Here is a 144,179-nt window from a genome sequence, read left to right as displayed (position 1 = left end):
CTCTGCCAGGGGAGAGAGTTATTTGGCGACTTTGTTCAGCAGTAGGTATTTGGATGCCACTCTGCTAGGTATTTTGATACTGGTCCATCTGCTAAAGGAATATTTCTCCCAATTCCTTTTTTTTTTTTTTTTTTTTAATAATATAGAACATCTGTGTCTTCTTTCCTGACATAGTTTCTTCTTCTTCTTCTCTCTCTCTCTCTCTCTCTTTTTTTTTTTTTTTTTTTTTTTTATTTTTTCTTTTTCCCCTGTTAAAGTAAATTGATGAATGAAATGTCTGCTTTGTTCCTGAGTTTGCTCCACTGCTGTCCAAAAGCTTTGCAGACACCTTATCACACATAAGGCAAATAACCCCAGGTTCTCACACACACACAAAAATGCAGGCATGTGCACATGTACACTCATACAAAATCATTACAGTTCCCTTCGTCTGAACGTAGTGTCTCATCTTGGACTTCAGTTTCAACCAAGTGACCTGATGAACTGTAGATTACCTGAGTCAGACAGCTTGTCTGACCAACTGCAAATAATTTTCCTGTTACTGAGAATGCCCTTGGGCCTCTGTGTCTTCTCACAGAATAAAACTGTTTCCATCTGCATGAAATTGTTGATTTTTGACAGATTTCTCCTTTGTACGCTATTTAAAGAAGAGCTGTGGATATTCAGAGCACCCTGCTTTCCTCCATCAACCAGCAGTATACTTCCAAAAAAGTGAAGTTGAAAAGTCTTAAAGTCTTCATAAAATGTTCAATTACAAAAAGAAAAAAAAGAAAAAAAGAAAAAAAAAAAGCATATTTTATACTTTCTTCCCTTAAACTGAAGCCTGAGGCCAACAGCAAAGAATGGAAAAAAGTCCTCTACTGATTTGTTAGGGCTTTGGGGCATGGTTTTAGATGTTATCTTACCTGGTATTATAGAGGATATGAGATTGCCCATGGAAACAACAGGGAAAAGCCAGTTCTGATGTGTGCTTCTTTCATGCTCTGTCTGGCTGACCCAGCTAACCTGGGAAACGCTTCCAGACTACTCAAGAAATCCAGGGCTAAACCTACTGTACTGTACAGATGAACTGACCAGTGTTTTCCTTTCAACTAAAGGAATAATCCCTTAGATAATTCTTCTTAGCCCTACCCAGGCCAGCAGGATGAAGTCCTCATGGCTAAATCAAGAGGTATTCTTCTCTTTGTAAGCTTTTGTCTTTCACCCTAGTAGGCAAATTTTATGAGCACAAGCACTTTGTGGAATGAAATATTGTACAACCTAGAAATATAAATATTGTTTATATTTTTAAATCTTGATAAGAAGTACTGTAAATGCAATTTTAACAAGATAACCAGTGTTTTGCTTTCCATTAATCCCTGAAGCACCTCCCTCTGGGATGGCTTTGGAATTGAAAATGCATTACTGCACATCTCATTAATACCACGTGCTTTCACTCAGCAAAAAGAGCTGCTGTCCTACAAGCCTTTTGGCATAGGGATCCCATCTGGGCAGCAGCAGTAAGAGCAGCCCATGGGCTTCTGCCTGCCTGCCCTTGACAGGAGCCCTTGAAGGGTGTGGAGAGGGGAACGTTGCAGCATCAGGTCAGGCAGGACACATCAGGAGAGGGTTTTGTTACATGGGTTCACACATAACCAAGTATTGCTCACTTCAGAAGATAACTGCAAATAATCAGAACAGTTTTAGTAGTAGAACCACTTGCTATGAAAGACAAATTCAAAAATTCATAGATTTTGAAGGTTGAACAGGACCAGATTATCATCTTTACTGAATTACGTCATATAATCAGCCATATTTTCATGATGTAACACTAGCAATAAGACCAACAGCTCACTTTTGCAAAAAAAGAAAAAACACATACACACACAAACAAACAAACAAACACAATGACAAAAATGTATTTTCTAGGATAATGTATTTTCTGGAAAAATACATTATAATACAAATTTCTAGGATAATGTATTTTCTAGGAAAAATGTATTTTCTGTAGGATATAAACCTATCTTGAAGACAGACAACAAGTATCCCACCAGCCTTCATTATTCACCCCTCCACCACCCGCTGCTAACCAAGTGCTTTATTTGTGGGTTAATTGTGTTTCAACTTGCCATAGTAGCTAGTCTCCACATTTAATTCGCCTGATAAAATCATAGACACCAAAAGTAGCAGGGGCATTCAGAGGAGTTATATGGCCCATTTCATAATTTCCTGCACTAGTTTGGAACGGGTCCTGCAGACACACAGCTGGGCTGTATTTCAGTAATTAAAAGCGCAGGGCATGATTAACGTTTACTGGCTCAGAAGCAGATTCCCAGAGGCATCAGCTGCTTGTCTCTGGAAGCAATATCTTCACACACCAGAGCGCAGTGGGTATGAGGGTATGTGTGTGCTGACTTGTTTTTCTCTTGTGGGTGATCCCAGAGGCCAGATGCTCAGCAGGTTTCTATCAGAAAAGCCAGTGCTACATTTATCACTGCACTGACTGTCATGTCTATTTCAAAATAAAAAGATGCTCTGAAACACAGCAAATATATATATATACACATTTTTTTTCCCTAAATTGTCTCATCTTTTCCACAGAAGCTTATCACTGTTTGACTGATGTTAGCCTAACACGAGCTTTATACAATTGCCTGTTCCAGCATTACATCAAGTACTTTTTAATTCCTCCCCACTCCCCCCCCCCCTCTTTTTTTATGTTTTTTTTTTCCAGGAAAAAATGTCCCAAATGCCAAGTATTTCCTAGCAAATTCAAAAATTAAAATAACCAGAAATTTGGGCATTTGTTAATCACATTTTAGGCAAGGTAGCCCATGGACAGAACAGATTTACAGCACACAAGCTGGACAGTGGGATATTTCCTGCCAGATGCAGTTGTTGAGACTCAACAACCTGCTTACTGATTTCAGCAGAGTTTGTATGAAAGCATCCTTTAGACTTTGAACTTTTGAGACTTTATGTCAGACATTGCTGCTTCTGGCACTCTTTATATAAAAAGAATGTTGTGTTTGTAAACACAAGAAACAAATATTCGAGGAAACACTGACAGTTTGGCTAGAAGTGACAACGTTTAGGCCACTTTGAAACTATTTTCCCTTTTTCATATTTTTTCAGCGGAAAAAGAGCTTAAGATTTGTATAGTCAAGTATACATAGAGGCAGGGAGTTTAGAGTTACACTGCTGCCAATTTAATGAAGAGAAATTGTTGAATTAAACTACAGTAAGGTTAAGGACTTGTACTAGGTAATAAGGCAGAATAGGTTTCTTGCATCCTGATGTATTTTCATCCTCTGCTCAGCACAGACTCAGACCCAGCTTTGAATTTTGGTATGACTCATTTGTGCGGTGGTCTCAGGAATCACACATTGTCTGGCCTTTGACTGGAACAATGGGGTGCAAATTGTGCTTCTGCTTTGGTGAAAAGTGTCAGTAGAGATAACTTTTTCCTATAAAATATCTTGATTGTTGTAACCAAAAGTTGAACATTCAAGAGAAGATTTCAAGAGAATAATGTCAGGTTCTGTTCCAATAAGTTAGAAAGGCGAGTTTATGTTTGAAGGCCTTTTGTCTTATGTGGCTTCTCTTCCTGTTAACCTTTGTCTGTCTTAATCTCCTAAAGACAAACAAACAGAAACCTAAAACAATACTTCCCCCTCCCTCCCTCCCCCATAGTAGTACAGAATTTGCATTTGTAAATACAAACTGTAGAGGTTTTTATGTCTCAGAAAACATTCACATACAGGACTTGAAGAGACAACATAACAGTACTGCATATGGCTCACTGTGAATAAATTCATAAAGATTTCACCACAGCTGGTGAAAGCTTTGACTGTAAATAGCAAATAAAATAAAATAAAAATTCACAACAGGAAAAATGTGTTAAAATGGTAATTCTATGCTTGCTGTACAATGTTGTGCAAATCTCTTGTAACTCTGATGGTTTGTGTACCTAAATACATTGTGAGGTATGCCATTCTTTCTTCTGGTTTTCTGAAGGTCCAATAAATCCCTCACTCACATGGAACCTGAAAAAGAAAACCAAATCGTTGGAAACTCACACCTGCAAATTTGAAAAAAAATGCCTGTCTGTACAAAATTTCAAAAGCAGGATCTCTCATTTTTATAGTAAAATTATTCTTACTATTGCTTAGGATGTTAATTAGATACCTTTGTGTAGTTATGCAACGATCCAGGTACAATCCAACTATTGGTAACTCTGTGTTTTGTTTAATGGTTACTTACTTTTTTCACTAATAATTTGTACACTTCAGAGTAAGCTAACATGTATGCCTTGTACCAAAATAAATAAATAAATAAATAAATAAATACGTAAATACATAAATAAATAAATAAACCCCCGAAGACTGATGTATGGCCTGGAGTTCACTTGCAAAGATCAAGCTGCAGAAGTCTGCTCCCTTGCTCAGCAGAAGGGCCTCTCTGAGAGTGGGCAACGCCTGATGTGGCTTAGGCAGGGGAAATGTGTGCATGCCAAGGACCCTGAAGTCACTGCGTACTTCAAAGCTGTAACTTGAGCTTCCCCAGTGACTCTGCAATAAATCAAACAAACCAGGCTAAGGGAGAACGGGAGGCAGGGCAGGCAAGTGAAAGAGATGGTGAGAAAGAAAATGCTGTGATAATGAAACATCCGTGAAACAAAGTTGTCCTGCGTGGGTCAACAAATGCAAAGTTATAGCTGCTGACTTGAATGGTGCTTGCTTTCTTCATCCAGAGAATTGCAGTGATAGCAACCTCCACACCTCCAAACACAGGTAATACTTATGGAGCTTAGGAGTAATGTGGGACATGCTGTGTAAACTTCCTCATGCTCTCTTTCTTCCCAATCTAATTCTTTGATGTTATTCTTTTCCTTCCTAACACAGACGGCCCTGCATATGGCACATTTCTGAGGGTTTTATATTTTTATGTCACACAGAGACCAGCAGGTAACCTTTTACCAGTGACACTCATCTCAGCCTAGGTCTCCAGAAGTCGTACAGCAGGAATGCCCAATGGAGGAGAAGACAGAAGAAGCTAAGCAAGCTACATGAGTTCAGAATTTCATGGACCTTTACCATTTAAGACCATATCTTGGAGCCCTATTCATGTAGAAGTAGAGCACTGGACTTGGATTTGCAGGCTACTGTTGCAAAATAAGATAGTATAAAAACTTATGCCATGCTTTACCCTTCAGCAAGCTTGAGAAGAAAAATATCTAGCCCATTACTGAGGAAAGACTAAGCTCACATATACTGCAGAATCAGACCAGTTTCTCAATGGCAATTGAGGCCAAAACATCTGTCTAAACTACTTTGTACTTGCAGGTAATTAAATATTCCAAGGAGGCTCCTTATTTTATTGTACTGAACAGAGCTGGTTGAATTATCTAAGCTAGGTACTTATATGGTACATAAAAGCACACATAATTGTTTAATGTATTGTTGTGAGGTTGATGACTGCATTATCAACATTTAATTCATCAGGGATGACGGTGATGTGGGGTGGATGGAAAAGTTCTGGATCAACTAAAGTTAAAGTACAATATTTGGCTCAAGGAGAAGTCAATCCATTCCTTGAAGCAATGCAGGAAGCTAAAAAGGGAACAGTGATTACTCTAATTTTACTCACAAGACAAGCTGTTGCCCTGCTCACTGGATACCCCTTCATCTCTACAATTGTACTTAAAAATGTTTGTAAAATCCATCTCATGACATCATGCAGCCATTTTTGTTCTTCAGACATGCAGAAATTGTTTGATTTCCACTTATAAGAATATCCAAGACCGACACCTGTGAGCAAACAAGGTACTCACTGCCAGTAGTTTGTCATACCCACATGAGCAAAGTTTATCAATCAGTCAGGAATTAGACTCAGCTCAGCTCCCAGTCCATTAAGTAGGTAGCAGCACACAGAAAGAAGCATTATGGTAGCTCCTAACACTTCTCATACAATCTGCAAAATGTGATTTTTTTTCTGAAAATTTACATCATTGGAAGCTATTGATGATGAATGGGTTTAAAATAGTTCATTTCCTGTATATTTTCCATGAAAAAAGTAGGATGGATCTGATTGACAATTATCAAATGTCAGCTGCACAGCATATAGACGAAAACTGGGCTTTACCAGAATTTTGATACCATTTTTCTTTTCATAGCTTCTGTAGCAGCATTGGCAAAGTACATCTTCCTGAAACAAAAATACTTTAAAGGAGCAAAAATATTCTCAGCTGAGCTCAACTGAAATGAGTTTCTGTGATGTCTTCAGGGTTCGTGGTCAATGTCTCCTTGTTTGAGAGACAAGCTAAATTCTCTATAGTAGCCATGACAAGAAGGCTTATTCATTGTGCATTCATCTTTCCGTACTGAACCTTACACTGTATCTCCACATTGCTGTAATAGCTCAAATGTAGGGCTACAAGTAAGAAAGTCAACCCATATAAATTCACTCTGTTTTCTGAAAACTGAACCCTGAAGATTGATCATGAAAGAGAATAGATGGTTCAAGGGGAACTAGTTTTGCAGAGAAACCAGCCCTACAGTGTTGGCAGTTCTTTACAACTGGAAAAAATTATGAGGAAAATTTAGTAACTTTAAATTATACAAAAATTAATAAGGATGTACAGGAGAGAATGGAGATCACAAATACTTCACTTCTGAGTGTTAGGAAAAAGAAAAAGTAGTGAGTAGGTAGGCAGTAAATTATTAAACTACCATTCAGCAAATCTAGACAAGGGAATTAAGAAGGGAAGGAATAAAATTCCTAAGGATTTATTTTAGTGAGCATTTCCAACTTAGATGGTTAGAACTTTCCTCTTAATTTGGGGCAAAGGTTATAGCTGGCCCTCTTCTTTAAATGGGAATGTTGGTGTGTGTTATGAATTGTCTTCTCCAATGCTGTTATAAACCTTGGTAGACTTATATAGCATAGCATTGATTGAGAAATGCCAGTGGCACCTGATGTGTAGCCAAAATTTCATCCTTACCTGCACCAGCACTAGGTGATTATGCAGATTCAGCCTTAAATAGCCGAGGCATCGAGAGAAGCAGGGCGCAGGTCACTCCCAGGTGACACCCCATTTCACAGGAAAGTGACACCATCCAAGGCATGCAAATCTTGCCACCGCATGCAATCTCATAACCTCAGCTGCTGGCCAAAACATCTGCCCAAGAGAAATGGGGGTGGGTGGCTGCAGCCCATTAGCTGCCGGCCTACAGCAACTGAGAAGTCACTTGTGCTTACACCAGATGTGTTGCCTTTTAAAGATCAAAGGGGTTTTTGAGGGGCAGGGGCAAGCCTTTTCCACTTCCTGTTAGCAAATGACAGTGGAAACTCCCTCCCCAGGCATCAAGAACAAAATCTGGATGCTGTACTGATGTTTGCAGTGAATGGCCATCAGTCCTCACCAGCTTCCTTGACTCAGTTGCCCCAGGTGGCTCAGCTATTTTTCAGAGAGAAGGAGGCCTGGAGACCAAATTTTTTTTAATGGTGACCCCTCTACACTTCCTCTGATGTGTGTTCACTGCCAACAGACTGTGCGATGTGCACCAGCACTTGTGCATCTCCACGAATCCAGCACTGATCTTGCCAAAGCTGCGTCCACACTTGTCTTTTCTAAATTCAGCAACGACAGTACATTTCTGAGAACGTACTCATCCAACTGGCTTCAGAAACACTGCAACGAGGTTAATGAATCCTGCCAGTCAGCAGAAATGTGCTGAGACCCCCATGGAGCTAGCAGAGAGACTAATGAGGCTGCAGAGAGTGTCACAGCACGGCTGGGGATGAGCCCTGACAAACCATCATTAAGTGTTTAAGAGGTGACCATCCCAGCCAGTGTCTTTTGCCCCAGTGGAGTTTGCAACCCTGACTTCTCCGGCTCCATCCCACGATGCCAGCAGAAGGAAATTCAAGTCACATCCTGAGTCTCTTTAGAACAAAATCTGGAATAGTAGTGAAAAATCATTTTTATGCCTTTTTAAAATAAGACACCAGATTTTGTATTGAATTGGCTGAAACATGCATTCTTTTTTGCTGACTCTAGGCTAAATGCAGTAACTCCCAGTACAGGAAGGGAGATGACGGTCGAGGGTAGTAACTTTTCAAACTTCTGCCCCAGTATTCCTCTATTCTTATTTTAGTGCCTCTAGTTCTCACTCTTGCCAAATCTCATTTTTTTTTGTTGTTTCTTTCTTTTAAAAAAAAAATATATTTTTTTTTATTTTATTTTTTTTCCCCTTAGTTGGGTGGTATATTGCTTTCATCTCATATGTTCAAATACCGAAAAATGCCAACATGATTTAGAAGCTCCTGGAAATGTTTCTCTGAGAGCTCACAGAATAATACTGCTAAGCAGCTACAATCAATTTTAAAATTGGTATGGGACATTAAGTCACTAGTACCCATTTGGAGAGGATTCCCTGAAATCATGTATGCTACCAAAATAATCCATAGCTTCTGAAAGGATTAGTGAAGAAAGAACTAACAAGCAACATATGTAAGAATAATGTACAAACTAATGTTGAAATCAGCAGAAGGGAAAGAACATTTGGTCTAATTCCACCATTCATTTCAGGGCATGATTTTTAACTCTCTCTCATCTCTCTTTTTTTTTTTTTTTTTTTTTTTCTTTTAGGGGTGTGTGTGTATAATGGGTGTGGTGGGGAAATTGAACAGAGAAGCCTGACACCAGTTGTTTTTAGATGCCTGACATTTCGATGGGGTCTTTTGCATGGTAAGGCTAACTCTGTGAATAAAAATACCAAAGTGAAGTGTAGAGAGAAATATTCATTCACTGTTGATTCTGTAGTTCTAAGCATTTTTGGTAGTATTGTTTCACTGATTCAAGTGTTATTTTCTTATGCTGCTGAGAGCAGAATTATCTTTGGCAGGTTTATTTGCTTCTTGCTGGTCAAAGTTAAGCTGAAGTCTACTTGATAATAATAATTATAAAAAACACATACACACTAAACAGCAACAACAAACAACAACAAATACCCTCTCCTGCTGCAGATACTCTTTATAATGTTCTCAAATGCACCTTTTCTGAAAATAAAAAATGTCATATGTTGAGATTCTTTATGATGTAGAGGAGAAGATAAATGGTTGAAAGAAATAACTTAAACTGAATCTTTATTTTTATTTTAAAACCAGGAATAAATGTCAAAGCCTAGTTGGCTTACTCAATTTAATTTAACATATTGCAAGATCAATAATCCATGATCAAAGTATAATAGGAACTCAGGAGCCTAAACTCTACTTTCAGAAACAACATTTGTGTTTCTATTCTATTTAATGTCAATCTAACTGAAGTACTTGGAAAGACAGAGCCACACAGGCTCATTTTCATTGCTTAGTGTTGAGGAAGTTTCTAATTTCTCAAGAACTGTGGCTCTAAATGGTCCAAAAATCTTTAATGATTTTCAACTCCAGGGTCTGACCTATGTGTGAGGATGTCTAGAATAGCTCTCATTACTCTCTGAACTACCCCAGAGAACAAACAGCTGCTTATGAAGCAGTTGCTGCTCCACCACAGTGTACAGACCAGAAGGTAAATCAGAACAGGTTTCCTCTTGGTTTAAAGCTGTGTGCTGCCACGGGTAGTGCAGCTGCTTACACAAGCAGCTGAGCTGCCTCAGCAGTGGGCTGGGGTGTCTGGATGGACAGCTGGGGCAGAACTGCTGCAACCAACCATCTCAGCATAAATCAATGCTCCTCGAAGACTCAAGGCTTCACACACTTCAGAAAAAAAAAAAAAAAAATCTAGCACTTTTTCTTTGTATTAAAATAAAATACTTTTTATTTATTTATTATTTTTTTTCTTTTCTGAAGTGCCATATTCCTGCCTAGCTCCAAATTTCTACAGACTGTGCTTTGTCTTATGCAGCTTGAGATATTCAATGTGATAACAGACTTAATAGCAAGCATTAACAAAGACAGGAAACAGCTACCCATTTAGTTCGGTGTTTCAGCTCACTTTGCTAATTTATTGCAAAACTGAACCACAGCATCATGGCTACCCCAATGAAAAATGCACTGTTCAAAACCTTCTGTGGATAAGCAGGCCTCCTCAGAAGTCTTTCAATGGGAAGTATATAATCACTCATCCTCATACTGGGCAACGATTTTGCTTTTAGTCTTTGATCCTATTGTCCTCAGCTAATGAGAAGTAACTTCGTGTTTGGGAAGGGTGGGAAGGGCTTATGGTTGAAGGAAATAACATTGTCTTGTTTCGCAAAGCTCCATAAAGTTTTAAATCCTTAACAGATTGAAGAGTGGTGACACATGAGTTCAGAAAAAGTTTTGTGTTTTTTTTCTGTTTCAGCCACCAAGGTTTCCCTTTCCCAGCTTACTTTCAAATGGACAGATCTGGAGAGGTTTTTGTTTACATGACAAAATTACTTCTAAGTAAAGATGTATGCACACAAGTGGACACATGCCAGTAGACGTAGTCATCACCATTGTATTTGGACTGATATTTGAGAACTGGCCAAGAACTCCCACAGGCAATGACTGTCCTCAGCAAGGTCCCAGGAGTCTACAGCACTGGCCTAGGCTGGATTGTATTCCTTCCTTCACCTGGTCTGCTCTAGGCATGCAACTGTCCCTCCACTCTGCATGTTTCTTAAAGACTTCTTGAGTTTCCTGACCTAATGTTGAAAACCTGGAGCTATCAGTGCTTGGCATGCTTGGCACCGAGTCCTTCTGAAATGAGGAATCTGACATAGGAGGGATCTTCCATGTTGGCTGTCCTCTTTGCCAGAGTGGATGCAGAGATGTCCTTGCATGAAGTTTGATGGGGAAAAAAAAAAAAAAAAAAAAAAGTGGTTCCTCAATATTATATTTTCTCTGGAATTCTTTGCTTTGCAAAGCACAGACTGAAAAGGCTGCTTCTGGATGGCATTATGACCTGAGTTTTGACCACTCAGTTACACATGAAAAAAAACAGAATACACGTAAGCAAGGATTTAAGCAAATAATCATTTCTGTTGTTGCAGGGCAGGGCAAGCATTTGACATCTGAAGATGAATCTAATCATAAATTACAGTGCAATTCACACGTGTCAGCTTCAGTTGAAGACCAGTACATCTAGAAAACCTTGATGTCTAGAGAGGATGAAGCAGAAAAGGTCAGCAAAGTCTTGACAAGAAGTACTAAACCTGGCACAAGAATTATTATTATTATATAACATAAGGACTAATACCAAGGAAATGGAATGTATGTCATCGACCCTACTTAGGAGCACCTAATCTTTTGTATCATTCATCAAGTTACTTGTCTCATATACCTGAGAAAGGGAGAGACTCCAACTTAGTTTTTGGTATGCCAAGTATTTAGATGCTCAGGTCTATACAGGTATCACCTCTACATAAAAATGAACAGTCCCAGCAGGCTGCATCACCTGGTTATGATGGGAAAAGTCTCTACCATAATGATCTGCCCGAGTTCTCTGGTCAGTTAAAAAGTCAAAATCAAAATGGGTAATTTTTCTTTTCTGTATCTTTTCATTCTCTTTTCACAGAATCCAGCTGCTTCATGATGCTCAACTTTCTCTTTTCTATTGCTGTGCTTATCCTCCCCTTTATTTCATTACATCTTTCTCCAGCAGTGAGAAGATTTCCATATTTGTAATTTGATCTTTCTCTCTCTCTACTTTAAATTCACCCTGAAATGAACAAACAACAGAAGAACAACCAAATCTGTAAGTCCAAAAAAACAGAACAAAAACATACAAAAAAACCACAGTATGGTATCATTTTACTTTCACTTATCTTTACCACTTTTTTCCTTTTTCAAGTTTTTTTTCTGAGTTCATATAATCACTGAATGGTTTGGGTTGGAACGGACCTTAAAGCCCATCTAATTCCAACCTCCGCTGCCATGGGCAGGGACACCTCCTACCAGACCAAGTTGCTCAAAGCCCCATCTAACCTGGCCTTAAATACTTCCAGGGATGAGGCATCCAATTCCTGTTTTCAACCCATTCCTTGAAGTATAAAGGAATACATCATCTTCAGGAAAGCCACAACAGATCAAAGGGAATTCTTTTGACTCTTGGACTGTGTAATCAACAGAAGTGAAACAAATAAGCATACGTTTGTGCCTAGAATAAGTTTATAGGATTTGAATTTAGGATGGAAGAAGCTTTTCAGTGGTAAATTATGCAGACACCCTATGGAACCAGAGAAATACAATAAATCTGGCATTTCAAGCCAACATTTCTACGGTATTACATTTTGATTTTAAAATGTGACTTTGGAAAATGCTCCAGAACTCTTAAAAAGTATCAGGAATACCTAGCACATATAAAACAGTTAATCACTTTTTTCCCCTGTGTTTTTTTTTTTTTTTCTTTTTTCTTTTCTTTTTTTCCTTACTCAAGATGTTAAAGAAGTCTTCCTGTAAGATGACACCTACCATTTTCTAGTATTTTTACACAGCCTTTCCTTTACAAATAAATTTCCAAGTTTCCTAATGACCTGCTGCAGCTATTACAGTTTCTAAACTCTAGTTTCTTGTTTCCATACACCCTCCAAATAATAGCTCAGAAATTTACTTGGGACAGGCCTCTCTCACACCTTGCTGCAGGTACCAGAACCATGCTTTCTGGGAAGCCCAGGAGCTTCAGACAGAAGCCCAGGAGCTGCAGATGGATTGGTCTCACTGGTGGCCTCAGGACAATTGTGCCACCCTTGCTTGGTTCCCACTACTGTCAGCAGAGTTATCCAGGCATCTCCAGAGGTTCAACTGGTCTACCTGAGGCTTGAGTTGCCTCCATCTCAGAAGCTGCCAGTCTCAGAAGAGTTACACAAAGAGCCTAGGTTTTCATTGCTTACAAAACTCTACTACAAGCTGCATTTTGATTCATCAGTGTAAATTCAAGAGGGTCACTTACGCAGTAAAGTCTCGCACAGCATTAAGACATGGCAAGTAGACAGTGTTAAGGTGCTTTAACAGGCATCAAGAAAGCAAGAGCTCTCTGCCTGAGGCTGTGATATCAACAGAGTAATTCCAGAAAAACAACAACAATAAAAATAGTTGCCTGAGATATTGGTGGGGCAAGATCATGGTCTCACAAAGAGGGTATTAAGCTGTTAGTCTTGGCACATGTATTACACACACCTTTGCTCCAAATACAACTCAAGGAAAAAAAAAGTTGAAATGAAAAATGTGGTCTTCAGAAATTCTGTGTTTGCTTCCAGGTAGCTCAGGGCAATGCCTCAAATTTATTGTCTGGAACTCAGATGTCCTGGGGTAAAGTAGGTCAGGATAAAAACAGTCCCAAACTTTGGCTAGCAGTGTAGTGTATAGAAGTCCCAGAAAATTGCAGCAAACACCAGGATAAAAAGCTTACAGAAAAGACATACTTTTAGAAGAAACCATTTTGTATGCTGTTATTATAAGAGGAGACACTGGGTCTACTATGGGGAAAGAGCCCATAGGAAGGGCATAAACATGGATGTATTACCTTCTTGCTGCCTAGGAGAAGGTAAGCAGTCATACAACTTTTTGGAGCTGCTTGGTTGCTCTTCCCATTTGCTTACTTTGAGGTGAGCTGGGATTATTTCTCCTTCCCCCGAAGGTAATGACACCCCTTCCACATGTAGCCTTCCTTTTAGTCAGTTCCTGAAATTTATAAAACAACACTGGCCCACAGACCACCCCATTCGTGAGGAGACATGCACAGAAACACCCTGCAAAATCTTTATGTGAATTGGTTTAACGTCCCAGAAGGTTGGGCCTTGCCCCAGCCCTGCCTCATTTCTGGTCATTTCCATTCTGGACTCCATTATCTGCTGATTCTGGAGTGCTTATTTCCAAAGGTGAGCAGAGAAAACTCCACCTCCTCTCTCCTGTTTGTGGTGAGGAAAACATAGTGTCTCAGCCCAGCTCCAAGTAGGCCATCACTGATGATCATATGAGTGAGGAGAGGTGGACATTCGCTGATTTGTCTCAGGAATTTAAAAGAAAGATGAGAAATGGCCTTGGAATGCTAACCCCTTGGTTTTGGAACATGCAGCTCGGGGAGATAGTGTGTGCATAAAGGAGAGGTGAAAGGTTCGTCCCCTTCTCAGCAGCAGGGAAGATGGCTGAGGAAATAGTTCATCATTCCCTTGATGGTGGAGGGGCTGGAAGAGAGGGCTGAGAATCTCATCAGCAAGCATAGATCCACAGGAGGATGAGTGATGAAAGAGCAGAGAGAAATCATTTTTAAATCCTCCTGTCTCACCAGACTACACAGAAAGAGACAGAGAAGATTTGGTACCAATATAGTGGGTAAGGCTACAAGTGGTATCTGCAATGTCAGGTATCCTGTAGGGTGTTTAATGGCCACAAGTGGGAACCCAGGGAGAAGTATGTGAGCTGTCACTGCTGGAGCATTAGGCATGTGCAGGACTTTACTAGGACACATCCCTTAGTTGGAGGGTTTCTGTCCTATCACAAATGCCCACTTTCAGACAGAGACTGAACACCAGCAATAAAATGAATGGTATGTCACCTGTGGGTTTGAAACTGCCAGAGGTTAAGATGTTAAAGAGTATTTCAAAAGCTGTGGGGAAAGGTTGGTGGTGAAACCATCCAAAGTTGCAAAATACCATTGGATTGAAACCTGAGAAGGAAAACTCACTGCTGACAGTCCAGGAGTGCTGGAATTCGGCATTGCTGGAAAAGCAAACAGAGATGTGAACACTGCGAGTGTTACCTCTGACGGAAGGACAGGAACACACCTGGGAGGAAAGCACGCTCAGAGAAATTTTTGGTTTCACTTAAGAGTCTTCATTTTTACAGCTGATAGGCTTGAAAGTTCATGGGACTGGCTTTAATGAAGTGATAAGTGACAAAAGCCTATGAAAAAGAGAAGCGAATGTTAATGTTTTCAGTTGTAGGTGATAGTGTTTTGAAGCTGGAGCCAGGAAAGTTTCCAGAAGTGCTGTGCTTCATAATTAACTGAGGAACTTTAAAACAATATGTACTCTTTAGGATTTCTCATATATTACAGCCATAATTTTCCAATGCTAAGGCTCCATTATTTGATATTTTATTTTGCTCAATGTGATCAATGCAAAGTACAACTATTAAAATAAGAAAATGCCCTAAAATAAAGGTTAATGGACAAATGACAGGACAATTAGAAATTTTACTTTTAATGTAATGCACAATTAATATAAATAAGATGCATGAAAAAGCCTTCAGTAAATGATTGTACTTTAGTGAGTGAAGAAATTTGGTAAAGTTCACTGTGATTTAAGTTCTAGCTTACACAGTATTTACACTTTTTTTTTTTTTTTTTTTTTTTTTTTTTTTCTTATAGATAGTAGTACATATCAAATGGGAAATCTAGTGGTACCTAAAGAAGGAGAAAACTGTGGATGAAAATGCACAAAAGGAAATTAAGGAAACTTAGGTGATAAAACAAACTAATCTTTCTTAAAGAAAAGTCTTTTAGACCCAGAGTCTTCTGAAGAGTATCTTAATACATCAGCTGGTAGTGATGAAACTGGTAAACAGACTAGTAAAACAAACAACTCTCATATTTATTCAGTGGCTTAAGATAACTACAATGTAAATAAAATCGGTGTTCTTATAGACAGAAAAAAAGAAGCTATCGTTTTTCCAAAAGATCACAGAATCACAGAATCGCAGAATTTTCTAGGTTGGAAGAGACCTCAAGGTCATCGAGTCCAACCTCCAACCTAACGCTAACAGCCCTCCACTAAACCATATCCCTAAGCTCTACATCTAAACGTCTTTTGAAGACTTCCAGGGATTTTTCTATAATAGTAGTTTTCTTTAACACAGCAGATCACCCCAGTTTTGCCAGCTTTCTTACAGGCTTCAGAAATTACGTTCATCCTTGTTATTTGCAGTCAAGCCAGTTTAAGAGTTTACTGATGGTTTAGTGAAATTTTTAATTTGAAAAGCAAAATGTGAGTTAAAAAATAGTGATGTTTTCCATAAGATAGGATAACAATTTCAGAAGACATTATGCCTGGTTGACATTGTGTCCTGGTTTTAGTTAGAACAGAATTAATTTTCTTCCTAGTAGCTGGTGGAATGCTGTGTTTTGGCTTAGGATGAGAAGAGTGCTGATAACACCCCGATGTTTTAATTGTTGCAGAGCAGTGCTTATACCAAGCCAAGGACATCTCAGCCTTTTGCTCTGTCCTGCCAACAGGCAGGCTGGGGGTGCAGTAAGAGCTGGGAGGGGACAGACCCAGGACAGGTGACCCAAACTAGCCAAAGGGGTATTCCATACCACCTGACGTCATGCTAAACAATATTTAGGGGTGGCTAGCCGGGGGGAGGGGGCCGGACTGCTCGGGGTTAGGCTGGGCATCGGTCAGCGGGTGGTGAGCAATTGCGTTGTGCATCACTTGTTTGTACATATTATTATTACTTTCCTATTATCACCATTGTAACATTATTGTTATTATTGTTATTATTATTTTGTTATTATTATTATTTTCCTGTCTTATTAAACTGTCTTTATCTCAACTCACGGGCTTCACTTTCCATTTCTCTCCCCCGTCCCAGAGAGGGAGGGGGGAGGGTGAGCGAACGGCTGCGTGGTGTTTAGCTGCCAGCCGGGTTAAACCACGACACATTGGAATAACGCTGAGACATGATCACAGAATTGCTTTAAATCTATTAGCAAACATGATATCAAAACGTTGCTTGTTATTTTCAGTTATATATTTAGTTTTTATTTATAGTCACTGTTAACAGTAATACCCAGATACACATGATAATCCATGTTCACTCACTTCATACTATGAGGCTTCTCTATTCAATGAAAATGGGATACACAATTGTGTGCCACCTCTCTCCTCTTACTATATAGGGACAGTGGCTATTTGAGACTCTGAGAAGCTCCTGCCTTTACTCAGCAGATGCCATTCAATATTGTTAATGAGTATGGCAAGTGTAGGAATTCTTTCAATTTTCTTTTAAACATTCTGAAAACATACTGCTAAAGGGGGAACCAAAGACCGGAGAAACTGTGTAATAAAATATATATATATGGAAATTAACCTTAATATTAAGTATTAAGTATCACTTGCACAAAACAACTATGCTAATCCTAAACAGAGCACAAAATGCTTCCCATCAATAGTGTCAATTTGATGATGAGTTTCCATGTCAATACACAAATTCAACATCACTACACGGTGCTGGTAACTTCAGTAAGTTCCGCAGAGCACAAAAATATTTGGTGCCATGCTATCATCCCTTCATTTGTGTCACAACTTCTGGTGATAGGCTATGTATGAACAAAAGTTCTTATGCACTTGAGGCAAAAGCCTCTACATTGTGAGCTCGAAACAGATGAACAAACCTATAAACTGAAGGGAATGCATGTGGCTGACAGCTGCGGAAGCTTTATGTATTTGTGGAGGATCCTTGTGAGCAGTGTAGCTGTACATGAATTTTAAAACTGACTGTGTGAAGGGGGATGGAAGCACTGACTTCCTATAGTGCAAGCCTACTGAAAATCTTATGCATTTTCTGGTACTTTTTTATTTCTTGCTGAGTATCAAAGGTTTCATGGCAGTGTTCTTAGTTGCATCAACAACAGAGACAGAGCAAAGCCTTAGGAGCTCTCCCTCCTCAACTAATGGAAAGCTCCTTCTTCCAAAATGTTTATTGGTCTGGAGGTTAGACATTTTGCAAAAAAAGGGCTTCCTCCTTGGCACAGAGCAAACCAGCACATTTTCAGGCTGAGGCTGAAATTAAGTACAAGTATGCTAAGGTGGATTTCCACATTTCTGGAAAGGCCAGGTCTGGACCCTGGCAAGGACCTCTGTCTTGATGACAAGCTCTGTAAGTACAGTAACATTTATGGTACTGCATATAATGAGCTTGGGTGAAACCCCAGAGCAACCAGCCAGCTGCTGTTCACTTAGAAAACTGTGGTGGGTCTCGTCTGCAGGTTGGTGGGAGAGACAAGTAAATGGTCTGCCTCTGCTGACCCAAAGCTGGCCCATGCCAACACAGGAGACAAGGGAAGACCGAGCTAGGAGCCTGGAGATCTCTCCTTCTCCGTGTTGGCCTGGACAAAGACACTCAGTGATCACCATCATTTGGGTGCCCCAGAATCACAAGCTTTTCTTCTTCAGCCTCACAGTCAACATACCTCTTGTCTCTGTGTTGCTCTCTCCCACCATGGCCCCCTGCGCTCACTGCCTCCAACTTCCCCTCCCCCTCAGCCTTATTTTTTTTGTTGCTGAGTGTGAGATTTATAAACCCTTTGAAACATGTTGTTTCCAGATGCAGTCTCCAGGAGCCCTGTCCGTGGCTTCCTGCCCTGCTCCAGGCTGGGGCTGAGCTCAGGGAGGCACGTGCTCCCCCAGCCTGCCCACTGTCCCCTCCCCAGAGCCCTCCAGAAGCTGCTCTGATCCTGGCAAAACCCCTTCTGCACCCCCTTGCTTGACACACTGAATTACCAGCTCATTAGAGCTGCTGGTTTTCCACTGATCGGGTGTCCCGGACCTGCATTTCCCCCTGGTCTTTCTAATTAACTGGTAATAGTGTGGTGTGCTGTGTTTGTACACCCCACCTGCACCAGCACATAGCACTAGAAAATCCTCACAGGTCTGAATGAATTGCTACTTTACAATATTAATAAACTGCGTCTCAAGCGCCAAAGAACGATGAGGTAACATTAATTATTTCTGCAGACAAGGTTGACTTAAAAGAGCAGATGACAGCAACTTATGTCAAATACCTGTTATGAGGCTTTGAAAGCATGCCAGCCTCTTCACTAAGCCAGGTCAAAAAAGATTAATAAAACAAAACCAAGCAAGCATTGCATATTGTGAGTTCAAAAGCAGACAACATTAAAAAAAAAAAAAAAAAAAAAGTTTTGTTAATCGTCAGCTGTAATTATGCCACACACAAAAAGAAAAGCTTTAAAACTTGTTACTTATGTGCAGAAAATTAAAACCATAAAATTTTCGTTCAACATTTTACTCCCACTATTTCTTCTCTTTGATGACGGAGGTTAAGAATAAAAAATTAAGTTCAAACTGAGTTGGAAGGGAACTTCAGTGAAACACTTTCAGCTCTGTCAGATTTTAAAATGGCTTTCTGCCAGCTCCAAGCTGGACCCTGTGGTCTGTCAGTGCATACAGCTGAGCATCCTCATGCACACTGACAGCCAGCGAGGAAGACCTTCCCAGCAGGCTGAGGTGGCAGCATGATTGGATTGAACCTCAAATATCCATGTACTTACAAAGCTTTCTTGTCAGAGCAATGGAAGACAGTGGGGAAGAGGCACCTGAGGACCCATACTCATGATACAGCTGATACGTGCCCTTGTGGGGTTGCTCTACCAGTCCTAAAAGGGCACCTTGCAACTTGATTAGGAACTGGTGATCCCCTGCCCCTGCTCTGAAGCTCACCCATGATGCATGAGGACTCTTGCTGTGTTCATGTTGAAGCTGTGACACTTTGGGGCCTCCTGCTCCTTGCTGTCTTCTGGGCACTTTATTAGGCATGTCCATCTTGCCTTGAAGCCCCACACCCAGGAAGCTGCTCTTTTAGCTGGAGGACTTTATCTCTTCCCAGGCACCAGGTCAAAGATGAAAACCACACATTGTCTTTCACCTGGACCACCTGAACTTTGCTGATGGCCTAGCCAGGCAGGCCACCATCCTTCCCCACTCTGCTCTGAGCTCAGAAAACCCTGCCTGCAGGATATAAAGGCCTGATGCTGTCTTCCTAATTAAAAGCTGGTGAAACAAAAACATAATTGTAAGCAATCTTACAAACACTAACAACAAGGGACTCCTGTCAATGACTTCAGAGTGTCTGTCATTAATTTCATGATATTATTTGATGTGCTTTTTCTGTTTATATGTCACACTGAAGCAGCTACTTCTGTCAGTTTCTTCACCACATTGTCAGAAGTTAAAAGTAATTCAACTGCTTGTTCAGTACAATAATCTGAATAATCTGGTGAAAAACAACCAATTGACCATGGTTCTAGTCCCAAGCATAAAACTAGAAAGCTGAAACCAACGAGCTCACTTCTGAATAGAGGCAAATAGAGCCCCTCACGTAGAACTTCTGCTGGCTGCTGCAGCCTTCCTTAGAGAACACCACATGTGCCCACTGGAAACATGAGAAAAAGCATGCAGAGCTGGTGCACTCTCTCAAATAATGGTTAATGAGAAGGAAAACTAGAAATATGAAGCGATAGTTTCTTGCTCATATACAGACATAACTAAAAAGCATGCAATTTCAGTTTTCATAATGCATTTTAAATGCCACAGTAAGGACTTGCCATTGCAGTTTCCCACTTCTAAGTTTACTGATCCAGAATGACCTCTTTTTTTTTTTTTGTGTGTGTGTGTGTGTGTGTGTGTGTCTACAAATTTATATATATTTAAAATATATTTCAAATACATATATATGTGAAGTGTTGAAAACAGAGATGATATAGCTGCCATGGTCATCGCGAATTTCTGTTGAACTAATCTGTGTCTAGCCATTGTAGATTTCCAGGTGTGAGCCAAGGATTTGAGAATGGAGTGAAAAAGAAAAACCCAGGTAATACACGGTAATGCACAGTCAGTGTTGGTTGAGTAGCTCAATAACAGAAAAAATGTGTCAAAGACATATCTGTACTATGAAATAAACATTTAAAGAATCTATATGGAAAAGTGATATTTTACAAGAAGATGAAGCCTAGGGCTCCAGTTCAGTATTGCTAAATCACACTTACACTGACTTTGCCTTAAGCTAGCCAGAGACTTCTGTGACATGTCTTTCCTCACTTTACAACATATCTGACCAGGCAAGAGAACAACCACAACAGCAGCAGCAGGTTCTGTTCAGTTAGATGTACACACCCCTTTCCATTAATTAAGTAGAAAGAATCTGGTGTAATGAGATGTCTAGCTGTGTAAGTATGCATGTGCCTGCTTGTGACCACACACGGGAGCAGCAGTATGGGGATCAGAATTGGTGAGGTTCCCCTGCGGATTGTTTCTAGCTATAGTTTAATAACTTCTACGTGTGTGGAAATATCACCCAGGCACTGGATTCTAAACCAAGGAGTTAGTGGGACCAGTCCAAAAGTAAACTAGAGAGAGACAGGTCAACCTGCACAACCCATAGCAAAGATGTCCGTGTTTGCCATCCGGGCAAAGGTCTGTTCCATGGTTTTGGCCTTGCTGTGCCACTGACTAATGCTATCTTTTTTTAGATGGAGGCTATCAGCAAATGCTTTGACAAACTGGAGCCAACAAAGTGACCTTACAAAGAGGACTCTGTTCAAAAATGGATTTCGTTTCATTGGTTTCAAGAGAAACAATAGCTATTAGCTGTTGTAGTAAATCACTGGTTGCTAATTTATGAAGGCTTTCAAACCCTTATGATTATCTGTGTGAGTGATGGGTCCCATTGTGCAAGCTGCAAAGCATCCTGAGCCTGCTCCAGCAAAGCTATTAAGCATGTGCTTCATATTAAGCATGCGAGGAAACACAGTAAGATCAACATGTCTGCGTTAGGCATGTGTTTAAGTGCTTTACTGGACTAAGGTCAGAGTTCGTCGCAACTTGCAGGATGGAGTTCTACGGGAATTTAAGTGCCTGTGTCCGAAAACAACTGTCTGTGATGGACACCTAGCTGAAACTGCAGTATGTTCCCAGACATATTAAGATTATTATTACTTTTTTAATGTTCTATTTGGTAAAGAAATTGTGCTTAATTAGAAGAACTGTTTGCAGATCGAAATTGATTAATGGCAGTGTCCTAGTCACCTACCTGACCTACCTTTGAAGCAGAGCACCTAAGAAAGAAATTCAATGCCACACATGGCAGAATCTTCTTTTTCATTTTAGAAAGCATTGGCATAATCTAGGTGTTACGTCTAGATTTCATCTGTCCTAATTGCCATCTTGCCAGACAGAAATCTAAATCTAGCCTCAGAAAGATGAGGAAAAGTACACAATAAGAGAAGTGCTAAAAGAATTATATTGTCACAGTCTGCTTGCGATGCAAAAGAAGAGGATTGCAGCTGTTCATTCTCTCCCTCCTTTCCCTCTTCCAGCAACCACAATGACAGATTTGTTCAGTCCTTTTTTAAGTTTTACATGACATCAGTGAACTTCTTACATTTCTACGGGATTTTCGTGACCTGTGGCAACTCATTCCTGCTCAGGTTGGTGGAACGCATGTCCACAGCACAAGAACTGAGTCAAGTTGCCTTCTCAGTTAAAACCATAAACCTCCCTAAAGCCAACACTGTTGTACATATGCAAAGTAAGTGGAGAACTGGGCCCACGATGTACATGCCAAAGAAAGAGTGACTGAAGAAGGCAAGATAAAACTGCAGCTGGAAAAGAAAAGCAAACATATTGTAGTTGGAAAAACAGTGATGAGTGCAAGGTCCTAGCCAGCTGCCCTTTTCTTCCTGACTCAGGAAAGAAAATAGTGTTGAAGTCCTAAGGTCACAGACAGAGGAGAAGAGAGGGCAAGAGCCAGACCTGAAGCTGAAGCACTTCCACACTTCAAGGGGTGTTGCGGTGAAAAAAAAACTGACAGAATATTGGGAGGGGAAATGAAGCGCCTTCAAGGGAAATTAATGAATCAAAGCAGGAAAATCTCTCCCTAATGGTATAATATTTCACAAGCCTCTGTCCATACAACATCGAGTGCAAGTTTTTATTTGTTCTTTCTACTAGACACCTGCAGCAACATTCCCCTTACTTAGTACAATACCTTGCTGGGAAGATTGAGTTCTGTTCATGTGCAAATTGTAGCATTTTTATTGGTTTTTTTTTTTTTTTTCTTTTCTTTTTTCACCATGAAGTCTTCTACATCTGGACATCTGTGTTCAATCTCATGATCCATGAATACAAGGAGTAAAATAAGGTGGTGTTATCCATTCATTCTTTCTTATAATATGTGGGATGAACCTCTTACAAGCATAAATCAGTGTAAGTCCTCTGAAGTGAATGGAACAAGGCAGATTTGTGCATGCAGAGTAGCTGTCCACAAGGAATAATGAATCTGTTTTAATGAGCAAATTCCATAGCTGAGGAATAAACCATACCTATATAAAGTAAAGGTATAGAAGCCCTTACCAAGCATTGTTTTCCCTTGTTTGCTGTCCCTAGTGTGCATGATGCTTTGAAAATGTTCCTGCTATTAGCTTGTGGATTTCTCCCTGGCCCTGACCCCTTGGTGAAAGAAGGCATGGAAACTGAGATGAAGCTGTATGTCTTCAGCCCTGTGCAACTTGAGGAGGTGAAGGAACGGGCTGTCACAGAGGCACAGAAATGAGGAGTACTGGAAGTCTTTGAAGAGATCCTCTGTAAGTCTGATCTTGTTCTGATGTCTGATAAACCTTTCTGGAAGAAGCAGAGAACCCCTTGCAATTCCTCCCCCTTAGTGTTGAGGAGAAAGCCAGCTTGCAGATAAGGAGGTGGTCAGGGAACAAAAGGCATAACATGGGCAGATTGGATATTATGAATGGATACTAATAACAGCCAAGTGAAACATCAGGCCTGAGCTGCTGGAAAGTTCTTGTTGACACTTGAAGCCAAATACACAAGCAGGAAAATAACTGAAGTTACACGATGTCTTTGTGGGGGGTGGAATATAGCAGTAGTGAGAGGAAGATAAGACACAATAGCTTCTGACATCCTGTAGATGAAGGGAATAATTGGTTTCAACACTTCATATATATATATGTTTGAAATAATTAGCTGAGCACAAGGTAACCCCTGCCTGTGTGCCTATGAGTAATGCTGCACCCTCTGTTTCCCTCTGAATACTGTCAGGTGTGACACCAGCTGAGTTCCACAGACAAGCAACGGGGGAAGAAAAGAAGATAAGCTCTTTGTTTGTTCCAGTGTTGCTAAAAAGAGTTCACTCTGTCGTGTCCTGGTCCTAAATATACACAATATTACGTATACACAAATACACACTAATAATCACTACTGTGTTGTTTCTCTGTAGCATATTCCATGCAGGAATCTCAAAAGTTTTTAGAATGCCACAGGCAAAACTTTTCTTACCTTGGCGCTTCAGTATATAGGAAATGAGATGGGACATCCTTAAGAGGACATCTAGTTTATCTGTTTACATCAAAGTAAGCCCAATTATTCCTGTGTCATTCCTGCCAGCCTAAGTGATTTTTATATATTTCCCATGGTTCAAGACTGCATGGAGCCCAATCCAGTAAGTCCCTAGATCCTTGCTCCATCCTTACCAAGAGAATATCGTTTCTGATGCTGAACCTTCCTTAGTGGAAGGAATCATAGATACTGTCCGCCCTTTTTGCAGTGGGCATTCATACCCTCTGTTCTCCCTTTACAAGTCCTTGCAAACTAAATAACTTTGTGTAGCTCTCCCTCACCAGCCACATTTCACAGTTCGTTCTCATTAGCCTCCACAAACTCCAACTGTTTCCAAGTGATAACATCCTTTCCTAGACTCTTCCAACGATATGACATCAGAAGATACAAATAAGCTATTTTGACCTTGGAGTAAGGCAGTCAGTGTTATATTTTACCTAAGGCAATTAAGACACTAGATTTTCTCCTCTGAGCATTACTACTGATATATTCCATTCTTAAGCAAAATGCTCCTCCATGGGGCATCTACAGCTGACCATATGTCTCATTTATTTAGCTTTGTAACTTTCCTGGAAAGGAGTTCTGTGTCAGTATAGTGCCTTCCAAATCTTGGCTTAAGCACCTTTAAAATCATTTATAAAGAGAATTGGACATGATACTCTTCATTTTTCCAGCTTTCCCAGAAATGAATATCTAGGCCAGAATCTTCAAAACTGTGCCTCTCAGATCAATTTAAATCATTTTTATCCATAAATAATGTTATTTTCAGGCTCTGGTAAGCTCTCCTAAATTTTGTTTTCACAACTGAGATCTCTATCTTCAAATAAAGACAGAAGAAAATATGCAGGCAGGCAGTCCTAATCTGTTCCATTACCCATTCATTTGTAACAGAATAACTATGCAGGCTGAAATTTCATGTTTTCCTTTGAGAATGGGAACTGCATTTGCACTTGCCTCCTAGACTCAAGTGCACAGATAGCCTACTGAGCTAACGTGTTACCTACAGGTAATGCTGCTGCTTTGAGGGGGATGAACCACTTTGTCCCTCTGCCCATAAGCTCTTTTGTTCTTTCTCCTTCACTCTAGTCCTTCAGGAAGCCCTGTGGCACAATTCTACCCTCTGCATTGACAAAGCAGCTGCTCTTTTCTCCCTTGGAGGTCCCTGGGACTGTTACAGTACAGCTGGTTTTTTTTTTAGGCCTGCTGCTTTCCTGTTCCTGTGAGCTGGCAAGGCTGGCACTGCAACCAGGCCCTGCTTGACTTCCAGGCTGAGGTGACACATCTTGGACTCCAGGACGTGAGGGAGCTAGCTTAAATATATGTGAATACTTTAAAATAGTCTCAACGCTTTCTGAATCTCTGTAGTATACTTGCCTTGTTCAAGGTTTTATCCACAGTTAAGACATTACAAATATCTATAGGGGTGTTAAGTCAATGAAGATGAGTTTCTCTTTCACTCTGCTGAACCCAGTAGATGAGACTGTAAGAAACAAATTAAAAACTTTACTATCTGTGATGGACTAGTGGAAACTTCATTTGTTATTCCAAAAACCAAAGGCCATGTTTCAAAATGAAATCAAGCTGTATTTCATCAAGACATGACTTCACTTTTGTCTCACTGAAGAGACATGGAACAGACAAGTTTACGTGTTTCATGCCATGCCTACAATTTCGGGTACAGTTTACGTCTGCAGAGATGCCTGGAAAGAGATCTACACATCTGGTGAGACTTGACCAAATTCAGACATTGTGAACATTTCTTTCATTCACCAACTGAATTCTACTCCTCTAAAAGGGTCAATAACAACATTAAATGACATTTTCATTAAAAGGGATCCAGTTGTTCCTCATTTTTTTACAAATTGATATTGACATCTTAGGCAAACAAACAAACAAACAAACAAAAAACCAAACAAAAACCAAACACAAATGCTCCTAATGTAAAGAACAAAAACGGGGGGACTGTCTCAAATCAAGAAAAGGAAACTATCAACCATTCTTTGGGCATAAGATGTGATGTCTATTTTCTTGCAAGGTTTAACGTCTTTCACCACATCTCTGCCTCGCAAGGGGCACTTGACTAACAGACAAAGTGGGTTAATGGATGTGTAATCACCTGGGAAAATGTACTACTACTTACCCGTTCCCAGCTTCCACACCACCTCCTCAAAACAAATCCAGACTGTGAGAAGAACCAGAACGGGCCTAGCTCTGCTGTTGCAACAAAGTGAGGACAAGTCCTCACATCCGATCAGTCCACACGTGGATTTACTTTTCTACCCTCCTACTTTTCCATTTAGTGTTGATTTAGAGTGATTTCCCTATGAAAGAATCCTCGAACACTATGTTTTTGTTTTGTTTTGTCTAATTTTGTTGATTTTTTGTGTGTGTGTGTGTGTGTGGGGGGGGTGTTTTATTTATATTTTCACTTTGTTTTGCCTTTTCTTTTTTTTTCCCTAATTTTAATTTTTTTGGGAGGGTGCAGGGACTGCAAGGGAAAAGGTCTGGAGAAATAACAACTGCATGTGAGCTGGTGGCCAGCTTTGCACAAAGCATGTGTCATTCTTTCCCTCTACTATTCACATACAGTAATTCCCCAGCGACAGTGTTTTATTCTCCCACATCATCATGGGGGGAATGACTGCAACAGATTTCAACAGTCTAGTAGCCAATGGAGCGACGGACGGTACTGGGGAAAATGTAAGCTGAGAAGACAGACTAGCCAGCTAATGAAAAAAAAAGCAAGCTGTGAGATATATTACTGGAATCTGGACAAGAAAAATGTCTGTTCTGGCACCACTACAACCAAACAACAATAACAGGTTATGACCCATGCTGTACTTGGGGAATTAGGCATACAGCCTTTGCATTCAGCCTTCTCACAGGGGTATGAGGTAAGGCCACACCGTGCTGGTTCACAACCTTCTGTAACTCATCATCTTATGAAATACAAATTGGCAGATGGAGAGGGAGAAAAGGGAAAAGGAGTGGATACTTTGGCTAGGCTGTTTCCATCCACCCCTCTCATGCTCTGACAAAACTCTTCAGCCACACACTTGGACATTCCTCATTTATTTTATTTCTGTAGAGAGTGTACTGTATTGTTTACATGTCATGTTTCACTGGAGTTGGTGAGGGAGGGACTGGAACATCTGGAATTTCAGGCAGCTATTTGCAACTCTTGGTGTTTGAAGAGGGGGAAACACTGTTTTCAGTTACCTCTGCATTGTCAAGTCAGCTCCAGTCTGTGGACTGGAAATATGTGTGCATTTCTTTCTTTCTACTGCTTAGATGAACAACACTTATGCACATATATATAGAGAGAAAATATGCTGAGTGTTTTAGGACCCTCTCTGAAAGCTTAACCACCCCCCTTTTTTATGCAAAAGATGTCTATTAGTAAATTAATATAGCTGGAACTTTTTTTCCATACCAGAAAAATCTGTTGCCAGACCAGTTTTCATTAATCTTAAACCTACCTTGTTACTTTTCTGTACAGCCCTTGATCAGACAGCTCTGTTTTTAATGTGTGCTACAGTTCTTTTACATGTTCTAAAATATAGCTTTGCACAGAGTCAGCACAAGACATAGACAAGGTTTATATTCAGCTCAGTCCCAGAAAATAGGTGATGTTTAAACAGAGTGCAGACATTATTCAAGTTCTCTGTGCAGACATTATTCAAGTTCTCTGTGAAGGATTTCAGAACTCACCTGCAAATGTGAATTTAACCTATGAGGAAATCCAAGTTACTGGGGTGTTATACCATTAAACCTATAATATGGACAAGATGACACATGGGAAAGTATATGGTAGCAATTTCTCTATGAGACAAAGATTTTTCAATATGTCTTTCTAATAAATCACAGTATGATTTCTGGGCTACCCTCTCCTTTCACACACACACACATCTTTTAGAGAGTATTAGTCATTTAGCACAGATGACTTATTTCTTTCTCTCTAACTTTTTCCTAAAAATCAGAGCTGTTGGAAGCTCCTGTAATGCCGTACATTTTCCATAGTCTACAGCTGGAGAGTGTCAGGAGGTGTAGGCTTTCATGAAGCAAGCATCGTGAGCAAAACAAGAATGATGCCCCTTACAGCTCAGAGAATTATTTCCATAAAGTGGAAGCTCTGGAGACATTTGGTCCCTACTCACACAGCTTGTTCTCTTCCTCTGCCATCGTGAAGCCCAGGGGAGAAGAAATCTCACTAATTTTTCTTAATTAGAATTTTCTCTTTCCACAGGTCCAAAAGACCAGCACTGAATACTTCATGTCAGGTTGCCTGCAGGTAGGCTGTGCATCAGCACCCCTGAGGTGAGCACATTGCCTATTGAAGTAGCTCTGCCAACATTAACCCTGTGCTGGAGAAATCATGCCCTTGGTACAGTCCGGACTTCTAACACAGGACAGACTGCCATGCATCCCTTCCCCTTGTACCGACCTGTATCCTAATTTACACTTTATTTCACTGAAACCACAAGGGCTTGTCACAAAAAAAAAAAAAAAAAAAAAAAAAAAAAAAAAAAAAAAAGCAGTGCATTTCTAGGGATTAGTAGTTGCATAAGTAGATCCTCTTATCCACAATATCTGCCTTCTCATGCACAGTGGGTTGACTTTGACTGAATAAGTGGAGAAAGCCTGAAATACTCTAATTCATTCATCAGAATTTAAGAGAACTATGTATGAAAGGATGTGCATGTGAAGGATTGTAACAGCACTATTCACTTTAATTTTAACTATTTTTAATATTTAAAAGCATTTCTTATTTCTTGGTGTGTGTTACATCAACAGAAACATTCCTTCCACATGGGCATGAAAGAGCAGGCTAGCTGTAGTGCTGTCCTCACTCTAAGTGGGTCTGCTTTATCACAGAAAGAATCTGGCACTTCAGTTATCTCATGCCCATGAAATCTTCAAATATAAAAGTAATAAATGAAACCAAGTGTGTGCTTCTTTTCTGATGAACATCCACAAATATTATCGGCAGCTTACCCCAACTGACCTAATAACTGCCCCAAGGACATTTGAGTAAGGAAGGTCTTTGTTTTACTCTTCTCCATCTCTCCTCTCTAGTCATTTGCTAGACATCTCATGCAAAAGTGACTTGCTGTAGGAAGCTTGAGCATATCTGTAAATTCACCTAAAATTTTAATTGTGGAATGTGCATTGTTTCTCGGAACAGTTCAATGCTCGTTATTACACATGTGTAATTAGTAGGTGGTTTGGGCTTTTTATTTATTTATTTATTTATTTTCTTCTGGAAAGGCGAACTAGAAAGGGCTCCTAAGAGAACTGAAAATGGACGTTGTCAGAATTGTCATCTATCTTTGTGCTGGCAGTCCTCCCACTCCTCTGTCAAATAGGGAGCTTCTGTGGATTTGCTCATTTAGCAAAATGTCTCTATCCAAGATGGGTAAAAAAAGATCGAGGACTTCAGCTTAGTTTAAAAGCTAACCTACACCTTAAGCATGAGACATGATTTGAGTTAAATAAAAAAAAATGATCTTATGATCATGAAAAGATTCCTATCAGTTTCTAAATCAACCCTTAAAAAGGAAGACTGTCTTAAAAAAATAGTATAGAACCTTTTGGATCTCTAAAATGATACCAAGAACAGCAGCAATGCTGAAGTTTAGCAACAGATTAAGTATATCTTCAACTGCTAAACACACTGAAAAGTCTTCTTCACTCTCTTTTGAACTAAACATTTTGACATTATGTTACTTTTTTTGCCAACCAGTAGGTGTTATGTACAATGTCCAGGCATCACAATAATGGTGTTGGAGGAAAAAAAAAAACAAAAAATTTGCAGTCTGGCCAGTGTACCTAACTCTCAAAAGGACAAAAATGAAGGGAGTAGGTTGCAATGGAAAACAAGTGATTTTTGTTTGTTTGTTTGTTTGTTTTTCAGAAAAGAATAGAATAGCTGTTCCAGTTTATACCACTGGGCTCCATGTGCTTGGATACTTCTAGATCTAATCTGGGTCGTGGTGGGGGAATGGGATCAGGGCAACACTATATGAGGACTCTTGACTTGACTCTTTATTAGAAAAAATAATAAATCAAAGATGAAAGAATAGCTGTGTTAGAAAAATATAATGAGACAGGTAGAAAAAAAACTGGGACCAATATTTCATATAAATATATGACCATTTTCTGCTTTAGGCACCAGTAATTCTCCAAGTCATGAGTATAACTGGATTTGGTTAATATTCAAATACAATGAGAAAGTGTACTTTAGGTTCCCCAAAATCGTTATCTTTTTTTTTTTTTTTTTTTTTCCTAAGCTAATAGATAAACATCTGAGAAAAATGATGCTTCTGCTGTTAGTCATTGTGCATATAATTTTTGTGTCTGCTACATCATCTTATATGATTAATTAAATTTTGCATGTCAGTAAAAATTACATTTGGAAGTAAATAAAGGGTTGTATCCCCAACTTTCAAAAATCTGTCTAGCAAGATGAAAAAACTCTCCTTCATCCTTCCATTCCCCATCCCTTCCCTCACAATTTTACATTTCTTGCTCTGTTCTTTTCAATATCTTTTACCCATTTTTACTGTTCTCTTGGTTCTTCTCTTTCACTGTTGGCTGTCTTCTGTCCTTGTGTTTTCTCAGTCACAACATGTCTGTGCATTTGTAACCTTTTCCTTATCGCAGTCCTGATGACTGCATTATTAGGTGTTAGAATAAGGCTAGCAATTTTCGTGTTGCTAATATCAGGCATGTTAAGTAGCTGATATTTTAGTGTTTGGGAACGGAGCACAACAGCGGTAAAGTGACCCGATGAAGGTTACATACAGAGCATAAGACAGAGCACTGAGTGCAGAGGTCCCTCTTTTTTTGGCCCTAATTTTGCTAAATGTTATTAAAGACACTTGATTTTGCAAAAGACTCAAACTCTGTGGGACTGCTTGTATGTGAAAACTGAAGTATGTATCTAAATAGGATCACTGCCATATTCTGTCTTAAATATGTGTTTGCTTTGGATATATACACTTGGCTTAATAGGAACAGATTTAGGAGTGTCTGGAGTAAAGTGCAAATAGAGAAAGATATAATGGCTTCTAAACGTTTAAGAAAACGAAGTATTCAAAGCAGACCAGTGCAAACTAACAAAAGCTGGGAAGGCTCAGAAGTCATTTAGGCATGGCTTTCATCCTGATCTGAAAGATAGCTAAATATTTCCTCTTGTTCTATTTATTTTTTTTTCCCCCATTTGTTTTATGGTGGAGTGAAATAAGAATATTCTGGCTTGCAGGTTAAACAATATTACATCAAGCATTTGAATCAGCTTTGTTTAGCTTGGTTCTGCCTTGGCTCCGGAAAGAAAGAGTACAAGGATATGGCATCCATGTAGGACAGAAGCAAGCACTGTTTACCACTTAACAGAGGTGCTTAGTTCTTCAAAAATAAAAAACAAAACAAAACAAAACAACCAAACAATATCCCTCCTGCCCCCAGATGCTGCAAAGTGTCCCATTGGCAGCAGAAACTGTGAAATCCTGATTTTCCAATTTTTTTCCTTTCTTCTGAAGTTCTTTCACCCACAAGATTGCAGAGCTGTGCAGATGGTGAGGATGATGAGGATCTCTGTATATGTGCTTGGCGCCAGCTCCAGCTGCTGCTGAACATTTCTACCTGCCAGCCCATCTCACTATTGCTGGGCATCTCCTCAGCCAGCTGCAGGTTTTGCAAAGGCTGCATGCCTCTACCTTCTCTCTCAAGCCTGGCTGAAATCACCCTCCAAGCTAACATGCTGTTTGTCTGCCTCTCCCCTTTCATCCTCTTTCCAAAATAGACAGACAGGGCAATTGCATACGTCTTATTTCTTTTGGAAGCAAAGCTAAAAAAGAAGCTCTGTACAAAGACTGTCTTGTAGATACGTAGTCATAATGGGAAATATGCAAGATAACATTCAGAGAAAACTTATCAGCCTTTGATGGGGATGAAAACAGTACTGAATACTGAACATACTGGCCACTGTCAAATTTCTTCAGGCCATATTCTTACATGGTGTAAATCCAGACTGCTCTGTTAACTTTAACATAGCTATGCTATTTTCAGTAACAACTGATCCAAATTTTGGAATTTAACAACTAATTTTTTCTTTTCTTTTTTTTTTTTTTTTTAAATTTGCAGCATAAAAAATACTAACTGAGACATGTTTTCTGTTAAAATTTTTAAGGGACTTGAAAAAGGGTTAAATTTTCCAGTTAAATTTTAAAGCTTTTCCATATGGAGGGCAAGCTGTTAAAGATCAAATAATAAAACAGTGTCAACTTAGTTTCCAGAGTTTTTTTTTCCTGTCTAAGCAGAAATATAAAGCCAAGTGACAGCCCCGTGGATTTTACTTTATTTAGATTGTATTATTTTATTTTATTTTTTAATTCTGGGCCATATAACCTAGGCAGTGAAATGTGCCCTAGGAAATGGTTTGTACTCACTTTTTTTAATTCCATGCTGCAGCAGAACTGCACCAAGTGATGTCAATAGAAATTTTGACACAAACTGACAATGGATCTCACTTAACTCAGTGTGGTAGGAGTAACCAGTGGTGAAATTAATGTACTCCTCCACAATACTTACAAACATTACAGGGGTTAGGCAACACTGCTCTCTGTAACTTGACATAGCCTCTCCAATTCTTCCCTACACTGTTTCTCAGTGCCCTGTGTTGGTATGGACCTTTAATTATGGGGTTAGGTTGAACAAACTGGAAATGGAGGCTGTATAGTGGAGTGATTGCCTTGTTCCATTGGCTCATGGGCAGGTGATGTGCTCCTTTGTAGGGCTGTTAACATGAGCATCATTAGTCATCATGTTAGGATGTTAATTAGCACTCTGGAGCATCAGCCTCATAAAGTACATGTAGAATTTCCACAGAAATATCCTTGTAGACCATTTATATAACTAGTGCTAGCATATGGCCACTCAAACAAAAAGCAAAGCCCATTCTGAAAAAAAGCATTCAGACTGCTTCTGATATTAATACTTAAAGTCCATCCTTTTTCATTTTTTCTATTTGCTGTGTTTTATTCCTTGAATGTTACCATATGTCCTTTATGTGCACAGTATTTTATTTAACAAGATTTAGCACTAGCTAAGAACAACGATATTTTCTTCCTGAAAACTGGGGGCTTATTACATTGACATTTAAAAATAATTGAGGTAAATGTTATGGAGGTACTGTCAAAAACAAATGTCTCAAACGTTTTCTTTCGAGAAACATGTTTTTGAAATCTCTTAACTCTTTTTAGACTTCAAAAATGTTAAGACATGAACGTACTTCAAATTTAGACTAGGTGGGCTTATTAGACATTTATGGGAATGCATAGCTATTTGTCTGGCATATAAGTTTCTGCAGTATTCTTAGGACATACAATATTTTAAATAGATTTCACAGTTGAGAATATAGGCAGGAAAAATAAAGGAAATATCCTGGGAAACCAAAAGGGTACTGATTTTCTATGCTACTAATCTCTGAATCACTTCTCTTTTTCCAGCAATAAAGCAACTGCAAATGTGTATTCCTATGAAAGTAAACAAATTCCTGCTGAAGTATACAACACCATGCATAAACATGAGAATCAGATTTTGGACAGTGGTAAATGATTCCAGCATTCCATTTGTTGTCACAGAAACATATACGGGTGTAAAGCTGAATCCATAGCCTGACTGTGTTTTGGCCTGAGAGTCCCTTTAGAGAATAAGTCACAAAGCTTTGGTTTGGTTGACGCAGCAGTTCAGAGGCAGTTGTCCCCCTGGCAGACTGTAGCTACTTGTGGCTACCACACCAGGAAATGGGACTGAGTCTTAGGAGACAGTGACACAAATGAGACATTGAACAATCCCCGCGATGACTATGCTGTTGAACAGTCTTATCTTATGTCTGTCTCATACCAGGTGCTGGCTTGTTGTTTTCTTGATTTATTACGGAGTTTTAGTGTATTTCCTCGTAGCCTGAACAAGTGGACTAAAGCAACAACAAAAGATACTCCAACTTCCACTTTTATGCATGAAAGCAATGTGTATGTGTATCCTGTCTTGCTAGCTCAAGCTGGAAAACATGACCTGTCTGTAATCCAGTGGCTCACAAAACAAATAAAAACAATATTATTATGATCAGCATTGTGATTTTAAGTCAGCATCAGGTTTGTGCAGGGCCTGAAACCTGCTGGAGCTGGCCAAACTACAAACAAGGCACTAGTGTAACTGGGTGTAAATGAGGAAACCAGGTTTACCAACTTCCAATTTAAGTAATAAAGATTTTATCCACTTCTTCCCTCCTACTTCAGATACCCATCAATTGGGATTACTTTCATTTATTAGGTGGATATATCTCCTCTCCTCCCCCCCCCCCTTTTTTTTTTTTTATGAGATATGGACTATTAAACTTCTAATGCTTGTAATTTTTCCCTCTGCTTACTGTGCACATGACTCTAGCATTTCAGTAATGTAAAACTCATACATTGCCCAGGTCTTCTCCACTTACTCTTTAAGGAGAACAGGATACATTTTTTGCTGTGAAAAAGACTGATCACAAAGCTAACTTTTCCCTTTCCTAATTACTTTTCCTGCCAGCACCAATTAGCGTAATTATACATTAATACCAACTCCCATGAGGAAATCTCTTTCAGCTCGTAGACCATGAAGTTCGCTCCATTCAGAAAAACCAGTGAAAGACCTGGGAATCATTAACTGTTCAGGGGGGTGTCTGAAGCTACACTTGAGTAATGCATATCTAAACCCAGCCCATGGGTACTGTTAGCCATTCTTCATGCCCATTGCACAGACGTATGAGCTGGAGGGACAAACAGAAGCTCAGGTGCAAGTGTGAGAAGCTCACGTCTGTCTTTCCAAGGATCTCCAGTCCCCAGAAGTTGATGGGTACCATCAGACCCAAGTCTGCTTTTGCAGTTCTGCACAGGAGTTCCTCCCCAAGAGCTTGTGATCAGCAACACCTACAGGACTAATGGCTAAAATGGCAGGGATGGTGCTGTTGGTGGGAACACTAGCAGAAAGCAGTTTCCATCACAGTTCATTCCAGTGCTGGAGCACACATGGTGAGGTGGACTCTTCAGAGTGACAGCACGTGAGCTGAATGAAAATGGTGTGTTTCACTGTACAGACAGACTGCACCTCCTGTCACCTGCCCAAAGATGTGCACAGCTGGCAACTTTTAAGAGAAATAATAATAATAATAAAATCTAGCACAAACAAAAACCCTCTCATAACCTACCAGCTGTGGGTGTCTTGCTGTCACATGCTGACTTTTCAATGAGGCAGATTTGTCTGACAGCTACTTTCCCTCTCTGATTGTGGGTTGTGGTCTGGGGGGCCACAAGCATGATTAGAAAGTGATACCATTTTTCTACGGCCTGCCATTCTCCCCCACACTCTGATATGAAACAAGCAAAGCCTTTCTGCTTTACATCTGACCTTGACAAGGGTGTTTCTCATTTCCTCTCCACTTTTTCCCTCCTAATCCTTCCTGAAAACATGTTTCTGCTGAGTAAATTAGATCCAGTGTTTTTAATTGGCATCTTTCTTTCCTTTTTTTTTTTTTTTTTTTTCTTTTTTCTTTTTTTTTCCCCTGTGATTGTCTTTTACACGTGTAATGTCCATTTGGGGAAGATGATTTGTCCTTTGACAATGTACCAGCCACGATCTTTCCTTCTGTTACCAGTCCCCATCTCCATGTTCTTGTGGAGTATAGCTGCTCTGCCTGCTGGTATGGTGTGGTTTGATGAATGCCATGCTTCAAAAACACTTCAGCAAATCAACCTTCCTCAGTGAGGCGCTGAAAAGCAGAGGCAAGAAATGAGGCAGCCTGTTTGCACAGGTTATTTAACAGAGTCTGTTTTTCTTTTCTCCATAGGTGGGTCATTTTGACTAGAAAGTGAGGTATGAATGGTCATTTATTCATAGAAATCTTCCACTTAAATCTCATAATAGGTAAAAGACAAAAGAAAAAAGTGGGCACAGCTGCAAGGAAAACTCAGGTCAATTCAACACTTACGCAGATCAGACTTGGGACTGCGATAACGGCATTGCAGTCTCTAGTAGTGTATAATGTTCCCTCCTGAAAACAAAAATATCTATCAAGTCTAGCAGGCTTCTGTTTAAAAGCTAAAGGAGCAGCATCACCTGACCATTTTCTCTCTTAGGGGCCATATTAATTTTATACAATAGCCAAAGACAGAATATATTTGTCTCTCCAGATGAGACTAGTCCTAAATTTCAGAATTGCAGCAGTCTTCCATAAAACCTGGAGAATTTTTTTCTTTTTTTCCCTCTTTCTATACAACCATTACAAATTAACTAGTGCTGAAGCCTCTGCAGAAGTGACTTACTGAGAACTATGAAAAATTGGATGTGTACTCATTTTTAAAATTATAACTGCATGCTCACTTCCTGATTCTCATTAAACGGCCCTCTTTATGAGACCTTCACCAATAAAATGCCACATTCAGCAATGTGCGCTGTTAAATGTCACATTAGCATCCCCTGACCTTCGTGTATTGACAGGATGTGGCTGAATGCCTGCTGCTACAGGCAGCCTGCAGTGGGACACACACAGGGCGCAAGTGAGAGACCACTTGAGCAACAAAGACATTAAACGGTTTGCAGAAGTCCACAGCTCCCTTATGGTTTGAGGAGAAAAGGGTGACTGCAATCCAGATGCAGTAGGCAACCCCCTTCCATGGAGGCAGGCTCGAGCACTGGGAACCCAAGACAAGCAGGAAAGCCAAGTTCTGCAAGGCTGACACAGAGGAAGCAAAACATCAGCTTGTCGTGAGATCAAGGAGACATTCAGAGTCATCATGCCCAGCTAAAATATTTCCTTCAAGATGTCCTGACCAGACTTGATTTCCTACGTAAAAGATTTGTTACACAAAGCTTTCAAACACTGGGGTGATGAATAAAAATAATCAAGCTCTTCTATCAGGAAACATTTTACTAAGAAAAACTACAGGGAATGCACTCATCACAACGCTTCAGATTTCGTTCACTTGAGCAGAAGATGCAACTGGGAAAAAAAAATCAAAAACAAGTCCAGCCCTCTATCAGGAAATCCTATGACATTATGAAAGGATAAAAAATAAAAATTCAAAATAAAAAATAAAAATAAAGTGACAGAATTCAACAGTATAATTTAATAAAATGCTATTAGAGGGAATTCTTTGGTCTGGTTTAATAGTTGGTTTCCTAAGACTGTTGAAATTCCTTTCTGTTGCAGTAATTTCCATACATAGAAGAAATCTTTATTTCTGTGCAGCCTTATCAATTTCACTGTTTTCTTACTCTTTATTAAAAGGACACTAAATGAAAACAACACAGCAAATCTGCTCTGGGGAAAACAGCAGTTTCTAATCATTCCTGCTCCCGGTACCTCACCATATCACACAGAGAGGAAAGTAGCTTTCAGACAAATACGCCACATTAAAGAGCCAGCATGTGGTTTAAGACACTTACAGGCTAGGGTGTTTTTTGTGTTTTTTTTTTGGATGTGGGGTAGCTGGGGTGTGAGCGAGGGAGGGGAGAGTGGGAGGTGTTGCTTTCCATTAAATTTGGCATAATCACATGGAAGAGGTGGCACTGGGCCAAAATTTTAGAGAATCCAAAGTTTTCCTGCCGACTTCCCAGGCCCTGATAACACACAGAACTCTGCATTGGCAGGATCATACACGTGAATGAAAGATCTGGGATGCAGTCTGTGTGTTTCAGTTTCTGAAATGTCAAATATTCACGTTCAGCATAAGCTACTGGGACAAGGACGGACTGCCACAGAAATCTTCCAGGAGGTAACAGAAAAGGCAAGCATCAATAGCTCCTCTGAAGCCCAAGAGAGCTAGAGAAGGGCTTAGCACTTAATGAGATCTGTCCCCTATTACAGCATGGATCTCAGATGACCTGGCTTCAGGACAGGCTGGACTCTGAACAACTCTGGCTGGTTCTCTGGTGGCACCACATGAGGACCCAAGGTCTGGCCCAGTGAATGGACAGGATCACCCCAATGGTGGCATGTATGGCACCACTTGATCACAGCCCTCTGCTGACTGAGGGAAAGAGAAATAAAAGATCCAACAAGTTCAGAACTTGAATTAGAGATTTGGAAAAAGTGACTCAGTGATTGGGTCTTCATTGTGGTCTCATGCTTGTTTCTCGTTCCTACATCATTTTATTCCAGTGCTTTGAGCCAACAATAACAAAAAATGTCAAGGCTGTCATAACTAGATTTAGGCATATCTCTGTCCATTGACAAGTTCATGCAGCAAAGCCAGGATGAAACAGCTGCAGTGCTTCTTGGACTAGAAAGCTCTGTTTCTAGGAATGTATTCTCTATTATACATTATCTCAACTATATCTTAGAAATATATCTGTAGATTTTACTATGTAAAGAACCAGTGCTCAGCTTCTAGATTCCAAAAATTTGTGGCCAAAAGTTATCACTACGCATGCTGTGAAACAAAGGCTACATACTCTTATTTTAGCACAGGGAAAATGGTCCCTAAAAGGCGGTATTCAAAAACCAACAGTAAGATTTGTCCCCAGGGGTAAGATTTGTCCCTAGGAAGACAACCAGCACAAAATTCGTGAGTTTGCCGAAGACAAATGACATCTATAACGCAAATCCTAATACTGCACTAGATATCTCATTGCTTCATTGTTTGGATTTTAATTCTGCATACTCATGTAAGCAAGCCAAACAAAGCCTCGTTTGCTGGCTACCACAGAAAACAAAACACAACTAAACCCAAAAAGATATTAACTTGATTTATGATCTGTGCCTTCAAATGTAAGGAGAAAGACACCGGTCTGATACTGATTTGAGCAAGGGAGGAAGCTGTGGTCTCCTCTACATATTTAAGAAAAAAAAATAAAAGGAAGCACCACTTCGTGCTGAAAAGTAGAAGGACAAAGTAATTCCAGAAACACCAAGGGCAAAGCAACAACCAAAAAACTTTCTGCTGCCTGCATGGTACCATAACTAGCAAGTAACTTTTCTTTGTGTCAGGAATTTACCTTACAGAATAAGTTATTATTAAAAAATGCAGAAAGGGAAGTTGGATTTTTGGTCCTGCAGGAACACAGACATTGGGCACTGGAGCCCTGCAAGCAGAGCTTGTGCAGCACACGGACTGCTGGGCTAAAAATGAGATCACCGCCTCTCCTCGGCCTGAAAGGAGGCGAGCAGGAGAGGTGAGCCAGAGGGCGGACAGATGTGAGTCAGTACTGGGGAGGGAAGCGAGGAGAAGGGCAGAACAGGCAGACGTGGAACACGCACAGAGAGCCGGAGCGCTGCAAATTGTCCTCTTCAGCACTTTTTCCCCACATCCCAGCACCTTCAGATTGGATGGGCTGAGACTCATTGCGTTGTTGCCAGATACACTCTTTTTTTTTTAAAGAAAAGTTGAGCAGCTGGAAGTTTGAAAACGTCAAGGGAGAGGGAAAAAAAAACAACAACAACAAAAAATCAACCCTACACAACAAAACAAGCAAACAAAAAACCCAACTAACCTCTGGATTTCAACACAGAAGTGAGAGTCAAAGGCTTGAATGTAATATTCACTAGGAATAAAAATGCCATGCTGTCTCAACCAACGAATCAAACCTGCCATGGCTGACTCAGCCGATGAGCACAGGCTGAGGCTAGAACCTCAGGACAGAATTCAGGCCAGCATTAAAGTGAGATCTTGCCCTTTAAAAGCATAGATGTGGCAGCAGAAATTAGTTTCTGAGATCCCTGAGGAGCCCAGAAAGCATGCCTGACCTTGGACCAAATCACATCAGCAGCTCACACGAAGAGTATCAAGAGCCTGTATATTTCGGCAAATGTTATAATCAGGTCTTTGGGAAACAATAAAAATGGTCATATTAAGCTTAGTAATATCATTGTCCTTATCAGACCAGCATTCCTCTGGTCTGGGACCCTGCACTGACTGTACCAGCCATTCCAACCATTCTTCTCGGTTCTGCTGTGCTTTGTATACACAGTGATGCTTGTAGCAGTGAGATCCAAAGGCTAACTTCACGGTACTCTTTCAAACTTCCATGTAATTTTCTAATTTCTCTAGCCTTCAATTTAACTGACACCAACGTTATGAAATTATTTAAATAAGACACCAGGACAACCCACTTTTCCATGTTCATTTTTAATTCTATAACATCCCTCTTCTCTCCCTTAGACCTAATAATTTCATTCTTTTTCATCTTTTCATAAAAAAACATCTTGTTATCTTCAAAAACAAGCCATTGACTGTCCAGACATGAAGATACAGGGGCATGATGGCAACATTCTGCAAGCTTGAGTGATAACACTGCAATTAATTTCACGTCCACTTTATGAGCTCTTCTTTATGTTCCTATCCTTAATGTTTTATTAAGATGCATCAGACAGACATTTTAGTAACAGCTCAGCCTTTCTGACAACACAGAAAAGGTTGCAGTTCAGTATGCCCAGCTGCAGTACAAAGACTGTGTGGCTTTTGAGCATAAAAACTTGTCTTGAAACACTAGAAGGTACATAAAGCTGCACTAAAGAACAGGATTTGCTATTGCCAGTGTCACAGTTACTGTGTGTGCAAGTCCTCCTATTTGTCCACACGCCTAGAGCTGTGCCTCACAGAGATGAAAGCACAGCAGTCACCCCCTTCCAGGAAACTTCTTTGGCAAGAGATTTCAATCTCCGGCATAATACCATTTCAAGCAGCCAACTTGCCTGCAAATCCAGAGGCTAGCACATCTGGGTGATCTTGCAGGCCACCTAAGTCACAAAGATGGCCTATAGGAGATATCTGAGATGCCTGTTAAGGTCTTCAAACTGAAAGTTAGAGGCAGCCTCAGTCTTGACAAACCCCCTCCTCTAATACAGTCACTCACAGTCTTTTATCATTTTCTGTGTTAGTTCAATTAAAGAAACATGAGCTCTAAGGGAAGTAGCCCCAGTAGAGCAGGGGCATGGTCGAACCTCAAAATGTCCCTGGAAACATCTGCCAAAAGTCGGTGGAGCACTTGTAAACCTTGTGAGGCGCTGACCCAGGAGTGGCCTGGCACTGACACCCTGCCTGCCACCCCTCCATAACGCTGATGGCCAGTGTGCCAGTGGGAAGGGACAAGTCCCAGGACTTGGTCATCATAAACAAAGACAGGCACAGACTTTGGCAAGATCCATTTGCAGTCCCAATGGAACTGTGTGGGTTGTTCGAAATTTAATGTGCCTGCTAGCATGTTGGAGGCTACAAGTAATTTATTTTAGTGCCAATGTTGCAGGGACTCCATTGACAATGTGATCGTTCTGGTTATGCACTGAGGAGACAAAGGAGAGAATATGTGGATTTTCTGGTTTTTAATTAAAACTCCGGCTGCAGAACAAACTTACAAAATGCTCCTTGCTGAGCTGTAAAATACCAGAGCAAAAAGTTGTCTTTTCCTCTTTTTGCACTATGCCAACACTTGCCATTTTTATTTGTAGTTTCCTTCCTTTAAAGAAAGGAAGACTTTTTTTTTTCCCCTTGCAAACACCTGATGTAACACAGCCTGCAGCACAGGGAATAAATATATCCTTTATTGCCATAGCTAGCTAAACACTGCTCACTTGCTCTTGTGCCCTAAAGAAAACACAGTTATATTCATTCACAGAGAATGACCGCATTCATGGCACTCGGTATGCTGCTATTTTTATTTCAACCATATAGTTACATTCTATATTTTCAACAGTAGGAGAGGGAGAAGAGGAACTTTTTCAATGGAAGCTGTTTCCTATTTAATAGGAACACATTAAATTAAGGACACTGTCCAGTAATTGTTTGAGAGAAACAGAAAAAACATGGGATTAAAAATGTGGCTTTGTTTTATAAAAGGCTATTTGGTGTACTACAAATGGACTATTTAGACAGCTAATTCTTTTATATGATTTTGTTGGTTTCCTACAATTTGGACAACTCCATGTACTAGTTAAATATATTCTCACATGTTAATACTCACTGCATGAGTGAACCAGTATGACTTTTGAAATCAGGCAAATCACAATGTACCACAACTGCACCTACGTGTTTCCCAGATTTCACCTTCAGCAAAGAGAGAGATGAATTAGAAGTACAAGTCTCATAAAGCTAAAGGAAACAAACTACATGGTTCCATTTCACTTTATGTATGTATTTATTTATTTATTTATTTATTTATTTATTTATTTACAGTGGCTTTCAAAGGAATTAGGTTCATAACCTCAATGTTAGACCCACAACCTTACGGCTTCCTTAAGATTTCATTATTTTCTTTTCTTACACCAAACAAGTACTGTGCAATGGATGAATGGCAAAAATTTAATTGTTCCAAACTTGCTCTCAAATTATACTGGTGTAAATCCCTTTTTAAAGCATTGCTTCAATTTCAATGTAATTTTACTTAAACCTTGATCTGTTCTTTTCCAGAGAGACAAAATACTGGGCCTTCATCCTTAGGATAAGATTGCTTGAAATGTGGTATGGTTAATGATAATTTTAACATGAGAGCCACAGTAGGTAACTACCCAGTAACCTCTCCAGTGGCACAAATTTTTCCATAAAAATACATATAACTTTTAGAAAATACCTATTTGTATTTCAGCACAAGGTGCAGAAGCAAAGAGATCCAAAATGTAATTCACCAAGACATCAGTTATATCAATTGTGAAGAAATCAGAGTGACAATTTCTTTGTTGAAGAACTTCAAGCTTTTTTCATCCACTCAAAAAAAAAAAAAAAAAAAATTGCAGTTGTGATATATATCACAAAAAGCAGTATATTTGTGTCATGAATTCCTTAAACATCTCCACGTTTCAGAGAAAGACAAATTTCTATTTCAAGGAACTAATTACAGGTAACAAAAACAATTTTTGCTAGCCTGAGAAAAAAATAATTGTTCAAATACAAGGGTTTTTGAATCCTATGATGTTTATTTGCCCTGTTTTTTCCTAACATCAATGATTATTCTAAATATGTTAGATCTTCATATGCACAGTAGGAAATGAGGTAGTACATGTCTTTGCTATGGTGTTCCACAGGGGATAGTCACTTGATATGGTAAAATATTTGGAGAAGAATATATCAGGTGCATGCAATTTCCATGGCAAGCATTTCTCAACCATGTGAGCTAGCTGTTTGAGGGTGTATGAGCAAAGGTTCTGCTGTCACAAATTTACAAACTTAGGAAGTATTCTAAATCAAAGGATGAGTAGTCTTTCAGTTGTCATAAAACCAGAACTATTTCCTTTTTTTTATTCACCCCTAAAAAATAAAAACATTGACACCACTGAAGCTGGAAGAATTAAGAGTTCCCCCAATATCTGCACTCCTTTTAGGACATTTTCCACCCCATTGCTCTACAAGTTCAAAGGACCAGGAAGTTTGCAGTCCCCTGGGTTTTCAGTCTTTGAACGCAGAAACATTACAAAAGTGAGCACCAGACTCGTTTCTTGCTTCCCAGACAGGCTGTGACCCCAGCAGTCTTCTGGCAACCTCAGCCACTCACCCTGACCCTTTTGTGCCTGCCATACAGAGCAGAGGAGGTATTTTGTCTGTTGTGGGGAAGTTTGCATGGTGGTGAAGGTCTACCCACTGAAAGAAACTCCAAGGGACAAACTGAGCAGGATGGATCAACCTGATTCAGCTGCTCCACATCACATTCAGCTGCTCCCCATCCCTCCCCCTTCCTTGCCATGCAAGAGGTCTCAAAAGTTATGAAAATATTGAATCCCGGTGCTTTTCATTTTTTTAACAGGGGGAAGGGAGACTTCTGGGGCTGGGGCATTCTGTCAGTCAGCAAAGCACAGCCCCATGTGCTAACAGGAAGGACTCATCCAGCAAGCAAGGACAATAGCTTGCTTGTGCTGGGCTCCACCACATCACTGTCACACAGGAAGGGTATCTGAAGGTCACGAGGAGCACACTACTGCCCAACTATATTTTCACAGGAGGAGACATAAACCTGACGGATGGAAGGAACATTACATGCTAGACCTTGCTGGGAGGCTGGTCATATACAATAACAAATTTGCAGTTAAAGAGCACAGGGTTTTAATGAGCTTCCCTTATTTCAAAGAAACCCCTTCCTTTCAGCCAGGTTTGGGGTTTTTCTTTCTGATTCAGTGCTATACTACAGCACCTCAGTTATAATCCTAATTAGGCTTCACAACTGACATGACTAGTAATTACTCTGTTGGGTAGCCATGAAACCCAATTAATTGGATTTCAAAGAAAAAAAAATCATCCAAACACTTGTTCATATGAATAGTGTTCCTAACCAGCCTGCAGAATAATCTGAATTCATGCTCATTAATTATTTTATAAGCCTCTGGAACAGAATTGACAACTTGGTGAATTCTGTCCCTCTCCCACAGGGCTCCAGACTCAGAATGTGATATTTGCAGTTACTGGGTAGAAACACCATCTCAAACCCTCTGTTTTTTCAGAATGACCTGCGAAATTGGAGATGAGTAAGCCATTCTCTACAGCTGTAAAAGAGATTTCACAAGAGGTTCAGAACATATATTAGGAGAAACTTTTAATGATGTATAGAGTCAGCAGTGTAGAAACACAGGAGTGAAAAGCAGGCCTGCTTGGACAAGCTCTGTTTCATGAAGCCAACAAGGAACTGTGTACTAAATGTTCCCTCCTGTTAGAAGTCGCACAATCACCAGCACTTGTTCTCATGGAGGACTACAGTTCAAAGAATCACAGTCATAGAATGGTTCAGTTTGGAAGGGACATTAAAGACCACCCAGTTCCACCCTCCCGCCACAGGCAGGGACCCCTTCCACCAGCCCAGATTGCCCAAAGCCCCATCCAGCCTGGCCTTGAACATCTCCAGGGATGGGGCATCCACAGCTTCTCTGGGCAACCTGTGCCAGGGCCTCACCACCCTATGAGTGAAGAACTTCTTCCTAACATCTAATCTAAATCTCCCCTCTTTTAGTTTAAAACCATTCCCCCTTACCCTATCACTATCTGCCTGAGCAAAAGGTTTTTCTCCGTCTTTTTTTGTAAGTCCCCTTCAAGTATTGAAAAGCTGCAATGAGGTCTCCTTGGAGCCTTCTCTTCTCCAGACTGAACACCCCAGCTCCCTCAGCCTGTCTTAACAGGAGAGGTGTTCTAGCTCTCTGATCATCCTCATGGCCCTACTTTGGACTTGCTCTAACAGGTCCCTGTCCTTCTTCTGCTGGGGCTCCAGACTTGGATGCAGTACTCCAAGTACTACATGCTCGTCAGCCTGACCTTGCTGCCAGGAAAGGTGATGGAACAGGTCATCCTGAATACAATCACACAGCATATATGCGACTACCAGGGTATCAGGCCCAGCCAGCATGCATTCATGAAAGGCAAGTCCTGCCTTACCAACTTCATCTTCTTCTATGACCAGGTGACCCACCTGATGGATGAGGGAAAGCCTGTTGATGTAGTCTACTAAGACTTCAGCAAGGCATTTGATATGGTCTCCCACAGTATTGTCCTGAAGAAGATGGCAGAAGATGAGGTTCAACACGGCCAAGTGCCAGGTCTGCACTTTGGCCACACCAACCCCATGCAGTGCTGCAGGCTTGGGGCAGAGTGCGTGGAACGCTGTGTAGAGGAAAGGATCTGGGGGTGCTGGTTGATGCTCACCTGAACAGCAGCCAGCAGTGTGCCCAGGTGGCCAAGAAGGCCAGCGGCATCCTGGCTTGTGTCAGGAATAGTGCAGCCAGCAGGAGCAGGGAGGGAATTGTCCCCCTGTGCTCTGCTCTGGTGAGGCCACACCTCGAGTGCTGTGCTCAGCTTTGGGCCCCTCACTACAAGAAGGACATCAAGGTGCTCGAACATGTCCGGAGCAGGGCTACGAAGCTGGTGAAGGGCCTGGGACTCAAGTCCCATGAGGAGCGGCTGAGGGAACTGGGGTTGTTTAGTCTGGAGAAGAGGAGGCTCAGGGGAGACCTCATTGCTGTCTGCAACTGCCTGAAAGGAAGGTGTGGGGAGCTGGTGGTTGGTCTCTTCTCACGGGTAACTAGCAATAGGATGAGAGGGAATGGCCTCAAGTTGTGCCAGGGGAGGATCAGGTTGGAAATGAGGAGACATTTCTTTTCAGAAAGAGTGGTCAGGCACAGTGGATTAGAGAAAGAGAAAAACCTTGGAACCCTACAGGACCAGAAAACAAATAAGCTGAATATGCCTAGAAACTGAGCTGCTGTACACATTGCAGAGGAAGGCAATTATTTACCTCATCCCAAACAACTGTTGCTACTGTTTTGACCTTAGGGAATACCCTTTTCTGACTAAATCTTAAAAATGGTTTAAGACAATCAAATGAGATACATTGTCCAGGTGCTTGAGAAACTGAGCAGCAGCCACAGAAAACCTCACAAAGCTCTGGTGTCCCGTCACATATACATTTACTGCCATGTATCTATTGTGTCAATGCTTCTTTCAGGCTTGTCATCCAAAGTGTGTAGTACTACAGACAGACAACTGTAGTGCAGAAGTCATATGTTCTAAAGATGATGAGCAGTTGCAATTCTCTCTTGATTAGCTCATCTAGCTTTCTCACAAGGTGGAATATCAAAGGTCTTTCATAGTGGCTATCAAGCACTGCAAGGACTGGCAACTTCTGCCTTCAACCATTCATTCAGTGAAGAAAACCATTTCAAGGTAACCTGCATTTTTAATTTCCAAATAGGCAAATACCAGTACAACTTAAAATGACAGGCCATGGCCAAATGTGTGCCACTACAACAGGATTAACATGGTGCATGTGCAAAAAAGACTATAAATTCTGTGATAGTTTTGGGGGGAATGTAAGTGTGAAAATTCATGTCAGACTCCAGGAACAGAATGAGAACAGAATTTTGTCAGACAGCTCCTATTCAGTGTCCTGCAATGAAGCTCTAGAAAGCACAGGTGTCCTTTACATCCAATGGGCCATTGCAAAGCTTCTGTTGTGCATGCAGAATTAGGAGCCCAGCTATGCCTGGATTGTGAATAACGTTATCTCTTGGTTTGCTTCTCAATGTGAGATCAACCTTCTCAGTGATAAGTTCATGGTCAACAGGAATTTTGGAAGAGGGCTTCTTTCTCCTGTAGTTTGGCTGAATAAGCCCTGGCAGTGAGCATTTTTGCTGCTCCCCAATTTTGCAAACTTATTGACACATAAACCTAGAGATGAGCAGGAGAAAGCCCATCTTTTGGGGTAATATGCTTCTGGAATTTGACTAAAGTCAAGCAAGCTTTCATTAGTCTTGGCCAAGGAGGCACAGAAGGTTGGACTAACAGTTCTCTAGACTCACTTTATTGTGATAATTCATTAATGCATAGAATAACCTATTTACTTCATTCAGGCCCCTACTTAGGTTGCAGGTTAAGTTATCCAAAAGTTTCAGGTCCCCATGGGATTTCCTCCACCCTGCAACAGCCACCCCATGGCCGTCCTATTAGCTTTAAAGCCCACTGCACAACCTGCAAGGCAACACCAACTTGAAGAGAGACTCTGCCTCCGGCCAGCAACAGTCTGGTAAATGGTATTTCATCATCATCAAGGTGCTAATTAGCAACATTTCTGACCTTTCACACTGTTCTTCAGGGTCCTCCATATCTCCCCTACCATAAGTTAGTTTCTATTTTTTTGGACTTTTTATAGTTGTGATATGATATTTATTTTTTTATTTTTTTTCATACTGCAACCTATGGTATATCTTTAGTAGCTGTCTAGACATTGTCCTTTCCAGTTGTATTCACATAAAAATAAAAAATAAAATTATTAAAAAAAAAAAAAAGTATATTTGTGCAGATGGGTAACTGTACTTTATTTATTTAATGAATAAAGGAATCTGGGAAGCAAAAGCAACAACCAGTCCCTCAGAAAACCTGTAGATTAAGATTACCTTCACGTTGTTTTACAGACACTAGTATGCTGCTGAACAAACAAGAACCTCTTCCAAAACCTTAACTGAAAACAAAATGAAGAAAATAAAGGGAAAAATACCTATTTCTAGTAATTTTTCGAGGAATTATTTTTCCACCCTTTTCTCTGTAGGAATCCAGATAGGTACAAAATTTCATGTAAGCTTTTCCAGATACAAACATGGCAGTTGAAGAGATAATAGTACTGGTTTGACAGAATGGGCTTTCTGGAAAGGTTTTAATTTACTGAGGGGGAATCTGGACTTACTTGCTTAGCTTTCGGTACACTTATGGTAACATATTTGAAAATTTGTAGATACAAAATGAAGATGTGGGGAGCACAGAAATCAAATTCTCACTAAAAGAATGCAAGACTTGGAAGAAGGAAATTATATTATTTAAAATTATTAATTTTTATTATTACAATATCACATTACAATTGTAACCTTCAACCATTCTAGAAATTATGTAGATTCGTTAACTTCCCCTAAAGCAGCTGCCAGTGCCAAGGACAGGATACCAGACTGGATAGCCCACTGATCTGAATAATTTCTGTGAATCAGTGCCAGTTATATGACAGGAAATACTAGCCATTGTAATTACAAAGTTTTTAATTTAAAACATATTTTGCCACCCACTTGTAACATTGTGGGTGTCAGAAACATACACCCTCTGAGGCCAGGTGTTTAGACCAAGAATATAATCGTCCCATGTTATGTAGAAGTTATGTTTTAGTTTTGAGCCTGCTGACAGTGATATTCCTTTGAAGTTTACTCTACCATAAAAGTTTTGAAGAGGGGATGAAAAATAATCAGAATTGCATTGCAGGGAGATTAGTGCATGATTTGCTTGGGTGGCAATGTGAAGCACAGAGCCAGCAAGGAGCAACTTCATCTTACAAGTTTAGAAGTTGACTGGCAAATCTTCACAGTTATAGAAAACCAGAGTAGAGCAATAGGATAATGCCTAGCATGACTTAGCTACAGGGATGTGGTATCAGCACTAAATATCCATCGTTTCATCTTATGATAGTCTCCATATGCTCAGCTGAAGTACACAGATATTGTTGGTGTGTACTACCTGATACAGAAGGAAATGGAAAATTTTACTGCTTTGGGGTTAAGCATTCAGTAATCCCTGCGGGTCATGGTTAACATTTAAAGTCTAAACTACACCACTGAAGAAAACAAATCAATTCACTCTGCGGCTGACAGTCTGCTCATCAGACTGCAGAATTCCTGGCCTGATTACTTGAATATGCTTAATTTTAAACACTGAAACTTTATGCAAAAGTGCCCTGAGCAGAAGGATGGGCTGAAAATTTTGTTGATAGATGATTATTCCTTTAGATACCATATTACAGCCACAGGAGGGAGAGTTTGGTGCACGGGTATCTAGATGTAAGCAACAGCAAGTGTCAGCCAGCTGCAAATAATGTGGTTCACAAATATGGGACTGGTGAAGCAACACAACAGCATTTTGAAAGAAAAATATTTTTGCGTGGGGACATCCATTTCCCTCAGAGAGAGAGAGATTGAAAGAGAGAGAAGGCTTTCTCATACAACAGTGATTGCTTCTATTTTCTTAAAGTCATTTTCTATCAAGACATATTTTGAAAGAAAAGTTTCAAGCACCACAGTCGTTGATGACTAACTACCACACATAAATGTTTCTCTGGTCTTGAGACTAAATGAGACTTTCATTGAATTATTTCCACGCATAGCATTATGTATTGATTCTGTGATTCTATGATAATAATGGTATAAGTTAATCAGATATGAATCAAATAATAAATTATTTTTCTGAAGGATCTTCCATCCAAAACCAAAATCCCATTATACACTGTTTAGATAGTTAACTTTCAAAACCCAACTATGAGGACTGTCTGGCTTAACAATTTCTGGAATTAACTCAGAACAGAAAACACTTTCACAGGCATCCCTGCAGATTCTTTTCTCCTACCTGGATTAACTGTCAAATTTTAGAAAGCACCCAAAGGGTGTTCAGAAAAAAACACTGAGTTCAAGACTGTGTGTTTTTAGGCCACCACAGAGCTGCTGTTGGTATCCTGAGACCACCAGGAGCCAGACACCACACAAGCTTAAGTGAATCTGGGCCTTCAGATTACACACCTTCCTCAGGGTCACCTCTTGAGTGAGAGAGAGGCCTAAAGCCAGAGCACCTCATCTTCCAGACACAACATTACCCATTAACTTTATCCAGAAAAAAAAAAAAAAAAAAAAAAAAATACACCCGTGTGAAAGCAAGGAAAATATTGTGACCCTGTCACTGTAATGAGTAGTGCCTCATCTCCCTAGCAGATTTGTGTGAAGAAACAATACTGAGGTGTATTTTGCTGTCTTTTCCTAGAATAAGGCAATATTTTGCATAAGAGCAACTTTGTGCTCTGGCTGCTTAGTGCTAGATGTGACTTGTGTTATAGCTCCTCCACTATATTCTGTTACCTCTGGTACTGAATCTGGATGTCTATGATTAGGGCACTCTTCTTTCTCAGCAAGTGGTTGGAGACAGAATAATTTATGGGTTCCTGGGATGCTAGGACCCCCACTGAGAGGGTGGTCGGGCACTGGAACGGGCTCCACAGGGCAGTGGTCATGGCACCCAGTCTGCTCGAGTTGAAGGAGTATTTGAATATTGCTCTCACACGTATGGTCAGATTTTTGGGTGGTCCTATGTAGAGATGGGGGCTGGACTTGAGGATCTGTGTGGGTCCCTTCCAACTCGGGATGTTCCATGATTCTATAATTCTAAGCTAGTACAATTATTTATTTATTTATTTATGTAGATCATTAGCAAACGACTTCTCAGGGCAAAAGAAAAACAGTGTTGAAATGGCCAGCCAATTTTGGGATAGTACAGTTCTTTTCTCTTTCAAGGCCTCTGTCCCAGGGTGCCTTACCTTTTGTGGAGTCTACCCCTTAGTTTATGAAAACAAAAAAAAAAAAAAGAGAGAGAAAAAAAAGAGAGAGAAAAAAAAGAGAGAGAAAAAAAAGAGAGAGAAAAAAAGAGAAAGAGAGGAGAAGGAGAAGGAGAAGGAGAAGGAGAAGGAGAAGGAGAAGGAGAAGGAGAAGGAGAAGGAGAAGGAGAAGGAGAAGGAGAAGGAGAAGGAGAAGGAGAAGGAGAAGGAGAAGGAGAAGGAGAAGGAGAAGGAGAAGGAGAAGGAGAAGGAGAAGGAGAAGGAGAAGGAGAAAAAAAAAAAGAAGGTTAAGGGAGTAAGATGTTAAAAGACGTGGAGAATGCAGGATGCAATTCGTTATACCTAGAGTGAAAATCCTCACTGTGATATGCATACACTGAGCCAGCAATTCCTAAAGCCCTTTTGCCCTACTTACTTCCCCCTGCCTCCCAATTTCCCTGTAGTGTCCCACCCGAAACACACAGCAACACCGAGTTCCCAGCCACACAGCCATGCAAGTGTTAGCACAGGGTCACCAGGAGTAATGCAGGCAAACAGCAGGGCATTGAGAACGAGTTTCCAGAGTTCCTGGAAAAATACACTGGCTACATTATGTTTTGCCCAGTGGAGCCCAGCCAGCCTTGCCCTGATTGCTCTGCTTTCCAAGAAGTTGCGTTTAGATAGTAAGTCACTTACATGCCTTCTTTGGCTGATGCTGCTAAGCACAGTGGCACACAGAAGCTGCAATGTCTCTCCTGAGTGTCACGTACAGAACTTCATGAGTCGAACACACAGCCTTCATGTTGTTATTTCACATACAAGACCTGCCTTGCTCTTCTGTGGATTCCTCATTTACCTGAAAGGTTCTAGTTCAGGTGGAGTTATCAAATGCACGCACTGAGTCAATGTCTAGGGTCAGATTAATGGCACAGTGATTTAGAAATGACTTCAGAGCCCTCCTTCAAAAGGATGAGAAATTGAATACTTGAAACTTCTCTGGATTTGCTAAGGAAACATCTGGGCCATTGATGGAAAGCAGAGCTCAGTCAAAAGTGATGCTGCTGAGACTGAATGTCTGTGATATGGCAAAGCTACCCGTTTGCAGGGAGTTGGATGGGACCAGGACAGAGACTGCAAGGGTATCTCCAGCTTTCACTTCAGCAGTAGCTAATGAGTGCTACAGGTACCTTCATCTTTTCCAGGACTTGGAGATCAACTGAAGGTAACTCTGCATTATGCCCTTGACGTATGACGTATTAGTTGATACAGCTTAAAAATATAAATGGGAAGTTAAAAATGATAGCACACACTTTTTGCTGTTATTTCTATAGTGTTTCAAGCTTCCCAGCATATATCTGGCAGCATGGTCACAATCCTTTTTGATTTTTGAGAGCTTTTTCCTTTTTTGGGTAAATAATCCTGTTGGGAACTGCAGGTGTGTGAAGAGAGGGCTGGAGCAGATGGGGGACAGTCAATGCAGGTAGGTTAGGAGGCAGAGCACTAGGGGCGAAAAGAACTAGCACAGATCATCACCCAATTTGTGCACAGAAACACTGTTGGATTAAACCTTTCCCAATCAAATTAGCATGAAAATGAAAGAAAGAAAGAAAAAAAAAAAAAAAAGTACAATTATAATCATGGATGGATGGATGGATGGAGCTGCAATCTGACAGGTTTTCTCTGCTTAAATATCTCTATCATTTCATGTCTGCATTCACATGTTGTTTGTGTCCATTCTTCAGGGACATCCTGCAGACCATCCTTCAGTGTTAAGTGGATGTCAGCCTTCACTTGCGTCAAGAACCAGTTTTCATAGGAAGAGGTTTCAGGTGAAACTTAGTGTTTGCATCTCCATGTCTTGGGTGGGGTGCAAGTCTTCTATTTTGCCCACGGGAAGGTTTGCATGTCTTTGCATAGCGGCACTGAAAAGCCCTACGAGGAGCTGTCTCTTGCAACCAGAAGCCTTGCTCATGCTGGAATCTGCTCCTGGGTGGTCTCATGCATGTGCAGGGAGTCTGGGAGAGTGCTGTGTGGCTCCACCCATGCAGCACTCACTGCAGTTTGCAGCCTCAGGCTGGCGGGCAGGTCGGGTTGTCTGCTGTCAAAGTCAGGAACACAGAGGGGCTTAAATCTGTGAATGAATCTATTTTGGCTCTGAAAAGAGTTTTGAGAATGTTTCATATGAAATCAGAAATCGGGGTTAGGGGAAAAATAATTTCATTGCAGATATCTGGAATTTCTTAGCATGAAAGAAAAATAACTGTGTTACTTCCAGAAAAACAAACCGTTCCTCTTTATGTGATTTTGGGAAAGTCTATGAAACCACAGTTCTGCTGAAGAGTAGCTCACCTCTTGCCTTTCAGAAATCTGGTTTTCCTCAGAAGGCCTCTGACACCAAGACACAGAGCTTAAAGAGAGGGCTTGTGTGTGCACAGAAAGGTTTACCATGTTCCTGTGTACTGAAATTCTCACTCACATATGCAGCTGGGACCTACAGTTCACAAATTGTTTTGATTTCTTCTAAGCAGCTAACATTTATTCAAATTCACAAGGCACCTACCCACCTGCCAGGAGAATACTAACAAGTTTAACAGCTCCATTATGTTATGGAACCAAATCACACCTAAAATACTGATGCCACTTTCCTCTGACAGAGGGTGAGTTTCTATAACCAGCTGCTAATGTGTTCTCTCAAATACCAGGGTCTACATTTCCTACCCCGAAAAGCATATACTATGAAGGCTATAAGTGTGCAATTTTGTTTTCTCTTTAAGTACAAATTTATTTATTTTGTTTAGTTATAGAGGCTAAAGATCTTTCAGCTTCGTGCTTTGTTTCATGACAAAATGTCAGGAGTAGTTGAATGAAAATGGTATGTACACAGTACAAGAGGGAAAGGGGGTAATGAGAAGAGAGAAATAAAACTCACACAGCAGTGTGTGCTCTTCAGTTCATTCACGCACTGATTTGCCTTTCAAACACCTAATTGTACTCTCAGGGAAGGTTACAAGAGGGCAGCTTTGTCTGAAATTGTTGTATGTGCTCAACATCAGTGGTCACTGCACTCCCTTAAAGGTGAGCAGGTAAAGGGAAGCAGAAAGGAAAAGAAAATCTCTGAAGAGATGACTTCCACTTCTCACTGATAAAAACCACAACTATAAAAGAGACTCCAAGTTCAAATGGATGTACAGCTTGCTAAAACCACTGATTTCTGAAAATTATGCAAAGCAAGATGTTAGTAATTAAAAGCAAAGGGATTTTCGACAGATTGCAGAAGTTGCAAGATGGAAGAGACCAGCTAAGCTGTCTCATTATGTCCAGAAGCATATATCCTGGCAGCATATTTCCAGAGCTGTGCCCAGTCCAGGTTTAAATGGTCAGACAGTCCCTGTTCTTTAAGGCATGCCAGATACACAGGTGTAACACCAAAAACTACGTAGATGTTATGGCAGCACAAGGCCAGTCATGCAGACAAGTAGAAGAATGCTATCATTAGGTGAGTGGCAGCGTTGAAGGGAAGCTGGAGCCTTTCACAGGACTTAGGAAGAAATCTAGTTCAAGCAATTCTCACCCAACTACTGCCCCATTAATACTGATACCAATGAGACAGTGATTAGAAGTCAGGAGGACTCACATGCAGAGAGTGTTTCACCTACTGATTTCACCCCACCAGAATTTTTTGATTATCTGCAGAGAGCATAGCTTCACCAACCAGCAATGCAGGGGCTGTGCCTGACCTCTAGGAGATACAGCCCATGCTACAAAAAGAACCGAAGGTGAAGCTTGCTTGGAAGTCACCTTGTGTTGCATGTACCACTGCCGGGTAGGTCAAGATGCAGCACTTTGGTATCTGACCAACTTAATACCTCATTGGTTGAATTGGGATGACTTTATCTACAGATAGATGGGAAAGTTTCCATCAGAGACAGCTTGGACTTACTGTATACCCATAAGAAGCCAGATTACTCAGTCTGAAAATACCAGCTAGAGCAAATGAAGACAAGAGGTTTGCTTCCTGCTTTCTGCTTCTGCCAGTCTTCTCCTGGGGACACCTCCTGGCTGCTCTACACCCTAGAATAACCCAATCTACATGGTTTGTCCCAGCAGCTGTACTTCCATTCTTTTTGCACTTACCAACATTTCATTTTCTGGTCTTTCTACTGCACTCTCTCTAATGTTCACTTACATATATATATATATATATATATTTAGTAGGTCACCTCTTTGCTTCTTCTGCAGTGGAGTTGATTCCTACTTGATCTGTATTGCAGCATTAGCTAAAGCCGCAATTTTTCTTTATCCAGGAGCTCTCGAGCATGCTGTTTGGAAGGGGTTCTTGCCCTTGTTTTATGCGAACTCTGTATTTGCGTTAATACTTTTCATTTGGGGGAACTGGAGGAAAAGGGAAGAGAGGGGAGTGTTTTTTTCAATTCAATTAGAGGTGCTCAGGGTAACCAGTATCCAGCACAGTGCTGCTCTGCATTACTGCCACATGGATTTCATTTGGAATTAAACACAGAATCAGAGCTTCTCATGTAATTTCCTAATGAAAACAAGGTGCTTCCAACCCAGAAGTGCCATGTAAGTACCATGCCATATTTTCTCTGAAAAGGTTAAAAAGCTACAAACGTGACAAGAAAATTGGCTTACTTACCAGTCTTTGAAACAAAGAAGATGGAGAAAGAAGAACCCTCTTTTTCATTACTTGTAAATCAGCATCTGGGAGAAGTCTGTCTGCTTACGAAACTGACCTACTCTCCTCTCAGGGTCCTCACTATCATTATTCTGTGAGAAGTTTATTTCAAAGCTGCTTTCAAAAATAGATGGTTGCAAAGATCTGCAAAACAGTTTTGCAAGATGTTGCCCTGTGCATACCCCAGATGTCATGGACACCTGGGCAAGTGAGAGTAGCATAAACAAACTGCTTGCCCACAATAGGGAAGATACCAGCACAGAGCAAAGAAAGCCGCAGCTCTTTGGCCTGTTCCTGGAAATGAGGGAAGGGAACAGGAAAAAACTGTGAGTTCACTCTGAAGAACATGAAAAAATGATTTCCTGCTATATGAATTTATATCAGTCCTCTCTAACCGCACTCAGAGAAATGGTTAAAGAGCTACCGTCCTTGGACGAAACTGAGACCATGAACATGTAACATGGAGACTGAGTTCTGAGGGAGAAATTGTGTTCTTCAGTGTGCGGTGTCTCCCAAATACTGCAGCATGAATGCACAACAAACTCACTGTTTCTTACCTATTAAAGTAAGTCATATTTCTAGAGGCAAATAGCCTCCTGAAGGGCAATAAACACTAACTAATCATGAACACATTATTGAAGCAGGAAGATTAAATAACAAAGCAAAACAGAATTTAATGTGTTTAATAGACCTCAGTTTGTGATCGAGTTACTTGGAAGATCAGACTTCCATGACATTCTATACAGTGCTGCTGTTTCACTGCCCCAGATGACACAGCTTGCCTGACATACTAGAAAGTGTAACCTTGGATCCTCATAATTCATGTAGGAAACGTAACAGCAGCAGAATTTTCACCTCGTGCTACACATATGTAAGTCCTTGAACATGAAATGGAAGAACAGGAACAACTGCTGAATGAAAGTTTTACCGGAGTACATTCAGTCCTATCAGTTACTGGCTACACTGCTCTCTGAATAACAGCATTTTGGTGGTGGTGGATTCCTCTGGTTTTGTAGTCTGAAGTCAGCAGTATGTCAGAAAAAGCCATACTGTATTATCCTCCCCTGCTTTTTTGGCTTACAGTTTCCCTTATGGCACTTCACAGAATCACAGAATAGTTGAGGTTGGAAGGGATCTCTGGGTCCATCTGGTCCAACCCCCTGTTCAAGCAGGGCCACCTAAAGCATGTTTTAGGTTGACCATGGCTTTTGAAGATCTCCAGAAGAGACTCTGCAGCCTCTAGGCAACCTGCACTAGTGCTCTGTCACCTTCACAGTAAAGAGTTGTCTCCTGATGTTCAGCAGAAAACTCACATGTTTCCTCCAGTTTGTGCCCATTGCCTCTTGTCTTGGCACTGGACACCACTGAAAAGAGCCAGACTCTTGTCTTCCTTGCACTGTCCCTTCAGGTATTTACAGACCTTTTCTGCCAGGCTGCTTCCCAGCTGGATGGCCCCCAGTACATCCCGGTGCCTGGGGTTGTTCCTCCCCACGAGATGGACTTTGCATTTCTCCTTGTTGAACTTCATGAGGTTTCTGTTTTACCGACCTGTCCAGGTTCCTCTGGGTGGCACCACAACCTACTGATGTTTCTGCCATTTTTTTGATGACATAGAACACTATAAAATTAATATAATGTAATATTTAAAATTTAATATAAAATATATATTATAAAAACTTTGTAGATTTAGGTTTTCTCTGTTGCATCACAACTAATTAGAGGGTGGCTGGCATTCGATAGGATTCTGGCATTTAAGTCCTTGAACTGCTGGGAGCATAGTGATTCATATAACCAACCAGTATTGGTGATTCAATACAGAAACTCTTTTAACACCAAAAAGGTAAACAGCTATCTTAAAAAGAAATAATAATAAAATAACAACTAAACCTAACACATTTAGCTACTAAAACACATATTTCTAGCACGTTTTATTCTCATGCTAATTTTAGACACCTTGGGTGCAAATGCATTTGATGCTTCCAGATACAAACTCAAAAAACTTCTGAGAAGAGATTCCCTTCTCATATAATGGGAATAGTGCTGCTTGTCTCCTCTCCCTCAAAAAAAAAATAATAATTGGAGGACTGCGAACACAGTTAAACAAGTACTGAAGACTCCTATTCACACCCCAATCAGATTTATTGAATCATATTATGAAGGGACCCACAGGGATCATCGAGTTCAACTCCTACTTAAAGGTTATTACTTACAGGTGCATAAGCAGCAAGCTATAAAGTTCATATCATTGTTCAAGTGGACATTTTAAATTAAGACAAAAGGGGCCCCTCAAAAAGATTAAATTGTGGTATTCAGTACAAAGCAGAAGGCGTGCCTCAGTGTGCAGCGAGAACTGCTAATCGTTACACTCCACCATAAATGCAGTTCTTTTTGACTCCTCAGAAAAACTCAGATTCACAAAGGAAGTTGCCACATGACTTTCTAGAAACACGGCATTGGATGGAGAACTGGAAGATAAGGCAATATGACTATCTTTCTGAGAAAGCAATAAACATTTTCAGGCAAGTCCTCTCAAATCAAAGCCATTACCTAGGAACAAAAATGTTACACAAATTTGAACAAATTTTAGCAAAAATGCTTGCCTTTGTCAACAGTAGTAAATCTGTTTTCAGGTCAAAACAATATTTTCCACACTGAAGAAAAGAAAATGCCCTTTATAATGAATAAATTTTGCTACCTTAGCAAATACCTGTGATACCCTGAGGAATATCACAACCACTTCAACTAATAAAATCCTGCAAAAGGACAGAACAAACAGACGTGTCTTTTCCTTTTTCTCTTAAAAAACACTTCTGTTGAATGTTATTCAGCATCCAGAAAGGGACCTAGCTGTATGTACACAGTCATGACTATAAACATTAGGAACTCCTCTAGAGTTTTCTAGCATTAATTTCCTTCTGTAATGACATAATCTGGTCTTCAGTGATATGGAAAAAAGACAGAAAAGGATAGGAAGGGAGAGAGCATTGGGACTGAATCCTCCTCTCAGCCAAGGAGGAGAAGACTCTCCGAAATTGTTCCTACATTGTCCCCTCTCCTTCCTCTTTTTAAGTCTCTCTGTTTTTATTTATTTTTAAAAACCCCAGACTGCTCTCTGTCAAATAAGCTGACATCCAATCTTTTTTAAAAATGTTGCTTTTGTTTACAAACAGCTATTTTATGATCAGACACACTGCACAATTATCTGTAGCCATCTATGAGCCTTCCCTAAACACATTCATGAAGAGAAGAACAAAGAATACAATTTCTGTAAAGTCCAAATTCACTACAAATAAATTATCTTCATAACATGACCTCAAGAAGATTTCTGGATGAGTAAGCAGAAAACGAATTATGAGGTAAAAGGAAAGCCTTTTAAATCTGCCTCAGTACCGGCAGCAGGTTGAATAAATTATGTATATTCAGAAAAGGCATGCGATATCTCCCCTGGTCTAGATCCTAAGTGCATTATCGCTTAAGCCGTGGGGCACTTTATGAGCCACACTTTCCTGAAAGAGTTTTACTTCAGTGACTGGAAGCACTGCTAAATAATCTTGGCTATTTGTTCTGGTGAGTGGTTCAGACACATTTCTGGGAGAGACCAGACATGCCTGTTCCTTGTAACATTTGTGGGCTCATTTGGAAAATTCTGTTTCTGTGCATCTCTGTGAAGGTCTGACCTACAAGACCAAATGTTATCAACAACAGAAAAATGCCCCCAGCTTTAACAGTAAGCATTAAATCATATCAGCCACCTATGTTTCCTTTCTGCAAGCACAGTACAGTCTTCAGTCTATTTCCATTACAGACAGAAACTATTTTTCTTTGTATATCGAGGGTCAAGCATCAGTCTACAACCATGTCACTACAGGTACGAATAAACAATTATTCTTCATGCCACGGGGTAAATGTCTGGCTTTTACGAGCACTCTCATGACTTGAAATTCTGCAGCAAAGCCAAACTGTTCTTATTTGCATTTTAATGGAGCCAGCTGTACCCGAGGAGAGCCAGAGTTGCCACCTACTTAGGTAATCTTAAATTTCAAGGATAACATTATATGTCATGTAATAACATAATATACTTTGGACCCTACCTCATTCTAATGGAACCCGATATTCATGTAGAGGAAGCCATGGTCGCTGCACTGACTTCAGAAGAGTTTTACTTCCACCATCTGATGAGTTGGTCCAAACAATGGTAGTTTTAAACACAGAGAAAGCAAGGTTCATGTTAAGGGTGCTGCAAAATTCAAAGAAGCCAGGGTGCTGCTACCTGATTTGCTGGTACCCAAGACCTGGAAATTCAAGCTATTTGCCCTTTCAGGCATCTGTTGCAGCCCCTAAAGCCTGAAAGAGTGGTAAGCCTGAGCCTTCAGACATCTGCCCCGCTTCCTGTTTATGTCCTAACTTTTCTCATCCTTGTGTTTTCTCCCTGAGGCAAAAGTAGACCTGTTTCTCATCTTTGGTTAGCAAAGCTTTGTTAGCAAGGCTTGAAAGTCCTCACCTGGCTCTCATTAAGAATGGCTCCATCAGGTGAGAGGATAAGGTTTCTCCCTGGTACAATCTCGCAGAATAACCTCGCTAAAACAAAACCCTGGTCCTACTAAGCCAATAGGAATTTTATCAGCTTTACTAGGGGCAAGATTCAGTAATATGTGTCAGCTCTCCATGTTTAACCCTTAGCTGAAAATTAATTTTCTGTAAGCAGCAAAATTGATGCTTCCACGTAGGAAAAAAAAAAATCCATCCTATTTAAAATGACATAAGATCTCATTGTCTGGAAGACAGGGACAGCAGTGTTTGCTGGTATTTCCAAGCATTTCTGCTCAAAGAGGACCTTTGTCTGAGTAGTAAAGAAAAGTTCAGCATAAAAATCACTGTATTCCATTAGCTGGAGCACACTCACAAATATCCCTTATTAGCTGGGGTACGCTTCTCCAGAAGAGCCAAAATAACATTAAGCTAGCAGCCAGAGAGAACTCCAAAAGGATTGGTCTGAAGTTTTGTAAGGCTAATTTCCCCAAAGTATTAAAATGTTTATACTGGGAAGAATATTCAGAATTCTAATAGTAAATTTGTAAAAACTAAGTAAAATGCATAGGACTTTGAAATTGCCAGCTTCTGGAAATATCATTTACTACAGGGACAATTATTTACTACAATGGTCAGGAAAATTTATTGCAGAGGAAGGTTATTCCATAATAAAAAAAAAAATAAATTAAGATTGACTTGGTATTGATCAATGCTGAGAATCACTGCACATTAAGCTAATTACAGTACAATTGTTGTTATTCTATTATTCTACAGTAAATATCCATAGGAAATTTGCCATCAGCCTCAAGAATTCAGAAACACTGACATTCACAGCCGTATCAAAAAGGATGTGATAGCTATCAACAAAAACAAAAACAAGCAAACAAAACAAAAGCAATTATATGATTTTCAGCAAAATAGCTTGCATTTAGAGAAAGCTAGCTTAGAATCAAGCCCTTTTCCTAGAAAATCATATTAAGTTTATTCTACTAATTCCTCACCACCGTCCATAAACCACACAAAAAGCAATTTCAGTTGAATAAAATTTTCATTGATGTCTTGCATGAAGAAGAAAGTTTTTGAGTAATTTGATTGAGACCCAGCCCAATGAATTGATCAGTCAACACAGTGTCACTCAAGTGCCAGGAAAAATTTCTTGCCAAGGGATAAAATGTCTGTTTTGGGAGCTTTTAACTTTAGAATAGCCCTGATACAAATTACAAAGACTTGTCTTCTATATAGATTTCTCTTCCTCTGGATTGCTAACCTGGCTCAAACACAATATCTACAACATGGAAAACATGCTGAATCTTACAGGATTTAATTTCTGGTAGGTGAAGAGTCCACTCACTGATGGAGCTTGTACCAGCACTACAGCAGCCCTGCTCATCTGTGCTCTTTTGGTGTCAGTATCAACAGAGAGATTTGCAACCACACAGGGGCAAGGATAGAACACTGTGTCCTCCAAAATACAATAGATTGCTTTCTAAACTTACACATGATATAGTCTTTATCCTCCTTCATCCTTTGACGTGATAAAATTGAGGTTTTGAAGAATGCTAACACAAGAGAGATAACAATAAGGTTGTCTGCAACCTAACAGTAGCCTATGGTGTAATTGCTGGGCCTACTAGAAATCAAGGTCCTGAAGGATGAAGCTTTAACTCATGACTTTTGCAGCAGCACAGGATCATTCCAACCACCATTACTCACATAAATACAGAATCACAGAATCACAGAATCATCTAGCCTGGAAAAGACCTCCAAGATCGCCTAGTCCAACCTCTGACCTAACACTAACATACTACTAAACCATATCACTAAGTGCTACATCTAAATGTCTTTTAAAGACCTCCAGGGATGGTGACTCAACCACTTCCCTGGGCAGCCCATTCCAATGCCTAACAACCTTTTTGGTAACGAAGTTCTTCCTAATATCCAACCTAAGCCTCCCCTGGCACAACTTCAGCCCATTCCCCCTTGTCCTGTCACCAGGCACATGGGAGAATAGACCAACCCTCACCTACAAGACCTCGTTCCCCTGTACTCTGCTCTGGTGGGCCTGCACCTCAAGTACTGTACTCAGTTTTGGGCCCCTCACTACAAGAAGGACATCAAGGCCCTGGAAAAGGGCCCACATGTCCCGCTACGGGCTACAAAGCTGGTGAAGGGCCTGGGACACAAGTCCCATGAGGAGCGGCTGAGGGAACTGGGGTTGTTTAGTCTGGAGAAGAGGAGGCTCAGGGGAGACCTCATTGCTGTCTGCAACTACCTGAAATGAAGGTGTGGGGAGCTGGGGGTCGGCCTCTTCTCACGGGTAACTAGCAATAGGATGAGAGGGAATGGCCTCTCAGTTGTGCCAGGGGAGGATCAGGTTGGAAATGAGGAGACATTTCTTTTCAGAAAGAGTGGTCAGGCACTGGAACAGGTTGCTCAGGCAGGTGTTGGAGTCACCATTCCAGTGGGTGTTTAAGGGAAGGCTGGATGTGGTGCTTAGGGACATGGCTTAGTGGGTGACATTGGTGGTACGGGGATGGTTGGGCCAGATGGTCTTAGAGGTCCTTTCCAACCTTAATGATTCTATGATTCTACGTTTCTAAATGTTTTCTAGGTTGCTTGTGACTGGAGGTGCAACAGGCCATTTGTGAGGCATTTGATAGAGAGTATGAAGAGCCAGTGATTTCAGTCCTTCACTGACAGTACCCACATTACATTGTATGAAGCTTTCCTTCCTACTGTTCTCTTTAAAGACAGGATGGATTGGGTCCATCTGCTTTATGCAAAGAAAAAGCTCAGGATACTGCATACCCTCAGGAGGACATGGACAGGTGGGCCTGTACAGCAGTGTTCACAGACAGGTACTTAAAGAATGCCAGATTATTATGGTGTTTTCCACTGAAAAAAAGTGTACTTATATATAGATACCTCCCCAACCAATAGTCAAGAAACACTGTGTTACAGAGGAAAAGGATTATACTATGTCCAGTTCTACTTCTCATTCTCTTCCTTCATGTACAGCTATTTACATTCCCAAAATGAAGAAAAAATGAAAGAAGGAAAGACAAGGCAGTTTTATAGTTACTAGACAAAAATTTGTACCTGTAGAAAAATTAGAAGTATCACTCAGCTCTGGTGAAACCATCAGCTTCAGATGCCCTAAGGGAAAATAAAAGTCTTCACTTAATTTCAAGCATGAAAATATGAGAAATTCTTCAGCAACTTAAAATCAAGCATCCCTTTAAATAATGCACTGAACCATGACCACATGGATTGGTGAACAGAGAATGTTACCAGGTGAATGCATTGAGCTCAAAGTTATTGTGAGTTGATCACTTCTTCTTTTAAAATAATGGCTATGATCCCTAAGCTCAAAATTGCAACACTATTTAGTGTCCATTTCTAAGTCTGCTTGCATTCTTCACACTTGGAGTACCTCTTTGTCTCACAAAGAGCGTTTCCTAACAGCTTCACTGTACCTCTGTGCAGGATAAGAAATTTAAGCAGACAATGGAACAGTGTAAAAATGCCTTTGTGCTTCTCTGCTCCATCAATTCCCAGCCAAAACAGGAGAAACCCACACTGTAACATGCACATGAACTGAGTGATGTGACTTTGCCCCTAGTGTTCAGAAAGCAGGCCAGCTAAAAGCAGGTGAGAAGAGCACAAAGGTCAAGAAGTGAGACCTAAAAATAACTTGCTATGGTGCATGTCACTCACAAGGCACTCCATTATACATTTAGTTGCACGCATATGCACAGAAAAACAACAGGATAAAAGAAAATCATCTGAGAAGTACTGTGGCAACAGACTAAGTACCCAGGCTGTAAGCTTTAATAAAACCAAACAGGATAATTCTCCCTATCTCACCTCACAAGCTTTTACTGTATATTATTTCAAAATTATTTTGCATGGTGTTCACTGGAAGTATTGTTCTCAGTAATTATCAGCTCAAGTAACAAGCATCACTACAAGGTATGTAACTCCCATTCAACACAAAGCTTTGGCGCATCCTTGATATGATTCAGGTAGCCAAAAATATTTCTGCTTAACATATGCACGTGCTTGAAGCTCTGGCTTCTGCAACATGTAGCTCTATGCCATCAACCGTAAGCAAATTATCTGCTCCTTGTTCTCTGTAATATATTTTCCTTAATAAGAGACCAGGTTTTCACACTGCTGCCCAAGTCTTGGCAGTTCATGTAAAATAGGATGCATATGCCCCATACTGTAAGTAGGAAGGTCTTCATGGCTGCAAAATAAACTGGTGACAGGTCTGTGGGTTGGAAGTGTAATGTACTATTTTATCAAGAAGCAACTTCTCTTGTAGTAAAAGATGTCTTGGCGGTGTCATCCTCCAAAAAAAACAGGTCAACACAAGGAATCTTCTAAGAAGAGCATATGTGGAGATGGAGAGGCAGAAGGGAGAAAGCAGGACTGGGATTCCTGCAAATCACTACTTTCAGCAAGAACCTGTCCTCTGACATCTAGAACATGAGAAAATGTTAGGTATCTTATCACGCATAGCCTGCTCACTAACTGAGCACACCATCAGAGTGTGGTATCAGCAGTCTGCACAACATGCCACACTACCTCTACTGAGCCTAGACTTCCACTCTCACCTATCCAGGTTAATCTCTTCTCCTTGGTCCCTTCCAATTTCTTCTCCTGACAAGTCAAAGTCCTCCAGCCATCAAATCTCCCCTTGTTCCTTGTCATCCTGAAAAGTCATTTCAAATGCAAAACCCCATCCCTGACTCTAGTGTCTCCACTCCAAAACTTCAAGTATGTATGTTGCCACCATCCTACCACTGTTTTCCAACAGTCTTGTTCACTCTCAGCATCTAGTCCTAAAGAGTCTCCATACACACACAGATGTTTAGCTCCTGTAGCCTTGGTATTTAAAGCATCTTCCTTTCCTCTCTAATAATGTGGTCTCAACAGTAGGGTCAGTGGGAGCCAAGAGAAACTCCCTGAATATACCTCCCACAGCTGCAGCTGCAGCTGCAGTTGTTGCTGAGGCTGTTGAGGACAGAATTATTAGGCTTGGCCAAAGACATAGTAATAGGGACTGGACAAACCCACCAGAATTTCAGTAAGAAACTTAATCTCAACACTAAGACCTTCATTCTATAAAAGTTAAGTTGCTTTTCAAAGTGACAGTAGAATTATTCCAAAGAAAAAGATAAGCTAGATTAATCTGTGCTTTTTAACATGGGTATGACTTAGTATTTTCTCCCTTTACTTTATTTGCAAACTTGTTGCACTACAGCTGAAGACAAAGAAAAGACACTTCCCTCTCCGAACAAGTCCACCTCTTCTCTCTACTTCCTCCAACACTTGAAGTGGACTTCCTGACACCTCCTTTGTTCCTTTAACAAAGTTTAAGCCTGGGGTTTTTCTCAGACTGTTTCACCACCCTGTCAGCTAGAGCAGTCTTTCAGATTTGTGGTCCAGCAGGGAAGAACATAGAGGAAACTTCATCAATGCTCGAGTCATGTGAATCGTGCCATGGGTATAAGGATGGAACAGTTTGCTCCCCAATATATTGGCTCCAGTATTTTGCAAGCTGTGAGTACTTTTCAGTGTCTTGCTTCTCCGTGAGTGCAGGGATTACTGAGAAAGAGGTAAAAAGGCAAGCCAAGAGTTTTCCCATATGGTCTTGCAACAAGGTCCTGTTGCTCTTTGACCTTTAGGTGCCAGAAAGCAAATTAACTGTGAGTTTCTCTCTAAGTGAGTTTCTTACATTTTTTATCATTTGAAAGGAACCTTCAAGGATATATTTTGGAAATACTAGGAAAACAGGAAATTATAAACCATAAATTGCAGAGAATAAAAGAAATGAAAATTCTTGGAGGATCTTTAAGACATTCACAGATCCTGTGGATTACTGACAGAATAACCCGTAACACAGCTATATCAGCTGTGTCAATGGGAATAGAGGTTTTCAGAAAATGAAGCAACCTAAAGCACACACAGTTTTAGCTCTGACAACTTCTATTCTACTGATTGTTTTATTAAACAAAAGAAAAATCTCTTCAATACAGACTCTTCTCACATCTGAAAGAACAAGCAGCTCAATTTAGAGCAATATTGGGATAAACAGAAGTGATCTGCACGGTCCAGTGTATAATACTTACAGTGTGGAATAGTCAGAGCCCTAAAGAACCAAAGCTGCTGTTTAACAGAGATTCCAGCAGCCACAGAGATGAATATGTATGTAAACACATGCCTACAACATATGGCATGTGTTTCACAGTAGTTCCTCTGTATCTGATGAGAGGAAGAATTCCTTTCCTAAGAGCACAGCAGAAACCAGAGCTGGTTTTGTTCTGAAGACCAACCTACAAGCTTGGCCTAAGGGTCAAACTGCAGAGGACAAGGCAGAAGTCAGCCACAGTGTACACTGCTGTGGAGACCCAGGAGATGACTTTTTATCCCGAGGTCATCATGTGCCTCTGTTACCTAAACACATGCAAGAGGAAATTAAAATTTCCAGGCTCTGATTCTCAATGGTCTCAGCAATAAATGCAATGAGATGTGGAGGACAGCCATGAACTACCCAGAAGTGATTATGGTTTGCAGTTTTACAGATGCTGTTCTTTGGCATCTCAGAATATAACTGGCGAGCCCTTTCCAAGTTCAGAAAAGTTATGGGCAATACAGCTTTTAAACGTCACCTGCTTCTCTCTGTTCCCTACGTCTTGAATGCACCAAGTATCCTCTGCTGCTCCTGACAGAGCTCAGAAATAGGTATGGGCAAAGAGATCTACACGTGCAGGGGCTTTTATTTTTTATCTATGTCTTGCCCATTTTCCTGGCCTAACTGTCTCTGTCTCTGAGGCTCTCTGCACAACAGGTTGCATGGATCACAACACCTTCACCTGATACCAGAGTTTTCTAGTGGAACCAGTCCAAAGATGCTGCTCTCCAGCAATCTGGTCTTCAGCACAACACAGGCTCAAGGGCAAGTCCTGCTGCATCAGCAACCAAATTATCTCCTAACAGTTTGATTCAGTATCACCCATCCCACAACAATAAGCTCTTCAGCCAGAGAATGAATCATCCAGAGCTGGGAAAAAAGGAAAAAAGACATACAGGTTTAGGTCATCAGTGAGAACAATACTTAAAGAGTCAATAGCATAAAGTAAATAGCTTAATATTACAACTGCATTTGCATCCATACTTGCTTTTCACCAGATCACATTCTTTACCCAACTTATTCCCACTACCAACTTGGAAACAAAACACTGGATTTTTGTAGGAACTGGAAAGAATTTCCTTCTTCTCACCTTGTACTCATAGGATTGTTATTTCAGACCTCAAGGTGTTCTCTGTTCATAATGCAAAGAGCAGCATGGTACAGTTTCATAGTATCCAGAGGAATTTCAGTATGGTTAAGTTTTATGCAAATATAGTTTTGGGACACTTCTGTTTATGCAAGAGGGAGAAAAAAAAGTCAGTATCTGTTTCTTAACTATAAAGGTATTCACTGATCCTACTTCACAACTGCTTCTGTTTTTGCATTTGAGCAATCAGTACTGCAGATAGAAATAAAGATTCCCGTCACTTCTGATGCACAAACACGCAGGCTTTTTAACATCATCTCCAAAAGCGGTGTTCAGGTCTTTGCTGAGCTGCTGCTCCTCTCTTGCTCTCCCTGTCATCCATATGTTCAATTTTAAATGTTCTCTGGGTGGACTTGAGCACGTGCCCAGGACCAGAGAGTTTGGGATCCTTGCTCTGTAACATCTCACCACTGCTGCCCCTCTCCTGGCATTTCTGTGGCAGGACTTGACAATGACCCCAGAGAAGCCTTCGCCCTGCCACATCCTGCAGCACCGGGCAGCAGCAGCTGGGCGAGCTATCTGTCATGCCTCTGACATAACACAAACCCGAGGCTGTGGGGGGAAGCAGGTGGCACATTTCTGCAGGTGCCTTGGCAGGAGTGTTGCAGCCAGCGAGTCTGACCATCCCCGGCATGTGGCTGAGCTTCCAGGCACCCTCACCACTGTTTAAAGAAGTCGTGCTATTCCTGCAGGTGCTCCTGGGCAACAGCTTGGAAAGCAAGTGTTCAGCCATATGGGGCCCTGGGCATGGAGCCACCGCTGTGAGATACGTTTGGCACGTAGGCTGCTGTCCGGGAGGAGATTAAAGCACGTCGCTACTGGTGGCAGGGGAAAATGAGACTCACACATGGCATGCCACTGGTCGCAAGCAAGGTGGGTTGAACTCTGACTTCCAAGATGAGGGAGGCAAGGGTGGCATAAAACTAGAAACAGAATGATCACCAGTGTGGGTCTGGCAGGACATCATATACTAGATGTCGCTGAAGAGGAGGGAAATGAGAGCAAGCATCCAAAAGTCTGTGGTTAGTCGTGTCTGCAGGAATCCCCCACGAACACACTTTTTGTCCTTTCAGCTAAGCTCACAGGAGGCAATCTGTGAACGTGAGGGTATATGTCCCTGCAACAGCCATGATCGCAGGCAAATTTGAATGAAGAATTTCAAGGAAATAAATAAATAGATAGCGCACACACACATATTCATACACAAAAGTTGGAAATGATTAAATATTTTGTCCAGAAATTAAAAATAAATAAAAGTACCTGATTTCTTCATGAACTCTTTTACAATAAGAGTGCAGGCTATAGCTATGTTGCACCCTTAGGTATGCTTCAGTTCAACTAGGTGTTTCTCTCTCTCCTCACTGTTCACTGATTTCCTTCTAAATATAGGGACTTTCTTCTGTGATGGCCTGACTTGACTCATCATAGAATCACAGAATCACAGAATCACAGAATTTTCTAGGTTGGAAGAGACCTCAAGGTCATCGAGTCCAACCTCTGACCTAACGCTAACAGCCCTCCACTAAACCATATCCCTAAGCTCTACATCTAAACGTCTTTTGAAGACTTCCAGGGATGGTGACTCCACCACTTCCCTGGGCAGCCTGTTCCAGTGCCTCACAACCCTTTCAGTGAAGAAGTTCTTCCTAACATCCAACCTAAAACTCCCCTGGCTCAACTTAAGCCCATTCCCCCTCGTCCTGTCACCAGGCACGTGGGAGAACAGACCAACCCCCACCTCGCTACAGCCTCCCTTGAGGTACCTAAAAAGAGCGATAAGGTCACCCCTGAGCCTCCTCTTCTCCAGGCTGAACAAGCCCAGCTCCCTCAGCCGCTCCTCGTAGGACTTGTTCTCCAGGCCCCTCACCAGCTTCGTTGCCCTTCTCTGCACCCGCTCAAGCACCTCGATGTCCTTCTTGTAGCGAGGGGCCCAAAACTGAACACAGTACTCGAGGTGCGGCCTCACCAGAGCTGAGTACAGGGGGACGATCACTTCCCTAGACCTGCTGGTCACACTGCTTCTTATGCAAGCCAGGATGCTGTTGGCCTTCTTGGCCACCTGAGCACACTGCTGGCTCATATTCAGCTGACTATCCACCATCACTCCCAGGTCCTTCTCTGCCTGGCAGCTTTCCAACCACTCCTCTCCCAGTCTGTAGCTCTGCTTGGGGTTATTGCGCCCCAGGTGCAGGACCCAGCACTTGGCCTTGTTGAACTTCATGCAGTTGACATGGTAATTTTCATCTTATATTTTACCCAAAAATAAGATTATGCACTTGATATAACTGCATACCAAATAGTAAATACTCAGAGTGGAAAGTTTATGAGCTAAAATGTCTAGATGAATAGGAATGAGGCTGCATATATTTGCAAAACAGAAGGATTCAACAGAGGAGGGGCATAAATTCATTATTTACACTTACAACAAGAAAAGCCATAGTTCTAAAAATTTAGTGACATGCTGTGCATTGCAGTGCCTTGCATGATGCCCAGGAGAACATCTATTTTAATTAAACATTGTGTTTTTAGGGTGGTCTACTTATTTTCTCACCCTACATACTAAACTGTCTTGCACAAGAGATCTGGCACCCAGGACTTTGGGCAAGACCAGAAAAAAATAAATAAATAGATCTAAATCTTTTGATGACCTATTAAATAATAAGAAACAGCTTTCTCACATTCTTGGTGTCACTGAATACATTAGTTACTGCTTGCTGTCCATTAGCAAAACAAACAAACAAACAAACAAAACATTACTGTCCCTTAAAATCAAATTTAATTGCCAACTACACATTCAGGTATGCTGTACCAGTGGAAATTCTTCTATTATCTATCTCCACCACTTTCATAAAAACTTCAGAGTGTTCAACATCAGCAATATAGTTAGGCAATAGTTTAATGGAACAGCATCCAAAAGAATGACACGCAGACCAGCTAAAGTGTGAGACCACAGAGCTCTTGAACTGAATCCACTCCCCATGTTAATAAACTAGCAGAACTCTTTCCTGGCAAGACTGACGACATATGGAAAAAATACAACACTGAATATAAACACCGCAACCTTTAAACTTCATTCTCCAAGCCAGAGCCAAAGAGATGGTATCAGCTTCATGTCACAGAAACTTCAGTTGTGGTACCATTTTACAGGCACTCTGGCATGTGTTTAAAAAAAAATTCAACGTTTAATTGTAAGAAGGTCTTGTAAGATTATGTAGTACAAGCATTGAAGCAGAAATCTGTAGTAGGTGATGAAGAAAACAAACAGTAGGCAATGGCAAGTAATAACAGGCTGCCTCTCAAGTACCTCACAGTGGACAGCAATCCCCTGAGATGAATGGCAGCCTGGCTGCAGCCATCTGGGCACTTTGCTTTGGAAAATAAGGTGGCACAGGGCCACCCCAGCTATCCTACCCTATGTGGCTGCAAGAATCCCCTCTACCTGGTGGGAGCACCTCCCTCAGGGTGTGCAGCATGGGAAAGCAGTGCTTGTATTTATTAGTGGTCCTCTCATATGCTAGTTATTAAGAAGACTTTACAGAAACAGTGGGGTTAAAAAGGGAAGCTCCTAAGAACTCCAGATGTTCATGCAAAGCAAACATGAAGGGACTCCCTGCTTAGTATTACGGAGCTTTTTCAGATGCAAGGTACAAAACACTACCTGGAAGGACTTGATGTCATTGCCATTGCTGAAGGTAGACAGCAACAATTCATACAGGAGAGAAATGCAGGGAAATGATACTGCCATGATAATACAACACTGGCACCCAGTGGTTTTACAACGAGGGCACGTTTGTATTCTGTGTTTTCTTAGAAATGTTGCTGTACAAAACAGACTCCTGATGCATCTCTTTGGTTAAGAAACTTAGACACACTTTGCCAGCTAAGACTAGATTAAAGTCTATGACTTGTTCCTAAGAAGAATGCACAAGGTTTCAACTATTTGTGATTCAGTTTTGGCACTTGATAATGTCATTTGCTGCAGAAGAAATAAGAAAGTGCTTAGGTTCTGTACAGGTTCACATACCAGGTCATCTGGTTTTCTGCAGTAATCTGCTTCTGTGTGAGAAGATTCGTTGAGCTGGTAGTCCTGTCCTTAACTCACACTTATGCCATGTTCTGTTTTGTTGTTTACCTGCAAAAGTGTTCAGCATAAGACAATACAGTCCCCTGAGCTTTCTTCTTTGTGCTATGCTAAGAGGAGTGGATTACCTTTGAGTTATGCATATGTGCTATTAATATTCCAAGGAACATTTTGAGTACGAGGTACAACAGGAAAAATACTTTTAGCACTTTATTTGTGACAGAATACAAAATGTTGTGGAGAATCAATTTTTCTTAATTTCAGCATATGCAAACTTGTTATCTCTTCATATAATAACTTTACAGTTAGTCAGTGTAATAACCTGAAGAAGAGATCTACATTGCAAGGGCAAAACACAGTAAATAAAGAGGGAAATCATACTCCACTCCTCTCAAAAGGAGTCCAAGGACTCAGAGACTACCACCTTCACAGTTGTAGAGAAGACTGAAGAAGAAAGCTCTACACATTCAGTGATTTTGTGGTCATGGGAACATGGAATCCGTCTTTTTCTTAAATTTCTTTGAAGCTCTTGTCTCTGACAGAGACAAAAGGGAGCAGTCAAGAATATGTTTGGCATGCAGAAGCTTCTTTGCATTGCAAGATACAATCCGAAGCCGACTTTCTCTCAGAAAAAAATGAGCAGACAAGAGAACCAGGAAATAATATGTTGTGAGGGCACTGACAGGAAAGAAAGGAACAGGCATAGGCTTGTTTATGCAGGACTTAATTGCAAATGGTAGCAGTATTAAGCAGGGAACACAGCTGGCCAAAACACGTGGCTTTACAGTTGAATTCAAGCAGTCAAATACTGTGCGCAGCAGGCAAGGGAAGCAGTTCCTCAATAAATATGCTAGCAGCAATAGCTCTGGGGAGAGCTTTTCTTTGGTCCACAATGAATAAGAGGTTGAACATGCTCAGATGTGCACATGCATGCTCTGTGTCAGACTGAACTTCCTCTGCTGTCTCCTGCCACTCTGTCCTGGGACTGTAGGAAAGCAGTTCATTCAAGGTAATGCCTTCACCCTCTTGGCAATGGTGGGTGACCGAAGCAGAGGATCAGCAGACGTTGATAGGGACTTCTCCATCCATCCACAGCATCATCTTTCAGATGCTGCAGAACTCAGCCAGGCTCAACACCATGAGTGTAAAAGCTTCTGCAGACCATTACCTGCATCATGGACTTAGCAGTGTGTTTGTTTTCTTTTATTTTTAACAACTTTGTCCCCAAATTGTGACTTTTTAGGTGTATATCTTACGGTAAACCTCCCAGGAGTGTATATTTGAAATTCTGATTCCTCAATGCTTGTATGCTTGTACATTCACGAATGTACATACATTGCTCAACCAGGATCTTTACTGAAGGAGCAATGCAAATAAAAGTAAATAACTCACAAAAATAAACACTCTAAACCTCATTGGCATTCCTGTCTTTACAACAGTTCTCAAATCCTGTAATAGCCCAGCCTTAAACCAATACTGAGAAATAATTATCACTTTATCCTGCCTGCAAAACAGTATAAAACTGGATGGTTCTGTTGAGCTAGAGAACGATGGGAGAGCACAGTTTACAAGATGAGACTTGTCACAGCTTGAAACACCCCCCTCTATATGTCTGCTCTTTCTTTTTAAAGAAGCACTTGCACAGTGGCTCACATCTGATCCAGCTCAGTAACATAAGAGCATTCCCATTTATTTCCATAAGAAAAGAAAGAACGCTATAGCCCCGAGTACATTCCAAGAAAATGGCTTAGACTCAGACTATATTATAGCAGATAATGCAGTTGCCAGTGGGCAGAAGGTTACAAGGCCCACTTCATCTGTGTATGTTTTATCTCTTCCTGTTTTTCCTCAAGCACTCACACCTCCTTCAGACAGAGATTAACTTTTTATTTAATTAGAAAAACAACAGAACAGAGTAAATGTTTTTTTTTTTTTTTTTTTTTCCTTTCTTTTCACATTTGAACAGTTTTCAGGATTATAAATTCCACTGTATTAAATATCATTCAAACATGAGACCAGATGTCTTCATGTTTACAACACATTCTTTTGGCATAGCTTGTCAAAACAAAGTCAGTCTTGGAAAATTTGGATGCGAGTGCTTTCATGCAAGTGGCCTCCAGTGCCTTTGTCAGTCCTGGCTGTTTAAAACCATGTATTTTTAAATCAAGTGCCCAAGTGTCCTCTGGTCCTTCTGAACACAATATCCTCTTTAATTTAGATGCTAGTTTAGCTTCGATCTCTCATTCCTTTGACAGTTTGAAATTCCTTATCTCGTTGTCTGATCAAGCAGGCACCTATGAAGGGTTTGTGCCCTCTTACAGAGTCATGGAATGTCTTGGGTTGGAAGGGACCTTAAAGATCAGCCAGTTCCAACTTCCTCCAGATGTCCTTTGCAGTGAATTTTAAAGTACATAACACTGAAAGGCAAATAAGCACTAAACAGCATGTCTACTTCATGTTTTGGTATCTCCCCTCATCCCACACCAGAAAGTATAGAGTGACAAAAGTAGATTTTAACAGGATGTGTTTGGTGGCTTAAGAAGATACAATATTTATAAATACAGGATTTTGTTCCTTAGATTCAAACATTCAAATACAGCTTTGTCTTCTATATTTGTCAAAATGTATTGTCTTCTAAATTATATAGTCATCTACTTTTTGTTAGAGAGATGTAGGTCTCCACAAGGATTCAAGAAACAAGTGTTTTTAAGAGAACATACTTTGTTGTTGTCTGAAGTGGTCTTCATTAATATCTAAAATGTGTATTCCTGAGATAAATTTACAAGGATTAGTGGAATGGAGAGCTGTCATGAAACTGAATGAAACTGTAATCTTACTAGAGTATGTAGACTTCTACATAAAGCAGGCAAGCAGGCAATTAAAAAGATGCCATGTGCTCTGAAGTCTCTGTTATTCATGCCAGATGCTGCAGTCCCTATTATTTATACAGTTTAAGATCTTTCTGAAAAATATCTTCAACTTTAATATATATTTCCAGACGGAGTTACAGAAATTATCAACACAGAAAGAATGAATCCTGCTCTTGTAGCAAAACTGTGTGCAGCAGAGGTCCAGAAGTTGTACCCAAAATTCATCAGGGGGACACACAGTTGTTGATAAGAGCAAAGCAAGGTTTTGTTTTGCAATGCTCTTTTTTTTTTTTTTTTTTTTTTCTTTTGTTCCATTGTCATTCCCTTAACTGTCTCTTGTTACAGGTGAGCATGGCTTTGTCTGGACTCTTACTTAAAACCAAATAAAAACCTGTATTAAAGTTAAACCCCAGGTTGTGTCTTTTTAAAGCTGTGGGACCTACTTCAGGACTTAGCAAATCCTTCAGAAAAACAAACAAACAAACAAGCAAAAAAAAAACTTAGTAAATAACTTTTTGTTTGTTTGTTTTCACCTCTTAAACTTGTACATGTAATTTCCAGCAAGTAAATCTGAGAGTTTGTATTTTTGAGACAATATTGGACAGATTTCTCGTGGCTATTGAGGATAGTGCCTTTTTTTAAAATACAGTTCTCCAGAAACTACCTATTTTGTAATGCAAAGGGTTGGTTCTGTTACTCACTTTATGATGAATACACGTCTTGCATGGTCACTATTTGAGATTTTACTGTTTTACTGAGGCTTGTAAGGTTACAATTTAGAAGGCTGCAGCTTAGAAAACCATGGAAGTTACAGGAGATCACTGTGCGTTATCAGCAAAGTGATGCAGCTGACAAACTGAGCTTGAGAAGCCACTCAGTGACATGGCAGGATTCTGTGCCAGAGCACAATCCATCTTTTGTCCCCCACATACTGGACCTCCAAACTTGATCACTACGAAATCCAGTCCCTTTTTCTTGAAAACTGTTTAACACACTAAATGCAAGTCCTGCCTTCGCTAGGAAGGGTCAAAATGTAGTCACTCTGTGTTCTCTGTTATGAGATGGGAGACACATGGGAACAGTTCAGAGACAGAATATTTTCTTAGAATATCTTCATAGTGCAGTACAGCTGTGTACCACTAAGTCAGGTGAAGAGACAGGGCATCACACAGCCATAAAACAGAAACTCTTCACTTTTCTAAACTGAATGGCAGCCTGATCTGATGGCAGCCACTGTTAAAAGTGTTCTGCACTAAGTGGTCTAGCACAAAGGTTGTTTTCTTCCCAGCTCACCTTCCGGCTGGTCTCATCTCAGGAGGCCTGATAGCTTGCAGCACATGTTTCCTGCAGGCAGGAGGAAAACAAATCTGTCCTCAGAGTCACTCCTGTGCTCCCTGTGCAACCCAGAAGGAAACGCAAGGTAATTTAGTGAGGCTTGCTATGGCAGAGTTATTTTAGCCAAGCACAGTGCAATGAATTTGAATTAAACAAAATGATGTGGTTCTGTCAAACATACTACCAAGCTGAAATCAAAAACCTGTTTACATTTTACAGTTCAAAATTGAAATCAGAGTTTCCAAGGCTGCCACATCCTGGAGAAAAACAGAATTCATATAACATGCAAGATACAGAAATTCACTACTCAAGTAACTTAATGACTGCGCTAGTTTTATAATACTCATGGATGTGTAAAGAACACCCCTAAATACTCTAATCCCTTTTTATTTTTTATAAATAAGCCATGAACCTTCAGAATGGTTTCAGAATAACTTGCTGGTAGCTGCTATTCAATGCAAAGCTCACGAGGACAGTGAATATGTATTTTTCCTGAAGTGCTCAACTCAGTACCCAGGAGACAGTCCAGAACCTTTGTTCTATCTGTCATGTATTCGTGTCTGCTACTTCAGACACTCTTCAAAAGGTTGTGACTCACAGCGTGCTCCAAATGCCTATCAATTCAAGACTTTTCTTCTCTCCTGCCCTTCTAGGCAAAGGGTGGGAAGCTGAAGAGCAAACAATGGACTTACTGTATAAGGAAATAGACTGCACATACTAATTTTTATGCACACATCTAAAAGACTTTGACCACGTATGACTTCCTTTTGATATGTGTAACAGTTCTGCTTGCAGAATCTCATAGGATCAACCCCAACACATTGTTTAGTGTGACAAAATTGTCAAAACACTCACACCCAAAAAACTCATTATGTTGAACATTTTTTTTAATTATTATTATTTTTTATTTCTTAACAGTGTTTGGATTGGTAACTCATCTTTTTGCATACATATCTTTTTGAATACATGGACTCATGCATGTCTAATGTAAACATAAATGCAAGCATTTTCTAGAAATAATTAACCAGACAATTGGTCACAAAACCTTAACTTTTTGAAAAAGTTTTTTGAGCAAATTAAAAGCAGCATTTTTAATGGTGTTACTTTTGCCCTGTGATTTCTAAGGTGACAGGCTGAATTCAGCCTCGCTCAGCAGGAACTGAAAGCTGCCATTATTTAACAGCTACTTACTGGCACATATGAAATGAACTGACACAGTTAACTCGGCCCAAACAGGGCTATAGTCATGAAAATGGGAACGCTTTTTGCCCTTAAATAGGGCACAAGGATAATTCACCAGCATACACTGTAATTTAATTATGGAATGCAGTAGTGGGTTAGCAGCTATCCAACAAATGCATTTTAAAGAATTCCCATTGGAAAACTTCTGCAATATTTTGTCCAGTAGTGATTTTCACATTTTTTTAAAGTGAGAAATCGTAAACTAAATCTAGCTGAAATTTCATACATTTATGAATGACATCATAGGAAGCTATTGTCACATATTTAATTCTACCAAGCAGAAAAATGAGATTTTTCTACAAACTTTACTCACACTTAAAAGTGTTTTGCTCTATCCGATGCTATCTACTAAAATATGTAAGTGATTTATTTCTAAACAGAGTTTCTTCCTCTTCATTAGTCAGGCAGCAAGCTCACTATCCTCCAAGTATGTTATCTGACTTTCAAGCAGGAACGTAGTACATATGCACGATCATACACAGCATGCAGTTCTTTATATTTTACATTTATCTTACATCTCCAGTGACAAAAATTTGGCAAAAGAAAAGGCAGGTTACTAGACAGGCAGTTAGTTCTTTCTTTTAAACTGGCACAGAAAATTTCTTTGTTCTCCTATAATTAATTCTATTAATCTTCAAAGAGCTTAATAGGCAGCGCTATACATTTCTATACTTAACACTACTCATATTAGTCACATATCTGAAGTTAAGTAAGAACTGAGATTGTGGTATAATAAAATCTGAGCAATGCTAAAGGAGTGTAAAGTCAGAAACCATTTGTTGCGTGGATGGCTAACAGAAATGTCAATACAGCAGCTGTGTTTCCATAGCTGCTTAGGTCTCTTTCCTTCATTGATAAACATGCTCCAAAACATGTATAAGGACCTTATACGAACTACTTCCAAATAAGAAAAAGATTGTTTTCTTAGTATTTCTCTAGCCATTAATGCCTTCCAGTGCACATATTTACAACATATAGCTTAGCTATTCCTACAAATTTAAGAAGTAATGTACATTATCAATATAGCACGGGAAATACAGAAAATGAAAATGTAATGATTGCAAATTCAGAACGGAGTATTAAAAGCTGCAAAACTTACGTCTAATTAAGTATTTTCAAGGTGCTGAAAAAGCTCTGTAGTTTCACGTCGAGCCCCAGTACTCTCCTGCACTTGCTTTTGGTGAGTTTTCTTTGTACCACACAATCAGCAGGGTCATGCAGCCATTACTTAACAGACTCTCCACAGGTGTGTACACCTGTGAAGGACCCCAATATACCTCATCTTCTGACTGTATACCTGATCTTCTTCACCCTGTACTACAGCCTGCAGGTCTGCCTTGAGACGTTCAAGGTTACTCTGCAACAGGTTACTCTGCAACAGAAATCAGAGTGAGTAGAAGCATCGAAAAACAATTAGCAGCCTTTTACCACCCTGAGCAATCACACTACTGACTAGTATACAATTTTAAATAGATCGGTACTGCTAATTAGAGACTATTATTCACTTTAATAGCATTTTTTCCCTAAGTTTTTCAGGGCTATATATTCACACCATTTCAGTGTGATAGTCTTAAATATGAAATCCAACTCACCATTTTATCCTCACAACATCAACAGGAAAACACTATCCTAATTTAAGGGAACTATGCCACTGAAGCAGCCTGTTCCAACACAGGATGAGTATGGGTCACCTATGCAGATGACATTACCAATATGCTGCCATGGCAAAACCAGAGAAATTTAAGAATTGTGTTTGAGATCTCTGCTTTACTGAGCAATTCTACCTCTCTTTGGGGACATTTTTATGGAAGAAGGCCAGAAAAAGAGGGCCAAATGACTCTCTAATGGGTGTGCTAGTTAAAAAATGTGTTTATAATAGAACTGGATAGAAGACACTGATGTTTTTGTCATGTTGTCTTACTTCAGTTCAGCAACGCCATCTGGGATAAGTTACTTATGTTTGGTACTGGACCTATATTTGTATCCTGTGAAGTGCATGTTCCCGGTTTAGTATTTGTTTCTACTTGGTTTAGTCTACTGGAACTGCCACAGCTGCTTATGCTCCAGAAATTCCAAGAAAAAAAGAAAACTTCTGAACCTACGGCTTTTTTTTTTTTTTTTTTTTTTTTTTCTGAGAAAGCTCTCAGCAAGTTAGACCGCATCACACAGTATGCATTTTTTGCATGAGGAAATTTTATTGTGTGATAATAACCAGTAAGCATTTGGCTCATGTAAGCTCTATCAGCTTGTCTTTCAACAGAGATCAAATAGAGGAGGGGAAAAACAAAAAAGAAAAAAGAAAAAAGTGTTTTTCCCTTTTCCATGAGATATGGACACACAGCTTACAGACCTACCTGAGTACTGACTGAATTTTGCTTTCACGCTATGAATTAAGCTGCAAAACACCCAAGTAGCAAGGAAATCACAACAGGGCTACAGGTTTTCTAGTGTTAGCCTCAATCCGCTGGTCAGTACTTGAAGGTTTTGGCCACAGTGATCACCTGAATGCTTCCACAGTGAGTGGAGGAGACAACCACAAGGCATGGCACTGAACACTGGTCTTCAAAGAAGTAGAAACTGGGGACACCTGAGTGTCTAAAATGATTTTTTGTTTGTTTGTTTGATTGTTGTTTTTCCTTTTTCTTCCCTGCACCTCATCCAGCTCTTTATACTCTGAGGCAAACAGCAGTTCTCTGTCACATGGAGTAGGTGGGGAAAGCAGCAGGAGCAGCTGTCTGCACCCCCGAGGCCAGAAGGGGAAGGCAGGATGGAGGACAGGTGGAGACAACACCACCCAACAGCTGAAAATCCCCAGAAACGCAAGTGCTCTCCACTCAGTGAGGCATCAGGATGGTGGAGTGGGGGGACCCATTTTGGAGAGCCTGCAGCAGCCATGCTGCAGACAACATGAAGGCCAACCCTATAACTGTCCCCCAGGTGGCTGCCAAGTGCCAACTACTCGTGTCTTTCTCCCCGGGCTCCAGCAGGTAGACGTCCTCTGACCCTCACTGCCTGCCTCCTCCAGCCTCCCCCGTGGCAGGAGGTAGCCCTGACAGCACACCCTGACTGCCCGGCCATGCCCCCAGGCTGCCCGCCGCCATCTTCCCGGGTGGCCCCAGGCCGCCATCTTCCTTCAGGGAGCCGGGGGGAGCAGGGGGCAGCCAATGTGTTATGCAAATCTGCCATCTGCTGGTGTTAAACGGATGTTAAACGTCTTAAATGGATGCTTAGAAGAGCCAGCCTGAGCAAATTAGTAAAGAGCAGCCTCCCCCTTCCACCTCCTTCCCCCCTCCCCCCCCCAAAAAAAAGTGTGGTGGCGATTGAGAGTTGCACATAGCATACCACATGCTCTCTCTCTCACAGCAGACTTATAAATCCACTGGGTTTGGCATTTTGGACATGCAGTCCTTTACCTTGATTTCTTCCCTGTCAGGCTGCATGTTCTGGTGCTGTGTGGAGCCTTCTGTGCCCCTATAGATAAATACTCCTGAGCTCTGGGCTTCCACTGCACACTCTGCCTTCTCCTATGGCTGCCACCATGCTGTGAGGATGAGAAATATGAAAGCAAAGAGCATAAACTAGGAATCTGGATAAGATCCTTACCCTCAATTACAGGACAGCTTGTTGAAACTGAAGATGAAATACATTTTCAAGCCTAGTAAAACCAGCTGAGAAATGTTTGCTGACCGGTAACTGTCTCTCTCTCCCTCTATCTTTTTTCCAGTAGGTAACAATGTTGAGATGGAAGCATTTTTCACAACCTTGTCTCATTTTTAACCTGAAGTGATGCTGTAGCTCTGGGACAGCGAGGAATTGATCATATTTCCACATTTCTGCTCGAGCTCTTCTCCACAACCCTTTAGCTGCAGGTATGCTGGTTGTGATGCAGACATTTGGCTACAAAACCAACGTCATCAGTAATAAATAGTCTAATTTTCATTTCAAATAATTGTCTATTAACTTTTACTGAACTAAATCCAATATCTGAAAAAAAAGCAACATCTCCTATGATTATATATGGATTTAAATTAAATGTTTTATGACAAAGAATAAACTTTTGTTTGTAACCAGCAGGTGGCAGTTATAGATTGTTACAGCTGCCACTTACTCCTGGTAACTGAGTAAATGCAGGTTATAGGTCTCTTATCAGATATAGGTTTCATTATTTACATTTGACTGTTTTAGCTATCATTCTGTCAGTAAAAATGCTGCCTAAGTGTGGTGGTTTCACCCTGATGGACAGGTAAACTCCACCACAACTGTTCTCTCATTCCCCATCTTCAAAGGGAGAGGGGGGAGGAAAGTATGATAGGAAAGAAAATTTTGTTTTTCTTTCCCTTCAGGGTCACAGGTTGGGATAAGGATAATTTAATTAAGGGGAAATGAAAGGGGAAAACAACAACAAAACAAACAAACAAAAGACAAACAAAGGTTTTGTGGAAGCCAAGAAAGTGACAAAGTGATTATTCTCTACTTCCCATCAACAAGTAATCTTTGAGCACATCTTGGGAAGCAGGGCCTCAATACATGTAGTGGATATTTGGGAGGACAGACATCTCGGTGATGAGAGTCCCACCCCATTTCTTCCCCTTCCCAGCTTTTACTGCTGAGTGTGACACCATATGGCATAGAATATCCTTATCCTTTATGTCAGTCTAGGGCAGCTCCCCTGGTGATGTACCCTCCCCAGCTCTTGCCTAACCCCAGCCTGCTGGCTCTGGGGGGCACTTGAGAGAGTTTTGATGCTGTGTCAACACTGCTCAGCATCAGAGAAAACATTGGTGTACTATTAGTGCTATTCTAGCTACAAGTGCAGAGCACAAACTATATGGGATGCTGTGGGGAAAGTTAACTCCATCCCAACCAGACCCAGTACACCAGGACACCAAGAAAGCAGTTCTGGAAATCAGCTGATTGCAGCAAGACTGTAGATTCCTGACAGGTTTTTCTAGATTTTTGAATGCAGTCCTTAGTTGTTCCCTGGAAAGTCTGACTAGTGCCAAGTAATTGGTTCAATGGCTTACATGATTTTGAACATTTTTCTTTTGCTGTTATTCATCTTCTAAGAAGTAAGGAAGTACAAAGTTTTGAACTAGTTTTCAAGGAACATCTCTGCAAGAAACTTTATGCAGTATTTTGGAAAAGTGACTGATTTGTTTTGATTAGAAAAGTAATTTGCTTTCTTTATTCTTTAATATCTAATTGACACATTCGTTAATATTTGTAGGCACATTGCACTTTCTCCAACCCAGCACTGTAGCTAAATGGTCAAAAGGCTATGTAACATATTTTCTTTTAGTTGTTTAATTTAACCTGCTACCAAATATTTAAGAAGCTCTGTGTTCTTAAGTATGTAGGGACAGTGTATGAATGGGATAACATTTTCATTACTCATTTGAGATGTTCCTACTTCCAGTCTCACAGGCATTATAGTGAATTGAGAAACAATGCAACTTCAGTGGCCTGGAATAGTGCATTCATATTTTAAACATATTAGTGAGACCCAAAAGTGTGCTTTTGATCCAGAATACCATATACTCTGTGAACATGAGTTCACAGAACATTTTCAATATTAACGGTACCAGTTAATTTTGAGAAATAAAATGACAAGAAAGAAAGTGAAGCTGTAATAGGTACAAAGTCTAGGAATGCCAGGAAAGTCAACAGACTTCTGTTGACTAGACTGGAAGACTAAACTTTCAAGTGTTCCAGTTTTCAAGTGCTGAAGCTATGTAGAATTTCAGTGTCTTTCAGCACAGGCAATTGTCTTGCTGACCAAGGGATGAATGGTGGTTCTCACCATGTATCCTTAGCCTGCACTGTGATCTCTAGCAAGTCACAGAACATTTCCATGCCTTAATTTCTTATCTGCTAGCACAGACCATAAAGCTTTAAGCATTGACCTTCAATGCATGCTGGGCTATTTTGAATCTTATCAAGGAGCCAATTTGCAAAAAGACTGCTCAACATGTTAGCTCATGTATAGACGTGCACATCATTAACAAGCATCTTAGGATGGACAGAGACATCATCCAGGTACTACGGTTGCTGAGCGGGAGTTAGCAGGTATAATCTGGTGTTTTATAAAGTGCAAAGTATCCTGCCTGAAGGACAAACTGTCTTGTGCACTGCTAAGTCAGTGCAGTAACAGCAACTGTGTATTCCAGACTGGAGTTACGGTCTGGAGCCACATGGATTGTGGCAATCCAAAATGTCAGTACAGACTGGATGACAAGTGGATTCCCAAGATTACACAACATCTTGAGTCAAGCAGGCCAGTGCATTATAGAGTTTTGAACTGGGTTCTTTGACAATGTTTAAGGCTGCCACTTGACTGCTTTTATTGAAGAAAAAAGTAATAATAATAATAAATAAAATATATTTCACAGGTATTAAAAACTGTCTTCTAAACAGGAGTGGAAACAGATGAGAATAAACACTTAGATCTACATTTATCACAGTCTAACTGGAAGCAGAAACACCAGCATTGGTAATAATATTGGGATATTAGAATTTGCAAATTGTGTTCAGAATCTCTGGTGTTTCAGCTCATTTTTAAGAAAGAGGCTAAAAGGATATTCAGGTTTCTGAATTTTACTTAATGTCAACATGCAACTGCTGTCTAGAGACAAACATGCACACAGATGTAAGGAGTGCTATTTACTTTTACTGGTTGCCCAGCAACAACCATACTTTCACCTTATAAAGATTATTAATTTTTTTTAATCTCCAGGTTGTTATTTAGTCAGTTACGTGCAGCCTTGGTTCAAAAATGTGAAAGATGAAAATAAGTGAAATTAGGCAAAGTACACTGGTACAGAGCAGGTATATGGCAGAGTTATATGCCTCATGTCTGCTGGCCTATAACATCATATGAGCACAATGCCATCTACATTTTGGAAATAAAGTACATATACTTTACAAAATAAATCACCAGACCATTCAAAATCTGTTCATGTAAGGATATCTATTTCCTTTAGGTTTTTGATGTCAGTGGCATCCTAAGAGCATTTTAGTTTAAATCACCTGAGTTAGTGGTAACAGCCTATTCACTGGCAGGTTGTTCCCCACCTCTTTTTCTTTCCCTGAAGGAGTTTTCGTCTGTCTACCATTAAGGACTTCACTAACTAAACTGACAGACCATTCTGCTTACACCTGGATAAGAAATTTTTAGACTAGAGCTTTTGAAACGAAAGCTCTAGGGATTGAAATACCCAGATCATTTGGTTAGAAAAGAACAGTAGAGACTTGTAAGTAAGTAGAGACCAGTAAGGTTTTACAAGTAACTTGTAAAACACTTGCAAGATATCTTAAATTAGTCTTCAACAAGAGGGTGTCAGGCACTGGAACAGGTTCCCCTGGGCAGTGGTCACAGCACCAAGCCTGACGGAGTTCAAGAAGCATTTGAGCAGCACTGTCAGACATAAAGTTTGTTTTTTGGGTGTTCCTGGGTCAAGCCAGGAGTTGGACTTGTTGGTCCTTGTTGGACTTGTGGATCCTTATTGGTCCCTTCCAACATGGGATACGCTATGAGTCCATGATTCTAGTCTCATAAGAGTGTATACAGGGGTTAAAAATAGCTTGCTTTGCAAAACCACTGAGTAGCTCTTTCACTTTTGGCAAATCAGGACCACATTGATAATGACCAGGCATTTAGGAGTCCTATTTTAAGCAACCATCATAAGTAAGTTTGTGTTAAGTGTCTGCACAAGTGCTTTTACCTGCCTCTTTGGCATTGTCTCAGGAGTGATTTACTAAAATTGTACTGCTGTCATTCAGCTGTGCCTACAGAGGGAAAGGTGGAACATGCTTTAACACAATTTCAGTAGCAGCCAAATCATCAGCCCCTCTGACATCTTAGCACTGTAGTATTGTTGTTTTTCTGTAAGTAAAAGAAGTGATGAGTCTTTTTTTGATTTTTATTTTTTAACCTCTGGGATCTAGGGTTTTGTCTGTTTGTTTATTCTGACTGCTATACCCTAGGAACTTCAAAGCAGATGTTGTAAAGTCAGTGTTGCCCTGCCTCTCCTATCTACTTAGAGTGCATTCAGTTTTTGAGGTACCCTTGAACAACTACACTTTTAGACTTCCTAAGTCCTCTGAAGTTCATTTTCCATTAGAGAGAAAATTGTTGCTTCTTTCTACCACTAGAATATATCCCTTCCCCATCTCCTAGAACCAATTTTCCTCTTTTCTGCAGAAAATAACTCGTAGAGTAAGTGTTTCTAACAGTCTTTTAAACAGGCTAAAAAATATATATCTTTAAATGAAACAGTGAAAAAGTAAGATTTAAGTGAAATCTTTAAGACCTAAGTTGAAGATAGAGGTCATTAAAAATATATGACTGTCCTCCAAAGAAAAGACATTTAAGTTAGAGATAGAAAAAATAGTGGTAAATGAATTATTGTACAAGCATTTTGTTACCATTACTCTACCAATTGTTAAATGAAGGTGAAATTTGCTGACAGGAAAATTGAGTTAATTCTGGCAATTGATATATGCTATATTTTCCCCATAATTTAGCAGAGTAATAAAGGCCAACTGCTCATAATAATAATAATAATAATAATAAAGTTAGAAAGTCCTGAAAAAAGTTAAATCAGTGTGACAGAATCAGTGTCACACAATTATTCATTCTGGGACAGCACACAGAGGGGGAAACAATTTTGAAGGAAATTGAAATATTTCCTGGTGTGCTGAATGCCTGATGCAATCTAGGGAGGGAGAAATTTGGCTCGCAGTTCTGCAGCCAACACTAATTCAAGGTTTGTGAATTTAGAGTAGGATAAGAAAATATAAAGGTTATTCTGTTCTTATTTATCTACACTTTATAAATGCACTGCTGTAATACACATTCATTTTATGCTTTCATTTTACATTGTGACAAAGCTAGAATAAAAAACTTATTTCTGAAGAAATCACTTTCTTGCTGTCATTTCTTTGTGTGGTTCTAACCATCAGTATTTTTACCTTGAACAAATGAGACACTGACCAGAACTTCAGGTCTCTGGTAACAATGAATGAATGTCACATATGCAGAATTACGTTTGTGATTTTTCTCATCCTAGGACCATACGAGTTAAAAGATTGTTGTTGTTGTTGGTTGGTTGGTTATTTTTTAAGTAAGAAACAGTAAGAGTTAATAGAAGAGCAACACCCTGACTAGTGAGATCACTAAAAAAAATATTATATTAAGAACAGTAATATTTACCCTACCTAAATCCAAGATAGTGAACTTTCAAAGAATTATTACAGAAAACTTATGCATAAAAAGGCCTCATTACCAGAGTTACCCACTAAGACACATTAATCATACATGGTCATTTATGATCTTTAATTATAGTTTTGATTTTGCATGGCCGACCAGGTGGAAACTTGCCTTACTCTTTGGTTGTTTTGTCTAAATGTCCCTGCTGTGAATATGGATCTTTCTCTTTCATTCTAAAAGGAAATCATTTAGTAAGAGTTGAAGGCACAGGCAGAGCCATGAATTTGCAAACATAGTTGAAAAATCTATATTAGACATGTGACTGGAATTTCTTTTGCCTACATGAAAACATAATTTGCATGGCATTTCTTAAAAGATGTTTAAATTGCTTGGGTTCTGGCAATTTGCCCTAGGACCTGAGACTTTTGTTGCATCAGCAAGTGTTTGTTTTTTTTTTTTTCTTTTTTTTTTTTTTTCTTGTAGATCTCAGACAAGCCAATTCTTTCAGCACACCCCAAAGAAAAATGCAGACCATGCTTTCAGAACAGCAGGCGACACTAACAAACACTGATGCCAGTTCTCACAAGAGACAAGGAAGATGACAATCATGAGGTAATGGCATCATGAGTTAAGTCCAGACATCCCTGGCTCATATCACTCTGGTTCATTTCATGTATCTCCTGAGTATCTCAGAATTCTGAACAGCACTTTGCCATGCCCCCCTGGCAACTGAGACTTATTCTTCCTTTAATGTCCTTTTGTCCTTAGCTAAATCAGACCAAACTAATGTTGAACCCTGTGTTAGGAACCACAGTTCATCAGAGATGACCAGTAAGCCCTGCACCTCTATCTACTTCCTTGCTTGCCTGTCAAGTATCATTCTCCATGAATTCCCATTGCCACCTCCCAGTATCTAGTTTTTATGAAATCACAGGGTGATGTTCCAGTCTTCTGCTGTGCCAGTGGCTAGCACTCAGGAGTAGTAGTCAGAGTTTACAGTAAAGAAAAAGAGGACAGCATAACAGAGCAGTTGGAGTATGTCTACATTCTATCAAGGTCACTTTCAGCCCAGAAATCCAGTGAAACACATTTGTTCAACACTGAAGTAAAAGTACTTTCTCACTGTGTGATGACAGGCACATATAAACCACTGTCCTTGCAACTCTGATTTTTGATCCTGCCTGCTACTCTTCACCTGCTCTCCTGGGTATTTCTTGCTCTGTTCCTTGCTCCTGTAACCACAGGTATTTGAGCTGTTTAGATTCTGTTAGAATACATATAGCCCATAGAACTTCATACAGTCCTATTGTTCATACATGTCTAGGCAAATATGAAATATATTTTCTTTCCGTTTTTCATCTATCCTGGTTTTAACATTTTTCCCCATTTATTGGGCACACTTGTCAGCGCTGGTTAACCCAGGTTTCAGTGCACAGTTATATATTGTATATAATATGATTATCTTGCATAACTTGACTTATTTTTAAACAGAAGTGCCTCCCAAGCACACAGGAACAGAGCGAGAAGTGTTGCTTCTTGAGAAAGTCAGAGTCTGGCCTATTGGCTGCCTGCTGTGAACAGAGTGATGATAGGTCATGTTCATTCCATGACTGGAAGTGAAAGTGATCTCAGACTGCTTTTCAGAGAGAAAAGAATTCTCTAGAAAGATCAGGGTTCAAATACATTCTAGTTACAATACAAAAAGATGTAGCTCTACCACAAAAGCTAACTAATTCATTTAATTTGCATCTTCTTCTCTCCACCCCCCCTTCTCCCCTCCCCATCTTTTCTTTTTTTTACCAGAAGAACAAGGTGTAAGTTCGTTTAAGAACTGAACTTATGAGCAGGGTATTTATCGAACCACTGGTACATCAGAAGTAGCAAAAATAACCCCTGTTATTTAAAAGAATGAGCCACTTGTGCTTAACCAAAACCACATAAGTAATCTTGTCTTCAGCTTTACCCTAGCCACAGCTCCTCAGTGGAATTTCAATTTATATCTCTTACATAATCAGAGCACACTTTCAGGGGAGAATTTGACCCTGAGGGAGGCAGGAGGGCTGGAGATACTTGCTAATAGTCATGTGGTAAAAATAGCCTTTTCATAAGCCCTGCACGGAACACGAAGAATGGCTTGAAACATGCCCTAGCTAGTATCAGAAATATCCAAGCCAGAGATGAAAAGCATCCTTTTGCTCAAATGTAAAGGGGAAAAATCTCTTAAGATATTCTATAATACTTTTAATGAGTCATGCTCAATGTGCTAATGAGTTCGTCACAAGCCACCATTTAAAACGACATACCTTTCTCATCAGCACAGAAGAAATGATACACCAGTTCCCTGGGCATTCAGGTTTTCATGCACCTCTTCTTTCCTTAAATGCAGAATGCATTAACATCACGCTGATTTCAGGGTCTCCTTACTCTCAGTCTGTATTTGTTCTCCAATATAAAAGTGAATAAGACTGATGATCCCTGGGAAGCAGTGCTTTCTCTAGGAGCTGTTACAAAAGCAGTATTTTATTTTTATTTTTATTTTTATTTTTATTTTTATTTTTATTTTTATTTTTATTTTTATTTTTATTTTTATTTTTATTTTTTGTCTATATAGTGTACCTCATTTTCCTACCCCTTCTGCAGGTAGCGTGGCTCTTTAATTCCCTGTTGTCATGAGGGGAGCACACTCCTTGCTGGTTTTTGTGACTGGGGAAAGAGTGATATTATGAACCAATGCAACAATTGATAGTGGTCATGCAGTAGTGTAGAGCTATCAGTGTTAAGAAAATAAAATGCCCATGTAAATTTAGTAAAAATCTCTAACTCCACAGCCAGTCTCAAGCAGATATTCTAGGATAGGAGTATACTTGGAAATCAAAATAAATCAGTGATGGTATTGTTCATTTACTAATACTACAGAAACCCCAGAAAATCCCCAAAAATCAATAATGCCCATTTTTGAAGTTAAATATACATAGAATTCTGTGCTGATAATTACCTAATTACAATGAAAAAAAAAAAAAAAACACTTGTTTGTTTTCAAAGCATGAGAGCCCAACCTAAAAGCAGCTCATAGGAGAAAGGTGGAGAGCCCTTGCTAGAGCTTCTCAGGCAGCTCTCCCTCACGTAACTTCAAAGCTGGATAGCTGTGCTATCAGTGTTGGCTGTGAGCCTAGGCAGCATAGCTTCCAGCAGGGAAGGATATGCCCAGGGTCCTGATAGCCTCTGTCAGGATTGTTAGTGCCTTGTTTATTCCTCACTGTACATGCACTTACATAAAGAGAGAGGAGATTATGCCAAAAAATAAGTGACAGTAAACCATAGGGAGTTTCAGTGGGCATCAGGCCTCTGGCTGCTGTTGGTGCCTTTGAGAATCTCCTGCAAGGTGGCTCTTTTGAGAAGCTTACTAGCCAAGGAAATATACAAATTATAGGGCAAGTGAGGGAGACGTAAGTGAGAAGACACAGTTCAGTTCCTATCTGATCGTTGTCAGAGCAGAACAAAGAAAACACATGATGGCAGAATCATACTGACACCCTATGTATCTTGTTAGCCTGCCTGTACTGGAAACCATTTATGACAGCACTCTGGAGTGCGCTGTCTGAAGGGAGACATACCAAATGACTCTACTACCAGAGGCAGTAGATAAAGCTAATTGGCTAGTAGCCCTAAGCAATATGAAGGTAAAATCATGGAAACCACAAATCCTCTTTATAAAACCGATTCAGTATGCCTACATTTTTCTTCGCAGTGTGTTCTCAAGTTCTTCAGTCTGAGGCTAGTGTGTCGTTGGAATAAGTGAAGATACGTGCCAGCCATTTCAGTCAAATTGAGGCTAAGTGCTACATCAGATGATAATTGCATGTGACTTTACAAAAGCATATATTAGGTTATCCCTACAGGTGGATTACTTTGGGTATTTAGATAAATTCAAGCCAATTTTCTTTCCTGTGTCTTCTGTCAGCACTTCAGACACTGTTCTTTATGTCAAAGCTACTGTGTAAATAGTAGATTAATCTCCATTTGGGTGCTAACATGACAGAAATAGAAGTTGCTCTCCAGTGTTGTCTGTTAGAAGGACAGCATGTCTGACTTCAGCAGAGGAAGTAATGTACCCAAAGAAGCAGAGAGTCCTGAATGGCATGGCAATCTTTTCACGTTCAGTAGTGTTTGAAAACCCTCACTTCTCTCACTGGACTAGGTCTGACAACTAGTCAGTTGCAAAACAGTCTGCAAGATGGCTTCATGCCAAACTGGACATTTACCAAGTTCACTCCACTTGAGGCACAGATTTACAAAGTTAATTGAGATGAAGCTTCCATCAGCAGATAGACTGGGATGATAAACAAAGAATGTTTCCTACCTCTTTCTGGAAATGTGACATTTATTTTAATTAAAATATGAAAGAGGTTTTGTGATTAAGATCCTGGTCTGCATTTGGGATCACCAGTCTCTGTCCATAGGGAATGTACTCATTCCTACAGTCAACACATCTATTCTGCTTACCATTATGTGTTTTCTTTAATCACTCTGTATTTCAGTATTATGTTGCTCAAACTGGGATAACCCTTTCTCCTTGTGAAGAAATACAAGAAAAACTTTGTGTAAGGCACCTTGGACTAGACTACCAAGGAATGGATAAAGGTCACACTAAAGGTCATTAAAAACAGGTCAAACAAACATCTGTCTTGTCTGACATACACAGAAATGGCCATAACTTGAGGAAATAGTTCAGGACCCCTGTTTCATTTCTGGGTTTTTCCAAAGAGATCATCCAAAAGATTAAATGATCTTTCAGTTGCAAAAGGCCAAAAAATGCCCATCTCAGTGACCTCTCAACATCTCTTAGGAATCACTGGTCTCATGAGTCCCAAGAGATTCAGAGGCTATTGTGGCATATAAGGATGTCTTTCTATTTGGGGTGGAGGAAGGGTTGAAACATCAAAAAATGTGCAATAATAATGTAGATAAAAATATAGGCAGAAAATCATTCAAGAATTCTGTAAACAGAAATGAGTCATGCAGTGAGAATGGAGGAAGAAAGGAAAACCCCGTTAAGGCAAAATGTAGATTTCAGTCAAATGTCACTGCAACCGGTGGAGTGACCAGTGCATCTATGGAGCATGATGCATGTAAGAACAGAAATATCCCTCAGCTGCTATCACTCACCAACTACTAGATCCTCTCTAGTAGGTCTTAATAACAGACAAGATTTCTGTTTTTAAGAACTGCAGACATCCATAACATTTCTGCCTGTGTAGGAGGACTGAAAGATGGGAGGCATTTGAGAACATCAGTGATGTTCCGCTCAATTTCTTTCCAAACAGAATTGTTCTGTGCTGAACTGGGACCAACTCTCCTTAAGCCTCTTAGACAGTCATCCTGTCAAACTGAAATACATTCTCACGTTCTCTGTCTTACGGAATGCCCTTTCAACAACTACAGCCTTGACATGCTTCATTACAGTAACACAAATCCAATGATTAATTCAAGCAAATCCCTTGGTGCAGAAATCTCTTTTAAGTTATATACTTAGACTAAGATTTTCTAAAGGTTAATCACTTTGAAAATGAAATTCCTGTTGGATTCTCTGAGAACTGCAAGTTCTTTTTTTCTTATCCAGTCCTTTTAAGGGTTTTCCATCATGTGTTTTATCACATTATGAAGACCAACACAATTTTCAGCTGGAGAATCACTATTACTTGCTAGATTTCTCATTACGAGTACTCTGTGAAATTCCAGATGTCATCAGTCTTTCCACCTTCTCTTTAGACAAAGAAAAAATACGGATTGCTTTACACAGTGAAAATCTTAGAATCTTACATGCCTTCCACAACAGCTCATGTACTGGCCAATTGTCTAAACTACAATGTGTTCTCTTAAAGGGAAATACTACTTTGAGTTTGCAATATATCGAAGACAACAGTCTTCATACAACCTGCAGGTTATGTGCTATTTCATGCTTCATGTACCTGCTACTTCATACCTCAAGTTTTGATATATTTTTTAAATCATTTTTGAGATGAATTATATATTTAGTCTTATGTAGTGCTGCAGAAAAAACTCTGCTGCAACAGCAGAACAATTCTTCCTAAGATGCTATATCAATTAGAGTGGACCTAACAAATGCATTTACATGTATAAAAGTGTAAATTTGTTCAGTATTCACAACGACTTGAGAGTCCAGTGCAAACTACTTGTCACCTTACCAATGAGTGTTATTTGCATTTTTAAGGTTTGTGTGTGTTGTGAAGTATGTATAACATCCTAGATGGCAGTCAGAAGAAGCAATTTCTTAGTTGTAATTTTCAATGTCCTGTAATTACCTTTTCATAAAAATCTTTCTCTGATCTGTCATGCTTTCATACTGCCTCCCAGCTCCATTCCTTTGTGTAAACTATGTAACTGTTTGTTCCTTCTGCTGCAGTTGAGTTAAACTGTCATCAAAGATTAATCATCTAACATTAAGCTTTCAGGTTGTTAGGAACAAGTATGCCATTACCTCTTTTTTATTTTATGATTATCATTCTTTTAGCCTAAGGCCTCTTTCTTTGGAATTCTTTCAAACTTCCAATATTTGGGAGAGTGAGAGAAATGTAAAGATACTACAAAGATATGTGATGGTGTGCTTTATGCAAGGCTTCAAAGCTTGCTTCCTGTGCTCCAGAATTTCACCATACCCTAATCTGGTGTCAGTTCAACATTTCCAACAAATTGAAGACAATCAATAATGTACAATACAAAATGTATGACAATATTTAGTCTTTTAATTAAATTACCATGTATTCTGGAGAGAATCAGATATTGTTTCTTGATCTTGCTAATCCAGGCTCATCTATGATCTGAGTTTCACTGAACCACATCATGAGCTCACATAATTTTTACTTTACTTGAATATGAGTTGGTTTGCAGACAGAACAGATGAGGAAAAACAGCGGGTGGGAGGAAAAAACACTTAAGCCAGTTAAAACTAATGCAGCAGAACAAGAGAAATTAAAATAATAATAATATCAGCAGAAAGCCTGGAGTACCAGCAGCATAAGGAGAACGCTCAAGAAGCCCATGCTGGAAGGTCTCTTTTGACATGTACACTTCTTTATGTCAATGTGGAACTACTATACAGGATCAACACTTTTTGTGGGCTGCTAGGTAGAACAGCAAAGCACCTTCTGCAGGGAGATGACATGTGAACAAATGGTTACCATGATCCAGTGGATGTGTAAGTACTTGCTATGCTGAGGTAATGTGTCCATATGCCAAAACCTGGCAATTTCTTGTGGCTCTCCCCACTGCATCACTCTGCTATTATGATGGGAAGGGAGTACAGGGCCACCAGCTGCTGCCTCACCTCATTCCCAGGAGAAAACCTGAGATAAAGCCAGTTCTGTGCTGCTTGTAGACAGGTGACACTGAAGGTATCCCATTTGTGGCACCTTTTGCATCAAAAGGAAGTTATACTTGAACCAATCTGCGCACACAGAGGAATTGGTCTCCCGTTGTTCTGCTGTTAAACCACTAGAGGGAAGTCTCAGAGTGCTCTGGGCTTTTTTGCAAACATGATGACTGTCCGAAGCTTCTGTTTTATGCCAGGTGGTGCTGGGCTGGTATGTCGCAGTACAAAATGCAGTCAGACCATTCATTTAGCATGCTTTTTATTAGAGCTAAGATTGTAAAAAGAGAATATCAAAAATAATCTTATGTCCCCTCAGAAGCTGGGAACCCAAGCCCTGAAGCACTGAATGGGAATCCAACCAACATGCAGTGTGTCGTGCAGACCTTCTACTTAGCACAGCATGTCCCCCTTTGGTCATTCACAACATTATATGATTTTCTTTCAAGGAAACGACTCTACTTATAATTTCTACAGTGAAAACAGAAACACCTCGCTCATGAGATCTTCTTTCTGTGCAAAGATAACAGCATGAACACACAAGTGGAATAATCACTGGGTCCAGGGTGTTTGTGCAGCGTAACACCAGACTGGTGGCCGCGCAGCCCAGCATGGCACAGGTTCACTGAGTCCTCAAAGCACAGTGATGTTTTGGTCAGGAATGCCTGGAATTTGTTATCTTTAGAGTTATAATATCCCTCTGTGTGAATACATGCATATAGCATATAAGATTTCAACCACTTGCTTCTATAAAAGCCCTCTCTTTAGGAAACATAAATGGTTATGCAATTTTTTCACCAACCCAATCAATTCACTTTACTTAATACTTGCCCAAATTTTCACATTTTTCCCTCAATTGTCCCTCTTGATTCAATACAGAATACATTTGTGTACTCCATCAAAATATTTATAAAAAAATTTTTTTTTTTTTTTCAGTTTCTAAATCTGTCTTTTCCTGTGTACAAATAAAGTGATCTTATAACATCTGGCTAATAACATAATCTGCATAGTAGAATTTCATATTTCAAGGAATTGTGTTTAAAATACTATTTTTTCAAAGAAAAAACAATTCTGAAAAAAAAAGATGTCTTTCAAATTCCATCACTTTGAAATTACAGATGAGACCTAGTATTGATTTTTGAGACTGTTTTATGTGGCAAATAATTGTCTTTCTAGAAAATTTGATCCAATTAAATAGCATAAAAGTCTTTATTTTGACTGCAGCTTGTTACCAAGACAAGAACTGTCTGGAAAGCTTGAATTACACATTAAATAAATATCTTCAAAGATATTTGAAGGTTTAATCATAGAAATTTTTGTTCTGGTAATATTGCTAGAAATTACTTTTCTAAAATATCTCAAAGTACATATTTAACAAGTTTTATTCAGCAATATTTTAACTACTGTTATTTTCTATATATATGGCACATGGATATTTTAGATATAAAATTGTTCAATTTTACAAACTTTAATGAAAATGTACGTTTTTATCAATAGCAACAGTGATATTGCTCATAGAACTTTGAAATATCTTTATTTTCTGTTCATTTGATACTAGAAGTTATTATTAGGTTGGACTCGATGACCTTGAGGTCTCTTCCAACCTAGAAATTCTGAGATTCTGTGATTCTGTGTGATTAAGTTAAGGAATGACATGGAAAGCATGTTTCTTAAGTGACCATCAGAGCACAGCCAATAGATATAAATCTGTAAAATTGAAGTTATTAAAGAAACTTTATTTAAATCAGGAGAAACGTCCCCCCCCTTCCCCCCCCCTTTTTTTTTTGTTTTGTTTTGTTTTGTTTTCAGATGCAAAATCTTTCTAAGAGGGGAAGCCAAAGAGACGTGTTAATGCATTGAGAAAACCAAGTAGCAGTAGGCAGAATACTTTATACTGGACTGAGTCTGACTGTTAATAAAATAACTCATAGTACAATGCAATGTTAAGATGTTAACGCAAATTATAGGGCTGCAGATAATCAGATAATGTGCAAGTAAAAAAAAAAAAAAAAAAAAAAAAAAAAGGAAAAATATTAAGTTTGAGATGACCAACATCTTTATTCAAACCTGTTTTTGATTTCCTTCATATACATAGAGTTGTAGACAGACCTGAATAATGTCTTACTTACTAATCTCTCACTTCTTTTTAGCATGGTGCCTATATTTATATTGCAAAACAGTCACCACTGGTTTTCTTTTTAAAATTTTCAGGATTTAAATGCAGAAGCAGCAGTGTGCTACCCAAATATCTAGGATAGATTGTTAAGTTAGATAATCACCAACCATTCATTTCCATCCATCTTTAATTCAGTATTCCTAGACCGGCTTCTTGTTCTTGGCCACTTTCCAGGAATTCTGAACTCTGTGACAGACAAGTAGCTATAAAGGTAATGTATGGTCCTTACAGTCCTTGAATCATGATATTAATGCCATGTGAATATTTGGCATCCCTATTGAAGAAAATAGGATCAGTCTGGTAATCTGTTGGCTGCTGTAGGATCTAAGAAGTTGTAATCCTTAGCTTTCCTGCCAACAAATTCCTCATTAAGCACAAGATATCCTGAAACAAATCACTAGTAAAACCTCTCCAGGTGTTAATATATGTAGAGTTCTTCTAAGCAGATAATTCTAGCCAAAAATTATGTTTTTTCTACTCTCTTTCTGTCATTGCGCCAAGCTGAAATAGTCTAAAGGTTTCCATATATTGCAATGTGTGATTTGGGTTAAATGCTCATAGTGAAGCACAGGGAAGCACAGCACAACTGAGGTTTATGATTTCATTACCAAAACAAAATTCCAACCTGAAACTTCATGTTAGTTCATTCACTCTTGGTTCATTCAAGCTTTTATGAGTGCACCCAAGCAGATTTTAAATTGACCTACAACCACTTTCAAGATGAATAGGGCACACGTTGCATCAAAGTAACTCTTTCATGCATTTATGATGTGACAGATTGTGAAGTTCAAGCATGTCAACTAAGGTTCTTAAGGTGAATTTGGGCTGAGCCAGAATTCCAGGGAAAATATCCAGAAGAGCTGAATCATAACTGACATTCAGTGTTGACAGTGACTTCAGAAAACAGAAATAGCACTAGACACATCTTTTCAGCATGGCTAGGCAGAGATCTATTTCACCTGTGTACCAGGTCATGTCTCAAACCAAAGTTGTCCGTCACCTCCAGGGATGGTGAAATTGGAGTCATCAGACTTAAGATAACTCAGGTTGGAAGGAACCTCAGGAGATCTTTGCCCAGGCCCAACTATGTGTCAGTGTTTATTTCCACAATATTGTTTCATCAACTATAGGATGCTGTCTAAGGGTCGGATGCTGTCTAAGGGTCGGATGCTACCCAAGCTCAATAAGGCAGTGAAATAAAATCCTTCTGTTGCTCTTCCAGGTTGGAGCTGACAGGGGCACAAACATCAACAGTCTGAAAGTGGGGCTGCCCCTAAGGCAAGTGCTGATTTTTCAGAGAGGTTCAGCAAAAGTGTGGTGGAGTGTTTCCAGCCTGCACTGAGCAGATGTAGGGTAGGGTAAAAGAGGAGGAGGAGGCAGAACATCTGCAGCAGCTGGGGTTGCTAGGATTGGCTTGCCTAGCAACCCCCCTTCTTAGGCAGGGGCATCTAATTCAGCAGCAACAGCAACTACAGAAGCAGCCCAGACACTTGGTGAGCTGGATGCATGTTAGGGAATATGAGAGCTATCAAAACACTTGCCTTAGGGCTCCGAATCCTCCTCAGTTTATTGGTAGGTAAACTATGGAGATCCTTTTACTGTAATGTGTTCCTCTGGTCCATGCATACTGTAGGAATGGTAGATGGCTTATTGCAGTGAGATGGCTATTTTATTAATGTGCATCTATACAAGGTTAATAGCAGAATATGTTGGAAAAAATATAATTCTATCTTATTCCTTAAATAACTGAATTAGTAATTGCAAAGTCCAGTAGATGATTATTTTCCAATAATATATAAAGAAAAATAATTATTTTACTAATTGAGGACTAAACCCAGGGTGTATTATCACCTGTTCATATATAGCCTAGAATGTCTATTTTAATACCTGATTCGTATAAATATGTATAAAATTTATAATACATATACAGGCATAATCATTTATATTCTGCAACTGTTCGAATTCACTCTGTATGCTATTATGATGCCGTGTTCTACATTTAATAGGCGTATGCAATCTTAATATTGTCTATAATTACATATTGTAACATATGTATAATTAATTATATTTTATTATTAAATCTATAATGAAAAATGATCATGGAAAGAATTTCAATGTAGGAAGATAGCATTTTAAAAGCAAGGAGAAAAACTCTTTAAATCAAACGTTTCTCTGCATATGGTCCTAGAACTGCCCATATTTTATAGAGGAAAACTTCTGCAAGAGACAGTTTAGTTAAGTCACTACATTATCTCAGGTCTAATTTCTGGCTAGATCAAAGTAATAAACTGATCCCTAAGAAGTTGTCATTTTTTGCTTCAAAAGTTGAAGAAACAAGTCAAAATATGCCAGGTTCTGTTTCTATGCTTGTTTTATTTTCTTTAGAAGAAATACAAACTTTCCAAATGAAACTCATCTTTCCCCTGTTTCTATAGTGTCAATTTGTACGCTTTTTTTTTGGCAGGTCATGTTAGCAGGGGGATGGCATGATTTAGACAACAAAGACTATGACTGTTGGCCCCTGGAAAAACCAGATGAGTATAACATGCTGGACTGTGGAGGTGAGTTCTAAAGCTGCTCATAGAAGATCATATCTTGCTTGAGAAACCCAAACTGAAGTACTCAGAATAATACCTAACTCATAGCGAATGTTTCACGTGGTGTAAGGCATCTGAGTCAGTAACAACATTTTTTTCTAGAGAAAAAGTGAAAGAAAATAGTCAAAAGAAAGTTCTGAGTAATTATTTGTCCAATATTCATTGATTCCAAAAGAAAAAGTAATAGCAACAGCTGAATCCCTTCCCCCAGAAAATAATTGAAAACATTTCATTTCTCATTAGAAAACCAAATGCAACTTAATCCAAACAAAGCAGGCAGTCAGCTCTGCATTGCAGCAAATTCTATTGAGTCATTCCTGAAATTTTATACTGTCATTTCAAAAGTGGACTGTTTAAATCCTCCAGCCAGTAAATAAAATCACCATTTCTGCACATAGTGCTTCCCTCTCCTTGCTCAACACTGTTCCATGAGTACTTAAAATCTGAGATCTTTAACCACTTATTCCAATCATTTTCAAAATTGAATTTACATGATGATATAATAAAAAGTGTGTTGTTTTTTTTTTAATCTTTGAAATTGCTTGAGATTTAAAAGTAATTAAACAATAATTGAAATATGGGAAATTCAATTTAAATGTAAAAAAAGCTTTTATTCTCTGTGGGTCATGAAACATTGGAAGAGGTTGCCCAGAGATGTGGTTTCTCCATCCTTGGGGATATTCAAAACCCAACTTTGCAAAGGACTGAGCAACATGTGACTGTGCCTTGCAGCAGGTGACTCTGCCTTGAACAAGATCAGGCTGGACTGAATGATTTCCAGAGATAATTTCTGTTTTCAACTGTACTGTGATTCTGTGACTCTGTAACTGGGAATAAAGGGCTAAATAACTGCTGTAAAAGAACACTTTTGTTTGTGTTAGAAAAGATTAGATCAGAGACCTTTTCCCTTCCCTTCCCTTCCCTTCCCTTCCCTTCCCTTCCCTTCCCTTCCCTTCCCTTCCCTTCCCTTCCCTTCCCTTCCCTTCCCTTCCCTTCCCTTCCCTTCCCTTCCCTTCCCTTCCCTTCCCTTCCCTTCCCTTCCCTTCCCTTCCCTTCCCTTCCCTTCCCTTCCCTTCCCCCCCTTTTTTTTTAATTTTTAATTTTTTTAGAAAACAACAAGTTTACCTGAGAAATTCTAGTAGTTATATAACACTCCAGGAAATAAACTACTGGGTCCTACTCTGAACTCAATACTGTAGTCAAACATTTTCTGAAGAGTTCGGACTGAAGAGAGGAATTGAAAGACTATCTACATGGCTGTCAACCAAGGATTTTATTCGTGTATAAATTTATTATTGTTTTAACATTGGAACTTATCAGAACATATAACTTGTTTGAAGCTGTTCTTATTAAATCAGTGTGAACTGAGTACAAAGGAAACAAATATGAGCAGGTTTTATGATTAACATATACCCTTTAGAACCAGTTTTAGAATGAACACGAAGCTTTATCCTGCCTTTCTCTGTGATTCTTCCTTGCAATCCCCGGGCACTTATGAAAGCAAAGTGAAAGGCATCTACTGCAGCTTTATTGCTGTCAATTTGACTTCTAACACAAGATCTTCAAAACACTTAGATGTGGGAGTATCTATCATTGAAATAAGAGTTTTGTTTATTTTTGTGAGACCTTTAAAGGTGAGTAAAAAGTAATTTTTCTGAAGTTTATGCTGACCTTCTACATTCATTCTCTTACATTCTCTGAACCTCAGCTCTCGTACCTTTTAGTGCAAATTGCTCTTTGTAGCAAGAGCTTTTTTATTTTTTAAAAATTTATTTATTTATTTATTTATTTTAACCTTTGTTTACTTTACTTCTTATAAAACTACTTTGCAAGGGGGAGGTGATGCCTAGAGGTTCTTCTACCATTTGTTTCTTTATATCTGAAAGGGAGTTATGTTTAAGAGAAAGAATAATGTCTTATTTCATTATCAGTGCAAGTGAATAATACACTTGTAAAAACTACTCTAGAGTATTAAGAGAATTTATAACGGAACAACAATAAAAAAGTGAGGATCTCTTGAACAGCAGGATGGGAACTCTCTTACCCATCCTCTGCAGAATGGATTTATTTCCTGACAAACTGCATACCTGCATATGTTATTTGACATGCCAAAAATGTAAACCTTCATCCAACAACATACAAAGAGGCTGGTGAAAGGAGTGAAAAGATTTTTGTAGTTGTTGTGGTTTAACCTGGCAGACAGCTAAGTACCACATAGCTGTTTGCTCACTCCCCACCAGTGGGATGGAGAATAAAATCAGACAAAAAATGGTAAACACTTGTGGTTTGAAATAACAACAGTTTAATAAGACAAAAAAGAAAGGGATAATATATATAAACATAAACATAAATGTAAATATAGATACACAAAGGAAGTGATGTACAATGCAATTATTCACCATCCACCAAATTATGCCCAGCCAGTTCTTGAGCAGCAGTAACTACCCCACACACTCCCCCACCCTCCACTGTATTTTATTGTCTCACATGATGCCTCATGGTATCGGACATCCCTTTGGCCAGCTGGGGTCAGCTGTTCCTGGCTGTGTCCCCTCCCAGCTCCTTGTGCACCCCCTGCCTCCTCCTCCTGGGGCAGCACAAGGAGCTCGAAAGGCCTTGGCTCAGTGGGAGCACTGCTCTGCAACAACTAAACCATGGTGTGCTGTCAGCATTGTTCTCATCCTAAATCCAAAACATGGTATCATAGTAGCCACTAAGGAGAAAATTAACTCCATCTCAGCCCAAACCACTACATAGCATTGTTTGAGAATATGAATTAAAAGCAGCTCTTACCTCCAATCTCACTTCACTCACAGGCTCAAAGCAGGTAATAAGGTGTCCCAGGGATAAGAGAGATGACCAAGTTAAATTATTTTTCCTGGTAAGGGTGTAAAAATGGAAAATGACAGATGTCTGAGCAGCAGTACTCCCACTGTCCTCTGCTCTAGATGTTATACAGTTTTATAAAAAGAGCAATCTTTCTCAAGTATGGAATTAGCATAAGTAGTATCTAGTGAGGTTAAAGTTTCTGGCTGAATTTCATGTGTCCTAGAGTTGTCTGTTCTTCTTCAATAAGGAGGTGCGCCTCCATGAAACCAGACAGGAATGATGAACAATGCTTATTACCTGATCTAAGAGGAATCATAGAATCACATTATCATTAAGGTTGGAAAAGACCTCCAAGATCATCCGTCCCCCTACCACTGATATCACCCACTAAACCACATCCCTATGTACCACATCGACTTTCCTTAAGCACCCCCAGGGACGGTGACTCCACCACCTCCCTGGGCAACCCATTCCAGTCAAAGCAAGTGTATCGGGAAAAGCAGCACTGCATTGTGCTGAGAGTAAATTTATTATAGATAAGATGAACAGACTTTTTATCATATTTCTCCAATTTCTTGATCTTTTCTAAGTGAATGTCAGAATTGTAGTAATGAGCATTTGTGCTTACTTATACAGCCACTAAAATGGATGAGTATTTTGGGCCTGGAAAAAGCAAAAGGAACAATGGATGAAAATTACACTTATTTCCCTTTCAGTACACAATGCTCCCTACCACAGAGGAAGATTTACATTTGTATACAACTGTAAAGTAGAAAAGTACAGCAAATATATTGGCTCATAATTTTATTTTTTCTAGGTCTGGAGATGGCATGGGTGAAAAGGCCTCCAGAAAAGGCTGTGAGTGGGGAATTCTTCAATGTGACCTATGCAGTCTTTGCTTCAGATGGCTTTTATCAATATGCAGTGCAAAATGGAATCCTTTCTCACAGGTATTACCTCCTATAAAATGTTTTCATGGTTATGAGTATATGGGGATTCTATACACACAGACATTTTCTGTAACATAATTGGAACACATGTTCTTGTGCTCCTAGCTAATTCCTTGCACTTCTTGACTTCTCTTCTAGCAGTGTTTGCACTGATATTTGCCCTTCTGGAATGGATGTGCTTTCACAACACCCATCATGGCACACTCACCTGCATGTCAAGGACAGCATGTGTCATCCTGCATCTGTGTAACAGTATCAGTGCAACTCTAAATATCACTTGTTAGCTTCTCTACATGAAGAAATAAATGTAATTCTAGCAGGAGTCCCAAACTCACTGTGTTCTACGTCTGTTGTAATAATAAGCATATTCAAAGTGCACAATATAAATATAACAAAGGGGTTGGTCCAAACTTGAATCCAGTGTTTCCAGTGAAGAATTTATTACAATTTCTATGGCATTGAAATCAGTCCAAAAGGAGTCCAATTCAGTCACTTCAGAGACTGTTAGTAACTAGACAACGTAGGCTAAGTACAGTATGTGTCTATGTACAACTTTAGATCACTAAAATGCTAGTATGCTGTGATCTTACAGTTGTAGACTGTACACACCAGTTTTCCAACTGTATAAAGCAATGTCTGGGACAGAGGCTGCAGCCACAATTCCCCATATTCTGCTCCGTATTTGGCTACTATAAGAGATGCTTATGGAAAAAACTCACATTCTTCTTTGTCTATGTGAGTGTTCACATTGTGAAGTTCATGTTGTAAAAGCTGTTATCCAGGGTGATTTTATTTAAGATTGGAAGATGACATATAATCCATTTGCAATAGAAAATAAATAAATAAATAATCAAAAAACTTGACCAAAAATCACTTTTTTTAGCTGCTTGGAATGAATAAGTTTTTCTGTTCTTTCCAAGGAGAACCACTCTCTTAAATCACTAAGGAATTTAGAAAATCCTGCTCTTTGCGTATGTGCACATATTTGTTTCTTCTGATACAGTCTTCTCTCTTAAATCTACTCAGTATGGGCTAGTTGTTCTTGCATTAAAAATAAATAAGTAAATAAATAAATAAATATTCATATATATATGTATGTATATATATATATATATATATAAATCCTGGCGTCAATCAGTTTAGAGAGCTATTGTGCATAACGTACAAACTAAACTGTACAACTAAATCTGGCTGTATCTGCTGAGTAAGCCATATTTGGAGAAAATGATTTTATTTTAAAGCCAAATCAGTTTATTATGGTCATAACCAGCTTCACAGAAGTTGTTGCTCAACTGAAAGCATAAATCAGAAAACACATTGGAAAAAAGTGTTGTGATGCATATCCAGGGAACTAGATTCGTCTTTCTGTGATGAACTTCCAAAAATCCTAACTTATATATATTTCTTGTAATGTAGTCTTCCCTTTTAAATCTAATCTCGTATGACTAGTTCTACTCAGCACTTGTCAGGCCTGGAGTGCTATGTCCAGTTCTGGTCCCTGAAATTCAAAAAAGGCTGGTCAGGGTCCAAAGGAGAGCCACAAAGATAATCAAAGAGCTGAAGAAATCCTTCCTCAATGAGGAAAGACTGAAGGAGTTAGGTCTTTACACTCTTGAGACAAGACAGCTTAGGGGAAGACCTCACTACAGTATTCCAATGGTGGCTACAAAGTGGATGGAGGCCTCCTAACAAGGAGTCACATGGGGAAGACATGAGGCAAAAACACAAAGGATAAAAGTTGCATTGGGAGACATTTAATCTTGATACTATATATGTATATACATATACATATATATATTTTACAATGAAGACAACCAGTCACAGGAACAACTTTCATAGGGGTGTGCTCAAGTTCCTGTCACTGGAGGTTATTAAGATGCAGTTGGACAGCATCCAAAATAATTTCATCTAGTCTCCTTTTTCCCACGAAAGTTCAGACCTGATGGTCTTTTGAGGCCCCTTCCAACCTGGGCTGTTCTGTGATTCTGTGGTTGTTTTGCAGAACAGTCTAAACATACAGACCATTATTTCCTCTAAGTTTTTGGTTTTAGGATTTGTATATGATATTGTAGTAATTATCATTGGTTCTTCAGGTTGTGGAGCAAAGACTGAAGCCAAATAGGAATCACATGCATAGATTTGCATAGATTCACATACATAACTGAAAACAGTGAGAATGAAAGTAACCAGGGACACATATTTCTGATAGTGGAAGTACGGTAAGTGGTATGTTCTTCTAATCCAGTTGTAGCAATGCCAAGTAATCTGGTCATGCAGTCAGTCTCAAGACATAAGTGGAGGCTGGTAGCTGCTTGAGGTATAGTACCTGCCAGAGTTGGCAGCAATCTTAATTGCTCTAGGAGTGCTTCAACCAGAAGTAAAACAAAAGAGAAAGAAAAGAGAGAGAAATGGCATTACAGTGTTTCTCTCACTGCATATGTTTTTGTTACTCATTTTTCTATACAGGATTTTCTGCGCTTGTTACAGTTTTGAGGAATAAGTAATGAAAATAAAATTATGTCCTTTTCTCTGCTCCTTGGCTAGCAATGCTACTGCTGCAAGGGAATTCTGTGAGGAGCATGAGTGCCCTGCCAGCTGGAAAGATGCAAATGGCGAGAACTGCTGTGTCCATCATGCCAACATTCACTCCTGTCCTTTGGCCTTCATGGTTAGTATAAGGGTGTGACTTCATGTGCTCTGTTTGTGGTATTGGATGAAACACCATTGCAATAACTTTTGTAAAAACTTTTTGCAATGACTTTTGTGAGGTCTTTTTGGTGTTACAATTAGACCTAATCTATAGTTTACTGAAAAAAAAAAAGTGAGAATTTGTCAGTTTCATAAATCTTTGCACTTGATTCTGAGGCTGCAAAGCAAATAGCTTTATTTTTGTACAAGATGGTATTCAGAAGTACTCATTATTCTTAAAGTGTCTAGTTACATCTCTTCAAGTTTACTTGACTCAAAGCTCTATACAGTCAGTAGAGAAAGAAAGATAGATCATTTCATTCTAAAACAAGTAGGATTAATTGTCAGCTGCAAGTATCACTATCTCTCTGCATCTTATAGAGGGAACCTGAATGATTTGCCTGAATTACTAAAATTGACTGGTGTGAGTCATACTGTCTGTGACTTGTAGAATGGAAGCCTGTATACACAGGTGCTAAGATGAACTAGTTTTTCTATATTAGATTAGAAAAAAAAGAAAAATAAAGGAATGGAAATGCATAATAACAAACTTCCTTTCCCTTTCCCTTTCCCTTTCCCTTTCCCTTTCCCTTTCCCTTTCCCTTTCCCTTTCCCTTTCCCTTTCCCTTTCCCTTTCCCTTTCCCTTTCCCTTTCCCTTTCCCTTTCCCTTTCCCTTTCCCTTTCCCTTTCCCTTTCCCTTTCCCCCTCCCTTTCCCTTTCCCCCTCCCTTTCCCTTTCCCCCTCCCTTTCCCCCTCCCTTTCCCTTTCCCTTTCCCTTTCCCTTTCCCTTTCCCTTTCCCTTTCCCTTTCCCTTTCCCTTTCCCTTTCCCTTTCCCTTTCCCTTTCCCTTTCCCTTTCCCTTTCCCTTTCCCTTTCCCTTTCCCTTTCCCTTTCCCTTTCCCTTTCCCTTCCTTTTTTCTCCTCTTCCTCTTCCTTTTCATTTTCCCCTGTGAGGAAAGCCTTACCCAGAAAAATAACCTTCATGCAGTTGCCCAGTTTTTCAAGTTGATTTCCCTTACGGCAACTTACACATTCTTCATGATCAAACACAGTGTAATAGTAAACATAGCCTTACATGTCCTGTGGCTATTTCATGCACTGTTCTGTGTGAAGGCTTAATGCCTTCTAACAACTCTAGTTTACTTCATGGCAGCCCTCTTTTTATGGAGCTGTTTTATTAATGACTCCCTGAGGACCTTAGCTGATACCAAGACTTTTATTTGAAAGAGGAATCCCTGCTGGAACTATCGCATCAAAGCTTTTGGCTAGAATCATACTGAAGAACTTTTTTTTTTTTTTTTGATGGTGGGTTGTGCTTTTTTTTTTTAATTATTATTATTTTTTTAATGGTGTAACATTTAAAGCTTTTTGTTGTTGTTGTTGTTTTTGTTTTGTTTTGTTTTTTGGTTTGCATGTACTGTTTCTTTGGATTAGGTCTGTGCTTTACACTGCATTGAAAGAAGTTCCTGCAGAAATATCTGGAGTTAGTAGACAGACTTAAGCCTTTTGAAACATCAAAACAATGCACGATCTTCAAAGATCCGAAATAATCCTAAGTGTTTGCAATTGTTGAGAAGTTTGCTTTTTCAGAGCTTTACTACAAAATGCTTTGCAAACAGACATTGACACATAACAGGTCGCTTCCTGATTTGTTAAAGAAAAAAGCCCTGTCATACTAAAAGTCAAGCTGCAATAAAATACCTTTAGAAAAAATATGAAATATGGGATATGATTCTGTTTCTGGTTCTAGTGCAGCAAAACCTGCTAAAAAGGGATATTAGGTGCATGGAATTACTGGAGCTAAAATATGCGACCAGATTTTGGTTCATGTATTTTAGACAATAATGAGCTTTTGTGAGATTTTGACTCAATTTAAGCCCATTTCTCTCTTACTATCTTTTATTGTATCACAAAACAATGTTGTTTGTACTTTGGCATTTTAATAGAATTTGTTATTTTCTGAAAAAGAATACAAGACATTTTAAGAAGGTGAAAAAGGGAGACCTAGGATTTTCATTGTGTCATCATTTAGTGACATAACTGATCTGTCTGATAAAGGGTAGAGGAGGAATATGTGGTCCATGGATTCCCGATGATGGCCAGATATTTACCCACACTTTATCTACAGCTGGCAAAATGAGCCAAAGAAACTGGACTGCCAAGGTAAGGTGTATTTGTTGTATACAACAAATGGTTTGCTCTTTTCAAAGCTTACTTGCTAGTAGTTTGATACAGTTCATGTGCATGTTCCCTGTCTTGTTAACTGATGTCAGTATTATATACGTAAGCAGTGCATATGGCTGAGTATCACCAATTCAAAACTGACTCGATTGGAAGCAATAGCTTTTCATGCTGCTACTACTTATGTAGTTAGTAGAAATAATGGGGATGGGAAAGAAGAAAAGAGCCTAACCTGTTTGTTTAGGGCCTGTACTACCAAAATACTGTGCTCCTGACTAGATTGTGTTACAGGTTAGCATGATCTCTACGGGTTTCTACCAAGCAGAAGTGACAGGCAAACAAATGTGACAGGGATGCATAGGCTGAAAGCTTTGCCTGATTGAAAGAACAATCACCAGTCAGAGGAATCAGACCTGGCTTTCCAACATGGGTTGCCTCTCCTGCTACTGTTTGTTTCACCAGCCAAGCAACCCTGACCTTCCTGACTCTGAAAAAAAACGCACATATTCTTTTGGAAGACACCGTAATTGGGTCATTCTTGCTAAAATGACATACTGTATGCACATGAAGTTTCAATCCTTGCAGCTTTGTTCACTTATTTGGCAGGTTGTTTTGGTTCATGTGGGTGTGACTTCTCTCATCGCACACATCAGAGTTGGGAGAATGCAAGTTGCTCTGGAAGCAAAAACCACAGTCCTTCCTGCAGTAGGTATGATATAGAGTGAGGGAATTGCTTATTAAATGCAAATGCTTTTATCATTCATATATGCATACCAAGAGCAAGAGTAACTCCTACCCTTCCTTACAATTATGTATAAACAAAGATCTTCCTAAAATTCTTCTAAGGCTGAAAATCTAAAAAATTATTTGAGCTTCTTCTTACCTGTGAAAGAAGCTAGAATAGTAGGAAGCCATTCTGGCCAAACATGTAAAGTCAAATATCATGACCAATGGGTTCAGTTGACAGAGATATGAAAATATTCTTCCATCTGGTATGTAGTGAAGATGTGGACATTCTTAATCTGAGGGGGAACAGATTAGCCTTAAGCACATTGGAAAGGTAGAAACCCAGCTTGGTTCCATTATTCACATTAAAATCCAGTTGCTCCCAAAGGCATCAGAGTTCTGTGCAGCTTAGTATAACAATATAGTATAACAACTGCAGGGAAGCAGAAATAATAATAACAATTCTCTTAGCAAAGCAAAAATAAAAAGTGGGTATTATTTAATAAATTAAACACAACTTGAAGAATATTGGTTAAACAGAAATGTCGTCAAAGTTTTCTTGTTAGCTACTCTTCTGGAAGTTTATATTCCTCAATGTTGTTAAAAACAAAAACAAACACAAAAAACAAACAAACAGAACCAAAGAAATTCCAGACTGGATGAAAACTGTGGATTTTGTTTTGTTGAGGATTTTTTTTTTAAATATTTTGTAGTGACAGAATAATATCTTGAGCTTGTCTCAGGAGGCTGAAGTAAAGAATTATATTGGGTTAGGCATAGAGGTAAAATTGAAACAGCACTCAGAACATGGGAGAAGGAGTTTTGTCCTCTAGGGCTTTTGTTTTAAATCACGGCTGATGCTGCTGATAATTTTCTTAAGACCTTGGAGGAAAAGAAATCCTTGAAGCATGGGTAGCAAGGTTTCAATCTGAAGTACTCATAGTCTGCTGCTTCTGAGAAAGAATCACCTACTTCTGGAGGTCTCAGGGGCTGACTTATGTGCAAAAAACTCAAAAGACAATGTCCGCCTTGAGGAACTTCTTGTCTCAGAAAAACAAGCAAACAAACAAATCAGATGGACAATGAGAAACAGAGTAGTAATTAAATTATTTGTACACACAAAAAAATCAAAGACTCTCGTTTCATTAACAATTTGATCTGATCAAAGAGCACCTACATCACTTTGAAAACCAAAATAATGAACTCAGCTGCAGTAGTACTATCTCTGGATTCTTCAAAATGTGTTATTTCTGGTACTCTGAGGTTACCTCAGTAACCATGTGTTTAAATCTGAATTCAACCATGTTGTTGGATGAAACTGCCATAAAATATCCTGATATGGGTTTCCTTTTCTAATCAGTTTGTGGAGATGGCTTTTGTGAGGAAGAAGAAGGCTGCTCTATCTGTCCAGCAGATTGTGGGGAATGCCCGCTATCAGCTGATGCTAAGATAGCAATTGCCTTACCAATAGGTTTAGTCTGCACTGCCTTCATTATGACAGTCCTGGTAAGTAAGCTTTCTCTCCTCTTATTTCTTCTCTCTTATTGCCATTATTCCACTAATTTGGATGAGTATTCTCTTAGGAGAGGTATAGATTTTCTTTTGCATCCTGAACCTGCATGCTAGAAAAGAAGCCATTTTTGGCTTCTTTATGAGGGGAGGATAATTGTGCTAGGAAATTTCTTCCCCTAAGAGAGAAGACTAAAGAGGAATGTAACAAGAGGGTTGTATAATGGTAAAGGAAGAAGCAGTAGTTATTAACAGTCTTTCACAACGTTGGAAGGAGGGATTGCCAGTGAAGTGAGAGTGCTTTTCACTCAGAATAAAATTGTATTATGATAACTGCTCCAGAACCCTATGGAGACAAGAAGTATAAATGAATTCAAAAACAAATTAGATACATTCATAAAGGCATTAGGTCCGCCATAGGTCATTAAGTCAGAGTTCAAATACAACATGTAATAGAGTACCTTCAACTATATTTTTAACTTACTGATAGCTAGAGGTTCAAAAGGAATAAGGAGAAGATCTATCTTTTCTCTCTCTCTCTTTTTTTTTTTTAATTCAGTTATTTTCTTAGTGTAACTGAATTAGTTTGGTTCAGTTGAAAGTGATTCATTTTGCTTAAAATTTATCAATTATAACAGACTTATGATGGAAAAAAAGAATAATGAGACAGTAGTGTATGAATATAGGAGAAGTACTTTTGGATCCCTTTGAATGGAATAAAGAGATGACAGCAAATTATTATGACTTACTAATTCACAGTGAAGTGGATCTGTACTCCTCATGTATTCACATCTTGAAAAAAAAATTCTGAATTTCAAAACAAAGACATAACAGGTGAATATGCGCAGTGGTAGAGTCATTACGGTGGCTTTGTAATTACAAGATCATTTATTTGGGGTTTGGCCTATAGATCCTCTAAATCAATAGACTCTTGTTTTGTCTGTTTTCATTGCATACTGCATTTGCCATTTGCACTGAGCATCTGAGGTAGTTGAATGTGCTGAAAAGGAATGGGAGGAAAAGGCTCATGGCCCATAAAGGTCAGGAAGCCTCGATAACATTTTTTTTTTTTCTTTTTTCTGTTCTGTGCCTTTGTGTGGCTTTGCAACTTAGGAACTGAAACACTTCTGAAAAACAAGACTTAATCTCCCTGTGTCTCTGTTTCTTATTTGAGCATTTGTAATCCACATGGACACTGTGACAAAGTGCTTATAGTAACTGTCCTATAAAACAATATGCTCTGATAGAAATGTGTGGTTGAACAGATGAGAAGTTCAGACAGTTTTAGAAAACATGCACTGTACAAAGGGAAAATAGAGTCTGACCTTGCATATATTTACCTAAACCAAAAGTTACTTTATATAGCAAAAGTTACCTATTAGTTTTGCTATTTTTCTGTAGGGTTTGAGTGTGGCTTTTTAGGGGAGGGGATTTTTATTTCTTTGCAACATACGCATTCTTCTAACTTCTTTACTAGCATTTTTTTAAAAATTATTGAGGTGATGAATAAACAATATAGGAAAGATCTTTTTAACCAATTCAGTTATTAATATCACATAAGAAGAACCATCTGGGAATCTAATATCTTCTTTAATCATTCAAGCAAAGGAGAGGATTCCTTTGATCTAAGTGTCTGTAGCAAGCATAGTGGTCACTTCTAGCTGATGTGTCTTTGTTCAGTCATACCTTTACAAGATAAAATGTAGATATCTTTTCTCAGAAACCCTTTGAAATAAATGGGATGACTTCATTATTATTTAATGAGCTCAATAGCAGTCATAAATTTCTGCCAAAATATGGGCACAGTCTCCACACCATGTTTCTTGAGTAATATCAGGACTTTTGCTACTTATTTCACTGAATTCATAATTTCTAATGTTCAATTCTACGGTATATAAAACGGTATAGTGATGGTGAAATGTGGCCTTGGTTTGCTACTTCGGTACTGATTGCATGTATTGCATGTATGCAGCTGTGTAATTTAATCTGCTGCTCATCTTTTGAAAGTAATTATTTACACTTTTTACATCTGTTTTGCAAATATAGCAAATCAGCTATTTATAAGACCTATGACTTCTTTAAGAAATAGCCGATTATCAGTATTCCCAATCTAATATTCTTTATGCTAGAGTATTTGACATAACATGGTCTTATTTGTTGGTCAGGGTGTAATTTTGTTACAGGGTACAATATGTACTGACAGTTTTCTTGAGGCTGAGCACTAGAGTATTCTTGTCATGAGTTTAGGCAGCACACGAAATTTCCATGGCATGAGGTGATGTACACAATTCATTTGATGTCCAGTCTGAGATCTAAATGCACTGCATAAGAAGTATTGACAATAATGAAAAGAGTTTATAGCCAATGCAAAATATTACATGTCATTATATTCCAGAGTATGGAATACACTGTTTCAAATATCTTAGATTCTGTTTTCCTCTGGGAATATTAGTTCTAATGTTACTCGTATGATGTATATTGTATGCTTAAACATCATAATTTTGGGGGATACTTATAAATTTTCATATTAAAAAAAATAAATAGATGAATTCTTTCAAAATCAGTAGAGCTACATCTGGAATGAATGTTATTTATTTTTGTAGTGGTTTCAATATCAGAAACAAAAGTTGTTTTGGGACGAGAGCTGGATTATAGACTTCAAATGCATCAAACAAGGTCAGTAACTTGTCATTTTGTTACTATTATCAGTTTCATTAATAATTTTAAGAAATAATCTAAATCATAATTACATCATGTTTTAATGGTCTTGCAAAAGGTGTACAAATTTGTGAAAGACATATCCAAAGATTAATTCCTGTAACTTCTGTGAGCTGATTACTGGCATTTTTCTTTACTGAAACCTTAGTTATCTAAGCTATTTTAATTTCTTTCTTATTTATGGTGATGTGTCAATTTAAAAAGACAGGCTTATCCCAAAATAAACAGATAACCTCTGGACTTAGATAAAATAAATTATACTTGCTTCAATGGATACATGAATTTGTATAATTGGCCTCACTAGTTTGTTCTGTATTTGCACAAATAGAATGAAAGATCTCCATTTTTCTCAGTGAATACTGAGAACTCTGGCACTTTTGTTGCAAAAAGTAATTCATTGAGACCTGAGGTGGTTTGTTTTGCTTTGTTTTTTCTTTTACCTTCAGGATATAAAATAAATTTTAAATTTGTTGTAACTAAACATGTTAAGAATAAAATGAGATGCTATTTATCTTTTACTATGCTGCACTTAAAATAAATATAGATTATACAATTCGCTTTGCTGCTCAGTGCTTTAGCACTGAGGAGGAAAGCAGTGCCTAGACCCTCAGAAGAGGAAAATCTGTAGTTTGCTGAAGTTGGTAGGTCTGTATACTCTCTTGTTTTCTGTCTCTATGGGGTATTGCTAGAAAGATATCAGCTTTACCTGTGTTATATCATCGTGCTGCTAGTAGAAATACCTGCTAGAAAGATATCAGCTTTACCTGTGTTATATCATCGTGCTGCTAGTAGAAATACCAAGACACTATTATGCTAATGTAGTAGAAATACTTGCAGCCTTGGACTTGAACATTAATTTCTGTGTAGTTTTAATATGAAATCTTTGTTGCAGTCAAGAACAGACTGGCTTAGAAATTAATTTGAGTACATAAAATGAACTTCAATCCAATTTTGTAAAAATGGAAGTAGAACTTTCAAGGACAAGTGTCCTTTGATATGTAAAAAAGGAACATGAGTAGATTTTCATCTGTTAGTCAATTATAAGAGGTCGTAAACACCACAAAGGAGGAGAAACAATAGAGAGAAACTATGGGAAATGAGAGACATTATTTTTAAAAAGTGCTTTGCAATTCATTTTAAAAATTCAAAATGAAAAACTTTTTTTTTTTTTTTTTTTTTTTTTTTTAATAATCTGCAAAACAGCAATAATCACAGAATCACAGAATCATTTAGGTTGGAAGGGAACTCCAAGATCACCTAGTCCAATCTATGACCTAACAATAACAATACCTCCATGAAACCATATCACTAAGCTCTACATCTAAACATCTTTTAACTACCTCCTTGTTTAAGACCTAGCTAGAAAAACAACTAACAACTTAGAGTAACGAGCACTGTGAATGTGAAGAGACTTTGAAATAGACCGTACGTCTCCTCCAAACAGAGTTACCCAGCAATAGCCACAGTGGCCTGAAATGTACAGTTATTTAGATGGAAATACATCAGCAGTATTGCAGCCAGGGTATGTAGCCTGTGCTGTGAAATATTACTCCTCTTAAGGACCATTGCACCTATATTTATATTATCAGAGTTATCTCAGGGATCTCTAACATATTTCTAAGTGGAATGACATTGAAAGACTCCAAATGTCAATGCAGTTTTGAACTGCATGTGGATAATCCTATGGTGTGGGAACATGACAGTCCTGATGCAAGGTGAGATACTGAACTTCCTCAGCAGCACTTTATTGCATACTGATGATACCAGGGAGAGTTGCTGAGAGTAATTGGCCATACCTGGTTGAGATGGTGAAACAATATGTAATTCATTAAATCTTCTTTGAAACACATTTTTTTTTTACCTTGAGCTGGTCAACAGATTAAAAATAAATAAATAAATAAATAAAAATAAAGAAAATGTTGAGATTACTGATTTTTTCATCTAACTGTATTATTGCTCTTCACTGACTTCCTTCTGGTGTCAGAATCACTTCCCACATCCCTGTACTCTACAGTCCTCTAGGAGCTCCAAATAGACTTGTTAAAATCTGGCACAGAGCTTGCTCTGCTTCCCTGGGTTCTGTCCTTTGCATCTCCGTAACCGGAAGGCTGATCTCCATCCAGCAAGGGCTGATCGTACTGAGAGCAGAGAAAATTGCATACAATGCTGAGGTTTAATTGGAAAGATCTCTGGCAGTGCATCACCTCTGGAGGTGTTTTGACTTTTTATGCAGTAGTCGCATTCTGAAAAAAAAATGGCTTTCTGTCTTACGCATTAACAAGACCAGTTCTGCATGCAAAGATTTGGAAATTTCCTTATATTTGTCTGCCTCTGGAGTCTCTACCTTGGTAATAATATTCATCTTCAGCTGCCTTTGCTAATCCCACGTCTCATTTAGATTCCATAGCAGGGGCAGCAACAGGAAGCATGATGAGTGCTCCCCCAGCACCTAGTGAATCCAATATCAGCTGTATCACTGCTCTGAGCTCCTGCACAGCAGCTGCTAATGCATCCAAGAAACGGTACTTCACCCAGACTGGGAGATAGTAAGTTAATGTATTGCTCATTTTCTGCAATAGCTATTATCCTATTGTTTCACCATGGTTTCTGGTTCATGCAACTTTGCCATCAACAGGTATCCCAAAAAGCTTGTGCTTCTCTTGTTACATGAAATCCAGTAAGTTAATATCATCATTTGACTTCTGTACCACTTACTGGCTGTAGAAAGTGTAACGTGATGGAGTCTGGTTTTATTATCATTTCTCCTTTTCTTTTCTGGACTTGTTACATGGGTATGACCGTATAATGTGTCTCACATCTATTAATGAATGATGTCTACTGTTAAAATATATTTGTAATCAAGGTTTTGATGTAGCCCTGTTTCTAAAATGCAGGTAGAGCACAGCTAGGTTATTTGAAATGAAGATTGGCAGTGTATTTATACGGGAGGCATCAGTTAAGTTCCTGCATACATCTTCAGTGGATTCTTATAAGGGAAAATTGTTTTGCTATCTGTCAAACTCAGATGCTTCATTGCATAGAATCATTCATCCCATGAGAGCAGAAGGATGTTAAATATCAGTGGTGGATCTCCAAAGCAGTAGACAGAGAAATAAAGGATAGCAGGGATATTGTTCTGACATTTCCTTTGCTGCTACTCTATCATCCAGATGCCTAAATCGATTCTAACACTCTCATGTTTCAAATGGCATACACAGATCAAGGATGCTTGAATATAAGCACTAATGCCTCCCTTATCATGGAAGCAGAGCCTTGTCATTTACTCAGACTCAGATTCACACCTGCATATGGAAATGCTCGAATTCCCTGCTTCATCTCGCTGCCCACTCTGGAAAATATATTTGGTCCATTTTCCTAGCCTTATGAAGTTATGAAGTTGGCCTAAAACTCTCTGAACAGCATTTCATTCTGTTTCAGTGATGGTAGAACAGTGGCCATAAAGAAAATAATGAAGAAGGCATTCACCCTGACCAAATCCATACGTAAGGAAGTAAAGCAAGTAAGGTAAGAAGGGAAACCTGAGAAACATATGCTATTTGATTTTTATACTGGTTCTTTAGACATTACAATCTGTCCAAAGGTTACAATAAATACATACTCTTCTTCAAACTTTGCTTTGACACTAGATCGAAATCTCCTTAGGATTTTTGTTTTTCTTTATATATTTCAAGACAAAGCATTTGTCTTTCCCATTACTCTACAAAAACTAGGAGGGACATCCACAAAAATTTGTGATATCTTGTGTTTTCTGTTAACTTTCACAGGGAACTCGACCATCCCAATCTCTGCAAATTCATTGGTGGTTGTATAGAAGTGCCCAATGTTGCCATAGTGACAGAGTACTGCCCCAAAGGCAGCCTGAGTGATGTTCTGCTCAATGAAGACATCCCATTGAACTGGGGATTCAGGTACAAGTTTAAAAAAAAATAAAAAATGAATAAATAAATTGAAAACCTAAAAGATGCAAACTGTGCTGATAGATGCTATGTGCTGTTTGGGACAATTTTCTAATTATAAATGAAGTACTTGGAGAGATAGACCTACACTGTAATATGGTGAGAATAAAAAAGAAAGACAGTGAATTCAAATATCTAGTCTTGTCTTCTGGATTTTTGAGCAATTGTACGTTGAGCGCAAGTCATGCTAAGCCAATGACTTTCCGACACCCCTGTTTATTCTGTAAACCCACCCCTGTTTATTCTGTAAAACTGTTCTCAACCCCCCTTTTCCATTCATCGTTTCCCCAAATATCTTGGACATCTGCAATTAATTAAAAAGCACCATAAAGGCACCTAAGTGAAACAATTAGCATATCTCCCAATGCTTTACTTTATTTCCCAATATAGAAAATGAGCACAGCATCCTAATGAAACTTCCACAAAGGCACTTCTATCATTTTTTGAGAATAATCTTTTTGGCATGCTCTTTTTACTTCTGCCTGTTTTTTGCCTTCAGCAAAGAAAAAGAGTATATGGGAGGAAATCCTCCAAAAAAGTGAGAAAGTTAATAAAAATGTGTGTCTTTTGTAAACATTTGAAAAGAACTTGCAAGAATACAAACATACTGGAAAGTTCTAGAAGTTCTAGAGTAAACTGAACTGTCTTAGTAAAGGCTGAAGACCTTGAATCTAGACAATTTAGAGTTGAGGGCTTTCAGCCACCCACTTCAAGTGTTCTGAAAAACGGGCATGTAGTAACAGATTTCAGAAATATTTCAGTCATGAGAAGCCTTTCATGAGGAGCCTTTTGGTCAGCTTCAGTAGGGTTTGTGCCCACTCTTGAGTGAAGATCTGGTTTAGTGGAAATGCTAGCTCATTGGGTTTTGTCTTTCAGGTTTTCTTTTGCTACTGACATTGCCCAAGGAATGGCCTATCTTCACCACCACAAAATTTATCATGGACGGTTGAAGTCTAATAACTGTGTGATAGATGACCGATGGGTTTGTAAAATTGCAGGTAAAGAGAAGATAAATGAAATTTCAAAACTGTCCAGGTAACCTACTAATGCATGTAGATTTCACAGTGAACACTCTTCACAAGCACTTTCATCATGATGTGAAGTTTTTGTGGAAGTGCTGACTTTAACAGCCTTCACTAAAAGTTCCCTGTGCTGATTCAAGCTTCATGTTACATTATCATGTCAAGTCTCTCCTGTAACTTGTTCCTGATGCACACATCAGATCCCTTAAATGTTGGAGTCTATCAACATCAGTCTGAGCAGAAACTCTGTCTCATTCTCAGTTTTGATGCAGAGCAAAAACATTAACCATGGACTTCACTATGAAGATACGGAATAATTCTGATTGGGGAACACAAGATTTGTGTTTATGGAGAGAAGCAGACTCGACACAGAGCTTTGCAGTACTGTAAACAAAACAGAATTTTATTCTCCGACAGATGGAGCTATAGATCTGTCCTGCGCCTGGTACAGGAGGGCAGTCTATGGGGGCACGAAAACCAGTGGAGAAACCAGTGTTTTATTCTGCAGTTGCCAGAGGGAATGGAAGTTATGTTCATCTCTCCTACTCACTTCCCAAACTAGTTATTGCACTCTATAACCTGCAGCTATCTTAAAAACAACAGCAACTGATTTATCTTTCAAAGGTTCATCCTAAGAGTACAGGCCCTACACAAGGCCATGGCTGCTTCTCTACCTCTGTTACTATCCTTCTGCCTGCAGGAATATTTGCTTTGCTCCTTTCCTGAGGAAAAACATAAAAAAAAATTGAGATAGCTAGACTACATCAACTGCATCATATTAGCACTTCTTGTCTGAATTAGATGAGGTCCCTGTGGGATTGTTGAGATGTTACCTGGTAACACTGTAGAGAATTTGAATAATCTTGGTTTATTCAGATTTTATAATGTAAAACAAACCTCACAAATAACTGATATGGTGACTAATAGAAAAACTTCAATAAGCACCAATATAAAGAATGAAGTTTTAGGACCATCTTAATCAGAGGTCACTCCATAAAAAAGTCAGAGATTTTAATCCTGCCCCCCTACACTCTGCAGACAGCTGAGTCTAAGAAAACAGATGTCAGTTGTGTTTTTTTTTTCTCCTCTACGATGTGGTCAGATGTTGAGAGCGTCTTCTGTGTTAAGCTGAAAGTATAGCTGCAAATATGTTTCACATTTATCTGCCTTTGTTCTCAAGCTAATGGTGTGAAAGTAAAGCTCACCCTCTGATTTCTAGTAGCTTTAGTCTGTCTAACTTGTAATTACTCTTAACAACCTGCCACAGATGAGGATCGGGGGATGAGTAGAACAGAAATCTACATTTGCATACTAAGTCTTGCACTGAAGGGAGCCTACTGTGTCTGAATGTAGTTTTATGAAATGGTAGAATAATTCCTCTTGGAAGTGGCCATTTATTTTAACTGTCCTACTCAAAAGGCTGTTAAACAATCTCATCCAAATATTTGCTGTCCAGATCTTACTTTTTTTTATATAGACAAAAGGCCACCAGGCACACCTCATTTTTAGATAGAGACAAGTATTTCAAAGAGGGAAAATTAATTCCTTTGTCAAGTTGTGTCACTATATACCGATTCATGTGTGTTCAGAGAAATGCTGAACAGTTTTATCTCTTGTTTTCTTCCATGTTAGATTATGGCTTGCAGTCATACAGAAAAGAAGATTCTCCTGAAGGGTCGAGCTCATACCAGCAGCACTTTATACAGGTTTACATAGCTCCTGAAATCCATTCACTTTCAGACTTTGAACCCAATTCTATGACAGACATCTACAGGTAATTTCCTGTTTCTCTCACTTAATAATCCCATCTCAAGTCTAATATTCTTTCATCACTATTAGTCTCAGTGTAATTCTGTGATCATCCCAGGGGTATGTTTGATTGCATTTATAAAAGGATTTTCAATAATGGCAATATTAAAAATAGTTAATGGCATCAATTTTACAGGAGTCATAATATATTTATGCATTCCATCATTCTATAATTTGTGTAAACACATAATTTTTTTCTGCATGCACACAGTGACAATGTTTTGTTTGCAGAGAACAATTAGAGCTAGAAAAAGAATGAATGTACAAGTGAATTGGTCAGTCCCTCTCCTGAAAATCTTTGTGGAAGATCATTGCAATCACTTATTTGGCTATCAAGTTTTGCCTTGTCAGTGATGGAAGGCTAAACCTGTCAGCCAAACAAGTTATTGCAAAGTGATAAAGGAGATCCAACCACTCTTCAGATAAAAAGGATTACTATTGAAATTTCAGAGAATAATAATCTAATAAAAAAGTATCGTACTGCATTAAAAAATCATCAATATTTTTTCCTTTTCCCACATATTTTCTCTATTAAACATTACCGTGTTCTTGGTCTGTGCTGTTTCATAACAGTGATACTTCCCTTATGCTTATTTCCAGTAGTTAAGTAAAAGAAGTTCAAAGGAGAAGTTATAGGAAAGATGGGACTACAAAATTTTTGTGTCCCCTCCTCTCCCCCCCAATTTTTTTTCCCTTTTTCCAGTACAGCAGATTGGCAAATCTGCAAAATCTGGCAAATTTAGTAGCTAGCAGAACATAAACTACTGGAATTCAAACAAAGATTGAAATGCAGATTGAGTAGACAAGGATAGTTATTAGCAGTGTTTATTAACAACATTCTGAGTTCTACACTGGGCCACAATAAATGCTTATGGCCTTAAGTGTCTGTTGCAGGGCTTTTACTGAAAATTTAATTACAGAAACAGAAAACGTTGTTTATTTTTTTTTTTTTTTCAATTAGGATACATTAAAAATTATGTAGGGTGAAGATGTGATTTTGTATATAAACAGAAGATTTATTGGATTCATGTACATTATTCCCTGGTGTACATATACAATAACGATACCTGCTAGAACTTTATTATTTTAATCTATTCTATCAGGTCAGATTGTGTAAATAAGAATTTGAGGTCTTTGTAGTGGTTTGTTTTTCTTGCTTGTTTGGTTTTTTATATCTATGGGTGGTCCAAATATGCCATTTTAATTTGCTTCAAAATAGCCAATCTAAAAGCAGTTTGTCACTATGTTGATATATTTGGCTATTGTTTTTCTGTCCTGTGGAGGTCCTTACTTTTCAGTATTGACTGGTCTTCGAAAGTACTGTGCTCCAACTAAGCAGTAATTTTAAAGTCATCTTATGCATTGAAACTTATCATTGCTCCACATTCAGAAAGCATTCTATTTTCCAGGAAATGTTATTTCCTTGCTGCTTGCCTGGTTTACTCTTTGCCCATATTCAGGTTAGATGACATTACTTGACTCTGCAGACAACCTGGCCTCCTGAAACCATTTATTGCCAAGGACTCCTCTTAAAATAGTGTTAACAGCTGATTTTCTCATATCATAGATGAATACACAATGAACTTTTGACAGGTTTAGTGAATGCTTTCTGAACCTATCTTGCTGTCAGTTCTTGTGTCTGAAAAATGCAGGTCTCTTTGTTGTACTGCAGACAATCCTTGCTTGGTAAAAAAAAAAAAAAAAAAAAAAAAAAAAGACAAAAAGGGACGAAATATAAAGTCAGGGAAGAAGATGAAGAAAAAGAGACTGAATAAAAAGTATCCTGTAGTATTAACAAGTTTTTCTATTTAACTGAGCTAGTCTTCAAACTCTGTGTTTTATCACAGTTTGTGTTCATTGATATGAGCAAGTGGTAAGCCTTCCTGATAAATGTGTGGGATCACCAACTGGGAAGTAGTGACCTAGTCTTGAAATCCTCAGTGTCAAAAATTCCTGTGCAAAAATTCCATTAACATTCCTGAAGATATGGCCCAAATAAAGAAAGAGCAGAGACTGCAGGTTTTGTAATTTTGTGTGCTTTTACAGATGAATCATATGCTTTTAAAGTTCTCCAGGGAATGTGTTGGTCAGATGGGAAAGCTAAAATGGAAATGAGAACAGGAACATGAAAGTACCTCCTAATCAAGCTGAAGTGGCTGTTTCCAGTCACAGTTTCTCCTAGATTGGCTTCTCTTGTAATGGTTATGTGAATCTCACTTTCCACTCTGTTAGGACCTTTCTTGAACACTGCTGCTAAAGATGAATGAAATCAATACTGCTTTCTTGGAGTTACCATCATTTAATCATTCTCCATGAAAAATCTGAGCTTTGCTGTCTCACCAGGACTGGTAATCCTTTCTGATACCAAATCACCCCCCAAAAGAACAAAAAAATTTCATCAGATTAATTCTACATTATTCAATATGGTTTATACAGACGATTCTGTTTGGTAGTGGTGTGCTACCAGTAGTACAGAAGATAGATAGCCATACCCATTGTATGGCTAGGATGCCATGCTGAGCAGAGCAACCACTAGCAATACAACAAATTGCAAAGCAGTTTTCCGCATAAGAATAAATGTATTCAGGAAAAGAAGCATATAGTGTGTTATTTGTTACGCAGTTTGAATATACAGAGGCAAGAACAGCTTTATCAGTATTGCCGGCTGGAGGAGTTGTTGGCTTCTCAGAGATCACTGTTCCAAAAGATCTCTTGTGAGTTCAGCAACAAGACTGAACACAAAGTCATTAACCCATTTTTTCCATTCTTCACCCTTGATGAATGTGTTTAACCTTGGTTCATGTAAGGAAGATGTCAATGATGAAAATATCACTCAGAAAGAAGCAGGAAGAATTCGTTCTGTATACAATCTGCTCTGCACACTGTGTCTCATTGTTAACTTTACGGAGATTTTCCAGAACAGTGATCTATGCTGAAAAAGGGACCACTCTTCCTGATGATGATTCTGATGAACCTGCTCCTGCCCATTGATTAGAGCACAGACATGTTCTGTATGTTTAATACGTGGGTGTCATGTAGTCCCTGCACATATCCCTTCTGGATTCTATTAAATTCCAGAGAAAATTGCTTTGCTGTCCATCAAACTCAAATGCTTCATCTCTGAGAATGTTAACTGTGCAAGTAGGTTACTGTTAAATTATCAGTGACATATCTCCAAAAACACAGAAAAGTAAGAGCAGAAAAGTTGCCATCCTCTCTTTTGGGATACTGAGCTTTCAGTCATAAAGTGGGGAAGAATGAGAAATCCCCACAAGTTAAAATCATTGTCTCCATTAGCTGTTACTTCATTAAGATTTTGGTTTCCTTTTATTCTGCAGTTATGCCATCATTTTACTCGAAATTGCTACAAGAAGTGAGCCTATGCCAGTAAGTAAAGGTGAACTTTGATGTCTGCCTGGTAATTTTAATTCTGTTTCTGCTGAAGATACAAATCAAATGCTGAGCACCTGTACCTTTTTTTTCACGTTTGTTTAAGCATCCATTTTCCTCTTGATTTTTGTGGTGCAAATTCAGTTCCAAAGGAACATGCAACTAGGGCTTCCACATAAACCTAACAGTCTCTCCTTCAGGACTTTAAAGAAGAGTGTATGAAGAAAATAAGTGAACTTCCAAAATTGCTTTTTGTGTCAGCTCTCTGACATTAAATGTGAGGACAAAGATATGCCTTAGCATCTTTCTTCGTCTGCAGTTGTTCCTTGCCCTTCCTGCCATTCACACACTTTCAGTGGAGTATTGCACTGGTAAGAATATCTTTAAAGAGCAACTGACCTCTTTATAAGGAAAATGTCATCTTTGCGTGTGCCTCATGATCAGTCCTGAGTGACAAACAAAAACATGCACCTTGAAAGTGAGACCAGAGGTTCTGGACACGTAATAATGTATTGTCTGAAATAATTTGCACAATGATAGTTCTAAAAACTAAAACTCAAAACTAACATTCTTCCACTTCCAGGGGTTTGTGACAACAGACCAACAAAGATCTTGTAGATTCTCAAAAGTCACCAAATGTCTTGCCAGTTATTAATTTTTAGTTTACCTGGTGCAAACACTGAGACTGAACCCTTCCAGCTGTGAAAAAGTTTATAAACAAGGCTGCTTAGATTAGACTGAACTTTATATTATTATTATTATTATTAGTTTCTTTCTCTCTGTTCTCTTATTTAAAAATATAAGTGATCTTCTGCTGATGGGAGGTTGTCATAAAAATAATGATAATCACAATAATTTATTGTCAAAAGGATAAAAGTGGTGTAAAAACACACCACTTTTTCAACTTTGTTTAATCCCTTTTTCTCTAGAAAGATGATGTGCATTCAGCTGAATATTCTTGGTGTCCACCTTTGGCAGAACTAATTTCAGGGAAGGCTGAGAATTCTTGCCCATGTCCCACAGATTACATAGAGGTGAGATATAGTATTACATACAAAAATTCTTTGTTGAAGTACACTTAAGAAATGTGACTGAACTTTTATGGCAATGAATGTAACCAACTTAGAAATCGAGAAGCACATCTCAAACAAAGCACAATGAAATTGCTTTAATATCCCTTTTTTTTAAAAAAAAAAAAAAAAAAAAAAAAAGGTCAATTTTTCCCCTCAAATTTTCAGTGTAATAATCTTTTTTTTTCTTTTTTTTTTTTTTCCTTAATATTCAGTCATGATTTGTGTGCAATTTCAGTTTATTTTACTTGTTGATTACATGCGTAATTTATATTAGTTATATCTGTTTAGCTTACAGATAAATTGCTTTCGAATTCTGAAGTATATGTTTCAGGCAAAGTATAAGTTCAATTTGATGCTCATGCAAAATATCTGTGTTTTGTAGCCTCAAACTGACTAAAAAGAAACCTCACTCCATCTCTGTTCAATTAAATCAGAACAAAATTGTGACATCCTTATTTCAGTTTAAGAGCTAAATAATTAATCTTCTGTGGCTTGTAGCAACTTAAATGTATCAAGCTTCTCTTAAGCAGTATTGGATTTCAGTGGGAAGTTAATGTTTTAAAGATATATTTGAGTTTTTAAATGCTTGTGAATATTTTGTACAGACAAGTCTTCATGTGACTCCAATTGCATAACAATATCTTAAAACACAAGACAAGAGTTTAAGCAGAGTTTGGCAGGAGGAATGTGAACATCTATCTACTTCATGATTTCCCCTAGCTGAATTTTCATGAACTAACATTCTTCATTCAATTATACATATAAATATATACACACATATATATATAGATATCTATATATATGTGTGTATCTATATATATCTATATGTATCTCTCTCTCTATATCTAGATATATATCGATTCAGGAAACCTTAGTATAGTCCCACTGTTTTTCACAAGCTGTAGATTGGCTTCACACACATTTTTAGCTCCAAGAAAAAAATACCAGTGCATGAAATGACAAAAGGCTGTTTGTTTCTCTCATTCTCTTTCTGTGTCACAGCTAATCAGAAAGTGCAGAAAAAATAATCCAGTCCAAAGGCCTACATTTGAACAAGTCAAGAAAATGTTATACAAGATGAATCCTAATAAAGTTAGCCCTGTTGACATGATGATGACTCTGGTAATTTTAGATTTTTAATCCAGTTCAAATTAATCTGGTTACAATGGTCTCCACATCTCTACTTCTGGTTTTGTCTGATGTGGGGTTTTGTGTATGTGTTGGTTTATTGTTTTGTTTTGTTTGATCTCATTTATATTTGATCTCATTTATATTTGATAAGAACACTCAGTCATTCACTCACCTCTAGCAGATTAATTGCAATTTGAGCTAAAAAAAAAAAAAAAAAAAGCTGCAGTTCTGTTGAGGCCCATTTTTCCTTCCCATCCCATTTCTGTCAGTTCTTAAATTTCTCAACTTTACAGTGGAACACTTTTGTTTCTTCATTCAAATGCCATTGTGTTTTTTTTTATGCACTTGCAGGAAATTACAGCCTCCCTCCCCCATGGCTAGGAGGTGGTTTGAGGTGGTTTTACAGAGCTGGGGGTATAGAATCCCTGCATACCACAAGTATGTTTACAGATGCATTTTGAGCATCTTAAGCCCACCAGGAGAAAAAAAAGGCTCTTGTCTTCACAGTTTGTTGCCTTCCACAGAGGACAGATGCAAAAAACGTAGCGTAGCATAGCATAGCATAGCATAGCATAGGAAGCATAGAAAGTTTATGAAAGAGCTTTCTAATATTTTGACAAAAGGTTGAGAATTACATGCTTCTTCGGTTTTGGTAACATATTTTAATATGCATCTGCAGCTTCATCTCTGTATTGGATTTGTCCTCTAATTTTTACATAGACTGAAATCTCTAGGATTGATGTCCACCCTCTTAGGTATAAGCAACAATTTAAAATCTGGAATCATGAATTTACCTATGGAGAAATCTTGTCTTTGGATTTTTAAAGAAAATTTAGTTATCTCAGACCTGGGCCTTTGCTTATCTAAATATTTTCAAAGCAAAAGCATTCAAATGCTTAAATCTTAAATACTACTGTAATACTACTGTAATCTGTTTCAGTAAATGGATTATTTTGTACATTTCTCCGTGTTATTTAGATGGAGAAATATAGCAAACACCTGGAGATACTGGTTTCTGAGAGAACTCAAGATTTAATGCATGAAAAACAGAAGACTGATCGTCTGTTGTATAGTAAGTTTTCTAGCAAAAAAAGCTGGATGTTCTTCTCAATAATATTTGATTTTAAATTTATGATTACAAATAGAGAAATGCCTTAATAGGTGATTATTTAATAAATAATGTTTAGTTGGAGATTAATTGATGCATATATTCCTTGCACATTTGAAAAGATATTGAAATGCTTTTTATATTCCCCCCAGTAAAAGTCAATGTCGGGAGTCTTTGACTGGATAATCTGCAATGCACTGGCTTATTTTTATCTTGTTTAGCAGTCCTTCTGTATAGTTGTAAATATTGGGGAATTGCTTTTGGATTGATGTTACTTTTAATGGCAGTACATATTCTGGAATTCTTCAGGATAAAAGAAATGTGGAATAGGCAGAACTCTTAGGAGAGGAAAAGGAAAAGGACATGAAAGTGCAAGATCAGAGAAATAATGAAGATCAAGAAAATCTAAGAGATAATAAACAAGCTTGGAATGTATAGATATTGTTTTATCTTAACCAAAAGTCATGGGTCATCTGGAAAATCTGAATTTGTTATCAGTGAGATTTACTGTGAATTCTTACCTTACAAGAGAGTGGATTTTGTTGCTGGGCTGTTTTCTCCTTAAAAATATTTCACATTTTCATACCTTTAAACAAGCATGTTATGATTGCTGTGTTCTTTTATCCATGTCAAAATAGTAACAGTATGCTACCTTCTATAACAGGTATGTTGCCAAAGCAAGTCGCAGATGATCTCAGGCAGGGAAAACGTGCACAAGCTCAAAGTTACTTAAGTGCCACCATCTTTTTCAGGTAAATAAAAATGAAATATATTAATGGAAATTACTCCAGAAGAAACGTCTAGGCTCTTAGCGGAGGTGAAGCTCCTAGCTGAGCACTGAATCTCTATCAAAACACCACTAATTGTATCAGGTGGCAACATTTGGCTCTGCAAATGAATGTCTTTCAAAATTCTCACATTTTTATTTCTTTCATTAAAATAATGCAGATAAAAAATAAGACTACTGCGGAGCTCTAAAATCACTCTATGTATGTATTACACAGGATAGGCCTAAGTAAAGGTTCCAGCATTTAGCTATATAGAGGAAGCATATCTTTGCTTAGAGTCCACATACCTTTACAGGTTTTGACACTTGGTGTGGTTATGTGTGCTAGAAGCAACAACTGTGTTATATCTTCACCTGTTATAAATGGATAGCTATTAAGTTATCTTTCTTCATTTGTACATAATTTAAAATTGAAGACTAAGTAGTCTTTGAGAGATTAAAGTCTAGCTGTAAAAAAAAACAAACCAACAAACAAAAAAACCCTACCACCAACAACAAAAAAGACAGTTTACTCCATTTGTAAGCAGAAAGACTTAGTTCAGTCAGTCCTTTTAAATGGGAGGCATTTATTTTCATTTTAAGCAAATGTTTGAAGATATAACTATTCTGTAAGATCCTCAGCCAAAGAAATACTAAAACAAACAAACAAACAAAAAAAAAAACCACACACACACAAAAAAACAACCAAACAAACAAAAAAAAACCACATTGAGTTAATTCAACTGAGAAATTATTACTGTGTGCCTGGGATTATCAGTTTGTTGTGGTTAAGACAGTGGCTATGTGCTTTTTGTTGTGTTTTACAGTGACATAGTTGGCTTCACTCAGCTTTCCAGCAGCAGCACACCTTATCAAGTGGTAGATCTCTTGAACAAACTTTATACCGCTTTCGATGAAATCATAGATAACTATGATGTCTATAAGGTGGAGACAATAGGAGATGCCTGTAAGTTCCTTGAATTGTGGACAATGATGGGACATCAGCATAGAGACTGATGACAATTAAGAACAGGTGAAGGAGATTTGCAAAGCTTATTGCCACTGAGAACACACAAAACAATTGGGGCAGAAGTCCTAGCACAGCCTTAGCAATCTTTAGGAACATTTTCCTACATACATTTAATTAGTTCTACAGTTGGTGAATGCCATGGATAGGATGTTTGGGCTGAGTGAACAATCCCTGATGTTTATTTAGTTCCTATGACCTGCAAGGTCTGAATTTAAACCTTGGCAACTGACTAATCCCAATTGGAAACTTCTGTGTCACAGGAACAAGACTGAAAAGTTTATCTTCTGCATGGGAACATAAGTGACATTCTCTAAGCTATACTATATCTGTCTTTGTTCAAAGACAGCAATAGTCTATATGGGTTTGGCTGCCTATTCCTTTTGCATTTTTAGGAAAACAGCATTTTAATTGCCATTATAGAAACCTTCTGGCACCTGACTACCATTATAGCTGAGTTGCATCCAAGACCCAGCAGAATCCAGCAGTTTTGGATGAGACAAACAGGAATTCTTTAGCTAGTAGAGAATTTAAAAAAAAAAAAAAAAAAAAAAAAAGCTAGGTTTTTGATTGAACTCTTTATAGAGCACAGAATTCTTGAAAAAATGCACCGGAGAAATCCCGAAGAGACATGTTTCTTCACCCACATAGTAAAAGTCGCTGCCAGTAGGTATAGAACAGAGTCTGGTGGGAATCATATACCCAAATACAAAAGGTATTAAGCAGCCACTTGCCCAATATCTGTCCCATTTGAAAGATCCAAAGATCCTCAGGAGAGGGAGGGAGGGATATGCCTTATGACAAGTAAGAATGAAATCCACTGTTTTTCAGAGGCAGTGTAATTACATACATGAGCTGTTGCTCTGTACTTCTTGTTTCTGTCTGTCTCTGCACAGCAGGTATAGCTGTGCCTCAGGATATTAAGAAATAGTGCTTTTATTTTTTTCTAACTTAGCAGCAACTGGTAATTATGTGTGTAATTCAAAGGTTAACACAGTTCCATTGTTATTTAAAGATATGGTAGTGTCGGGAGTACCCAGAGAGAACGGGATCCTTCATGCCGGTGAGATCGCAAGCATGGCTTTAGACCTTGTGGCCGTCTGCAAGACATTTAAGATCCCACACAAGCCCAACACCCTCCTAAAGATAAGAGCAGGAATACATTCAGGTACGTTGAGAGGGCTGTGAAAGAATCCCCCTCTGGTTTAACAAATGTTTCTGTACTGTCATCTCCTCTCCATTTAAAAATGAAGCAAATTTCCTGACATGGGACGGAGCACCTTATAGAGGTCATCCCAGCAGAATATGTTATTGGGTACATGCAACTTTGGGAAAACAGTGTAGAATTCAACACTGGAAGGACAGCATGGCCCCAGTACTTTAAGGTACTGATCTAAGTGGGGACTGCACTGTGTGTCTGTTACTTGTCCTTTTCATCTGTTCTGTTCTCAGAACAGTGAGTTGCTTCTTCAGTCTTTGTTCTAGCCTTCACTCTCAGACTCCTGGCTCCCTTATCTAAGCTGATATGTGATTGCAGCTCCTTTTTGATAGACAGAGTTGGACATGTATTGTGCAGCTCAGCATCTGCAAGTTGAGTGGCTTATGTTATCTCAGCAAAGATCAGATCTTCTGTATTTCAAATCCCCTGGGGCTGACATGAAGGAATCAAAACTAATATTTGAAGCACATGGTCATTTTCTGCCTTCAGCAAGAGCAGGTTGTTTCCTATTCTCACTTTTCCATATGACTAGAGGATGTTTTGTGGGCAGCTCCTACTGTGAGCATTCCTATCTCCCTGTCCTACAAAATATTCTTTTGTAGTGTTGAAAAATGATTTCTGCAGGTGCAGAAACTCATGCATGATACGTCCATCCCATCCTTACTTCCTCCACTATTCTCTTTTGATGCCCTTTTGAAGTTCCCTTCATGGCTCTCTGCAAGCCATCTGCAAACATGATGTATAATCCATCCAAGATAGTACTGGCATTTCTTCCTTATCATATTAATAAATGGGATATAAGGAAATGTAGGAAGCAGCCAGGAGGCTCTGTGGCTAAGTATGTGATTTGAAAACACAACATATTTTATTTTATTAACAGGGGCAGTTGTAGCTGGGGTTGTTGGGACCAAAATGCCACGGTATTGTTTGTTTGGAGATACTGTGAACACAGCTTCCAGGATGGAATCTACCAGTGAAGGTATCAAGCTGCAATCTGCAGGTGCAGTTCTGACCACCCCTTAATGAGTACTGTAGAAATGTTATGCTGAGAAATGTCAAGTCCTGTCCTATTTCAATGACTGCAAGTTCTGTAAGGATGGTGTTGGTTTCTGAGCCAAATTTGCAGATGTCGTTCTCTACAACCTTTGTAACCATGCCCTCGATTTCCCAAGTCTTAGAGGGGGATTTTCATGGCTTTGCAGTTCTCTACAATAAGAAATGGTGACAAGAATCAGATTTTAGAGAAGATAAAAGAAAGAGTTAAACGTGTAGGTTAACTGTTCATATTCTTTCCTTGTACCTAGCTGCGTTTATAAGAAAAATATTTTCATGAATCCTATTTTTAATTGATAACTTACGTTCCGTGAAGAACACAGGAGACAGTAAGATGCCAAGGAAGCTGTGTCCGTCTTTAGCCAATATAGAAGGTTATATATGTGTTTCCCCCCCCCAAAAAAAAGAGATTAGACCCAAAAAAAGAGATTAGGCAGAAATCTCTGTACCTTAAACCACGGAGGTATCCTCACTTCTTCCCAGGGGATAACAGGACCCCATGTATAGCTAACAAGCTTTATTTTTAGCCAGTATGAGTATCTGAATCTCAGCTTCTGAAATATTTTAGCCTGAACAATAAGAACTGGGAAAAAAAAAAATAAATAAATAAAAATAAAATAAAATAAAATAAAATAAAATAAAATAAAATAAAATAAAATAAAATAAAATAAAATAAAATAAAATAAAATAAAATAAAATAAAATAAAATAAAATAATAAAGGATGAGGGAATTAATCAAGGCCAGACGTCATGGATGCCATGTTTTTGTTTCTTTCAATCATGAAACGAAGCTAAATAGTTTTATGGCTTATATTGTGATGCTTTCTAAAATGAATTTATGAATTAGGCAAAATCTGAGGTGTTGTCAAATTTAATTTTAGGATAGAAAGTGATCCTCAGTATTTTGCATGATCCACTAAAAACAAAGCAGGAAGGCAGAAGAGTGGTCCTACATCACGGCTTTGGAGGATTAGCCTGGGGATTTGAGAATCAAGCCAGATCCATTCCTTCTTACCATTATAAACATTTTTTTCCAAAGCAAATGCTAGCTAGAGTGGAACACATGCAGCATTTTTCCTCCCGTCACTCTTCCCAAAACCTCCTGTTCTCCTCATCCTCTTTTTAGGCTCCTTGTATGGTCTCATTGAAAGTGTTTTAAAAGTGATGATTTCAAAATCTACTTCCATCATTCTTGATATTTCATTTTTTGTTCTGTATGTATTTCATAAAGAAGAAAAAAAGAAATGAAAATAAAAAATAAAATAAAAATAAAAATAAAAATAAAAAAAAAAATAAAGGAAAATAAAAGATTTGGGGGGCAATTTTCCACATTGTGCAAAAATCTGCCTTTTTTTTTCTTTTCTTTTTTTTTTTTCCAAAAGCAGGAGTATTCTGAACTCATACTATCTGTCCTCCTCTTTGATCTTTATTCTCTGATTTGCAAAAGGCAATCAGCCAAAGTTTCTCAGCTAAGTAAAAAAACATTGTCAAAAATAAATAGATAAATAGATAAAGAAATAGTGGAAGTATCATAGTATTATCTCTTACCCCTGTTTTTATTCACAGGCTTGGAGACAGAGCAAGAATGCCATTTTCCTTTATGGTTAGACTTTGCTGAAAACATTTTGTGTGAAGGCAGTGCTGGGTTTTTATTAACCATGATGTAAAACTACGTGTGTAGAGCTTTCTTCACTAGATGAAAAGGGTGCTTGAGAGTAATTTCAGTCAGGTGGCTATGAGGAGTAGAAAAATAATATTGGATGCAGGATGTGAAGAGTAGTTTGCTGACAGCCATGTATTTGTCCCGAGATGCCCTCACAAAGAGGCCAGGATATTGGAGCTTGTGTGTGAACATTTCAAATAACAGAGGAATGACAGCAAAGACATAAAAAAAGCAAGAGGAAGTTCATTAATAAGCCTTGAAGTCTTTGGCACGCGGAGGGATATGTGTCTGTCTTGAATGGTTAAATCATTACAACAATATGACAATTGTCTCTTTTTCCAGCTCTTAAAATACAGTGCAGTTCAAGTGCATACCAGCTGTTGGAGCAGATTGGAGAGTATGTGTTAGTATGCCGTGGGAATTTACAAGTCAAGGTGTGTATGCAACGTTTATACTCAGCTTTTCAGAGAGGAGAGTGTGAAAATACTCTGGAGTTCCTGAATTTTAACCCATGCACTCCTCTGTGTCTCAAAATCCATGGGTTTTATTTCCTGACTCTTAAAAGAGGGCGTTAGGCTTTAAATCAGGACCTTGTTAAAGGACAACCCTGATAATTCAGAGAGTAAGGGACTAAGCCCAACTTGGAAGTACTACTTGGCAAGTCATTCCTTACTGAAATCAAATATGTTAATTAAGAGAAAATATAAATAATAACACTTCCATAAGAAGTCTTCCATAAGACTAGTAATAATAAATAATAACACTTCCATAAGACTAGTCTTCCATAAGAAAAGTATAATCTGGAACTAGTTTTGAATGGGACTTCCATTTTCCATTACAGCACGGTTTTTCAAGGCAAGGTTTTGTGCCTGTTTTCCTATGTGTAAAATGGCTGACATGCACGTCAGTTTCCTTTTGGGACTTACTTTAAGGTGAAATTAGAAGATTATTACACAAATGATGGGTGTTATTCATTCTCTTCCTCAGGGAAAAGGAGACATGGTAACTTACTGGCTTGAAGGTAAGAAAGCCTCTGCCACCCAGAAGGAAGTCCCCAGCCCATCTGTGACTCTTCAAGATCCCAACAGAACTTCATTTAGTTTAATACCAGGTGTCTTTCAGGGTGATCCTCTCTCAAATCCTGCTTACTAGCCTCTCACTGACCCCAAGATCCATACTGCTTTCAGCCTGTTAGACAACCCTGCTGGTTTAGAAAGTAAGAAAATAGATAGTGTGTTCCTCTGGCCTCGTGGTTGTATTAGCCTAGGTTTTATTCACTGGTGTTCCTCTTCCATCCTTCTTTCAAGATAAAAAATAAAACAAACCAACAAAAACCCTGGGCGTTACTGGGTTATGCCTTGCAAGTAGCCTCCATCGCTTCACAGCAGGTCGGCTGGACATTCAAGCCTGTAGCTGCTCTGACAGTAAAGAAACAGACGGAGTAGTGTTGCTGTTTAGTAGTATGATAAACCTTGTGGGTGTGATTGGTTTTGTGGTGAGAAAGGAAAAAAATATATGTAGATTGTGATAGAAAACAAGGCCAAGTCATAGAGGGAATGAAGCAGTGCAATCATAGTGGATACAGGCACAAATGAGAATTTGGATTCGTGCTTTAGTGTCATCTCCATGGCCTGGAGCACAGCAAGAAGAATGGTAAGAAAGTCTGGCGTAGTTCCATAGATTTAACACTCAGCAATACCTTCCATCTTTGTAGAGAGATCTGTAAACCTAAGGAGAGTGATGGAAAGTACTTCAAGCTGTTAAACAGAGGAGAGTCCATTACAGCTGCCCTTATCTTCGGCTGCTCTGGGACCTCTCTGAAAAACTACACTTAACATTGGCTTGTATTATGGGGTTGCTTTGACTAAAGTGGCTGTGAACCCCCTATTGCTGGCTAGTTATCTGACTGTGAAATCAGGCAGGCCTCTGAGTCACAGTGTAATTTAGGACACGGTTTAGAAAAGGTCATTCCTGAACAAGCATTTCCTGTAAAGAGAGACGCATTACTACAAGTGGAGTAATCTGTTGATGAACATGGTCTGTAAGCATTGCTGGTATTGACTTTCTTTAAAGAAAAAGTGTATGTATGGCAAACCCTGCCTGTACTTTTTAGGGTTCAATTTATGGCAGTAGATAACCTTCCAAGGCTAACATATTTTTGAAGAGTTTGGGCAGTCCAGGTGAACTGATTAAAAATGCAACAGAATTAGATATGTAAAATAGGTGAGGAAAGCATAGTCACAGCAGTTCCACCATAACACCATCTGGACAAGCCAAACCTGACTGGGAGGAGGTGAAAAGGAAGGGCTATAAGTGACACAGCAGCATTTACTCTCCTTGTTCTGCTTCCTTACCCTCCTGCCTGTTCCTGATTCTAGGTACATTTACAAAAACATATATATAAAAGCAGGTTTTTTGTCTGTAAATTTGTGTAACTCAAGCAAGCAGCTGAAGAATTGCCCATGTTCCCATGAAGTCAGAATAATTTTAATGCTGAATATTTGTGTGTGGTAGTGAGAAGAGATTGACGTTACCGCTCCTTCTTCAGCTTCTGTGGGAAGTTAATGCAGCAATAGCATTAGATTTTTCCAAGGTGCTTAATGGAAGTGGAAACCTAAATCTTCTTGTATTACAGAAGACTTATTGGAAATAATAAAAAAACAAAACAAAACAAAAAAAACAAAACAACAACAACAAAAAAACACATCTTGAGTGAAATTTTGTCTCTGAAATCTGTGGGAATACCAGCAATCTTGGCAAGGAACATGCAGAGAGCTGATCTTAGAACGTGAGATCCCAACATGGAACCTGTCCTAATTTTTAAAAAGTTGAATTTTAAATTCATTTCCTATTTTTTTCCAAACTTGAAAAGGTCCTTTCTCTATTTTTGATTCTTGTATTAGTACCTGGTGCAGTACAGTTACCTGATTTGTAATCTTAGCAAAATAAACCATTCAGCTGTCCAGAGTATAGTGCTGACTTTTAATAAAAACATTTTCTTTATCCCAGTTATACCTAGATATTTTGAAACTCTCAGCATGTAGTAGTACTGCATGGTGTATAATCTAATTTACATTATCCCTTTAATGAGTTAGCATGCTTTCTGTTCTTACTAGAAAGATGCATATCAAAGGATCTTTTATCAAATATGAATGTGAAAGCATGCGCTTTGTTATATGTTCATCTGTAGAAGCATTGCAGTTTTAACTCATCTGCTTTCTTTTAATGTTTTCGGAATTAAAAGCTTAAAAACGAATGTGTTCTGAGTCTAAAGTTTTCTACATAAAAATGAATTCTGAGTGACCATTAGCAATCTTGTTGGATGGACAGCCTCCACCATGAATATGTCCTTGGGTAGAATTCAAATTCTGCTGATGATAATGGACAGACTCCTGTTGACTTCAAGAGGCTTGGAGTCTGTATGGCTATTTGCAAAAGAGGTACAGCTCAGGGAATACTAGTGCCATCCTAACTCTCAGTTTTTTCACTGTCTCTTCAAGAGATTATCTCCAGAATGAGATTATTAAGTTCTGTTGAATCTGTGGTATCTCTCCTGAGACTTCAAACAGTAGTCCTCGTTAATGTTATTTGTTGGTTGGCTGTGATACTACTGTTCATTTTCTAGAATATAGAAGTAATGAAAGTTACAGATGCAAACTGAAGTGTCCTCAGTCAACTGGCAAGTATGTAAGATTTAACTCAAGACTTTTGAAAGCTGCTGTCGATGCCTACAGCCGTATTTCATTGCCACCTACCAAAACAACAGGCAAGTTACAGGGACATGTGCACTACAGAGTTACACAGATTTTATCAGGCATTAGATAAAATGCAGCAATCTTCAGAGGTTGTACTACACAGCTAGCTCAGCAAAGGTGGCTGCAGCATAAAGCCTGTGAGATGTGCCTTGCTTTTACCTTCTGAGGATGACATAACTGCAGAGATTTATTTTTTTAAATTTTTCTCTGTATTGTGGCCACACATACATATAAGTACATATATATATATATAATATATATATGTAAATATTATGGTTATAAATATAACTATATGAGGAGACATTAGTGCAAATCAATATCCAATATAAAGTCACAAAACTGTTGACGTCTTATTAGAAGTGTCTCAGGTTTGAACACTGCAGACATCTCAAGTGTGATCCCACTGAGGGAACACAGGGTGGTTGTCAACATGAAACTTCAGATACAAGGACAAGGTGGTCTTTGTATCACCTGCAAAACAAAAATGCTGTCCCATTCTGCTGCTCTAAATCTATACCCTTGTGTGGGGATTCACTTGAGACGAATGCTACTGAAATTCAGCTCTCCAGAAGGTTCTGCTATAGCTCCCAGTTTTTCTCACTGCCTGAGAAATACACAGAGGTGTTGTGGCTCCCCTGGAAGCTGCTGCCTAAAGTCCTCGTGACCATGGCAATGCAGAAAAGCTCTGTCGAGTGATTGCTGTCTGGTCACTGTGAAGTCTGACAAGCAGCATGATGCACATCTATGAGATGTGTTAAATCTGCAGAGATTCACATCACAGTCTTTCAGTGTCTACAGCTACGGAACACAATGCAATGGATACCGATAATGTATTCATGATGTGGTAATCTTATGAAAAGTTTGTGTGTTTTATTGTTTGTTTATTGTATGATTATTGCCCATTGCAGCCCGATCTACATGCAGGTGAGGACGCAGGCATGTACTTTAAATAAATCTCATAACACAAAAAAATGACTTAAGAAAGTCTTTAATCGGATTGATAAACCATCACTTTTTTTTTTTTTCACTTTGAATGTTGAGGAATAGATAGAACAACCACAACATTTAAAAAAGTCGCAACAAGTTAAAAAAAATGGTTGATGTATTTAAAGGTGTAAAACTTCCTAGACTTTTTTTCAAACCATTTACATTGGAAAGAGACTGTGTTTTGCCACTGAAAAGTTAGTCTTTATCCCCAGCAAATATCTTTTATTTAGTTTGCTATTGATATTTGCAGATATCTCCAGTTCCATGCTCCTTTTAGCGTAAACAGAAAAGCTGTCTGCTTCTTCCTACAGCTACGAAGTGAGATCAGAAACATCGGTTTGTTTAAAGAAAATGAAAGGAAATCAGATGGAATGAAAAACAGTACAAGGGCATAGTATGAGTGCTGAGCCTAACGATGGAGTCAGCGACTGTGTGGTGTCTTGAAGGTCGGGTCTGAGGAAGAGATTGGCATGAGGTTCCCCAGGACGCAGAGCAGGTAGTCGTCTCTCTCTCCCACCCCACTTAGATCCCCGATAGTAATTAATAGCCCTTCCATCTCAACTGACCTCCATAGTTAAGTCTTTGGTTTTTAAAGAGTGTCTTTCTGGGGCTGTCCTTTCAAAGCAGTAAAAAGGCAAGGCTATGCAAGTTTATTCTGATTATTCTCCAGCTGGCTAACATCTGCTTTTCGGATAATGAGTACTCTGTCTTCCTAACTCCTGTCTCGATTGTGCCCTACCTCACACCAGGCAGTACAAAACGCTGGATTAAACATTATTACATTCTAGCAAGGAATACAAAGATAAAATCGTTTGCAACTGAATGTTCTCTCCAGGGAAAGTGGGGGAAAATTCCCTCCTTTCCTAATTTAAAACCTATTAAAAATGCACTTTCTGATATAGAGGTATGAAGTAATCATTTTGAAATGTGAGATTTTTTTTTTTTTGGTGGTGTGGGAACCCTGATAATTGAAACTTCCAATGAGCATACACAAGTCCATATGGTGTCATTTAGAGTCCCATAACATACTAACCACAGCCCTCTGGTTCGGACAGTGAGTAAGGGAACCATGCTACACCACCTTCTGTATTTTTACCCCATTTTTGCACTGCCCTAGTTCTTATGCACATATGTACTCTTTCTGAAACTAACTTGTAGTGTTGGATTTAACAGTTTCTATATTTCACTGAGTTTGACCTTGAAGCTCTACGTGTTTTGTTTTTTTTTTTTTTTTTTTTTTACTTTTAACACCTTTTGGAATTTTACCTTGTATTTCTGTGGCAAGGGAACAGGTTCTTCCTAGCCAGTGAATGTTAAAAACAAAGGTACTGTCATTGCCTCCTTTTGCGCTTGATTGGGCACAATTGGTAATGGTTATCGCGGCATTTCATGGTCAAATACAATCATGTGTAAATAAGAGGTTTGATGAGATCTGAAGACAAATTGGCATTCCTGGCATCAGACCCCTGCTACATACCTATTTTTTTTTTTTTCTGTAACTCTTGCATTATTCCTCCAGGCAGAAAAACACTCACTGTCCCTTCCTGGGGAGCCTGTTCAGGGTAAACTACCAAACAGAAGCCACACATAATGAAGAATGCATTAGACGTATTTTTTATGGGACTAGAATATAGCTATACAGTAATGCAATACTGTCTGTGAAACCTTTTTGGTCTCTTCTGCTTTCAAGAATAGTGTTTTTTTTTTTTTTTCTTCCTGCTCTTGCTGCCCTAGGACAAGGTACAGAGTCAGATTTTCAAAATGTTCGCCCCTTTTTCATTCCCTAAGTAATGAAACTGGATGTTGAAAAGATACTAATACTGAATCTAGCGGAACTAACCAAGGGCTTAAGGCTTTTACCAAGGATTTGGGGAATTGCTGGATGCAAAGGAGTGGAAAATCTGAATTTTCTATTGGTAATGGAGCCACAATTTCAAAGGGGCTATGACAAAACATGGTACTGGGACATTCAAAATCCGTATCCTGCTGGAAGAACTATGTCCTTAATGAGCCACAATATAGGGATTTTTTGAAAGATTCTCTTCTTGTAAAGAATATGATTTTCAAACTTTCAAGATAGCAGCAATAGGGTAGAGGCAGAAAATTGATGTGAGGTGTCTGAAAGACTGGGGGTCCCGTGTGTAGGTCTCAAATGGATTTATCTCTGCATCCTGTTACCTGCTCTTGCAAACAAGTGGTTGACATATATACACCTATGCATGATGCAGTGTTTCTAAGAAGTAAGAATAAACCTCTCTGCAGGCATCTGACAATAGGATAGTCAGGAAAGGTCCTCGCAACTGTTCTCAAGAGAAAGTGGCAAATGGTTTAAAAAGCAGTGATAGCTGGCCCTTCCTCTCTGGTAAAGAAATACGAGGTCTGACATTCCTCCTCTGAGAGGACTGATAAACTAAAGGCAATGTTTACTGATGAAAGTTTGCCAGAAAGCATTACAAGTGAACTCCAGATTTGGTCTCTGCATTGCTTGAGAACACAAGACATAAAAGTGCTGATAACACCAGATAAGTAACAAACATACCTAGTCATCCCAGCAGGCATCACGTTCGGACTGGCTGCAGGTTACAAACAGGCTCAGCAGAGCTGCTTTGCAGCTGATGCCCCATGCCGTGTGTCAAGAATGTGTCAAGAAAATTGCTCTAGCCTACATATCAAGAAAAAAAACACTAAACATTTTAATACTATTGATAACAGTATTTACACAGAAACCTTTCAGGATTCAGAAAATTGTTCCTTGTCCAAACTGCATTCTCTAGCATGCTGTCTTTACTGGCAACATGTTGAGAGTCCAGTGTCTGAGTGCAGGCTGTGCTCTGCAAATAAATAGATCAGTTCCTAAATGCTCATGAAAATCAGGCTGAGATTTTGAGGAGTGACAGCCGCCCCTCCTTAACCCATGTCTACAGCATCTTTAGAATGAAAGGCATTCATTCATGCACACAGAGATGCAAAATCCCAGGCCTGTGCTGCAAGAACTTACTATTTAGTAGATGTCTCTTACATTGGGTCGATGCTGCGGGCTGAGATTCTACCACTCTGGTCAAGAGCAGGAGCTCTCCCTGCAAACAGTCCTGTCATGTATCAGATCTGCAGAGAGGGGGTCATAGTGCCTGTTACTCTGCTAATTGCAACGTGATAAATGCTCGCTGGAGCTGGGGCTGCAGTCAGTTTTCATCAGATGGGGAGGAAAAACTGCCTGTGGGAAGGCAATTTCTGCTCAACTCAGATCAGGAACGAAACACTGGTCCTGAGGGATGCTCACCTCCCACTCACTTGGTTCTGGTCAGAAAGCACCAGCTATTGTTTACTTCTCAAGAGGGACAAGCCACAGGCTGATTAAAAATCCCGATTTCCTGCTAAAGGCTTTGCAATGATCAGCTCATATGGCTGTAAAAATGCTGCTTCTGCCCATGGATATCTAAACAAGGCAGGACAAAATTGTCCTGAATACAGCTGATTTGTCACATGGCTTCTTAAAAGAAGGTAAACTCCACTGTAGCAGTATGATAACTTCTAGTCTAAAACCGACCTATTTATATATTTTAGGAACCTCAGGGTGTCTAAATCACTGTCTTTCCTTAAATGCTAAAATATGCCCTACGGTAAGACCAAGCAATGTGCAGCTGTTGACCTCAACAGGATCACAAACAGAGCTCCACTACAAGTGCCTTCTTTGGAGAACAGCACTGAGGGGAGAATTTAAACCCAGAGAGATTATAAAGTTAGCAAGGATATAAAGCAGCTCTCATCACCAGGTCATGGCTTGGAATCGCACCCAAAACTGTGGTATCCTGGAGCCAATTTCAGATTCAGGACAAGCAGCAGCTGCCTCTGAAAAGCAACATAATTATTGCTGCTTGTTCCAGGATCAGCACTGGCCCTACAAGTTCTAGCAGCCATCAGAAAAGAGCACGTGAGCTGAATGAAAATAAATCCTCAATAATTCTCAGGCCTGGACATGTTATCTGCATAAAAACCCTGAGGCTGCTGTCATGCTGTCTTTGATCAAATAAGCTGTGGATTTTTACTGGCAAAACTATAGTGTATGAAAAATGCTCACTTTGTGGGGGGGGAAAAAAAAAAAAAAAAAAAAAAAAAAAAAGCTTTGGTTTTAAATGGCCAAATTCATCAATTACCATTTAATTCTCTGCTTAGGTAGCAGAAAAGAAAGGAAAAAATCACAGAGATAGGGATTTCAGAGGCAGTACAACTATATTTATTTAACTTAAAACTCTCACATGTTCAGAAAAAAAGCCCTGTAGTGAATTATGATGGATTAGCCTAGAAATATTGCTCAAAGTTATATTTTGTTATAAAGTCTTACCTCAGCTAATTCAATGGAGGAAAGACATTGCCTATAAATATGCTTTAAACGTACATTTTTAATGTCTGTCTCTATGTCGAGGGAATATTTCACTCCCAATAAACTTGGGTTTAATACAGATTTTCTTTAGGTTTTAGATTTAATATAGGAATAAAGCCGATGCCTCAGATCTGCACGGCAGCATCTCAAGTTATGTATTTACTGTTCCATTTGTCACTAGGGTTTGCTGTCTTGCCTTGCAAAACCCCATATAACTTTTGACAGAGAACATCTAATCCTAGACAAAATGGAAAAAAAAAAAAAAAAAAAAAAAAAAAAACTTGACCTCTTCCTATATATATTTGCAGAACTGTACAAATCTAGGTTCCCAGCGGGCTGATGCTTTGCTCTATTATGCAATGCAAAAGGATTGCTCACAGCCCTGGCAAAGGCAGCATTCAGCTACCTGGCAGCACGCTTCCCCTCGGCGGGTCTGATCTCCAGGGGCTGGGTGAGACCCTCACCTGTGTCCCCTAGGAACAGAAAGAGATTAAAGACCCCGTTCCTAATCATGTACCTGAGCAGCAGCTCAGGTGTTGACTTCAGAGGTTACAAAATAAGATTTCCCCGTACCATCAAAGAGCTGCTTCTGTACGTTGCAGAGTAAAGTCCTGCAGCGACTGAGCCTGCAGGAGAAAGCCTGTCTGACAACGACAGAGAGCTTTTATCTGGACATGGGAGCTCGGCGCTTCTGGTAGATGGTCTCTTTTTGTGAAATTCCTTTGCTCTGTGTATGAAATGTGGGTTGCACAGAGTATCAGAGTTTTTTCATTCCCACAGCACTGTTAATGCATGCCAGAGCAGCAAAGCTGCCCTGTAACCACCTATTAAGAGGCTTTACCTGGCTCAGAAGAGATAGCATTTTTTATCATTATTCTTTTTAACTTCTTGTAATGGCATCCAGATGTCCCGTTAAAGCTTGGCCACAGCAGAAACGTAACATCTCATTTGGTCTGACAAAAAGAAACCTTCCATAAAAAAAATGTATTTCCCCTTTTTGAAAGCCTCTTCACAGTCTGTTAGTCTATAAGAAGTTGGCAACAACAATCAAGTTTCCAAGCAAATAGACTAAGGGACGCGCAAAGTTGCCCTCCGCTTCCCAATCAGTTCCACAGGCTGCAAAGAGTGGCTCCTTTCAGTGGAAAGTTCTTTGCCACTTTCTACACGGCATTTCTGGGTGCTACAAGAGAAAGACTCTTTCTTCTTTCTTACGCTGATAATTCAAAGTGTTTGTCTGCTGCAACTTACGGTCGATCGAAAGTAGGTGAAGTAAGAACAGTTACAAACACTGCCGTCACAGAGGAACTTTTCAAAGTAGGTCTGAGAGTTGAGTTACAGGGACTGAGACTTTGTGAGATGCTAGCAAATTACTCCATGTTTTAGAAACCACGACCCTAAGAGCTTAACCCTTAGAGTAGCTGTTTAGCGTACACATCACACAAGGTCGCATCTCTATTATCTACATAGCTGCCAGATAAAATTTTGTACACTACATGGAACATGCAATTTTCTGCTGGGGAGAAGAGGCAGGATTTGCATTGCTGTATGTAAGCCGCAGGCTCAGAGTTTGAATTAATCCTCATTACTCACTTCATACGTCTCATGCTGTATATCCACAAGTAGTTAACAAAAACATCTGCCAGCCAGGTCCTCTGTTCCCTCAGCTCCTGTGTGAACTGTAACCACTCATGAGCCGCAGAGAAACATCTGGCATTTTAGAAAAGGCACATGAAAATGACATTTTCCAAAGAGTCAGATCCAGCTCTCAACAAAATCCATGCAAGTCTATTCCCTAGAAGTACTGGAATATTCCCTAAAAAGTACTGGAATCATTTTTTTTAAGATCCTGAGTCCACTGACATCTGCAAGAGCTGTGTCATGATCATGTTGTAATCCCCTTATCAAGTATGCCTTGAAAATCCAAACGCGTTATGCGTGTCCCAGTGAACTCAATACCGGTAAGGAACAGAGCTAAAACCTGTACCTTTCATGCCACTGATGACAGCTTAGTCTTTGAAATCTCCCCCGAGCTCATCTAGCTCCTCGGAGACTTCCAGAAGAGCCCACAGGGTCGGCACGTCGACACCTTGAAATAGAGGAAAGTAAAATCCTGCCAGGAAGGAGAAAGAAGGGAAAAAATGCTTCCAGGCTCCCTAACATCGGCCAGCTGGTTGAGGGCATGCTGGCACCTCTCAGTCCCTCCCGAAAGCAAGGGGACACTATTGACAGGATGTACCAAGAGCACCACAGAGTTTCCTACAGACAGCTCCAGAGTTTTGACTCAGCTCCTGCTCCCAGCTGACCTCCTGCCAGCGTGTCTATGGGCTCGTGTACGACAGACAGCAGGAAAACAAAAGGGAGAGGAGGGGAGAAAGTAAAATTATAATGGATTTTTTTTTTTCCCCGCAAAATGAAAAATTGAATTCTTTAACCTTTAAACATGCTTGTTTACTTACAGAAAGAGTATTTCAGGCACAAAAGGTTTGAGTATCAGTCACATACCAGGTTAAATTGTAATAGTATCAGGATTGTCCCATGCAGTGCAGTCAGCTATATTATCCCCTATCAAGAAGTTGGAGCTGTAGTTTTTGTATGAATACGTACATATATATAAAGTATGCATTGTTCACACTATGGTCTCCTGGTCTGAGGCGACTCCGGTAGGGTTTATGTAACAACAGTATCTGTCATAAGGGCTGTTCTCCTTGTAGGAGCAGACGATGATGCTGTCCTTAGGAGCAACAAAAATGTTGTCTTCAACGTCTGGGCAAGCATCGCTGTCCCTGGTGGGAGAAGAGCTCATCTTCTCCAAGGCACTGTACGTGGAGCCGTCTCCCACAAACACGTTCCCGGGCATCTCCGGGTAGCAGGTCTCCAGGTATCTCAGCATCTCCTCCTGGTCCACCTTCCTGATGAGGCTCTTGCACTCCCCCGCCGTGGTGGTGGTGGTGGTGGTGGTGCAGATGGACACCGAGTCCTCGCCGCGCGGTGCCCTGCGGTCCTTGTGGTACACCTTCTTGGCCAGCTCGTCGCAGCTCCCCTTGCCGGACTCCAGGTCCGAGGGCGTCCTCAGCAGCTCCATCACATCGCGGTCCCTGCCTTGCTTGCAGCACGGGCACTTGTTCTTGGGCCACTTGGTGCAGCCGTCGGTCTTCCTGGTGAGCGCGATGGCAGCGATGCCCGGCAGGCAGATGGCCGGCCCGATGGCCAGCAGCGGGATGTCCCCCAGCGTCTCCCCCTTGATGCCGGACACGGTGAACATGAAGCCGAACACCAGGAAGACGCTGACCAGAGCCACCACCAGCCCCGTCCGGGGGTTGATGTCGTCGGGTCTCATGGTCCTCGCCATCCTCGCTGCCCTACGAGGGGACCCTGGAGGATCCCCGACGGCTGGGACGGCTTTCGCACGGCTTCTCCTCGGCGGCACGGGGGCCGGGAGCCTCCTGCCTTCCTCCTCCTGCCTTCCTCCTCCTCCTGCCTTCCTCCTCCTGCCTTTATCCTCCTCCTGCCTTTCTCCTCCTGCCTCCCCGAGCCGCTCTGCGCCGCGCTGCGCCCGCCGCCGGGCTAAGGAGGGAGCGCCCCCCCCCCGTCCCCCCCTCTCCAAAGCCCCGGCGCCCTCCCACGCGTGACGGCGGCCACGGTTGGGCTCGGCCGTGCCAGCCCGAGCCGCGGGAGGGGGCTCGGAGCCTGCCAAAAAAAAAAAAAAAAAAAAAAAAAAAGCGAGGGGTGGGCGCCGGGAGGGATGCCTGTCCTTTTTCTTCTCCTTCTTCCTCCTTCTTCCTCCTCCTCCTCCTCCTCGCCCGCCCGCCGTGAGTACGCGCACCGCCCCCACGGGC

The 144,179-nt window shown here is 39.4% G+C and overlaps 1 protein-coding gene across 1 annotated transcript; it reads right to left on the bottom strand.

Moving 5' to 3' along the window:
• Positions 1 to 142,969: 142,969 nt before the first annotated feature.
• TMEM215 (transmembrane protein 215) lies at positions 142,970 to 143,692 on the bottom strand (the record flags this gene model as incomplete). The annotated part of the gene is made up of 1 exon (XM_084304951.1): positions 142,970 to 143,692. The coding sequence occupies one exon, from the start codon at positions 143,690 to 143,692 to the stop codon at positions 142,970 to 142,972; it is 723 nt and encodes a 240-aa protein (XP_084161077.1).
• Between the last annotated feature and the right edge of the window lie 487 nt (positions 143,693 to 144,179).

The sequence above is a fragment of the Netta rufina genome (genome assembly GCF_964035555.1).
Source record: "Netta rufina genome assembly, chromosome: Z".
NCBI classification, from domain to species: Eukaryota; Metazoa; Chordata; class Aves; order Anseriformes; family Anatidae; genus Netta; species Netta rufina.
The sequence above is the reverse complement of the archived record's forward strand: the minus strand, read 5'-3'. Positions and strand labels throughout refer to the sequence as shown.